The sequence below is a fragment of the Calidris pugnax genome, unplaced genomic scaffold (assembly GCF_001431845.1).
Source record: "Calidris pugnax isolate Ruff unplaced genomic scaffold, ASM143184v1 scaffold95, whole genome shotgun sequence".
Lineage (NCBI taxonomy): Eukaryota > Metazoa > Chordata > Aves > Charadriiformes > Scolopacidae > Calidris > Calidris pugnax.
Window position 1 is genome coordinate 5,711,850 of NW_015090885.1, and position 142,848 is coordinate 5,854,697.

Below are 142,848 nucleotides of genomic sequence, written 5' to 3' on the forward strand. Positions count from 1 at the left end.
GGGGTTTGTTTTTCACCCCCCTCATCTACCACCTTAGACCAAGACATGGAAAAAAGCCATAGCAGAACTCGTTCCACATTGTCCAGTGCTTGTAACCTGTGTATTTGTGTGATTTAAATCAGTTCTTTTGCGTATGCTCTGATTTTCTTGTTGGTAGAGGGGAGACAACAAAGTGATGGGAGTCAAATAGACAACCAAGCATATATCTGCATTTTCTATACTGCAAAGAAGTTCCTGTGTGGGCTGCACTTGCATGAAGTTGAATGTCTTGTTGGTTTCTGTGTTATTTTAACTACAATATCTCTTCTTCACTTATTCTTTTCTTTCAGGTCTTTATTGCCTTTCTAAAAGGGCCCCCATACACTTTTCTGGCGTCAAGCTTTCAGTTATGGGTCAGCTACCCAGGACCAGGAGATTTTATTGGCTTTTACCAGTGAAGCCCAGCTTAGCTAACATTTCTTCTCTTAGATGACCCAGCAATTTTTGGACACTTAAAAGACTCAGAAGAGGTTTCATTTTCAGAGCACAGAGAAGAAGCATTAGTTCAGTTGCTCTTTTAATAGCTTTTGAGATGTGCAGAGCATAGTGGTTAACACAAGGGGAATAACTGGACCTGCTCAAGGGTAGGAAGGCTTTGCAGAGGGATCTGGACAGGCTGGATCAATGGGATGAGGTTCAATAAGGCTAAGTGCTGGGTCCTGCACTGGGGTCACACCAACCCCAGGCAATGCTACAGGCTGGGGGCAGAGTGGCTGGAGAGCTGCCCGGCAGAAAAGGACCTGGGGGTGTTGGTCGACTGTGGGCTGAACATGAGCCAGCAGTGTGCCCAGGTGGCCAAGAAGGCCAACAGCATCCTGGCCTGTATCAGGAACAGTGTGGTGAGTAGGGCCCGAGAGGTGATTGTCCCCCTGTACTCGGCACTGGTGAGGCCCCACCTCGAGTACTGTGTCCAGTTTTGGGCCCCTCACCACAAAAAAGACACTGAGGTCCTGGAGCGGGTCCAGAGAAGGGCAATGAAGCCGGTGAGGGGTCTGGAGAGTAAGTCTTATGAGGAGAGGCTGAGGGAGCTGGGGTTGTTCAGCCTGGAGAAAAAGGGGCTGAGGGGAGACCTTATCTCTCTCTGCAACTACCTGAAAGGAGGGTGTAGAGAGGAGGGGGTCGGTCTCTGCTCCCAAGTCACAGGTGATAGGACAAGAGGAAACGGCCTTAAGTTGTGCCAGGGGAGGTTCAGATTGGATGTTAGGAAAAGTTTTTACACTGAAAGGGTTATTAAGCATTGGAATGGGCTGCCCAGGGAAGTGATTGAGGCACCATCCCTGGGGGTATTTAAAAGACAGGTAGACATAGTGCTTAGAGATATGGTTTAGTGATGGCTTTAGTCAGATCATTGAACTTGATGATCTGAAAGGTCCCTTCCAACCTAGGCAACTCTATGATTCAAACAGAGCTTAAGAAAGAAAAAATCCTCTATTTCAACCATACATTAAAAAAACAAAACAAAACACCACACCAAACAAAAAAAAATCCAAACAAAAAAAACAAGTAGCAAAGTTTGACTTGAGTAAATCTCAATAGGTGCCCATTTGTTTTAAGACCCTCGGATGTCTCAGTGTTAGTAAATCCATCAGATTTGATACAATAGTTAACAAATTTTCATTACAAGATTACAAGGCAAGGATGTATCCGGGTTAGAAAAAACATAGATCACAAGATCAGACAATATATTCTCCAGTGTCCTCATGCATCCTGTGTACTTCCTGCTTTAGGAACTTACCCCTGCGTGGAAAAAAAAAAAAAAAAAATCCTTTCAGCTCTTGTATGTGTTTATATTATATCAAAAGATAAAACCAGTGATAGATTTTAGCTATTGAAATCCTGACATTTTCATCCTACTTTTTTTAACTAAAAAAAAAAAAAGCAACATGAAATAAATACATACACGCTAAAAAATGTGTTCTAAAGCTGCCTTGGACTATCACCTTCATGATAGTGAAAGAAAAAAATTCAAATAAGGTAAATTCCACAATTTGTCTTGGCTCTATGCAAATCATATTCAGATAGCAAGATAGAAAGTAAAGTTCATTTTCACCTAAATCATCTGTTACAAATGAAAAAAGTATAGTCATGAGGAAAAACATATACAGGAGATAACCAAGTCAGATTAAGCAGTTCACAGCAACTGATATTTAACTAGATAACACCATATTTTGTATTTGCAACAGAGTTTCCAAAAAACCATTTCAGAGGATGTATCAAGTTTTCCTAGAACCAAATCCTGACAGCTCCACCTCCAGCTTTCAGCCCTGTAAATGAGATGGTGGGAAAGCCTGGTCCTCGTCAGATCTGTGAAGAAGGATGTATCCTCTACGTGGTCTGGAACTGCTCTTTCACCACCTTCGACACAAGTGCACCAGGAACAGGCATGACACAGTTGTGCACCGGATGCTCTGGATTTCTAATAATCCTGCTTGTAATCTGTACTAGGTACTTGTCTTTGCCATGATGATATGGAAGGATTGCATTTTGGATACCTTAGTCTACGAGTCAGTGATGACCAAAAGGCACCCTTTTACCCTCCCGCTTTACCTCAGCTTAAGACCTAGTTTGCTTTTGTAGAATACCACTTTATCATTATACATCTTATACGTTGGCTTCTATAAATGACAAATGGACTGTCATTTTTACTTTCTTATGTCCAGAATAAACAAAAACCAAACATACCAAAACCAAAAAAAAAACCCAAAACATCAAAAGCTAACAGTTCTACGCTGAATTAAAACATTATGCTTTCCTCCATACTGATCATTATTTTTATTAATCATGCAGTGAAGCAACTTAGGACTAATTTGGAAGAGAACACAAAGAGCTTTCATACCTCAAGATATATGTATTCTGTAAGTGTAAAGATAATAGGTCCAGGTACCAATTAGTAAAAAGATGCACCTTCTTTTTTTCTTTTGAGTAATCAAGATAATAAAATTAGTAACCTCAATCAAACAACACAAAAGCAAGCCAACCTTGAAAAATCAACACCTCACTATTATCTAAGCTGATTAAATATGTAACTTCACAGTATTACAGTGAATCAACAGACTAACATAGTCAAGTGATCAAACCCTCAAACTAATATAACGGATTATCACCATTCACAAAGTTAACCCTAGGAGAATTTAAGACAATGACAACATCCTTCAGTTTCAATTCCCTTACTTAATATAAATGCCTACCTGATTTAAGTGTCCATTAGCTACTTTTTCCTTACACCTTACTGTCACTAATTACAGAGGGTTCTTATTCCTTCCTTATTTCTTCAAAAGGATACATTGGGCTTTAAAAGGTACGATTAGTTAAATCACATAGCAGCAGATTAAAATACAACCATTAACACAAGAGAATCTGGCTCAGGGACAAGTTGTGGCTTAAGTTTAGAAAATCATTAAAAGACTCTGTTGGGCATCTCTCATGTGCACAGACAAATGAAAAAAATCCAAGAGGCTGAACAGTACAAATTCCACCCCCCACCCCACAAAGGTGAAAGAAAATGCAAAAGACAGTAGAATAAACTACTTCTGCTTAACTGCCTGTGATCTTGTAATTGGCTACATGGACTCAAATTCTGTTGAACTTACTGCCACACACACACTTCATTCAGGTTTATGCTGTCTTCCACAGTGACATCAATCTTTAAATTCTTCCTCCTCTGGATGACCCATCCAAGGAAACAGCTCAATATAACTTCAGCTTTGTCAGTGGATAACGCAATTTTTCTTTTTTCCTTCTCTGGTCTTTGCATCTTAAGAAGGCATGTCCCACTTGCTCCAGCTCTGAACCCAGTTCAGCATTTCAGAATCTCTTATGTTTTTTAGGCCCGGATATAGCCATGACATTCAGGATGCTCTTCCAGACAGGCAATAAACTCAGATGTAGGTGGGTGATTTCTAGAAAGTTTCAGTGTCATCTCCCAGCTGAAATCAGGGAGAGAAGCTCTGCTGTCACCAAAACCAGTTTTACTCTTACAACCAAAACAATCTTAATTCCTTGTATGCATTTTATGGCAATTTATTCTCTCCTGAGTACGCAAGCATGTATTTCTGGTAGGATCCATGTTGGGATCCATGTCTGGCTTGTTTGGAGGGGATTCTAAATGAATAAATATAAGCCCATAACTAACTTGTACAGCATATTAAAATAATTCATTTTTATACTAATTTTTGTTTCCTTACATTAGAGTAATCTTGGGTTCAAATAGTGTCTAGATTTATATTCCTCTCAAAGTTTCTAATAATGATTTTCAATACACATTGCACAATGCATTCTGCATTTCTGCAGTGCCAGGCAGAGCAGTAGCCATTTCCTTTTTGTGATAACAGATAACAAGCCTTTCAAAGCCACAAAGTGACAAGAACTAATAAAGAGGAGGCATTATCCACCCCCACGTTTCTATTAACAGTTTTATATAGCATCATATAAGCCTCATCAGAGCAGAACACAATAGTTCCCCCAACACAAAAGCAAATATAGAGTGACTGAGAAGATGAAAACTTCTACAGGAAGTTTGTATTTCTCTTTGCCTTCAAGGCTACATTCAGACTTTCCATTATGATCACTGATCTCAGAAAGACGGGTAAATAAATGCTATTCCAATTTAAATCCTTCTTGTAGCAAGAGAGGATGCACCCAGTAAGAAATCTGAAGAAAAAGTTAGGGCCTTGGCAAACAGAAGAGTCAAAATAATTCTCCTGGATTCTGTGAAGCAACATCACCTGTATTTGCTGAGGCTAATGCACCTTACCTCTCCAAACCTCAGTAAAACCCGAGTTCAGGGTAAGGAAATGTCAGAACAGTATCTTTACTGACAAAGCAAAATGAAATACTCAATAATATGGAGGTTAATACAGAAATTAGGGACGCTTCCTAGATAGATAACAGACTTGGGAGGTGGGAGATGATACGGCACGAGATGGGACATAGGCAGCAGCAATAAGAATGGAAAAGAAAGAGATTCACACTTGCTGCTGTCAAAGCCTTAGGCCTGGATAATTCCTGTCTCACAAAGCTGTATTTTTGAAGGAAGAATATATGCTTTCCATAGTGATTGTATAAGCATCTCTTCCTCATGCTCCTTGAAGAAAATATCGAAGTAGACACAGTACTTCTTAATTACACATTTCAAAAACTTAAAGGAAAAGGAACACAGTCTACTGTCAGATTCAGAAATCCATCTCCAGAGAGCAAGAAATGCACATGTATCTGAGACCTAAGTAACATATTCTGTTTTTTCATAGATCAGAAAAAAGAACAGTTTTATAAGGAATATACCCTAGAAAAAAAAGAAAGCTCCATGTGCTGAATGGGAAAAGCCAGACTAGTAGATTTACAACATTACATTTTACATCTCAGCATCTTGCACATCCAAAGAATACTGAATGATACAGCAATTAAACGGCAGAACCGAAGAAATATATGTCCAGAAAATGCCCAACAGACGGAGCTGGAAAGAAAAATCTTCCCACATGTTACAAGTGTGAGAGGGAAGATAAGAATTCCAAAGACATTGCCATTTGAAAAGTATTAATCAAACCAACTTGAGTGGCTGTTACCCAAACAGTCCTGCAGCCAGCCCAACTGCTGTGCATGCACGTGAATACATATACATGCATACAGCCATTTACTATGAATAAACATACAGCTCCACCGAAAAGTCTATTTAGCTCACCTAATTCCTGGTTTTTAAGACCTTCATATTTTCGCTTCAACAGAAATTTCCAGGTATTAACACTGATTTCAGCCTGACACGACAGAAAAAGAAGCTGCACAGACACACGTCTCAGTAAAAATATCTGCATTTAAAAGCCCAAATTCATGATCAATACAGAATATCTGTTGAATAGCTAAAGAAGAAAGCATTGTTTATAGTTTATATTTTCCAGTAAAAAGGTCACTAGGGAAGGCAATTCAATATTTAAAGCACGAAGAGCAAAGCCTGGGGAAAGATGTCTGCCACTATAATTCCTCACTGACAGGTCCAGGGGATAACAGAATACCTTTCTTTGCTGCAAACACAAGGACAGCAAATGATTTTTTTCTTTCCTTCGCCCATTTTGAAGGAAGATGTAAACCCAAAATGCTCGAAGGAGGGGTATTCTCCCGTTCCACTGCAAGCCTGCAACCAGCAGGATTGCAATGTCATTCCTGTTTGTTTCCCCCTTTTTTTTTCCTTGACACTCTTTACTGTATCAGGAGCATGTGGTCACCAGAAGAGAAAGAATTAATTACCACTTGGCTATGTGCAGGATGACTGATGAATATTCATTTGGTAGCTGAAATGGACTTTGCCTCATGATTAAGGAGGACTTCAGTGAACCAAATATTCCTATTACCAAATCACATGGTGCTTTATATAATACTTGCCAAGCTGGAGAGCAAAAACTGTCACTGGCAAAATGAGGGGCAAAGGGAAAGGGCTGTACTGATTTTGAACAGCTTAAATACAAGAACAGATAAAATATGCCTTTGCATTACTCTACTGAAGGAGACCTTAAAACAGTCCGAGGCTCCGATTCACAATCCCTGCCAGGCATAGCTGTGGAAGGAAAGACTTAGCTGAAGAGGCCGCTGCCCCCTCAGATGGGAACAGCAACTTCTTCGGGGGACATGTCTCCATACCCGAGACAGGTGGCAAATCACAGTCTTCAGCCATGGCACTTCACAGCCTTGCATATTAACATCAATTGACAGTGGTGTTGCCTCTTGTTAATACATTGGGTTGTGGTGGTGTAGACCAGGCGCACCACCTTTCTGGAACTCAGCTGCAGGGGCATAATTTTTTGCAGGGAGTAGGGGACAGCTTTACCATTGTCCCAGCTGGAGTCAGCAGAGGACACAAATAAGCCTGAATTCTTCACACACGCTGCATTTGAAAATGAATTTTTATGAACTAGTTTGTGATGAACCCAAGAAAAGGATGGCACTGCAAGGACACCAGTGAGCTTGCGGTCAGCAAGCATACCGTAAGCAATATAGGCTAACAAGCACTATTTAGAAACCCTCATTATATCAGTTTTTAAGGGATGTACATGCTCCCAGGCCAGAAAGTTCAGCCGTGATTGGTATAGTCACCATCATCAAGATTTAAGAGAGGGAATATTTTTACAGCAAAATATCCACATAAAACTTTGTTCAACAGTACAATGCTGGCAGTAATACATATCATTTGAGCACATTATTTTCAGAACCAAATATATGAAATATATGCATTCAAATTTAGGGTTGGACTCCTTGCACAACTGTGTTAATAACAAAAAGCACCTTTTAGTCAACTGGCCTTTCTAACTTTACACTTATCTTACAAACATTGAAGATCTGCTTCACCAATTTTCATTAACAGCTCTGGTTCCTACTCCTCTCATCCAATCGAATGGCCATGAAAGCGGTTTCTTCACCATTTCTTAACACAACCTTGGTGAATTTAAAAAAGCAAAACAAAACTGCTTATAAAAAAAAATAGAAGCAATCCAGAGGCTAGTGACACCTTTTTTCCTCTCTCTCTTTTTAAAAAACAAACAAACAAACTCAGGAATAAATCTATATAAACCATCAGATGTGAATAAATAAGATAAATAAGGGCCATCATCTTGGCAAACGGGTACACATTGTCTTCATGTCTGTGTCCAAAACAGGGCTGGGAAGTGACCTGGGCCACATACTTCCTGGCAAAGAGTGAGACTTTAGCAAATACCACTTACTGAAACTACACTCTGGCACAATACCAGCTGTGCCAGGTTTGGCTCGCTTGACTCTGCAGCCCACTGGCAGCACTGTGAGACTCTGGAACAAGCCACACGGACCCCCCAGTTTCAGGCTACTAGAACACGTGCAGCACAGATCTCATCTTATTTCAGATGCTAAGTAGGAAAAATACCATTATCTTTACTGTCCCCATTGCCTGTTTTCCAGCAGAGGACACATGCCTTGAAGTTAGGTGGCTCTTCAGGTTGTTAAGTCTTCATGTGTGGACAAGGACACTGAGGCACTTTCTGTTACTGCTATGTGCTCAAGTCAACTTCTTGGAAAGTTTTCCAGAAGATCAAAATAAGGTGCCTCAGACAGACAATACCAAAACTGCTCTACAGTCAGTGCTATTACTCCAGGTGGCCTCCTGGAAGCACTAGAAAGTGCGAAGTTTTTTCTTTGGGAGAATGAGGCTATGACTTATCAAAATCTGTGAATTTAATAATGCCAGAGATCCTAGCAAGTACCAAATTTAAGAATTTAGGTGCTTCTCTCAATTTACCAACATGCTAAGGAAACCACATGTTCACTTATAACTAATAGAAAATGCTTATTTCTGATAATTTTTGGTAACACAGGTAAGTATCACAGAATTTCTTCTAGCCAAACATGAGAAAAGCTTTGGCAAAAGGAATGACCAAAAACATTTTGTAAATGTTAACCCACAAGAGAATGCAATGAGGACAGGAATAAAGGTTCTTATATAACTACATCCAGGCTATAGATGAAAAGGGACACACTTGGAGAAAGCAGACCCTTCTCTAAATCTAGTCCTTGTGCTAACAGAACCATGCCACCTAAGTCACTGTGGCCAACTCCTGCAACACATGAATTCAAAGGTTTTCCCAGGTTTTAACACTTTTTCCCAAAGTGTTAAAAGGTAAAATATCTCCTTGTGTGGTTGTTGTTTTTTTTTAGTTAGGCTCCTTATTCTTGTAGCTGTATGAATATGCTTGAGAACCCTCTTCCAAAAGGCTTAAGAGCTGGAAGAGGAGATATTGCAAGGTGCCATTTCTCTGATCCATTCTTAAATAATTTTCATTGTACTGGTCGAAGGAGAGAAGAATTTTCAATTTTTTTTGGCCACAGGGGCTTGTCAGCATTGGATGCATTAGTACACCTTCCATACAATTTACACCTCAGCCCCACACATGCAAAGATCAGAAATGCAGAGTCCTATTCTTTAACACACTTGGAGATACATCCTCCATGCACCTTGTCATCAGCATCCCATTCAATCTTCTTCATGGCCCTAGGGCTAACTACCAGCCTCAAGTTAATGAACCTTCCCCTCGCCATTCGTACTTACTAACATTTCATAATTAACCACACCACAAGCTTAAGTAGTCTGTTGACTGCTAGACCTTTCTCTCTCAACTTTCTTTACAAAGCCTTTTGAAACTGCAGCACAGCCTCCACCTCCTTCCCATTTGGAACACGACCATACTTTCCCTTGTAGAAACACAGAATGTTTCTATGTTTTGCTAAAATTTTACATTTGTGTAGCAACTTATTCTTGAAAAATCTTATCTGGACTCAAAATGACCTCAAGTGACTATCACAGTTGCACCACAACTTAAAAAGTACATCTTGCTTCAAATGCTGTGTCGTTTCCTTGTATGCTGACCTGAGGTCCTTGTGTGTGTTCCCATTTGCACTGTGCTTAGCTGCAAAACCGTGAGTCACTGTGACTCCCCTTCTCTGTGTCCCTCCTCATTCAGTCTTTGTCTTACTTGTCTGAAAGATCGCAAGCAGAGGGGACAGGGCAGGGTCTGACTTCTCTGGTGCTTACAACATTGGGGCTCACTTACTTAGGGTTTTAGATTGTACGTTATACAAAAAAGAACAACTCCTAGTCACAACAGGCTTGCAAATCCACTTAAAGTAAGTGGATTACAGTAAGGCTTTTATAACGTCAATGACTGTTCTGATGCAGCACATTTAGGTTATGCTTATTTCTGTTACCTTTCCTTTGAATTAAACAGTAGGAGCAGATAGCCAAAGAAAATGTAGGTATTATTTCTAATAATCCAATTCCACAGCAAGTTAATGAGAGAAATAAGTCATTTTAAAGCTTTCTAAAATTAAACAAGATTTTTTAACAAAAACTTCACAGGGTCAATTCATTAAGTATCTTGGTATACCAAGACTCAAATTTGGAGGCTTCCCCTCACATAAGAAACATCATCAGTTCAGTTTGTGTCTATAAGCCTATCCTGCAGTTGCTTATGCCCTTGTGGTGGGTTGACCTCAACCAATACCGAAACACCCATCCTGACTCCTGCTCATTCCTCTCCTGCAGGATGGCAAAAAAAATAGAAGGAAGGCAAGAAGATTCATGGATTGAGATAACGACAGTTTGACAGGTAACACAAAAATAAGCATGCAAGCAAAGCAAAAAGAGGAATTCATTCACTACTTCCCATTGGCAGGCATGATCTTCAGCTACTTTTTGGAAAACAGCACCTCAACATGCACAATAGTTGCTTGGGAAGACCGCCATAACCACAAACTTTTGCCCTTCCTCCTCCTTTCACCAAGCTTTTAATGCTGAGCATGACATCAAATGGTATGGAATATCCCTTTGCTCAGTTTGGGTCAGCTGTCTTGGCTCTGTCGCCTCTCAGCCAATTTGCCAGGTCTCACCATATTGATATCCCAGCCACCTTCCTCCCTCTATTCCTGGGAGACTTTACTCACATGGGTTGCTTGATTGCAGTGCATGTTTCACATGTGTGATGGCCTCAACAGTCAGTGCCACTCCTCAATCACAAGGCCATCTTTTAGTTGTTATCTCTCCCACTTAGTCCTTATCTTGAATTAGTCAAGCTTTTTCATCGAATTTTCTCCCACTGTCCTGTAGAGAAGGGGAGTAAGAACAGCTCAATGGGCATCTGGCTGCTGGTCAAGGTTAACCCATCACAGTCCCTTTTCTGGCACCCAACATGGGGTGCACAGATTTGAGTTGGTAACCTCTTGATCTGCAGTCAAATGCTGCTGGCCTGGGTCAACCTACCACAATACAAACCTGCTCCCTTTCAGACATTCCTTATAGCTGGACAAAGCTCTTGCCCAGAGCAAAGATCAAGCTTGCCTTGGATGACCTCCTTGACTGAGTCTTTGAGTATAATTATCTACTGAAAATTCAAAATTCAAAGCTGCTGAGAAATGCACATGATTACCACTCCTGCAAGCAAGAACAAGGCATCTTATCAAGGTGTTGAACACATTCAGTGAAACTTGGTTAAATAAATCATCTTTTAAATCAACCTTTGCCCAATCAAAGTCCAGCCTTACTTATAGGTACAGCCAAAGGAGGGACAGCAAAAGAGCCTGTGAAGCCTGTGAAGGCTGCTCCACACAGACATACAGGTAAGAAATTCCTTTCTTGCTAATCCTTCTTCCCTTAGAAAAATCATTTTTACAATCCAAAAATTCTGTATGTTAAGTTTTCAGGGATTAAAAGGAGTAATATGAAGTGCACTGTAACCTTCCTTCTATTTTTAAATACAAATAAGTAATCTTTTGCACAAAAGCCTACTGATTCTTCAGCTTTGTGTACTGCTGGTTTTGCATGTTAACTTCAGGAATTAGCACAGATTCCCAGTATTTGTCAAGAAAAACTGCTTTGAGTTGTAGTTGTGATCAATACAGCCTGATGTGTTTCAAAGAATGCCCAAATAATAAGTCCATCCCTATACGGAGCCAGTCCCAGTGCAACTACGTGGAGACTCAAAAAAGCACAAGGCACCTGACCAAGGAGAACAAGTGAATCGTGACCTGCAGGCTTCCCATCCCTGCATGCTGAGATTCCCCATATTCTCCAGCTTCACTGACACCTGTGACCGACTCCCACAATACATCCATACTGCTCTATATGCTGCCCAACTAACCTCAACCATGCACTTTCAGCTTGAAGAACGAACAGTCTGTAGCACGGGTAGCCACAGAGGTGGCTCTGCAGTAGGCTGCTACCATGGAAGGATTTCACTGCCAGCTACTTCTAAAAAAAGGGAAAGAAAAAAAAAGGGTAGTTCCCACCTACATTAGTCGCACAGGTGATATAAACAGAAGAAAAACCGCAGAGTTGCAAAGAAATCTTCACATGCAAATGGACAAATTTTCTCGGTATTTATTAGGCTGTGATTAATGGCTAATCTCTGCAATACAGCTCTGGCCTTTTGATAGACTTCTGTCAGTAGAGAGAGGCAGAAAAAAAAATCTTTCCAGTAAAATAGTTTGCTAATTACCTGGACTTTTCAATTGGAGGAAGCTGTCTTCATTCGTCTTGTTCCTTTTTCATCATGGATCTTTGGCAGCAGCATTTCCCTAGATAACTATCTTTGGAGTTGTTCCCTGGTCACAATTATTGGTTACTTTCAGTACATAGCATTCCTGCTAATGACATGCATTACCCAAATCAGAGTTTCGTTTCGTCATAAAAGCACAGAAGACTTTAGGTTGAAAGGGACTTCTGGAGGTTGCCCTGTCCAATGTCCCATACAAAAGAGGGCCAACTTTGATCAGGTTGCTCAGGGCCCCATCCAGGTAAGTATCTCCAAGGACAAAGATTCCACAGCATCTCTGGGCACCTGTTCTAGTATTTGACAGCCCCTAAGATGAAAAACTGTCCTTATGGCTCTCTAATTGGAATTTCCCTTGCTGCAGCCTGTGTCTGTTGCCTCTCATCCTACCACTGGTTACTTCCAAGAAGAGTTTGTTCTCTATACAATCCAGTTAGGCAGTTGAAGACATCAATACTATCTTCCCTTCAGTTTCTCTTCCCAAGACCGAACAAACCCAGCTCCCTCAGCCTCCTTAAACATTATGTGTTCCAAAATCTAAATCACCTCAGTGGACTAGCTCCAGTACGTCAATTACTTGGGGAGCTCAAAACTGGAGACAATACTTGCATGTGATCTCACAAGCGCCAAAGACAGAGGAACAATACCTTCCATGGACCTGCTGGTGACATTCTGATACCATCCAGTATACAGTCAACCTTCTTCACTGCAAAGCCACACCACTGACTCACGTTCAACTTGGGCACTTGAGTGCTGCCCAGCAGCGCTGCCTTCTGGCCAACCAGAAGTCAGCCTGTATTGTTCTGCATGGTCCAGATACAATTTATTTTTTCCACTTTACTTCGTTGAACTTCATGAGGTTCCTGCACTCTCGAACAACACCACTGCAGTTATGATGCTGTTTCCCGAAACTTAATTTTGTTTAGCTAAAATAACTAAGAACAGGAAAGCCTGGTTAGGATAATGAGGTTCTTCCTTGATCTCACCTGCTCGTCCATCTGCACAGGTTGCCCAGAGAAGCTGTAGACTCTGCAACCTTGGAGATATTCAAAAGGCTGAGAGATCTGGGACTGTTCAGCCTGGAGAAGCAAAGGCTCAGGGAAAACTTAGCAATGTATAAAAGTATCTGAATGAAGGGTACAAAGAAGATGGAGGCAGGCTACTTTCAGCAGTGCCCGCTGACAGGATGAGAGGCAATGGGCACAAACTGGAACACAGGAAGCTCTATCTGAATGTAAGGACACTTTTTTACTATGAGAATGACTGAGCACTGCCACAGGTTGCCCAGAGATGTAATGGAGCCTCCCTTCTTGGAGATACTAAAAAACTGTCTGGATTTTGGTCCTGGGAAACTGGCCCTCAGTGGCCCTGCTTGAGCATAGGGGATGAACAAAATGGCCTTCAGAGGTGCCTTCCAAACTTGACCATCCTGTGATTCTTTGAAATCCCATTTTGTCAGTTATATTTCCTATAGCATTCCACTATTTTTGTGCTGCCATTATTTTTCCTCTGCAAGACTTAATTCTGGTATTAAATCCTCACCTCAATTTTCAATATGTTATCACAGGCAGACAACTTCTCTCTTCCAGTTCTGCATCTCGCTTAACTTCACTTGAGATAGGGAGACAAGAAAAGCAAGGAGGGCAAGAGAAAAGGGATTGGTTTCTTCTCCCCAGTATTGTTATCTAGCTTCAACTTTGCACTGCTGGATTCCCAGGGAAGCGAAACCCCAAGAATTCTGAAGCAAACTCTCTCAATGTGTATTTAGAGGGAATATATCCAGGTAAGCTAACTGGTTTTACTTACACTTACCTTTTCGATCCTCTCTGGCAGAGATGACTTCTGTTCTTCAGCCCCGAGAATGTAAAGTGACTAAAAAGCCTCAAAACAGCTATGGATTCTACCTGCGTGTTGAGAAAGACACAGCAGGGCACCTCATCCGGAACGTGGAAAAGAACAGTCCAGCTGAAAAGGCTGGCTTGAAGGATGGTGACAGAGTCCTCAGGGTTAATGGTGTGTTTGTAGACAAGGAGGAACATGCACAGGTACATCTGGGGAGGGACTCTTTTGTCAGGGAATGTAGTGACAGGACAAGGGGTAACGGTTTTAAATTGAAAGAGGGTAGGTTTAGATTAGATACTAGAAAGAAATTCTTTCCTGTGAGGGTGGTGAGGCACTGGAACAGGTTGCCCAGAGAAGCTGTGGGTGCCCCATCCCTAGAAGTGTTCAAGACCAGGCTTTGAGCAACCTGGTCTGGTGGGAGGTGTCCCTGCCCATGGCAGGGGGGTTGGAACTCAATGATCTTGAAGGTCCCTTCCAACTCTAACCATTCTATGATTCTCTGATGTCTGTTTAGTCTGGGGTCCATACCACTCCCCCATTACCTAGAGCCACTGCCACTATGCGAAGCTTTCTCTTTTGGTTTTTATGGCATCTTCAGCTAGGAAATCCAAGATCTAAGCCAACTCCTCTGAGTATCTCCCTGCATCATTCATTACTCACCATGGGCATGAAATGTCTTTGAGGTGCCTCCATAGTGCATAAGCAGAAGGATAAGACAACAAAACCAGTAGACAGTGAAACCCTTCCTGGGGAGAGCTTTTAGGTCAATCACTCTAGCACCTGCTTGCCATTTCACCTTGTTTCACTCACAGGTGGTAGAGATTGTCAGAAACAGTGGGAATTCTGTTGTACTTCTCGTTCTGGATGACGCATCCTATCAAAAGGCAGAAAAGGAGGGAGTGAACTTGGAAGAGCTGGGTCAAAAGGCGTCAACAGTACAGCAGCAGGAGCAGCAGTCACCACAACCCATGGCCAATGGAGCAATCACCGCAGTTCCACAACCTCGGCTCTGCTACCTAGTGAAGGAGGAGAAAGGCTATGGCTTCTCTCTGAAAACCACAGAAGGTGAGAGCCTGGGGAGAAGAGATGGTATATAGATACATACAGCAGAGCAGGGGCAGAGGCAACCACAGTTAACGTGTGGGGGCCAGTGGGGACACACAAACTGCTCTTGCTAACAGAAAGAAAAGTGAGAAGCAGCAAGACAAGTTCAGGTTCATCTCTAGTCCATTTCTGTACAGCATGTGCAGTACACGGTTTTCTGAACCCACATTTCTTATGGGGTGGAGAAAAGATGGGGAAAAAAAAAATAAAAAGTGATCTTCTGCTTGTTATTCAAGCCCACTTACCAAAACCAAATTGGCAGTCACTACTCAAATACCAGATATACACCCAAGATGCTACATTAAGTCCTGTTCCATTCCTCACCTCCAGAATCAGCATACAAGGTTCTAGATAGCTTTAATAAACACTTTTCCTGATTTGTAAGTTATTTTATTTAGAAAGCAAGGGATTTTGAACCTCTTCCTCTGTTGACTGTAAGGTCAGTCAACAGAATGCGCAAGTTTTCTGGAAAGCATCACCTCTAAAGAGGGTATTTTGGAATGCAATATAACTGAAAGACCAAACATGGAAGCCTTCCAAACACAGGAAATTATGAAATGTATAAAACAAAAATAAAAGCAGCTCCTCACTTGGGAGGGGAGGGAGGCAGGAATCAAATCCTTTTCAGCTATCTTGTATCAGCCCCTTTGGCACTCTTGGTAGAAAAATGAAAAGATTGTTTGAGCTGTAAAGAGTGAACAAATGCCTCCCTCCCCCACAGAAGTGATTTTTCCAGGACGGAGTAAGAGACAGAATCTATGTGGAAGGTTTGTGGTGCCACTGTAAGCTGCACACAAGCAGAGACCAAGAGTCTCTAAGGACATCAGTGCTGAGTTTCCTTAACCATTAAATTCAGGCATATTTCAGTGACTTACCCCTGTGTAATGAGTTTTCATTTATTTTAGGACAGAAGGGGTTGTTCATAGTAGAGCTTTCATCAGAAGGAGCAGCTGCAAAGGCTGGTGTCCAAAATAACGATCGCCTGATTGAAATCAATGGAAAAAATGTGGAAAGTGACACACACGAGGAAGTGGTGGAAAAGGTATTTGTTTGCATCCTGACTCATCTCCTGTTCTGGCCCACTTTCACAGCACCTATCAGCATTACTAAGGAGGCAGGTCTGGCTGATTTGAATGCTTCCCAGTAAAACTTGGAAGCTACCGTTCATGTATCATCTGCTTTGTACCCTCCTGCTTTGGCTCTGTTGTCAAGCAGCCTCTTGAACTCACTCTGAATGAGTACTGCCACCAAGACAGTCCAAAGGATTTTAAATTACCTAAGTATACTGGTGCCAGAGACCCTATTAAATAAGTCATGCTCTGTTCCTTGAAGTCCTGGAAATACTCCTAATGGTAAGAGGGCAAGTCATCAAATGTGGTTTTCAGGGCAGGAAGAGGGGGAACTCTCTGATGATACAGTTAGCATGGAACAAGGAAGATTCATGATTTTAGACAGTAGTTCCTTTCTCCTGTTAAGCCCAAAACTAATGAAAATTACTGTGCAAGTAATTTCCCTACTTGGCCTCAGCTGCAAAGAACGTTGCTAATGAGGCTTCCAGCTTTCCACCATTGGCACTGCTAAAACGCAGCTGGAGCTGAAGAGATTTCAGAGAGCCACGAGGCAGCCCGTACTCTGGCATCCCAGCACCACAATTCAGTGCATGCTACTAACTATGGAACCCTGCAACACCTGTGTTTTGTTGAGCTGCTATAACATCAGCAGCAGAGCAACATTAGTTAAGATGAGTAAAGAGGGCACCCATTCAACTAGAAAGCAGTAAGGATAGACTTGGAGAGGTTGAACAGACACCCCAAAAAAAACCCCAAAACCTCCCAATCAGTAATACAGGGAGATGGAAGATGACCAAAAGTGACAAAATTTACTCGTCACTGTGATCTAAAATAGTGGTATAGATGGCATGGTATGTCTATGTCATAGAGTTCCACATCTAGATAAGCCAAGCACTATCTGCTGAGGCTCACTAGATTCCACTGACACTGTACGCCACCCTCACCACCCTCTACAGCTAATTCCCTAGAGGTTAGGAACACAGTGTGAAAGACAGAAAATTTCCTTATATGTATATGCCGGGTCTTCCATGCCCAATATCTTGTCATGGTCCAAATTTCTGTCTGGAGGAAAAATAAATAAATAAACAAACTTGTAGTAGCACGGCCTACACCTAAGGCTCATTCACCAACAGCACCCACACACTACTATGTATCAGTACACCAGTTACCAAAGTATCTACAATTCCCTCATGTTGTTGAAGGGGTGACATCTGAGACTGTACATGTGCTATCACAGGTAAAGAAGTCTGAAAATCATGTTATGTTTCTACTTTCAAATGAAGAAACGGACCGCTATTACCGAAGTCGGGAGATGGTACTGAGCAAAGAGAGCGCCAGCCTAAGATTGCTTCCCCTCAAACCTCGACTTATTGAGATCCAGAAAGGGAAAAACGGTTATGGCTTTTATCTACGGATGGAACAAAGTAGTGGTGGTAAGAACCAAGTTAACACACAGACCATGACATTCACTATACAGTTTCTTCCTGTACAAGGTTTGCAGACCTCATTCTTTTTGGCTTCTTACTGGTCATCTAGGAGAAGTCCTCTCTCTATAGACGTGTTGCAAACAGAGCTACATCAGGGAAACGGTGTCAACCCAGGGGGTGATTCTGACAATTAGCCTTTGTCATGCATTTTAACATCTTTAAACTTACAAAGCATCTGCCTTCACATCAATCTTTTTTCCCTTCTGATCTTAGATCATGTAATCAAGGATGTAGATTCTGGGAGCCCAGCAGCAACGGCAGGTCTCAAAGACAATGACATCTTAGTAGCTGTGAATGGTGAGGAAGTGGATGGTCTGGATCATGAAAGTGTGGTGGGAAAAATTAAGCAGTCTGAGGCAAAAACCACACTCTTGGTAGTGGATAAGGAGACTGATGCCATGTATAAACTGGTAAGAAAACGCAAACTACTATTAAGAATTGATAATTTATCTTTATGAAGAGAAATACACAGCAATGAAACAGCCAGTCTCTTCCGACAGACGCTTCTTCAACTTGCAGGAAATGTCTAAGATACACCCGTATTTCAGCAACTACCCTTGCATTTGTTCAGCAAGTCATTAAACACCCAAATTGGAATAATTCTAAGTTTAAACACAGCTCAAGGAAGGTGAGAAGTTTAAGACAGCAAATCCAGATCTATGTGGCTGTGTAACCATTTATGAACAAAATGAGTAACAAAATTCCCTTTTCAAAGATCAACATCGTAGTTTTCCACTCAGCCAGATATTAACAGCAAAAAGTTCTTCATTCCAGCTCAAGTCTGAGTCATTAAAAAGGTTTCAAACAGAACATGTTGAGCATGAAAGCCTAATGCAGATTTCACAACAGAAGTTTTTATGTTAACAAAAGTTTTATTTGTCACTTCTTCCAGGCTCAGATTTCTCCCTTCTCATACTACTACAAAGCACAAGATCCAACTCCAGCTAAAATGGACGAAAGAGTGGAGTTGTACACTGAGCAGAAAGTAAACCACAAGCCAAGAATCTGCAAGATGGTTAAAGGGCCTCATGGCTTTGGCTTCAGTTTGAACATGATCAAGAACAAGCCTGGACTGTTCATCAGTGAGGTACTAATGTAGACTGAGGAATAAGGAAAAGCTCAGGTAGTCTGGCAGACAGCCTCCTCCCTTCCGTCCTGCAAATATATTAAAGAAAAGCAACAAAAGAGACAAGTCTCCTCTCCAGAGTTCTCAGATAAGAGCTGCAATTGTTAAAGTCAGACTGACATCATAGGACCAAGATAAAAAACAAGCACCAAAAACCATTCCTCATTCTGCTAGATGTCTAGAGGGAAGGGGAATCCAGCTTTTGCACCATTTCTGCTTTTATGCATGAGGCTGGTATGCTAAAGTTAGTATTTTAAATTGATATTTTTGACTGTAGAACATCCTAAACGTAAGGTAGACACTTTCGCCCTGCTCCACCCGCCCTTCTCTGAATTTCACAGCTGGTAAAAGTTAAATGTCTAGTGTCTCAAATTATGTCTGTGTCTTTAGCTTCCTTGAGAGGAGGGGTTCCACTAATTATGAAGGAATCTGTGAAATGTAGTAAAGTTAACTTTAAACCCACTGGACAGGGACCTGCAAAGAAGAAAATTGGGTTTCCTCATCTTCATGATTCTACGATGCCACATTTCTATAATGAAAATCTACCAAAACCAAGATGCATCTTAAATCTCAAACTGATGGGTTCCATGTTTATTATGTCTAAGCCTATTGCCTCTCTCAATTTATTTCTGCCCCACAAACCTCCCCGTCTCCATGCTTATTTCGCCATCTTGTAAGGACAGCAGTAGCACAATGGTCTAGCTAACCATCAGTAGTTACTGCATATTTCCAAGTTTTATGCTACTATCAGAGTTTGAACTTGTCTTTGCAGGTACAAAACCAAGGGCCAGCTGACACAGCAGGTGTAGAAAATAACGACTTTTTGGTGGAAGTGAATGGGGTGAATGTGATCAATGAATCCTACGACAAAGTGGTGGCAAGAATCCGAGATACTGGTGACAGACTAACACTACTGGTGTGCAGCAAAGATGCCTACAAACACTTCCAGGACCAGAACATTCCCATCACAGCCTCTATGGCAGATCCAGTCCATGACACTTCTGAACCTGCTGCTTATAAAGAAAGCTATGTGTCAGAGCCAGAGAGAAACTCACCTGAACCAAGGGAAAGGGTGAGTAATAATGCACTAAGTAGATGTCGAGGATCATCTAAGGGATAGGACAATAACTTTTTTCAGCTAGTATGTATTCCTGAGCCTGGACTTTTACTACAAGTCAATGTTATTAAAAGGGAAGCTGTGGTATGATTATCATAAACAACTCTTCCTTTCCCCACACGTAATACAGGTGAGTATCTTTAATGCCAGATTAAATCATAGAAAGGACGCACATACAAGAGATTTTATGGAACAAGATAACCCAAACACAGTACTCCTTAAAGAAGATGGGAAACAGGCAATACAATCCTGAAAGTACAGAGGAAAAAAAAGTGCTTAAATACACCAAAAAGAATAAACCACTTTCAGGGAAATCAGGTGAAATATTTCAAAACAGATCATTTTATAGAAGGAAGAGCGACTGACAGGTTAGCATGACATTTTCTAGGAAATGTGCTGATTTGTTTCTAATGGCATGAAGTGAGTAAATTATTTTCAATCTGCAGCATGAGCAAAGTCAGAAAAGCAGGAAGGTATTTCTTCTTGAAACGGCTATTTTGAAACCTCTGTGTGGTCAGCCTAAATATTTAAATGTCTCTTTTCTGATCATGCAAAAGTGGCAGACAAGGAAGAATAAGAGCAGTACAGTCTCCTATTCATTTTTCACTAGCCTTGTCTGTAAATGTCCAGCTGCAAGGTTTTTCAAGTTTCTTAGTCACCAAGCTGCATTTTGCAGATCTGAAGGTAGCAGCACTTTTGTGTGCAAATTCAGCAGGTATGGGAATTAAACAACAGGAAACATTGGACAAATTTCTCTCTACATGTACCTAACCAAAAAGGGCTTGAACAAGAAAAATCACATTTGTTGGCTCATTCTGCCATTCAAACAAGTACATGATTAGTGCAGATGAAAACAGGAGTCCTTCAGAACACTGCACACTATCAAGCATGTTTACAAACTAAAAATAATCAGAATCTATTTGTTACTCCTCTGCAGGCAAGCTCATCCTCCTCTTTGCAATCAGCTGCCTCTACAAGAGCAGACAGTGACAACGACGATGACACAAAGTTGTAAGGAGACAAACTATGCCAAGAACAAAACCAAAAAGACCTTCCAGATCCTCTTTCTTCAATCATTCTTTGCTACTACACCTCCCAGAACCTGACTGTTCCTATGAGTGCCATACCTGTAAAGGACTGCAATCTCTTGCTGAAATGCAGCTGCCTGAAATAAACACTTCAGTGTAACTTGCATTCATTTAACACACTGCAATTGCACTTCACTGGCTTTCTGCCTTGTAAATTGGGCAGTTAGTCCTTTACTTCCGTAAAGGCTTAAATAACTAGAAGTATATAATTAAGTATACTGCAGCAGAAGGCAGAAACATTTTATAGATTTGTAAAGCATCTTAGCCTTTTAAGGATAAGCTCTTAATAAAGAGCAACTGATTTCTCCCCTTCTCCCAGGAGAGGCAGTTCTCCCCCTAATCCAAGCCCATCCACTCAATCTCTGTGCTGACTGTTCCATGCTATACTTACAGCAGTACAGCTGCTGTGAAATGGCATAAACCAATGTACTCTGTGCATTATGCTCCTTTCTCCTGCTAACGCTGCAGAAATTTCTTTCAAACATTAAGCTAACTTCATAATTTATAACTCAGGATGCTGAAGCACTATTCCCTCTTCTCTGCAGACAGCTGTAGATCATGGTAGTTAAAACAGCATGCATAATTCAGTCATGAAGGCTTGTCTAACTCCAAGTCAACATCACATTGTCTTGAATGTGGCATAAATGGCTGTGTAATATTGCTGCTGTATACTCTGCCTCCTTGCTGTACGCTGAAGACAACATAGAAATAAATTATTTAGAGTGCTGTTCCCTGCCCCCCCACCCCCTGCCCCAGGTCTTACTCTTGCCACCTATTATTTCTGTTCCAGAACAATTTTACAACAAACAAAGCCTAGGACAGTGGCTATGGGAAGCTACAATTTTAAATCACATGAATAAAATTTACTTTTGTGCCTTAAATTACATGGAGAAGGGGAAATGGGCTACTGCAGAAGAATACACATGTTGTGGGGAACACCACATTTACAGCACATACGGTAAACAAGGCATAGCTGTGGTCTTTGACTTCACACTGAACTCTAGCAAAGAGGAATCCAAAACCTCAGTCCATTTATGCAGGGAGAGAAAACAAAGTTGAGACTCAGAAACAGAAAGCTAATCTCCAGCTCCGAAGGACTGTCAGTGCTAGTGATACACACTAGCATACATTACATACAGAAACGGAGTGAAATTCTCTCCAATTCACTTCTGGGCAGCAAATCCTAGCCACTTTCTAGCTCGCTTCCAGCCAAATCTTGGGGCTGACAAAAAAACAACTGTGATGCTTGCATGAGATATTACAAAAACTTGTTTAATTCCACAAACTCAAAATATTCAACCAGAATTGCCATCCTCTGAATCCCAATTATGAGCTGATTTTCAAAAGAAAAATCACATTTCCTTGGTGCCTTCTCTGGAGATGTTCTTCTAACAGGAACAGGTCTTACCTCAGACAGCATACTGTGCAAGTTCCAATGCCCCTAGACATTGGCGTACCAAGGAGTGCCCTTATTCCTTGGCACTGAACTATCTCACATTCAATACGTGTATTCCCTTTCCTTGAAGCTGTGGCCCCTTCACAAAATGAGCCACAGAGCTTGAGGATGACGTGTGGAAGTTCAAAGAGCCAGTGACACTGCTGGAACACACAGAATAGTCTTGGCTCTCTCTCTCTTCAAGTTTTGCAGTCCACAGGAGTTGCAGCAGTGCAGTTCAAAGGACAAAGAGCAGTGCATGACTGCAGTCCTTAAAGGGCCATATGCTTTTCTGGGGCTTGTTTATGTGCTAAATAGAGAAAGAGGATACTGGATAGTGCACTAACTAGGAATATCACATCAAACCAACGATGGTAAAAGTTGAACTGGAGCTCTCCCAGGACTTCTGTAATAATAGTACGATATTCTAGAGGCATACTCATCCGGATCAGGAGCACTGATGACACAAAATACATACCCTGTAAATTAAAAAACAGAGAAGGTTGTTATTGTATCACAATTAGCTATGTGGCTAACATGGCTCAGCATACAAAGATTTCATTATGTGTGTATGTATACACACAGAAATAAGTATGTATGGATAAATGTACATATGCATGTCGATGGTTCCACATACTCACCATTATCTGTGCTAAAAGCAGAACAATAACATTGGAGGACTTGCTGCTGGAAATGGCATAAAAGAACTAGGAAAAAAAGAAAAAAAAGCACTGGGAATAAGCAGTCAGCTAAGTCTGATGTGCCTTAGGACTGCATGAAAGGTACATAACATTCAATACATTTTCTTTTAAAAAACCCACACTTTCTGGAGGGATGCCTGTACCCTACTTCCAGAAACTTGCAGTCTTAGTATTAAACATGAATTGCCCTCAGCCAGTGGTGCCATGTGGTAAAAGACATATAACGATATATATTAAAAGTTTAAGCTTAGGTACCAAAAGCCTGATCAAGACAATGAGTCACATCTCTTGAGTTAATGCATTTCCAATAGCTGAAATTAAGCAATCTAAATTCTTTTAGTCACCATCTCATCAACCTTACTAATAGTAAGCCCTTGCTTACGTTTAATATCTCATTTAACATCCACATCTCTTCCCAACCCTAATAACAATAGAGACTGAGTGGGGAAATATACTGCAGAAGGTATTTTTCCTCACTTCCTCCCTCTGCAAGTATTTATACTCATGTATTTAAAACATAAATGTGCATTGAAAGGTTATAAAGTATTTGTCCCATCCAAAGTTAAAGATCTGATAACAGCTTTCCTGGTACAAAACCACTTAAGAGTTCTGGCTCTTACCTTTGTAAGTGTGATTAACAATCCTCTTATAGAGGTAACAATGATTATTCCAACAAGAATAAAGGAAATGTGCTGAGACCAGAATTTCACCTGTATCAACAAGAAGAACAGAGTTAAATCTCTAACCCTAACCCCGTTTACTCCATATTGTATAGCTGCCAATTCTTCAGTGTCTTTGTATTTCCTAATTGCACAGATAGCCATTGTAGACAGGTTGCTATAACAGACATTTTCACAAATATATTAGCAATTGTTTATTCCAAACACATGAGAAAAACAGATTCAGCTTATATCAATCACAAAGTACCCTGTATTCACACGGATATATTTAAAAAGTGTAAATGACAGAACACCTGTGTTCATGAGCAAATATTATCACTCTGTAGTTAAATGAATTAATCTAAGCAAGTTGACTAACATGTTTCCATCTTCCCAAAATAAACAAGCAAATCACTGCCTCTCTGGTAAGAGCACATTACCATCCCAGCACAAAATCAGTGTGAAAGCAAAGTTTATGGTGCATTTTCCTGTTCTCCTCAATAAGTTAGAAGTCAAAGACACATTTTCAGGGCCCTATCACTCTCTCCCTACCAGCAGTATGATTTTGTTTAGATTAGATAGAAACTGCTGAAAAGGCTGTAAGAATTAATAAAGTCTCACATCAAACTGGATTCCCAGATAATTTACAGTGATCTCAATTCCTCTTGTGACTGGATCAGTCTTCCCCACACGGTCAAATACAATATTGATGGTTGCCTGAAAGAAAGAGATGGATTTGCATTCAAACAAGAAAACAAAAGCATACCTCACTGTACACATGCACGACTCTTACTTTGCACCATGAAGGAAAGGGGCAGGGGACAGTCAAATTGTCTAAGAAAGTGCAAAATGCACACCTGTAAGAATTGCTTGTCTAATGCTCTATACAAACAGAGCTTTATTTCAACCAAGAGCAAGTTTCTTTCAGAACTTCCAGATACAGGATTTTAAGGAAACTGTAGCATTACTTGATGAACTGCACGTATAGCATAATCAATGCAGGATGTGACATTTGCATATGTCTACATAAAACATTAATACATTTACATACCATGAAGATTTTCCAGACACAATAGATGGAGAAAAAGTAACCCAAAAAATTGAAGTATTTTCCCTGGAAAGTTTTGGAGTACTCTATTCTCTCCTGGAAATACAAAAGGAGGGAGGGGGAGAACACACAAAAAAAATATATCATTTCCACAACACAAAATTTTAATGAAGCACCAATAGCAGCAAATACAGCTTTATCCTTCTACACCTCATAATTCAATTGTTTCTGAACTCAAAGGTTTTAATTCAAATGTTTCTGAATGGCTTTAGGGACATGGGGCATACTCCAGTAGACATCTGAACTGGAAGGAAACTGCCATCCAGATCCCAAATTAAAAAAAAACAGGTCCTTGCTCCACAACATCACAACATTTCAACATTTACCTGCTGAACACCTTTCAGTTTTTTGCAACCTACATTCTCTATCAAACTACCCTGGCCTCCCAACACCCATCTGGGCAGGAAGTTTGCTATGTACCTTTGTTGCATGCAAGTCAGCAGTTTCCAGAAAAAGCTGCCTACTCAGCTCTTCTAGGGCATCCACTTCTTGCTGGATAAGTGACAGATCTGGCAAACCAGCATAGTCAAGGCTAGAACACATCACAAATTCTTAATCAAAACCAAAGCATTCCCCACCTTCAGCCCAAGGGACGCATCTAATGGTTTGACCACTTTTTTGATCCAGAACAGTTTTTTGATTAAGTCTTAATGCTCCTTGTTAATACTGCACCCAAAGAAATCTAAAGGATAGATATTTTGCCCACTGCTCCATTTTAAGAAGGTCGGCAGTACACAGTATTTAGGCAGTCACACAACAAGCTTATTATTCTTCTGCCTGGAGAGCATATCTCAGAACAGAACCAGAGCTCTCGAAGGCTGCTGCTCCACTTTGATCACTGTCCTTTGTCACTGCAGTGCATCTCGCAATACATCACGCTCACATCATCTTCGTAAACAAAACTGCTGAGTAACTGCTCCAAGAGATTAGTGATTATTATGAAGAGTCTTGTCAAATAGCCAAATTCTGATTTTGCTATTCCCACAGCTAGTGGGAAAGCAGAAGAAGAGTCCTCAGCCTTAAATATGCAAACTGCACACTTCAAGTGGTCTGGCAAAAAACACTGGTAGGCAACTGTAAGTTAGAAAAATACAGACCCTTGTAATTCAGAACAGATTCCTTTTACCCCTTTCACATGGGCAGAACAACTTCTATTTAAGTGTTCCTACCCACCTTTTTGTCACACTGCTATAATAGCAGTGGCCAGCCAATATCATGAGAACAATTTATTTTGTCAACAAGTTGCTTCCTGCCCTTCTTTTTCTCACAGCTTTCCAACATGGCCAGAAAGCCAACCATAGGCGAGGTAAAATGTTCCTCCAACCAGGAACATTTAAGTACATCACAGGTTCTCCATCCCCGAAAAGGGCACTGTGAGGGTGGTGGAGCACTGGAACAGGTTGCCCAGGGAGGTGGTTGAGGCCCCTTCACTGGAGATATTCAAGGAGAGGCTTGACGAGGCCCTGGGCAACCTGGTCTAGTTGGGGGTGTCCCTGCTGACTGCGGGGAGGTTGGACTAGATGACCTTTGGAGGTCCCTTTCGGCCTGGGCAATTCTATGATTCTATGAATCTGTGAAAAAGAACATTTCAAGTTATGAGAAAAATACACATGCAAGTCAGTCATATGAGCAGAGGATACATCAGAATAGAAAGTTGTCTCCCACATCAGTGATGTGATGGGGAAGACATCTGCAATGTGACACCATAAGTCTGCACATCTGTCCTGCGATCTGCTGTACACCTCAACTATAGTGATGCAACACCAGGGACAGGGCAGCAGCATATAACTCCTGACTGTGTCACAGTAAAACTACGTGTCCAATCCCTGGGCAAAAGGTCAGACAGTAGAGTGACAGAAAGCAAAATTCCCAGGAGACATTAAGGCGTTTGCTCAGACTGCTGAAACGTGTTGAAACACAAATGCTTTGTAACTGGCCCAACTAACACTCTTCCTTTCGAAACAGAAGACAGCTGGAGTCAGGTTCCATCATGCAGATGAAGGATACTTTCACTGCCCGAAACAGATGTTGTAACACTTTTTATCATTCCCCAAAAGCCAGTGGGTTTGTTATGCACTTCTCCTCTCTGGAACATTGTCCTATGAGCCACTGCTATCCTGAAAAAACAGAAAATACAAGTCCTTAAGAATAAAGTATTTTTATAAAAAAAAAATACAACAAAAAACAACAAAAAGCACCCAAAAAACAGTTCCTTAGAAGACACTGTTAAACTAAATTCACTGCAAACAGATGCCCCCTTTTTTTTTTTTTCCCTCTAAGCACCAATCTTGCTTCATAACATTATCTTGATTAGTTCTGGAGTAGAGCCCAGACCTAATCAAGCGAGATTCAATGAGACACTTCCCAAGATTTCCATTCAGGATCCTGCTTCAATCCTTAAAGGAATTTAAACCCAATTAAAAATAAAAATTCCAATGCTTTTCTCAGTCATATGATTAGTCGCTTTCCTCTCCCCAAACACATGACTGTGCTATCTCAAGTTCAGGAATCGGAAGACTTCTCAGGCTCCTCTCTCCCCTTGAACACCTCTTCTTTATCACCGCACATCCGCCTCCTCCACACAACTGTGGGCACTGGATGGTATGCAGCAGCAGCACTCCCTGATATGCTGTCACTCACTACTGGGCTGCATGACAAGCTGTTATGAATCAGAAACACATAAATCCATTACTGGACTGAACCACTAGATGCTTCTGGCGATCTGAACACGACTCCTAAAGCTAATTCCAACACTACAGCAGCAGCTGCATATTGTCCCTCACACCCCCGTGTGCAGCGCAGCATAATCCCCACGAGCAGTACTGGCTTCTGGCCTCGTTCCCTCACATTTCTCCCCATTGAAATTTGTGAGCCAGTTATCCACTCCTAAGCTGAAAACTATTCATAGGATTGTCAAGGTGATTCATGATTCGACAGTGTTTAGACCCTTTCTTGTAGCTGCAGCCAGTATTGCTACATTTGGCACAGAGTCCTCTTCAAGGTTGTTGATAAGCAATGTAATAAAAAAATTTAAAAAAAAAAATAAATCACTCCTCTTTCACATCCAGCAAAAGAAACACCCTTGGGGCACGCCACATAACACATGAAAGCACATATGGCTACAGACTACAAATAACAGAGATCTCAGAACAATTTAATTCATCTTGATAGCTGCCAAATACAAGAATTGCATTTTTAATCCTTGCTTTTTTCCCAGTACCCGATTCACACAATCCAACCCAAATGATCCACAGCATTGCAGCAAAAATGCAACTGTGTCAAGGAGAAGAGCAAGGCTAAAAGTCTACGAAAGCAAATCTTTTCTTTTGAGAGGGGACAGGGATCTCTGTACCCAAACAGTCATCAGGAGTTCTGGAGACCTCAAAGAAAGAATCCACAGGAAAACCCACTCATTTTGCCTGTGCAGACACATTATGTATCTACACCAGACAGGCTGATTTGACTCTCAACATGAAGCAAAATGAAGCAACAGTGTCACAGAATCTAAGCATTTCAAAGCTGAGGCTTAGTCACGTGATACCTGAAAGGACAAGTATAAAGAACTTGCCAACCTCAGAGGCAAGCTTCCCTAAGTTTGTACTTGATTACACTCAGGAAGGAGAGAACAGTAATTCCTGTGCATCAGGGAAAACAGCTTCCAACAACTCTCTCCTACTGACAAGGAAGCCAGCATGAATAAGGGTTGGTATGAGAGGAAATCTCAAGATCAGCAAAGAAAACAAAAAAACTTTACGTTCCATTGCCTCATAAACCTTGAGTTATCAGCAGTACTGAAAAGGTGAAAGTAACTGGCAATTAATAGAAGTGCAGCGTTTACCCTACACTGTAAAATACTGCTATTCCCCCTTGTTCTGCCAAATTACTTGGATTGCATTTGGACTGATACAGATCTAACTTTTTAAGCTTTGCTTCAAACAGGTAAATAGCCCAACTATGCAAGCCACTGTTTCTGTCAAAGCAAAAAAAGAATAAATCTACAGAACTCGAGATTCTGCTGTTTCTTGCACATTTCTGAGACTACACAGTTCTGGGGATTTTTTTGTTCATTTGGTTGGGTTTTTTAAACACAAATACATGAATCTCAGTATAATTCCCCAAATATTAACACACTTTAACACTCTTCATAATGGTTAGGAAGTTGCTATATTCAGAAGATTTCCTGGCCATAGGAAGGCAAGAAAGTGTCAGTTACAAGTCCCAGACATCCTTACTTTTACCCCATCATCACTCTCCCCAGACCAGAGGTCCAAAAACACTGTACAAAAGAGCACAGTCAGAAGCAGCTTTACACAATATCTTTTAAAAGCCAGTATTTCAGTATGCTCCTAATCAATTAAATCAATTAAACCTGAGTAATTAAATTCTCTCACTACTTTCAGTCTTGCACATGACCACAATACTGAGTTAACATTTGTTCACCACTTAACATTTTCACTTTCACAGGCTAACACTGATCAGCAGATTTGCACACTGGTCAGCAAGGTTCAACTCTCAAAAAGGTCCCCTGTCACACATGCAAAGGTTCCATTGAAACACTAGTGCATCAAAAGGAAAGTTTGAGGAACTGCTGTGAGAATTCAGTGTCAGACAGTCAAACCTCTGAAGTGACTACGGTAATAGTAAGGCATGTAATATGTAATTTTTAACATCACACAAAAATCTTTTATGTGTGAATGTAATTACATTGTTTCTGAAAGTAGGTTTTTCGCTTGAGGTGCATGGAATAAGCTAAACCAACAAAACCTGAGTCCTGATGGCAAGCTTGTGCACTACACTATAGTCATGTTAGCAATGTTTTGCAATTCTGCAAAACTGAACTAACATAAGCCTTGTCACTTGCAAGAATGCGTCCATACCGACTCACTAGCCTGCTTCAGTTTTGACCAGGAACCACCAGATCCACAGAGCAGGGCAGCACTCAATACATATGAACCAACAGCAAGTACTGACACTGCCAGTGAGAGGGCCAGCTGTGGTGGCTTACTCAGCAGGAGAGAAAGCTGCCCACCTTACAGGCTAGTCAAGTTGCCATCAGAGAGTTACAATTTGTCTTGGAAGCCTAATCTGTGCTGCTGCAGTAAGAAAGGGTGCTATTTAGTGCAAGCCTGGGGGGAAAAAAAAAAAACCACAAACAAAGTTGTGCATCAGGTGCGAAAGAAACACCACACAGCTCAACCCAATTCAGCAACCTGTTTCACCGGAACACACAGCCCTGACAGGACTAATAATTTTAGTAATTTCAAAACTCATTTTATACCATACTGACTGAAAACCCTTGAAATAAATCATTTCATGCTCCTGCTGCCTTCTCACCTTTTTTTCTTGCTAACAATCATGTCCATAGTCTGAAGAAGTCGTCGCTCCAAAGCCAGAATATCTGCATCTGTCACGTTCCTGCAAAATGAAGACACCCGATCAGGCCGGCGATACCATTTCAGAGGAAATATGCACATGCCCACAAAATAAAGAAGAGAGAAGCCTGTATAAGGAGAACATGCAATGGGAATGGTTCTAGCATGCAGACATGGCAATAGCTAGATTCAGAAAAAAAGTTATGACAAAACTTGAAACGATGCCACAGGAAAAGCAGAAAAATCTCAAGATGGTGGACAAAATATTTCACAAGGCTGCAGTTACCTGAGGAAGTAGGACATGTAAGTGTACGGACAGTTGACAGCCCCAAATCCTGACAGCAAAGCCATGAGTGTCACCCCAATCACACCTACACGGCTGATGAGCTGTTCTATAGACAGGATTCCTGAGAGAGGAAAAACACAGCATTAGCAACCTTGCTCTCTTCACTCTGCTCCACACTTGGTGCTTTCACAACATCACACACATACAGAGCTGCTTAATGAATCCACCTGCCTTCCCAGTGCAATGACCAGGGTAATATGAAGTACAGTCAGGGACTAGGAAAACAAAGAGGTAAAAAGTCTCCCTCAGAAAGCATGTGACCATGCTTAGTAACAGGGATGGGGAACTCTAGCTATGAAGAAGCTTAAAACAGATCTAGAGAGGACCAAGAGTCAATACTTTGGTTCTAAATTAATAAAACATCAGTGATTGCACTTTGCTGAGGTGGGAACACAGATCATCACCAGACACTATAAAGGAGGCATCTTCGGCAAAGCCACTTCTGCAATAACCAGGCGTAGAGTTAACAAACCAGTTAGTCCTTGCAAACTGGCCCAAAAATGTCTGAACCATAGCAAGGAGGCCTATCCTGTCAGTTGTCATTAGAAGTGACCCCTCCAGACCAGACACAATTTGTGCTTGTCAGACAGTCGAGTTACGACAGCATAGGAAGTTTATGCTGCTCCTGACTGGTCAGTAGTCATGTTGGGGACACACACACATTGTTAAGGTGACCACCAACAAGGCGTTCCACCTGAACAAACGTGGACCCTAAAACACATACTCACATAATACAGCATGAACATCAACCCTGTGCTGTAACCAACACCAAGCTCCGAAGTTGCATTCATTCTTCTCAGCCATTAAAAACAGACCTCAACCTGTCTTCTCAGGATACAGTGCCATGTGCTACTGAACATCACTCACTTTTTCAGGAGCTAGTTACAGAGCAGCTGCCACACACAGCACATTTGGAGCTTACATGATTGCAAAACTGAGATGGCCAAGCGCCAAGCCACATTTCATGCTTCAGAGAAGGGGAATAAATGATGAAAACACGGCAAAAAGACTTCACAAAGGGAGACCGAGACACCCAGTCATGTGCAGAGCATAGAGATTTACACGAGTTACAGAATGTGCTACAATAGACTGGCCTTTTGCCCCATACACTTTCAGACAGCAGCAGTTAAAAAAGAGGTGGCTTCAAAATGACATGACATTCCACTGGTTAAAGCCATGCTTCCCCGTAACACTCAGAGCAACCCTAGAACACTAGTATGTAATTGAGTAAAGCGTAACCTTCCTTCTACTACAAGCTAAAGCTCCCAAACTCAGCTCTATTAAACAAGATACAGACCAAACAGGGCTCCTGATTCTGAGCCGTGATTGATGGTGCATTTCTCAGCTGCAGCATCATCCATCCATCATCCCAGCTGCCATCACCATCTCCAGGCAAGGCACCCCCCAGCACAGATGCCAGTGCAGGTACTTGAAAGGGTCCCACTAATCAGCACAGTTCCCCAGCTGCAGCGCAGCACCATGCAGGTGAGCAGGATGGGGCACACCAAGAAAGACACGACAGGTAATGTACTCCAAGTGTGAGGGGCTCTTTAAGCATAGCCTCCTGTCATGTCTGCTCCACAACAGGATCCTACCTGTCTCAATTGGGCCATCACCACCACACAACAAAGCCCTGCAGAAGCCTTGTCAATACTGTTGTGGGCGTACCTTCACAAGTACACGCAGGACAGCAGCATCCCAGCAGTACAGAAGGGAAAAAAAAGCCTAGAATCCTTTGCTTTAACCTTATAGAGCTGGTAGGGTAAGGCACTGTACAATTGTTAAGTATGGAGGTATGGTCCTGTAAAGCATAAGTTAAAAAAAGAAAACACCCCACTACCCCACTGCAGATTCTGGAAATCTGCAATTGTTATGCAGCTTCGCAGAACCTTCTCAGTGATCTGAAAAAGATTACCTAAACCCCATGGCTAAATTCCCATTGGGTTATTATATTCTGCCGACTCCAGCGCCTATTACAACTCAAAGCGGTTACACGTTTTTCTTGGCAACGAAACACTGGGCAGAGGGATCTGCACTAAATACCGGTCCTTGTATTTCAGTGGCAAATGACACAATTACAAAACATAGATACACACTTTCTCCTAGAAAAGTTTTAGGATCACAGGTGAAAAGGTGAGTAGACCCGACAGCATTTGGTATCCTTCAATTTTTCCTCTTACAAAGAGTACAGAGTAAAGCAGCCTTCTAGAGAACAGAAAGATTAAGCTGACGCAGGATTCAGTACAGTTAGGCACACGCTAACAATCTCTGTTGGACAGAAACTAGCCCAAGTGCACACAGTATCTTCACACTATAAATACTCCTGGTTCCCTGACTGCAATGCAGAGATACCCAAGCTAATTCTGCACATAAATAGCTCTGGCATTCAGCAGAACGTACCAACTCACTTTCTAGTACCAGGCCACTGTGCTGCCTCCGGGCTCGGGCAGTGTACAAAGCTGTACCAAAGCCAGCAGGCGCTGCCAGACGTGTTGCTGGCTACAGTCTATATAGCTCTGGTGTTTAGGCACCCTGCCATGTTTTGTCAACTGGATGGCCACCTATCTTAAATTTATCTGATTTCAGTCACAAGAAACAATAATCGGACCAAAGCATTGGTTGTCAATTCTCTTCTTAGATAAGAAGAGAAACCAGTTAATAAAAATTGTGATCAACTTTTTGTGAAGATGAAGGAAAGTCCTCAAAAAGTACAGTGTTCTTACATACACTAGGTTTGGTTAGGACTCATCCTCTTCCCTGAAGTTTTCCTGTGGTATTGGAAGAAAACTAATGCAAATAATTCAAGGTATATCCACCCATTTCTGTGGGTCTGACAACCTTCACGTTGCAGATTTCAAAGCACTGCAGGCCCCCAGTTGCAAGAACTACGTTCTACAGTCCCAGCTGTAGAGCTGAGATAACATAAGAACAGCTCCAAGTTAAAAGTGAGATAACAAAGCCTGTTTTCAGGAGGAAAGGAAGGAGAGAGAATATGAAACTCACCATGTTTTGGGCTGAGGATAGGAAATGGATCCCCCAGCTTCCAGAAGAAATACATGAACGTCAACCACAGAACACATGCAAAAAGAAGTTTCTGTCTGTGCACTAATGGAGAGAAAAAAAACCACAACAGTATTTTAAAGTTCTTTCTTTAGGGCTCTTTCAAGCTTGCAAAATTGCTACATCGATCTAAAGGCTACTTTGAGCATGCCCAAAACAGGTGTCAACTGAGAGAGCTGCAGCCAGCAGCATGCACCCCTCCACTTCCTACAGAACCAGCTGTTTGAGACACCACCGTCTGCAGGAGCAAATGCAGCAACACACCACTTTGGCTTTTTGCCCACGGACATGTGAGGAGGGCTGCACTGTGAACAGGGGAACACTTAGCTACGTCTTTCTGGGAAGCAGGGAGCTACGGGGATAGTGACCAACACATCTCTCTCTCAGAAAAGTTATTTCTCATTTGCATGCATAGTCTCAAATTAGCAGCCCCATTGCCATAAACCAAGTACTCACATAGTCTGATATTGCTCACAACAAAGTAACCGATGTAGAAGGGTACCATGAAGACTAGGATGAGAAGGATGACACACAGGTTCAGCTTCCAATGAAAATACCGAGAGCTAAAATAAAGCCAAAATACCGATTAGCATGCTATGCTATGATTAGTATCACAAGTTTCTCAAACACAATTGCATGTCGGTGAGATCCTTTCAACTGAATCAAACATTGAATAATATTGGCCCAGCATATAGAACATTCTGGATTTTGTTTGTTGTTTGTCTTGAAGGGAGGTTGGTTGCTCTGTTGTTTGAGTTTTTAATGCAGAGCTCAAGAATGTGTATTTCAAAATTAACAACTATCCAGAAAAACACACCAGGTCATTTTATCAAACACTGTATTTTCTACACTGGCTAATGCCAGTTGTACCACGATTCATTTCGTTTACTGCTTCTCTAGTTGAACAGTAAGTCCAAACTAAGTATAAGCAGTAATTAATTTTGTAATGAGTGGCAGAGTCAAAAAAGGGCTAATTCAAATTGAAAATATTAAATGTTCATAATTCAACATGTTTCACTTCAAAGCAAGTTGTCTCATGTGCAAGACACTGCAAAGCAAGAATTTAAAAATACACATCTATACCAAAATGATCAATACTTGTCTGACCAAAGGAGATTAGTCAAATGCAGACGAGATTGACCTTGGCTGAGCTAACTTTTCATTGTTTGAATAAAAAAAATACATGTCCTGTTCCCAATATTAACTCAGTCCCTCTTATGCCTGGTGGAAGTGAAATTATGAGGGCCCTTGTCACTTTTTCCTACCTAATTCAGAGGCAAACGTTTTCATCTATACTGATGTCCAGCCCTTTATCGAAGCTTATAAAAGCACTCTCCTCAGTGATGTCTCTGGCTGCACGCACTACCGATTAATGACACACAGTCAGAACTTACATTACCTCTTCTCAGTTTTATATTTCTTGCCTTTCAATTCCTTTGACTGCTCTCTTATACTAGTGTGATGAGAGAGAATAAATGGGAAACCCAGCTAGCCTCTACGTGTTACTGTTCTATCTTCTCTTTCCTATTGACTTCGGAAGTTGACATTTTTTAACATCCCCTTTATGTAGAAGTCTTCACCCTATGTCAAGGGAGGACACGCCTTTGATTCACAAATACCATATTATACAGAAGTAGTTTTCACTCCATAATTAGCTTCACATCTTATTCACTGCTCTGACCACCACAGAAAAACTACTGCCTATAGTTTCTATAGTCCTTAACAGCTGAAAAGTGCTCTTCAACATGATCTGAAGCTTCACAACACTCCCATAAAAGAAACCACGTCTTTTAACTTCACAAATGGAAAAATTCAAAGACTAAAGCCTTGCCCTAAGGACCTAGACCACACTAATAGCAACTGCATGAAAAATGGGGAGCTTATGACTTCTAGTCTCATGTTCTGTCAAATAAACAAATCCTGCTGCTCAAACATCTTTGCTGAGCTGTTGACAATTTTCTCAATTTCCCCAATCTAAGGCTAATCCATTCATTTAGGAGTTGGACTGAAGCTGCTCAACACAAGGCAGGCTAGTCCTTCAGTGAGCTCCCACACTCACCTGCTGTTCAGGACACCCAAAATCTCAAAGATGATGAGTTCAAACATGGTACAAGAGAAGGCAAAAGTCACAGAGAAGATCACCTGGACCACATACTGTCGCACCTGCAGTGGAGAAAACAAGCCAGAGACATCAGGTATTTCCATTCCTAGAACGGCACCCAGATATCTCCCCAGGTAACAAAAAACAAATCACAAGGTACAATGGCACACAGCTGGGTCTCTTGCTTCAAGGTACCTTGCCCTTTACCTAAACAGGAAGGAACTAACAGCCCGTTAGAAAGCACAGGGCAAACTCGTAAGTTCCTTAGTGTTACACTGATTTCAGCTACTGGCACATTTAACAGAGATGCCTTACACAGAGGGGATGTCAAGCATGCAATGCCCTATGTCAACCTGACTAATGAGAGACCCTTGCTAACACAGTTCTTGGATCTTAACCTTAGATTTAAAAATAAGATCCGTATCAGAAAAACTATTTAAATCTGGCCCACGCTTAAGGCATCTCTGACCTAGACTATGTTCTCTCATTATCCCTCTAAGGATAAGAGAATGCAATGGTTTTATTCCATCCAATCCTCACAAACAATTCAGCCACAATGAATATACCTCACTGAGTTTAAAGTTAACCACTGAATTTGATTTTGGCACAAGAAGTTTACACTTACACAAGGCAGGCTTACTCGAGAAAAAGGCAAAAGAGCTTCCCACTACCCCTGCCCTCCTCCATTTTTTTTTCATTTAACAGTAGCCAATACGGGAACTTTCACTGGCCCTAGAACCACCCATTTTCTCAGATATCTAGAAGTCTTTCAAACAGAAGCAAAAGAGGAAATTAAGAAGACAGTAACTGTAGAGACAATTAAAAATAAGATAAGAGGGCTTTAAAGAGGCAGGACAAATGCAGTTTCAAAAATATTCCTATAATTGGGAGTAATTTTTAAGATACAGAATTGCAATGAAAGGCTCCTACTCACCTCATAATCCTTGAAGAGCTTACGCATGAAGAATAGCCACCCAAATCCAAAGAACAGCACCTGCAGAAGAGATGAAGCAATTAACATCTGTAACCAGCAACTTGCGAAACACAAACCTACTTCACTACTAACCATAGGTGAAAGAAATGGAAGGAAAAGAGCTGGGCCAAAGTACCCAAGATCCACAAAAGATTAAAACTTTCCACGGTATCATGGAGAGAATAGTATTTCAAATATTCAAGTGCAGCAGACACAGGCTATGACCTTACAAAAGATCCAGTCAAGACAGCACATTTCTGCATTCCCAAGTTCTCAGAATTCCTCAGTTCCTGACCTTCCACAATCCTTGGCAGTGTTGATTCTTGTTTCACTCTTCTATTCTACAGAATTAAAGCTTGTAAGTTTTACAGGAAACACAGTAATGGAGGCAAAGTAAACCTTGATGTCCTGAATGTTCGCAACATATACATCTTCTACAGATGAGCAAATTTTATAAAAATATTTGCTGTTTCTCTAAGACTAGAAGAACATTTGATTTTTATGGAGAGGTTTTAACACTAGATTTGGTTATACACTGACACAATCTGGAAGAAAGGTGTTAAAAGCATCTTTAAGGTAGAGAAAAGGCAGAGTTGAACGCCTCAAACCACAATCCAGAGTTGCAGAACGCCACATTTGAAAAGGTAGGTAAAGCAGGACAAGCCAATAATGCTTCTCTCAGAGGCTCTCGGAGCACTTTATAAAATTTATTAAGTTTCAACGGATACCTGAGGAGACGGACTTCATATCACAGCTATTTTGCAGATGAGTTAAATGAAATAAATACAAATTAAGCAATGTGGTCAAAACTGTAATTACCTATCTTTAGCCAAAAAAAAAAAAGGGTTGTCAGGTCTTCCATGGGTAGCCCTGTCTATTCTGCAGAAGACTGAAAAGCAGTGTAATGATTTAAAAGAATCCAAGCAAAATGAGAATTCAGAAGATGCTAAATATTTTTTATAAGGGCAGTTTTGACCAAAGCAAGGAGAAAAATCGATATATGTCAGAAAGCATAGGACAAAGACAGTATTTCTTCTCAAGAGCACATGGGAAAAGCCAGAGCATTCTGAGCCCCTATGGAGGCAGGAAACTTTCAAAGACAAAATGCAGGAATCATTATGGACAATTCCACTGTGCACCAGCAGCAACTGGATCCCAGCAGCGAAAGTAGTAACAGAAGAATGTGATTTACTGGCAAAGAATACTTGGAAAGCTGGACAAGGAAGATCAAATATATTTGCCTTGAAAGACCACTGAAACAGGAATGAGGTCTAGTGATTAGTAACAGCTGGCAAAACTTGTTTCAGGAGGACTTCAGACTTTAAAGTAATTGATAGCAAAAAGAACAAGGTAAGATACTCCACAAGCCTCCTACTTACAGGTCATAAGTCAAAGAAGTCTGATAAGCAAGTGATATTTACAGAAACTAATTCCACGTTTAACAATGTAAAAGAGGAAAAAGGTAAGGACAAACACTTTAAAAATGAAACAAGTAAATAAAGTAAAAGAAAGAGAAGAGGAGATAATCAAGTACAACAGTAACAGAACATATATATAAAGATTAGATTTCCCTTGTGTTAAGGACTGTACCAAAGCACAGAAAGACGTATGTTAAGAATTCACACTCTAAGACACCACAGGTGAATGTGATAAGTCAGAAAATTCTTGAGCATTTGACAATTACATGCAGCAATTTAAGTATCTAGCTTGATACTTCTGAAGATGATGGGAAGACGCAAAGCTGCCATCAAAAATGAAAGAAAAGCAATTTGGTAAGTTAGATCTTAGAATGCAAAGCAACTGATAGCAAAAATCAAAGCATTATCAAGTAGGAGGACACTGTGCCTCTAATGGCCAAAAGCTGTCCTGAAAACTATCAAGAAAAGAGCGAGCTGTGCATGAAAGTCTATGTAAGACAACCAACTCCGTTGAGAGGGGAAAGGTCCTCTTTCTTCAGATCATCCCTCCTCATTACAGAACAAAAATTTCACACTAGCTCTGAAGCTTATCAGATCCCTCTGTGATCCCATTAAACTTAGTTAAACCAAATACTGAAGAGAGCACAAATAAGAGAGTATGACTGTGCAGCAAAGAAGAAGTGAAGAGGGAGCAGAGTTTTCTCCTTCTGGCATAAGGGAACAGTTGGACCACTTCAGTTGCCAGAGGTAGACAGGAAGAAAGGATAGATGCTTACTGAGGAGAGAGTAGGGTAGCAAGAGGGAGAGAACAGTCAAAGAGAACACAATGGCAAGACAAAATAGTAGCAAAGGAAGCTAATTAAGAAGTAGAGGGTATTTATGTATGTTAAGACCACTTTGTAATGATAAAGATGACATGATATTAAATGTTTTAAGGGGTTCCTAGGCGACTTCAGCTGGTGTACAACTAGTTGAAAGATGACTCTGATGGCAGCAGAAAGAAAAAGCTGAAGGAAGTGCTGAATCACAGATGGATCAATGGAGATGGAGGCTTTTTAGTGGTGTCCTTTTAACTGCCTCAAAGAAGATCATTAAAAATCTTCCAAAGATGTAAACAAGCGAGCTCCTCAGTAGCAAAGCAGGGGTAGTAGATATAAATGACTAGCCTTCCTGAAGAATATCAGAAACAAAGTAACTACTATAGAGAGAATACCAACTTTCTTGTCTGTCCCAACAAATAAAAGTTAAATGTATAGAAGTGATGCACTACTACAAGAAAAGTACCATTCCCCACAACCCTATTTACTGAACCTCTTTATGCATTACATTCTGACTCGACAACAGCAGGAGGGCAACGGTCAGTGTGACACGTAAGGAAGGGGTCCAAAGATGGGCACGCCTTATCTTCCCCTGCGACGGGAGCTCAGGCGACGCGAGAGGGGGGGGCGGCCACAAGGACACAAGCTTTGCAGCCCAACACCCCTCCAGGCGCAGCCGAGAGCCGGGGAGGCGGTCTGGCTTCTTTCACTTTGGCTGCTGAGCGGCGGCTGGGGAGAGGCAGCCGGGCCCTCCCCTCTCCCTCAGCAGGCGAGGCCGAGGGGGCCCGAGCAGCGAGGCGAGGGCGGAAGGCAGCGGCAACGGCCACGGCTTTGGGGGTTGCCGCCGCTCGGCGTCCTGCCATGCCCCGCTCCAGCCGCCGCCTCACAGCCCCGCGCGCACCGGGAGGCCGCGCGTGCGCACCCCCGCAGGCACCGCCTCCCCCCCCAGCGCGCTCCCAACGGACGCTTCCAGAGGGGGCGGCGCGCGGGCCAGGCCGCGGCGGCGAGACCCGCCTCGCCCGCGCCCCCCGCCGCCCGTGAAGGGAGAAGGAGCGCCGCGCCGCGCAGCAGCGGAGGTACCTGGGAGGTGACCATGATGCTGGAGTCGATGAGGAAGCTCATGGCGGCCACCGGCGTCGCCGCCGCTCGCCCTGCTTCCGGCCCCGCGCTCGCCCCGGGGGCTACCGTGCGCAGGCGCGCGAGTGCCTGCCTCAGCCCGGCCGGGGGCGTGGTCAATGTTGGGGGCGTGGCCGAACGAGGGGCGTGGGCGGGGCGGTGTAATAGGCTCCGCCCCTCAGGGGGCCCAGCCCCAGCCGGGCGGGGATGGCGGGACACAAGCGCGTTGTTGCATCCACGGTCTACCCTGGCATGGGGACACACACGAGCGGGCCCGACGGCTGGGGTCAGCCCTCTGAGCGGCACCTCTGGAGGAAACCTGGCCCCTTTGCCCCGGCCAGGGCGGGGGGTGCCCCTCCGTGTGCAGGGGCAGCCGAGGGATGGTGTCCTGCTGCCGGCCGGGTGGGAGGGAGGCGCAAGCACCGCTCTGCCGTTTTAGCACCGATTTGACTCCGGTGCGAGAGTGGCGAGGGCTCCGGGCCCATCTCCCCACCCAAAGGGAGATGGATCTCCCCCCTGGGGCCCTTGGCGTCCTCCCCCTGCGCCCGGAGCCGGGCAGGGGCTGGGGATGCCTTTCAGGCCTTGCCGTTATAAGGTACCAGGGAATGGGGCCAGAAGGGAAGTAAAAGCTCAAACAGGGAATTTCCTGATGCTTATCGGTGTGAGTGGGAGCCAATCCTTCATGTCACAGTCATGTCCCTGCTTGAACTTAAGTCGTCTGTCTCTTTTTTCCTCTTAAAAACACTCCTAACCTTTGCCACTCAAAACTCTCTACATTAGGAATAATAAATCATACGGGAAGAGAAAGAATCAAACAGGGTTACTTGGGAGTTTAACAAAGCACAGAGCCCCCGCTGATTGAAAGTCAGGAACCTTTATTCATTACAACTCATTTCACTAGGAAAGCAAATCTACGTCTGGTTGTGCCAAGTTACTGAATCAGTCCCACAGTCTCCTTCGTTGTTTGGCTCTCTGTCTTGCTGTCAGTCGCCTTGGTTTGAAATTTGTCTCCTTGTCTACAGCATCGCAAAGAGAAAACAACATTCAGCTTTCACAGGGAAATGAACTGAGGGAGCACATTATCGTATCTGATTTGAGCCTTTTTTTTTTTTTGTTCCCAGCTTCTGGTTTTGCTGCCAATTAATGCAGAGCTGAGATCTGAGCTCCCCTGTTCTTCCTTTCTATATCTGCTACTTGGAAACTTATCTTTCCTGAAGTGATGAGATTCCTGAGTTTGCAGGGATTTGTAGTTGTTTTCTTCTGTATAGGTAGGTTGTGGAGCAAGGTTAGTTGTTGGTTGTTTTTTAAAGATGTAAGTTAACAGGAAATCCTTTAAAAATGAATTATACAAAGCCAAATTCTGCTCTTGTTTACACCTTGGCAACTCCGCTCACTTCAACACAAGGTTAAAAAACAAGGCAGAGTTTGGTCATAGGTCTTTAAACTTTCTTCTTTACATGTGTTTATAAATAGGCTTGAAACATACCTCTGTATAGCTGTAAATCACGATCCCTGAGTCTTGGGAGAAACACACAGGGAAGAAGATAATTCCTACTGGCAAAACTCCAATCCACCTCCCAGCCCCAGGACTTCTCCTTCAGAGAAGACAAAAAGTGTAAAAAGAAAATGGGAAATTTATTCCGCATTGCTGCTCCTTAGATAGCCACTGGTGTGGGGAGAAGGGTCCGTGGTAACCCATGGGTACAAAGGCAACTTCTCCATTGTGAGAGGCTGGTAGTTTCATTAAGCAGAATATAGATGGAGGTGGACAGAGAGGAGAGGCAGCAGATGGGGAAGAAGGGCTCGTCAGTGCATTGACAGGTTTCCACTTAGTTCCATATTTTATTCTTCCACATACTAAAGTGTCAATGTAGCTCTTTTATGTTCAGTTTATAGAGAGAACTAAGGTAAAGTTTTTCAAGTAGAGCAGAAAGGTGGGGCATATTTAATTAAAGCAGTTTGTTGGCCAAGAGTATATTTAGAAATAGCACAGGTTTCCAGAAGGTGCTAGGGGCATATTCATGACAAATAGGCTTAGCTGGCAGCCAGCCATCCATTTTCTTTTCTCTTCTCTCCAGAAGTTTTCATAAACAGGAGCTCTGAAGCTGGGAGTAATCCAACATTATTCCAATTTCTGAATTTCTTTTGAATTTATCTGTGGTTGAGCTCAGATGATGATGTTCACTGGCAATAGGTTAATTCCTTTATGGGGTTGTCTATGTCTTTTCTTTGAACTGAAATATATGTATTAAAAACCTTGCCTGAACGTTTTTGTCCCACTAATTCTTCAAATACTTAAATAGAAGGATTGGGGGAAAAAAGCTTTGCCCATGCTAGTTCTGGTTCTTGATTCTACCAGGTAAATAGAGGAACCAGTGCAAAAACGTTCAATTAAATTTTAAAGTCGCTGACCTTCTTAAAATCCAGAAATACCAGATTTGGTAACAGGCTGGGTTTCATTTGTGTCTGAGGCTGGTGTGCCGTACCCTTACAATGAGGTTCTCGGCTGAGTAGCCTGCAGGCTTCTATGCTTCAGCCTTTGCCTGCAGCCAGCCCATCAGCTGGCATCCAGTGCTGCCACCTGGGATTCCTGCTGCCCTCCTGGACAGCCTCTGCCCCACAACTGCCCATAATCCAGGATTTTTTGGTATGCCCATTTGTAACTGGATTTCCTTATCCCAGTCATCCTCCAGCTGTGCCCTGAGCTTCAGGGAAACGCCATAGGAACCAACTTTTCTGTTTAATGTTTCACCACAAATTCTTTGCTGTATTGACTTAAAAGTTTTTCAGTAGGCTACTCCATGACTTTTCCAAGCAATATATTCTTTCCCCCAAAAAATGGCTTGTTTTGCTTTTACTGTGCCAGGCTGGATCTAACGGGGCAAAGGCCAACGGTCTTTGTTGTGCTTTTTTCAAAATGTTCTGTCAGTATCTTTGTAATCACCATTTCTATTCAGTTCTGCTCCATCCCAGATCAGCAAGCTTTAAAATACACCAGTTTTTGTTGACAGAATGTTAAAATGCAGTTCTCTGCACTTTCAGATGCATTTAAAGGCACACTTGACACTGAAATTAAAGGGAGCTGAAAGACCTAAGCCCCTTATATTTCCATCATTTTCTCTGTTGACAAGCACACTCTTTTCTTTTTTTTTTTTTTATTTTATTTGTAATGCTCTTTCCAAACCAGTTATACAACACATGGTTCTCGCCTCAAGCCGCTTTCTAGCTACCAAATATCAGTTGACTGTGTTTGTGCATTGGCCTCTGCTGCGGTTCACAGTTAGTTGGTGTTGCCTGCTGGGACCGTCTAAGCAAACTCTACCAGAACACCCCAGAGAAGCAGAAAGTACCCCACACCCATTGTTCCACCACACAGTGGCTGCACTGAGCTTTCAGCCTCCCATGGGATGGATAGTTCCAGTTCAGGCTGGAAGGGACCAGCTGGTCCAAATTTAAGCTCAACACAAGGCTAACATCAGACCAGGGTGCTCAATGCTTTTCCCAGTCAGGCTTCTTCCTTCAAGGATGGAGATCCCACCATGTTTCTGGGCACCTGCTTTATGAACAATTTTTTTTCCTTGTCAGATTTTTTTAGTCAAATTTTTCCTTGCTGCTCCTTGTGATCATTGCCTCATCTTTTGCTGTGCACCTCTTGTTGAGAGCCTGGCTCCATCTTCCTTGTAACTCCCCATTAGGCAACCAAAGACAGCAGTTAGACGTCCCCACCCTCTTAGCCTCCTCCCCTCTAAGACGAAGAGAGCTTCAGTGTCTCTTTGTATATCAAGCTGCTGAGAGAAAAACTCAAATTGTTGACAGAGATGTGAGTCTTGCCTGTTCTGCTGAAATAGGTACATGCCAAGCTAGTTGCAAGGAAAGGACTGTGTGCCAGGCTACGTGTTGGCAAGTCAACACACATTTATTTGCCATGGTTACTAGTCAACTGTATCAGCACATTTGGTGTTGGCAAAAAGCCTTTCCTGAGCCATATTAAAAGGTGTAGCACACACAGAGCCTAAGAAATGGTAGTGTCATTCTGCTGGGGAAAAAAATTATTCCGGTACTTAGAGAAGTTCACTGATTTTGGATCATTTATCCAACCCCGGCCCTCAGGAAATCTGGCACCATATACTGCTTTATCACAACTGCCTCGGGCTTATAGGAAGGATTTAGTCTAGTTCTCATGGATGGTCCTGCCTTTACTGAACAAAACTGCGCCTAGGCTAGGATTACTTTCAGTTGTTAGCCTGAAAAGCCATTTTCTATACAAAACAGCAAACTGCCACTTTTTTCAGTGCTGTGTGACACAGCCGCTCTTTAAATGTAAAACTGCACAGTCAGTGAGTTACTGGGTGGCAGGAGAGACTGGACTTTCCTCCCTCAGTAAGTAGATTTCATGCCCACGCAGACCCAGAGAGCAGAGATTCTCCCCCCTCTACCTACGGGAGGAGGAATCTGTGCCTCATTGTGTTTCAAGACTAAGAGATCATTGGTATCTATCTCACTTAGAGGAGAGAGTCAGTATAATATGATAATTTGTGGGTTTGCCTTCATGAAAGGTGGATTTTTTTTCTGTGGGCCATAAGCAATTGTAAACTGTTCCATGGAGACTCTGGAAAATTTACTTGGAGTTTGCACTGAGTGATTTATAACAGAAGCCCAGCAATATTTTGCACTATACCACCTTCCCCCACATGCCTTGCAGAGACCTTAAAATGGTTAGACCTCCACCAACCTTCACCCTCCTCTAGGAACAAATACAGCCCCGGAATGGATGCTGAGGATGGAGAAGAGAGGTCCATGTAACCACACTGTCACTGCTTCTTCATATGGCCAGGCCAAAGCTAACATGGGAGAAAGGGGTGAGGGATCAATGGAGTTTTTTTTACTCATGGCAAGTCCACATCTGTGTTGACGTTGTCAGTGCAATGCAGCATTCACATTTTCAAATTTCTGCCCTTCTGGTCAAGGAGTCATATATTAAGCAAGTTAGCAGTTCTGCCAGGAAATAACAAAGATACCATGCATTTCAGTAGTTCTTTTCATCAGATCATTCCTACTTACTTTACAAACAGAATTAAGGAAGCCTCACAACATCCCTGTGAGGTAGGTGGGAATTCTTACACCCATTTTACAGGTGGAGAAAACAGGCACTGAGAGGTAAAGTGATTATCACAGCAAGTCAGCAGCAGAGTTGGAAATAAATCTAAGATTATTATCCTAGGTCCACTGCTCTAGACACTAGAGAACACCAACTCCCACATGCTATTGTAAGCTAAGACACTACCTTTCTCTTCTACTTTCACCTCCTTTGGTGATTTTGACACTTGCATCTTATGCTCCATGCAGAGAGCCACGTGATCAGTTTGTAATTTATTTGCACAGAGAGCCAAGAGGGTCCACACACCTTTAAATGATCCAGGCATGGCTCTAATTGTCCAGTGACTTCCCCCTTCCCAAGAAGATAATTCTCCCTGTTCTTTACATACATATCTATGTTTTGCTTAATTATTTTTTAGTAGAATCATACACTGAATCCACAGCTCTGAGGCTGTTATGCAACTTCACTAGGAATTTCTTGAATAAATGATTACATTTGTCTCATTGAGAAGGAATAAAACACATTTATATGCTATCACATCCAGAAATAGCAATAATCCTTTGCTCCTCTGTAGGGCCTTCCATCCAAGGACCTCCCATTCTATTACTAGCACAATGTATCAAGCCTCACATTGTCTTTGTGAGGTAGAATGTGATTCCCAATTGTACAAGAAGGAAGAATGACTTGCTGACAGTCCCACAGTGATTTCATTGCAGAGATGAGGCTGAACATCAGAAGATTGGACTGTTAGTTCCCTGCTCAGTTTGCTGAGAAAATCTGTCTTGATGCCGTGGCTCGTAGTTGGTGGCTACAGGTTCTCCAGCAGCCTGGCAGAGTACTTGAAAAAAAATAATTGACAAGCAGTTGACTGGATGCAGAAGGAAAACACTGGCTTGTTTCATTGTGCTGTTGTGACCCAGAGGAAGAAAGAATGACAGTGTCCATTGAGTACCTTGCATACAGTGCATTATACTGAGGCACTCCAGTGAAACAGAATGACATACTCAACGTCTGATGATATTGTGAACCATATACCTCTGATGAATAAGCACTCATCTTAAGCAGTCCAGTGATCTAATGAAGGTATGCTCGTCAGAGGTCAGGAACAAGGATGGTTATTAAAATACCTGGTATGTAAAAGGACTTGTCAAGTAATTAGAGGTTAACAAGGGTGGGGGTGATTCATCTAGTCCAGTACATTGGTATCTGGAAGGGTCAGATGCTGAAGGCAAAAGGTACCTCATATTGAACCGTTACAGGATTTGTTTTTTATCTACCGAAAAGTGTTTCCAACCCCCTTCAACAAGCGGGCTGGTTTATGCTTCGAACCGTTAAAACTCTATCTTTCTATGAAGAAAATAAAAAGTACTAGATCCCATCTAGTTTAAGTGCTGTTTTGTTTTTTTTTTGAACAGCACTTTGCTGTTCATCTAAATCTTTGCCCTTTCTTGAATTCTAGTATCTTGAATTGGGCACAGTAGACTCTTCCTTCTGAAAAACATTCTCTTTTCTCAGTCGCCTTTCATTTGTGTAAACTGCTCTGCTGTTTCTGAATTAAGAGAGCTCCAGAGTCTCTCTCTGCATGTTCCTTTACATGTGTTGCTTTGTCATATTCCTTCCCAAAACTTCCAGGTAACTGGAAGGTCTGGAGGTAACTTTCAGTCTTCCTTCACAAGGAAGGACGACCGAACAGCCTTTGTCCAGAGAGCAAAGATTTTGTCCTCAGGCTGGAAACCTCGGGAAAATACAGAGGCCCAAGGGGAGCAAAAGGATTAATAGTATATTTAAAAAATATATATGTGGCACCGCTATGGTGCTGAAGAATCCCAATGCACCCTACAAACTTTCTACATATGTACAGCTTACTTCACTGCGCCGTGAAGTCTAGCCAACTTCGCGCTCATATAGGGCAGCTGTGGAACAAGGCAGGGAAACTCCACCAAAGAGGCTGGATCAGGGAGTGACGGACCTGACCATACTGGTGGCTGCTGGGGCTGGGACACAGGGCAGCAGGACAGGCGACTTGAGCCCAAGCCTACCCAGAGCTCTCTCGGCCACCCGTTGGACTTCAATGGGCTGGGAGTCAGCCCTGCTACAATGGGAGACCGCAGAGGGTCTTTTCTAGCTAATAGCAGGATGAGAGTTTTATGCATTATGCCAAAGGCCATTTTTTCCCTGACCTGGATTAGAGCCTGCCCTGGGAACAATGGGATGGGCTTCAGCCCAGCAGAAAGAATTTGCTGAGCTGGCAGGGTCTGAGGTTTGCAGAGCAGAGCAGATGAGAGTGCATACCTGCACTTTTCTGGCATGAGGCTCAGTTTTGGGGGGACATGGCTGTTGACCTGAAGCCTTTGAACGCATTGCTGCGCTGTCCCAGCCAAAAGGTACTGCTGTAGTCCTAAAATTAGAAATCCACAGACATTTACATGTTTGCAAGCAAATGCTTTTCTGCCTTTTGTAACAAAAAAAAGATTTTGCTGAGGCTCTGAGAGTTCTGTACAGACCCGTTGGCACAAAAGGTCTAAATCATCTTTTGAAAGGCCTTGTTTTACTTGAGACTTTGGCATTTAATAGGGAATTAGACCCCTGGATGGCTCCTATCTATCAAGTTAAAAACAAAGGATGTCAAAAGATTATTATCACATCAGAGTTTTCAAACTTGAACAACCAGTTTTGTATTTAGAGGTTCAAATAGTCACATAGTTACCCAGCCCCCTGGTTTAGGTTCACAGGTGCCTTTGGGACTCTGTACCTGAGATTTGCTGAGTGCCTGTAAGTCTGGGAGCTCCAGGAACTGAGCACATGTCAGGATTGTGCCATGAAGGCATATACTTGGTTTCCTACTCTGGGGGCTGTAGCTGTTTCCTCCTTTCACAGAAGCCTTCCCACGCTTGCTTCACTAAATTGAGTTTCAGATCTTTAAGTCACAAGAATATAAGTAAAAAATACCACTTGAATTTATTCTTTCCAGTGCTCTGAAATAGGCTCAGGGCTGGATGACCCTCTTGGGAACAAATAATCCATCTGTGGGCATCTGCTAAATCCTAGTAGAGAGCTACTGTTAACCTTGCCCACTGCCAATGTCACTTGAAAAGCAGAAATATTTTTGGCAAAGGGAAAATATTTTTACTTAAGTCAGATTTGCATTCACAGAGAAACTGGGGACATTTTGGCCTTTATTTCCTGAAAAGAGAAGGGAAATGGTGCTTACCATTTTAGCATGGTGATGCTAAGCACAGAATTCACTTTGTGAATTAAATAACTGCAATTCCATGCCAACAGCAAAGGGGACATCTGCTCAGCATGCCATAGGTGGAAATAGAAAAAGAAATACTGAATACAGTTGTTGATCAGTCTTCCCCCTCGCTGGCTGAAGGGACAGATCTTCCCTACCTTCCTAGAGAAATGTGGAACACAAAGCTTCCAGTAAATACGTTCACAGTGGTGACATTTGGGGTTCACTGCCATGTTAGGTTTTAAAATGCATCAGTTTGTGTATAGTGTAGATATTACTGTAAGGAGTGATCTGGCATGTGGAAACAGAGAAAATGTTCCTTTTCAAATGGGCATACAGGGCAACTAAGGCACGGTTACCATGATAGTACCTCTCTAGTTGAGAATCTGATATTCAAATGACCATTTTAGCACTTTGCTTAAAAATATCTTTTGATTCTTTCTCCATCTCTCCTTTTCTCTTCAACTTTTTCCTTTTCATGTGCTGCCTGTATCCTGCACCTTCATACAGTCAAATCATCTGACCTGGCCCGGCTGCTGGCTTTACTTAGCCTGCTGAGGGGTCTCATATCAGTGGCGAGTTCAGCAGGTGCTGAAGGGCCTTCCACTTCATCACTCACCACCTCCTCTACTTTCTTCACCCCTGGCTCTTCCCGAGGTCCCAGCTGCTCCTCTTCTTGTTCCTCCTCCTCCTCTGCTCTTACCTTCTCCTCTTCCGGTTCCTTCACTTGTGCATACGATGGTAACCTCTCATCGAATGCCCTGGAGAGATCTTCCAATGGTCCCATCCCAATCTTCTCCTCAAACTCATTGAAGGCTGATGGAAGGGGACTGGGCTCAACCCCTACTTCCGTGAGAGGGAAATAGTGGGACACTGGCTTCTCTTCTTCCAGCAGCTTGTAGCCTTTGGCTTTTGGGATGGAGGTGACTGTGATGGCAGGGAGGGGCTTCTCCGGGATCTCCCCAATCTGTTCCTCCGCTGGTCTTCTCAGAGCCTTCCGGATCCGTTTCAAGATCAAGTGACTGATCTCCACCAGGTTGAGAAAGAGGGACACAGAAGCCACCACCAGCATGAACATAATAAAGATGGTCTTCTCCGTGGGCCTGGAGACAAAACAGTCCACAAGATTGGGACAGGGCCACCGCCCACAGCGGTAAAGGGGGAGAATTCGGAAGCCGTACAGGAAATACTGACCTACTATGAATCCCACCTCAAAGAGGGTTTTGAAAATGATGTGGAAGATGTAGGTTCTCAGGAGGGTACCCTCCAGGCGAAACTTCTTGGTCCCATCAGGGTTGTTGCCTTTGTTTTGATTTGGAGCCAGGGGCAGCTTCTCTTCGTCCATCTCAGCTTGCTGTCGCTTCTCAGCTTCCTCTCTCTCTCTCCTCTTCTCCTCCATGCGGACGTGATGCACAGCATGCCCAAAGTACATTAGCGAAGGCGTGGATACAAAAATGATCTGCAGGACCCAGAGCCGGATGTGGGAGATGGGGAAGGCCTCATCGTAGCAGACGTTCTCGCAACCGGGTTGCTGGGTGTTGCACACAAAGTCTGACTGTTCGTCTCCCCACACGAGTTCGGCAGCTGTTCCCAGGATCAAGATGCGGAAAATGAAGAGCACTGTGAGCCACACTCTCCCGATGACAGTGGATTGCTCGTTCACCTGCTCTAAAATGTTCCCCAAGAAACTCCAGTCACCCATTTCTTACTGTCTAAGGAAAGAAAAAAGAAAGAGAATGACCACAAATTACGCTAAATTTAAAAGATTTCAGGTTTTCCCACTGATGCCTGTTGTTGCTTTTAGCTAGTATTTCCCTAATACGCTTTGAGAACGGAAAGAAGGTTGCTTCTGTGCTTGCTTATTTGCCTGATCACAATGATTTATTAGCAGAAGGAGGGCTGGGAAGTCAGAGCAAACTGCTTGCTAAAATCTTTATTCCCTGACTCTAAATGGGCAATTACTTTTCAGCTGGGGAGGATATTTAACTCTTTTTCCAGGTAAGAGTCTTCTGTGGTGCCTTGTAGGCTTCATTGCATGAGCCTGCTTAGATTTTGTACACGTACAAACACACGCCAGCAGTACAGTAGAACAGATTTATCAGCATGCAGCTGCAGCGGTTAGAAAAGAGAGTGAAGGTTTCAAGCACCCAAGCTCTTCTGCAGCAGAACCACACACGGGTCAAGGAGATCTTGAACTGGTGCCCATCTTGCACCTACACGAACCTGAATTCTCTATAGGTTGCAAATATTAATTCTACATTAGAAATCACTCTGTTAGGTACGAATAGCAATAACAACATCATTACTATGTTAGTAATGTTGTATAAACTTAATAACTACCATATATACTAGTTTTGCTATATAGTATAAATTACATACAATATCATTATTCAAGGTTATTGGGGTTATTCCTTGTATCCTCTTCTGAAGTCAGTTGCCACACTGACATTGGAACCAAGCTGGAGGCGAACACAAAGGTCTGTAACTGGTGCCTAAAATCCTATTTTCTCTCTAAAATGTCAGTGCTGCTATCTCAGCTGGAAGCCACCTACAGGTATCCTATTGCCAATTTCAAGTAATGCAAGTCAAACATTACATGTGTTGTTATTTTTTAATGACAAGAAATTATTCCTAAGACAGGATTTCATCCTGTGCATCCCAAACTTCCCACTATATAATTTTAGGCAAGGAAAAATCTATGAATGAGGAAAATAAAGAGGAAACTTGTTTGGGATGGCCTGATTTAACACATCACAGCAGTCTGAAGTCTCTGAGGAATGTAGAATATTACAGTGATCCAGAAAGATCAACTTATAGACCATAACAAGTGAAACAGGGAACATTATTCATAAAATAGCTGTTCATAGGGATCTAGAAGTTTATCTCTTAGATACTACCTCCATCTATAGTTTCCTAAATGCAGACACGCATACAGAAGTGATGGGAAAAAGAAGGCACAGTCAACACCATGGAAATCTGAGTATCTAAACTTCTTCCCTCCTTCAGATACCACGGGGATATATTTGTAATGCCATATGTTACGGCACACCAACGCATACCAGTCTGTTTCAACTACTGTGTGTACGTATTCACACATAGACAAACACACAAAATATTGAGAGTTCTACAGCTCTGGGGAATTTCACAAATTTTCAACATTTAAAAAAAAAAAAAATCTTTCTGATGTCATTTTTCTAAAACAAGATGGACTCATTTTCCTTGCCTTCAAACCTTGTAAAATTTCAACCCCAGACACCCGTGTTAGAAAACAAAGAGCAGAACGCAGTCCTTCAGCTTGCACAAACACCTTGCATGCGTAAGCGGCAAACATATAATTTAATCACCAAAGAAAATTGCTACTTTCTCAGTCATTAAAGTTGTGTAAAAGAGTGTGTTAATGTCAGCACTTACATTAACAAGTCTAGCAGAAGATTATGCTGTTTACATACATTATCTAAACTGATTTAAACATTCTCTTTCTGCAAATTCACAGAGCAAAGTACACCCGACAGTTACCAATCATGTGCAACTCTGTAAAAAACACGACTACACACAATATAAACATCATTGTCCCCCAGGCACCGCAGATAACTCCATCCCTTTCTTTCTTTGTGAGCCATGCTGATATCCACAGCTACCATTTGAATGTTTCCACTGCAGCACACAAGAGCAACATTCTAGATGTGATAAACCTTATCATACGGAAAACTCACTGTACAAGAGAAGGAAAAATGTTTCCTGTCTAACCCCATCAAATGTCTCGCTTGCAGCCTGCTACATTTGGCTAAGCTCTTCCTGGAATCACTTCCGAACTAGTCACGTTTTTCAAAAATCTGTCATGAGCATCCTCTCTATTTTCCGCAAGTGAAGTGGTTTGAGGTCACTCATTCAGTTCAACTGCAAGGAACAATTTTGGGTGGACTGAAGATGAGTGGTACAACCAGTTCAAACATCTGGGATCCCACCTGTAAGCAGTCAGCCCCCTGAAGTCTCAAAAAAAAAGGTGCAAGCCAGGAATTTAGGCAGTCACCTTTTCCCTTAAATTGCCTGTCATGAGGAAAGACTGCCTAAGCCCACTCAGAGCCAACAGACTCCTGTTCTTAACTCACATGGGCTTGTTGCAAACCCCCACCCTGCGTTTCCAGACGTTGCAACCTGAGCAGGCTACCAGCAAAAAAGACTGTATAGGTTAAGGACGTTGAGCAAGCAACTTGCCGCTGTGAAAGGCTCCACCGAAGAAATGTGTCCCCCTCCTCTCTTGGCACTGTGCAGGAAAGAGTGAACTTTTGTCTCTCTTCTTCCCTACCCTAAAAGTCCCGATCTTGTCGCACGACTGAGCAGATATGACTGAATTGGCTCTGATGGTGGGTTTTAGTTGCCCTGCAATATTTAAGCTCCAAGCCAGACGGCTTTATGAAGTGAGTGACAGTTAGTGACGTGGAGAACAATAGGGAGGAAAAAAATAGAGAAAGGGAGGCAGAGACACAGAGAGGAGAATCCACTGAACATGAAAAAGCAGAGGGGGGAGAGGAACAGGCAAAGGCAGTGAAAACCTAATACATGCATAAATGGGAGTTCGCACAGTTAAGCAGGGACCGAAGCATCTCTGCAATTTTGACATGGTTCAGCACAGCTCTGTGTGCGTCCCCACTCACTGGTCTCTAGGTGTTGTGGTGTGACAGGTGAAAAGTGAGGGCCAACATCTCTGATGGTGGCAGAACTAATTGAATTAATTTGTTACCCTACACCCAGCTCTGACTGCCAAGTCATATTGCTGATTCAGTTCAACTGCAAGGAACAATTTTGGGTGGACTGAAGATGAGTGTTGCAGTCCTGAGGTCTGTATTTGGCATTGCCAGATACTTTGGACTACTCTGTAACATCTTTTACCTGGAAAAAGAAGCATTATGGGAAAATGAGATCATCAGTCAATATTAATCACAGCTAAGAAATACCAATTTTAAAACGTTGCCTTTCAGTGTCTTAGTTTTGCTTAGTTTTTTCTCCAAGTGCATCTTATGCACAGGCACATGCATCAAAAATGTCTAAAACAAACTGTTTTGTTAAGGAGCGTAGCTGGATTCCAGCAGCCCAGCAAAGAGGAATGTTACCCCAGGGGCCCTCACCTACCCCCAGCCATCTGCAAAAATGCTGGAGAGCCTGCAGAAGAGAAAAATTGCAGGCTCAGTAATGCATCCACAAGTACAACTAACTGCCCTGTGAGTTTTGATTAGCAGCCAAAGGATATAACTTTATTCTGAGGTGTTATTTTTTTAATCTTTCTGTATGAATTGCTCAGAATGTGCTCTTGGTGCTTAGCTCCGAAGAAAAAGAGGATTACTGGAAGCAAGATCTGCTAAGCAATGATAGAGATACCAGGCTCATAAAGTGATGAAGCAGCAAGTAGCACTCCTTTCTCTTTATGCCGACTCAACACTGAATTGAACTCCCCAGAATGGCACTGGGAGATGCTCTGTCTCTAGAAAAGCTGCCATTTAAATGAGATATTATAGTATGAGGGCCACAAAATTTTGTCTTCAAACCAATGATTTCAGGCCTCTATTCAGTGGTCCTGGGCATTTTTTCCCATGTAAGTTCAGATGTCCTCCCAAACACCATTTAAGCTGAGTTGCATCACCCCAAAAGTCCTAAGCACAACTGGAGGCAGAGATTATGTTTTTCAAACTCGATTTCAAAAAACCTAAAGGATAAGTGAGAGATGGGAGAGAAACACATTTTGCAAGAGAGACCAGTTGGGAGACACAAAAGAAAAATCAATCTCTATGCATGCAGTTGGAAGGAAGGTCATATTCTGAATATCTTAATAAATCACTCTCTTTATAGAGAAGTAGCAGAGGTCTATATGTGACATTTTTCAACCTGTGCTACATAAAGCGTGGGAATAGTCTTTCTGGAGAGAGGACACAAAGAGGAGAAGACACAAGTCCCAAGAACATGAAGTGAACATGAAAAGGCACAGTTTGATGAACAAGAGGAATAGCCCGCTAGTAAGGAAGAATAAGGAATACCTCTGTTGCTTTTTTTTGCTATATGTTACTGAGATAAACTAGGATTAAAACATGAGTGACTGGTCATCACTGCCACCCTCATCCCCTCTCTGGGAAGCAGTAAGAGAGGGAATACTAAATGATATCACCAGCAGCTAACACCTTCAGAGAATTCCTGCAAGCTGGTGCATCACAGGGGCCAGATGGTTCAGATGTTAAACTACCCATCCCTTTTCAGACTGAAGCTGTCTTTTCAGAAAACTCAGCTCTGGCTGAATGTGCATATCCCTTTCTGGGCTTTATCTCTAAAATAACAAGCCAAAACCCAAATCTGGGATGTAACTACATGGCTGTAGCCCATCTTTAAATTACATCCAGCTAGTGTCAGCGCCATTTCCCATTAACCTTTTATCTGCCTTTTGCAAACACTATCCAAATATCAAATACTGTCTGTCAAAATGCAAAACAGCTTGCAAGATACAGAAATTATATTCAAGTCACTGATAATTCGGTATATGTTACCTTCTTCTGAATGATCAGAGTGACTTCCTTTGCTATCACTAGGGTGCAGAGCCTTTAACATGGTGCATGATGAATTTGCTGGACACTTCTGGTTTGGGGAAAACCACACAATCTCTTCAACGGGGTGCCTTTTAAAAAGGCACCACTCCGCCCTGGGCCAGATTCTCCATCTCACTGTGGCCTCCTACCCCTAAAGAAAATGGCCACAGAAAATGGCCTAAATTAAGATGACCAATGAGGAATTCCTCTTGTAGTGGGGCTACACAGGGAAATGGTTGTTTGAAATGGGTATGAAGAGGAGAGGGCAGAGCAGGAGACCAAGAAGAGGACTTGATTCTCTCAGGCATCAGGGTGATGCTGGAAGTCAGGGCTGCCTTTGTAATATGAAAGCAATGGCTGTGAAAGAAGGCAGTAGAGACCATAAAACCAAAGGTTTATTAGACTAGGCCTCACACACAGCATGCAACATTTGCTGAATCTGCAAAGAACTGCAACACTGACAGTGCCAGACTGATAACGGCCAACACTTCCAACCTGTGTATCTGGCCCAGCATTTATGCTCTCATTAGGCAGTGTGTAGAAGTGCTGAGTACTTCCATCTCCAAAAAACAGTGCTAGAAACAATACCAGCTAATGAGAGTAACACTGTTACTCACAGTGACTTTTTCTTGCCTTCAAAGAACTGTGGACATCTCCTGCACTTTAAAAATGTTAGTTTATTTGGAAATAAGTTTGCTTCATTGCTGACTTCTCATCCTTTAGCCACTTTGGGGCTGGTGACTGAGCTCCCAGCTCTGGCACCACTGAGATTGTGAAGTCTCCGCTGCAACTCAGCCTTTTGCTCAGAGACTACGAGGTCACTTGGGGAATGTGGGATTTTTCATTCCAAACGGATTTCCAACACAGACATGATGTCAGGACAAGGCAGGGCCATGCTATTGAACAGCTCTGTTCATGCATGATAGCAGATTGTGCAATTATATAGCACACAACCCTGGATAATGATACCTCTCCCTCAAACAAAGTTATCTTCTCCTGATCTGCTTAGCTAGAAAGTGGCACGTTTCCTGTTCTTCTGCTGAACTCACAAACCTTTTGCTCCTGGCTGAAGCTGAACACTAGATATATTCAGCCTCCCTACAAGAAGCTGGGAGCTTTACCCAACACTCTTGTTTGCTTGACACTACCCAACTTAGCAGACACCTGCTTTCTATTAACACATCTCTTTGTCCACCCTAGAGCCAAAGCAAGTCTATCATTCTGATCACTAGGACCAGAATCTCCCAGATTTCATCTTCTCTCTGCCACCTACTGGTCTCAGAAATCATTTAAATGCAGCCAGCCCTGGGCAAATCTTCAGGCACAGCTTGCCATGTCCCTGCAAGACTGGCAAATGTCACTGTCCATGCTTAAAGGGCAGAGCTCTGAGATTTTTCCTGGACTCTCTTCAGAGCCCTCCAGGCGCTGGGGGATATAAATTGCTGGGGAATATATTTTTCTAGGGAGCTGCAAACAAACCATAAAGAAAAGAGATGGAGGAAGATATAAATCATCAAGAAGGAGGAAAATCGGGGAAGTATGTAAGTAACAGGAAGGCTTGGGCAAGAGCACAGGAGAAGAGGTAAAGGTAGGATTGGATTGTGCTGAGCCTCAAGTGGAGGATAAATACTTATGGGAAATGTGTTTTTAATTTAAGGGATGGAACAAAACCAGACAATGAATAAAGATAAGCAGGGCAAAAGTGGAATGTCTTTCAATATCTATTTAACTTAAATGCAGTCCTTCTCTGAAAATTACTGTTATAAGAAGACCTGGGGAATTACAGGCCAGTCAGCCTAACCATGATACCTAGAGAGATACTGGAACCAATTATGAAACAATCAATTTATAAGTAGCTAAAGGACAATAAGGTGATAAGAGACAACCAGTAGGGAATTTCGAAGAACAAATCCTGTCAAACCAGGCTAATTTCCTTCTTTGACTAAGAGACCTGATAGATGAGAAGGAAACGGTAGATATAAAATGCCTTGACTTTAGTGAGCATTTAAAAAATATCTAGATCACAGGCTCCCAGAGCAGCAAGCAAAGTCACCATGCAGAGGTACAGGTGAAGTGTACACAGGCTGAAGTGCTATAATCAAGGGTAATTATCAGGGCTTCACTTTTCCAGCTGGGAGGATCATATCCCTGAAGTTCTGCCTCCAGGGCTGCTCAGTATTTCCTTGCATGTTTTGGACAACAGACTAGAGGGCAAAACCAAAAGGATGACAGCTGGGCTGGGGGGCAGCAGTCCCTCCTGAAGGCAGGGGGGCTGGGGCGATCAGAATTTGAGAGGAACGTGAGACACTGGGGAGGTGGGCTGCCCTCTGCAGAGGTGACTGCAGCAAGATACAGTTCAGGCAAGGTGACTGCACCGACACCAATTGCGCCAGTCCAAGCTGGGTCTCAACCATTTCAGCAGCAGTGGAGCAAAGGAAGAGCTCAGGTGGGACCCAAATGTGAGTCTGTTAAGTGAGATTCCCGCAGAAAAAGACAAATCTCATTCTGAGATGCTTTAAGGGGACTTTTGTGTACAAGGCAAAGGAAGCAATTATTTTGTGCATTTACTCAATAGTGTTGAGCTCTCAGCAGGAACAGTGTGTCCGGTTCCAGGCACTACACTTTACAGGAGATGTAGACAAATTGGAGAAAGTCCAAAAAAGAACAACAAAATGATAAGTGATGCAAAAAAACATGACTTATAAGGAATTGATAAAATAACTGAGTTTGTTTTCTCTAGGAAAAGAACAACAGGAGGGGAGGCATGATAACAGTCTTCCAGCACATAAACATTTGTTATAATGGGTGGAGAGACTAAGAAGTTGTCGTCTACATTCACCAGAAGTAGAAGAAGAAATAATCAGCTTAATTTGCAATAAAAATGATATAGCTAAACATTAGAAAAACACTTTGCAACAGTAAGAATAGCAAAGCACTGCAGCACACTGCTTGGGGAGGCTGTAGAATCACAGGAGGTTTTTATGAAGAGGTAAACAAACATCTGTTAAGGATGATCTTACCTCATAAGCAGAAAAACAATCAAGAGGAGAGGGAGGCTTTCTGAAGTCTTTGGCCCTACATAAAACTGTAAAGCCAAAGACATAGAAAAATCTCAGGGAAATATTTTCTGAAAAAAAAAAAAAAAAAAAAAAAAAGTAGCTTGGCACCAACCCTGAAAACTCAGCCTGGACATCCCAGGTTGTCTACACCACCCAGTGCAATGTCAAGCTGGGGAGATACCAGCTCAGGTTTGGGAGCAGGTTGGCTGTGGCAGCAAAGCATTCCACTTGTGTTAATTATCTCCTCTGGAGTGGGGCTAATTAGCTGGGGCAGGATGAAGCACAGTGGTGCTTCCCATGCTGGTGCTAGCTCACCCCAGGCTACCTGAGATATCTCCACACCACCCTGCAAGGAGGGCTGTCCTCAGGGAAGCATCAGGAGCTTCACTGCTTTGTACTTTGGCTTCAGTGATGGCTCTTAAAGTGCCGCGGATTTAAAGGTGTTTGCTCACCATAACCACATTTCACCAAAACTGTTCTCTTACTGTAGTAACTGTAAGATTAAATGCCGTAGCATTTAGAGGGTTCCATCTGGACATTGATGCCAAACATGAAAAACAGGGTGTGAGCAACCCATGGCGCTTTCAGCAAGAACCTCTTTTCCTTGCTCAGTTCAGCGCTTATTCAGGGGTGCGGGTTTTATCTGAGGGCAGGAGGAATAAGATCCCCACTCACACCCCTTGTCCCAGTACAATTGCTGCAGCAGCATCAGCAAAGCAGACCAAGGCAGCATCCTCTGCCAAGCGGTCCCCAGGGCTCTCCCGCAGCCTGAACCACTAGCGGGCAGTATCTTCTCATTGATGCACTGTACAGCGCCGGGGGAGGCCGAGGGATGCTAAGAAGGAGAAAGGAGAAGGCACAGTGTGCCCATGATGCTGTATCTAAAACCTTGCCTTTCTCTTCCCTCAATTATCGAACTTCTTCTGCAAGATACAAAACTAAACCAAAGCCGTCACAGGGAAGTTGTGGTGATGCAGTAGTACATATTGTGACTATGATTTTCAATAGTCCTTTCCCAATGGTTAAATAAGACGGAGTTAAACCAACGTGAAGGTCACTTTTAAGTCATTGATGTTACCTATAGATTCAGTGAAAAATTTGTTGACAAAGCACTCTTTTTGCTAATATAATCTGTGTTTTCCTTTGAATCTGCAAATATTTCCCATGTATACCAGCTGACCTCCATGATTCTCCCTTTAACAACAGCACAATTAATAATAAAAACTGCACTAAACTTACAAAGAGCATGTAAGGCAAAGTAGATGAACTGGCACATGTCAAGGGTAGGTGCTGTGGTACTGCAGCAGCAGCACAAACAGGGCTAGGAAGAGAAGAATACTCTTTTAGACACATGATTTCGTGGATCAGCATGATTTCACTTAAAACTTGACCAGGCTATTCCTAGAAACACAGGCATTTACAACAGTGTCCTGGTTAGAAATTCCAGCACAGATGCTGTTTCTGAAGAGGTCCTCTGGGAAAGGGCCCAGAGCTTGCAGGCAAGGTGTAGCACATGCATTATGTAGTCATCATACACAAAATGCCTTTCTTAGATCTCCATATATGCTCCTCTTACCTGTCCCTTTCTCTGCCTCCTGCCTAGAACCTACTAGCTGATCAGACATGGAGTTGAAGCACATCAGCTGGAAGACAGAATCATAGAATTGTCTAGGTTGGAAGGGACCTTCAAGATCATCTAGTCCAACCATCAACCTAACTCTGATTAAAAAAAAAATAATAAAAAAATAAATCACTAAACCATGTCACTATGCTCTAAGTCAACCTCACTTTTGAACACCTCCAGGGATGGTGCCTCAGCCACTTCCCTGGGCAGCCCATTCCAATGCTTAATAACCCTTTCAGTGTAAAAATCTTTCCTAATATCCAATCTGAACTTCCCCTGGCACAACTTGAGGCCATTTCCTCTTGTCCTATCGCCTGTGACTTGGGAGAAGAGACCAACCCCCGCCTCTCTACAGCCTCCTTTCAGGGAGTTGTAGAGAGCGATGATGTCTCCCCTCAGCCTCTTCCTCTCCAGGCTGAACAACCCCAGCTCCCTCAGCCTCTTCCCATAAGACTTGTTCTCCAGACTCCTCACCAGCTTTGTTGCCCTTCTATCACTGAGAAGATCTGAGAATACAGGAGAGCTGCATACTTAGCTGGTCCGTGAACTCAGATTTCTCTCTGCACGTATTCTAGATTATGGCTCTTCCACCACTATTGAGATACTTCTCACAGAAAGGGATTAACGGCTATGGGGAGCTGTGAGGTATCAGAGCAGTTAGGGAACATGTTGCTTACAGCCAATCTGAACTATGTGAAGTGGATCCAGGGAAAACAGTGACAAGCACCTGATAATACTTCTGGTAATAATTAATTGCTCCAGGCCTGCCAGTAAAAGAGGAGCTAATAATATCTCCCAGCCTCTTGAGGGGATCTCCAAGTGTTTCTTTTACCAAGACTTTTTGTACAATCTCTTAACATCCTCAGGAACAAGGAGCTGGAAAGGACAAAGCTTCAAAAAGACCAGAACAATTGGGTATGTCTGGAAACATCCCATGTTACCTCCCTGTCCGTGAGGTTTGTTGCCTTCCAGTTTCTGCTGGGGGCTCATTCCATCCTCTCTTGTCCCTTCTTCTGGGCTCTTCTAACACCACCAAAGTTTGCCTTGCTGAGTGGTAGGCTCAGAGCTCTCAGGAGAGTTGTCACCACCCACTTTCCACCTTTATCTCCCTGCCTTCATTTCCACACTGTGGAATGACACGATGGAGGTGCACTGTGCATACAAGGTATGGAGGTGGCCCAGGAGAGCTCAGGAGGAGGACAAGGGAGCGACGCGTGTTGCAAAACAGGCAATTATCTCTATTCTCCCAATCCCAAGAGATGCGCGTACCTGCCGTGCACTTTGGCTGGCCTCAGCTCCTCATTTCCCACAGCAGAGCATGTTCCCAGCCTCTCTGGGGAGGACATCCGTGGGGACAGTTCCTGTTTTCCTGCCCTTTCAGTCATTTGCCTTCCTGAGCCTGATATGATTGTTTCTTTGGGCACAGTGTAAAGATGCCAGCAAGGAACGGAAGCCTCTCATGCCTCAGCAATTTATTAAGAAGAAAAGGAGGTTATTGCACTTGGAAGCTGTTGAGCCACTCGTTCTCTTTTCCTGATCAAGAAGATAACCCTCCCATAGATAAATCGCCCATCTAGAGGTCTTCAGCATTCCCTGAGGCAACCTGGCCTCAAACTAATAAACAGCCGGGTGTGGGGAGGCAGGGATTATCTATGTACAGACCTGCCAGAAAACATAGGTGGTAGGGCTGAAGGGCTTCCCGTTTGGAAAGACCTGTTTTGTTGGGGTTTTTTCTTCATTATTTCCAGCAAGTTCAGTCCCTTCAAGTCCTGTTACTGCTCAGTGAATATGCTATTCTTAACAGCAATATGGTTTAAAGCTTTATCAGGATCCTCATAGGAGAAGCATTAAGACTTTGTAGGCCTCCTGTTCTGGGTCAGACCTGGCAAAAGTTTCAGCAGCTACTTCTATGGCAAGTTCCACATTGGCACAGCAACTGTCAATTATTCTTCTACATATCCTGCACTACGAGGTCGCGTTCTCTTCTTATTGATAAACATCATCATAACGAACGTTGCTATTAGTACAGATAGTTCCTCAGCAAAATACAGGCATGCATTTTAATGGCCTGTGTCTCTCCAGTCCCTGAAGCTCCGAAGTGAGAACAGAAGCTCTAATATTCTGTTGGCTCACCCTGCTTTGGCCCAGGGCGCAGCAGGTTTGGTGGGTTTCTGGTCCCTCTGCTGTGTATCAGCTCCACTGACCAGTGCTGGGTGTATCCAGCTGCAGCCCTGGCTCTTCCTTTCAAAAGCATGTCCTCCTTTACAGAAGCACAACATAGAAGTCAATTCCATTCTAATACATCCTTTTTAGCTGTATACAATTTGTGGCATCCCTTTCCATTTTATATTCATCAAGGCTTTGCCTGCCCAGGAGACTACAGCTATAAGACATTGGAAGAGATGCAGAGATGGTTTGTACAACTGAATGCCAAAATCAATGGCTGTAGCTGCCCACTGAGTGGGCAGAAGTGGGGTAAAAAAAAAAAAAAAAATGTATTGCCTGCCTGCCTGCTTGTTTGTGACTTTGAACCATAATTTCCTAATTAACAATATTCAGTATTTGTGAGTCAGTGTTCTAGTAACTGGAGTGATGATTTGGGTCTGGAACAGATAACCAAGCAGCACTGGAATATGGGCGCACTGGTTATTCAAGCACTAACCAAAGAAAAAATAAACATAAGTTATTGCTTAATTCAACACATGCTGATGTTGCTGACTTGAAAACAGCCTTGGGGATTTTTAAATGTTCTAAACAGCTTCCTCATTTTGCAAATCTTAAATCCAAAATGAACAAAACCTGTATTTCACCTCATCTGAATGGGTAAAGTGATGGTAGAACTGAGAGGCTGGTAGCAGGTTTACTGGTCCCCAGTTACCTACACTGTTGTATGAAAGCAGAAGAAGGTCCAAAGCAGTAATGCAATGCTTTGAAAGATATGATGCTTTTAAAAGTCCTGTTTCCCAGTCCTCAGTAGAATTCTGGGCTGAATCAACACAAAGAAAGGATTTAAATAAGAAAATATAAATAATCATTGAGAACTGCTTAAAATTTTTTGACTAGGCACCAAAAATACACAGCTCCCCACTAAAGAAAGAATAGTGTAATTGAAAAAACACAGCCAGGTTTAAAATGGTAATGGGGGTGGCTTTAAGTAAGTAAAACACATATAACAAACAGTAAGAGAGGAGAAGCTGAACATAAATTAGAAGATAAAAATTATTAAAAAATGAGGATGGAAATGAAAGGGGAAAAAAAAGACTGACAAAGCTATTTTTTAAAAAAAGTAAATTAAGAACAAAATGAGTCCTAATTATGGTATTGATCTGTTATCAGATGGAGATGTTAGATTATTCAATAATAATGCAGACAAGAAAAATGAAATCGATAAATGCTTCTATCCTACTGCTGGGAAAAAAGAAAACAGATGATCAAGACATTGTTGATGACATGTCTATTCTTGTAGTATCTCAGAAGAATTAAATACCACCTACTAAAATCAGGCATTTTAAATCAGCAGGACTGCATACCTTGCACTGAAATATATTTATTTTTTTCTTTTTTAAGCTGCACAGGATGCCTCTACACTATGTATGTTGATTTTCTGTACTACTTGGCCCAATGGGTAAGTGCTGGAGGAGAAGAAGAAAACCCACAGTCTGGCAGTTTGTAAAGACCATGTAGAAGGGCATAATTATTTTATAATTATGTCATAACTGTAATTACTCACAGGCAACTGCAGACCTGTGATAGAATCGCAGTCCTGAACTAAATAATGAAGTGGCTAACACAGAACACAGGAAACAAAAGGAAGGAAATATAACTAGAGGCAATCAACATGGGTTTATAGAAAATTCACCCCACTGAACTGCGTTAATACTTTTCTCTGAGGAAGCTGGACATACCGTTGTTAAATATAACAAAGATGATACAATATACTTAAGATCCTGGAAGGCAATTTCCCTTCTATCACATGGCAATTTGATTAAAGAACTTGCTTGACATAAAAATAAGATAGCAGTCATTAAACAGACTATAAATGACCTATCAGACTGGTCCCAAAATACAAGTGAGAGCTAGAAGTGATTGTTCTGTTTATAGCATGTTTGTACCAAGATCCTGGAGGGTGTTTGGCGTCATGATATTTTTAGTCAATAACCTGGAAGAAAACTTCAAACGTTCTGCAGATGCCACTATGTCCAGGAGAGGGACAAATCAAAAGGGGACTGCTGATATAGATCAGCTGGTAACTCTGCTACGGGGAACTTTGTCCAGGGAAACAGTGACTCTGCAGAGGACTCTGAGCTCAGGGTAGTTGAGGAGCTGCATATGAGCCCACAGTGCAACACTGATAGGGCCAATGTGATCTCTGGATATACACAGAGGCAAAGGGTGTACATATCCCACCTCAGTCCTGTCTCGTTTATTCTCCAATTTTCATGACAGTCCTCTGCTGTCAAAATCTCCCCCCTATATCTTCTATACAACCCCTAACTCAGCAAATTAGAAAAAGAGTGCTTATTTTCTGGTTCAAAAGTCAGCTTGCTTTCATGACTAGCTGCCAGCTTGAATGAAGAAGGTACCTTCCAGGACTGTCTTCTCACCTTGTACTGGTCACATGAGCTCTTAGATCTACACATGTGCTGCTAGTAAGAAATGTTAAAGCTTTAAATCTGCTCTTGTCCAGCTCCCCAAAATAACTTATGATCTGTGAAGTAGCCCAGAATGCAGTGTCATGGGTGGTGACGTATAGCATCATCCTGGAGATTCTTGCTCACACTTTTCAAAAGCTGGTCTGATCTGTGAGCAACGTCTCCTCTCTCAGTCTTGGAAAGATAGTGCCCATCTTTGCTGTCCATATAAGGGAAGCAGTTTGAAGGACACAGGCAAGACCACGTGAGAAGCAAATGGGAAGCGAGGAAACTAGAAATACTGCAAAGCAGAATGAGAATAGCAAAGAACATTCAGCAGAAAAGAAAGCAATGAACACACGGCCAGAGCACAACCTATATGTGCTAAAGGACAGCTCACACACAAGCTGAATGTAGATCTTGCCTCCTTCAAGCTTAATACAGATGATGCCCTGCAAAGCACCTAGGTGCATTCGTATCAAAGGGTATCATGCATCAGCACCTGAGATGACTACAGCAGACTCACATATGTCCAGCATGAGGGTGCCAGCAACTTCCTGTTTATTACTGTGCTCATTCAGCTCTACTTACTGGAGTACAAATGCCAGTCCTGGCGAGCCATCACTGAACCTACAAAAACTTATGAAGAACCAGCCACCAATCACGTACTCCGAACTGACCCAAGAAAATACAAAGACTCCTGCAAATTCTCTTGGATGCCATTTGCTGTATACACTGTCATGCCTGTCAAAACCCATGTGACTGTACTACAAGTAGATTTTAATTTAGCTGGAAATTGAGACTTGCATTAACAGGTCTCCCTGACTGCAAAGCCCTAAATAGTTATTAGCCCTTTCGAAGTCACTGATGAATCTCAGATATCAAAGGTTGGAACCACTTCATTTCCTGCAAACTAGTCCAGTGCTGTTACACTCTTTGAATGTATTGTCTATCCTGCCAAAGCATGGAAAACTTGGAAGTGTCCTAGAAAACATCTGTCTGGGGAAAAGCAAAGAAATTAAGGAAAGGGAATTAATTTCTGACCTTTTCAAGAAAGGATGCCTGCGCAAGAAGGCAAGCAAGGTGCAATAAAACTCTTATTTACTGAACAACAGAACAAAATAAATAACATAGGCTTTCTGCTAGTGCAGGGAGGAGAGCAGGCTCAGGCAAGGACTTCTAGAGGCAGCATTTAATCTAGTTTGTGTCCCTTAAAGAGAAGATGAAGCTTCCGTAGACCGCCATAGAAAGAGATCTGTGAAAATGCCAAGTGCTTCTGATAATCCAGGCCTAACTCTCCCTTTTAGGCAAGATATTTAACAGTGGCAAAAGCAAAAATGGATGGAATCAAACCACACATCCCTGACCCGTGGAAACCACTGCCACAGACTCAGTTTGAGCCCTGAAGGGCTATGTTTATCCAAAAGTACTCATGGTTTCAACAACTCTGCGTGTTACGGAAAGGGGAATGGACTTATTGGGAAGGGTTTCTATCTAAGCAGCAAAGTCTTCATGCAGCAGGGACCAAGTGTTCCTTTTAAGTCATTAACTCAGCTGTTTTGCACAGCAATAAACTCTAGATAAGGAAAGAGCCAAGATTGCCAGAGGGGTGGGGTAGAGCAGAGACCTCTGCTTCAGTTTCAGACAAAAGCCTTCACTTGTACTCTCCATGACTAGTTATCTGCTGCGGTGGCAGAGGTCATCCGTGAGCAGAGGCGATCCGGGTACCACTGGAAACAAAGCCAGGGAATAGGATCATGGCATGTTTCTGGCAAAACCATCAAAGCCAAAAGCTATAAGGACTGGAGAAGGTCTCCTGGGGCTTGGCTGTGTGAGCACCACCATCCCAACTGTGAGCTGGCTTGCAGTGATAACATTGTGTGCTGAGGTTGGCATGCAATCCAGGTAGAGTCACAAGAGGAAAAGCTTCCCACCCCGCACAGCCTCAGTGGTCACATCCACAGCTCCTCGCCACGCTCCACCCAGCCAGCCCTCCTGCGCCTCAGAGGACACGCTGCCCTGCCTGGCTTTCTTCCACTGTGTTGGGGTAGGGCTGACTCACCAGTGGCCATTGTGTTTCCTAGGAAGTCCTGTTACCGCAAGTACCTGCTCATAGCAGCTGTGTACGAAGGCTCAGAGACTCTGTTGGCATGTAGTAATATTGTCCCAACCTCCATCTGCACCAGCACTTCATCTTTCCAGGAGTTCCTGACTGTTCTCAGAAGTTTCTAGAGGTACAGACCATCACTGACTCTTCCACATGCACATTCTTGGCCTCGGCCAAAGCTTAGGTCTGTGGGGAATAAGGTAAGAAATGAAGCAAAACCCTGCCATCGTGGGAATATGGTTTCTCCAGGAAAAAAAAAAGTCCGGGGCAGGGTGGGGAGGGAAATAACTCATTCTTGTTTGGCTTGAAAATATAGGAGAATAAGGTTCTCCTATAAACCTGTTCCAGGTTTAAAGTTTTAAATGTATGACAGAGTCATAGACTATGGTACGCAAAGGAGCACCCAGAGAAGAATTAAAGCAACTGATAAATAACGATTAAGACCTCTCATCACTGAGCACCTCACTGGACACTAATGAAGCTTCATTTACTTTCGGATATCACTGCTGCATAATCCAATAAAATGATGAACCAAACACACTGGGTTCAGGCAAGAGGCCTGCATCTAGCCCATGTCCTCTTCTCCCAGCAAAGATGGTGCCTGGTTGCTCCTGCTGGGGACTCTGACTTCTCCCACCCTGTGCAACCAGACAGCCAGACCTATGGGTGCCACCAGGGACAGTGGAACAGTGCCCTGGGATGAGGGACTGGTGGCGGGGTGGGAGTGGTGGCAGCTTCTCTCCAGAATGTTGGTGTTCACCTCCAGAGTCCCCAGTGGTCTTTCAGTGGTGGTGGCTGCCAATATCATGGAGTGGGAACACAGTAGATGGTTACATGGGAAACAGGAATGAAGGAGGAACAACGCTGCTTGCTGAAGCAATAGCATTTGAAACCAAAAGAGGGAGAGTGATGTGGTTTGGCTGTTTGTGGGCTGTTCTCACAGGGCACGTGAAAAGGAGTAAAGGATTGGGTTGAGAGGGGATGCCTTCCGTTCTTGCCATGACGTCCCAACTCTCAACCCTATAGCTGTCAACAGTGAGCCAGCCTCCAACTGTAATGCCAGAAAGAACCGCTCTAATGATCTAGACCCACACCTTCAAAAATTTGGGTCACAAGACTTGGCAGAAATCCTTCCCATCTCTGCAAGGGTCCCCTTTCTGACAAGAATCCATCCACAATTTAAAAGCCTCTTTCAAGGATCCTCCACAACCCTCAGTAAGTTTTTCTAGTGGTTAATGACAATGTTAAGAAATTGTGCTCTTTTTCATATAACTTCCGCCCCCCCCCGTTTCAAATTCCAGTTTTTGGGTCTTATTATCTTCCAGTCTGCTAGAACATAGAAAGTTTGCTCCTTGTGTAAACATGTACAGATACTGAAAAAAGTTAGCCTTCAGCTTTCCCTTTTCCTTTCAAGTCTTCGACCTCTTTCACTGGAAGGCACGCTTCCAATTCTTTAATACCCTTGAGCATTGTCCCTGAAACCTCTCCCATCCAGGAACCACCAACAAAAGCACTAAATAAGAGTACATGGGAAGTGACCGTGTTAGCGCTAAATGACACATGCACTCAGCCTCTCCTACAGCTATTCATCTTGAAGTTATTTACCGAAAGCTGCATGAGTTCCCCCATCATCCTGGAATTTTGTCATCAGCCAGTGAGGAGCTCCAGTCTCCACTCCTTCCCCGTCACTGCTTCCCAAGACAAACTTGCCAGCTGATAAGCACAGCCTGTATTCCTTATTCTTTGACATGTGACTTACAGCAGCTAATGTTATGCTTGGCCCCATCTTTCTGAGTGATCCAGACTACTGCAGTAATGTGTAATGTATTGCAATAATGTTTGTTTTGCTAGCTTACTGATTTTTGAATCATTCCTACTGTTTAATAACCATTTTGCTGTCCTTCAGATCATTGACAGTAGAGTTTAATAGTATACAGCCACAAATGACCAGCTTTACAACGCATATTCCCCCTTACAGTTACATATCTCCACCCATTTGGAGGACTGACACGTTTCCTGTAAAGTTCTAATGTCTGCATTACAAGAAATGGCAAGAACAAAAATCTCTAAAAGCACTACCTTGTGTACCTTGTCAGTCTACCTTGTGTAATTTGACTAGTAGTCTTCCTCTCTAGCTGGGACAAAAGCGAGTGATTTACAATTCTCAAACTGCAGCTAGGATCTTGTCTTTCAGAAGTGTGAAATTTCTCATGGAAAAAACAGGAACACAAATAAGTTGTTCTCAAAGTGTCTGCAGTGCGAGTCCCTGATCTGGGAAAGCTTACGCGTGTGCTTAATTTCATCCTGTCTCAACGCACACAGAAATACAGGCTTTCTGGTTTTGCAGGACTGGGCAGCAGGGAAATGCATAACCTGCAACAGGGAAGGTGAAACAGTCAAAGCTTTTCTTTATACTGTTGTAAATACAAACCTTTTCTCCCATCTCCTTTTCAGTTGTTAAATACACAAATATGGGAATGCATTCCCATGCTCGGTTGCCTCAGGAGCAGTACACAAATTACACAAATTGCAAATACACAAATATATGGATTCCCTGACTTCCAAGGGAATTTTGAAGATTAACTACTTAACCCCTAATTATACCAACACTGGCTGGCTAATGAATGAAGTGAGGCAACACCCTTGGCTTGTAAGATTCATGATGAAAAAAGGTGAGTTACTCCATTCCAGGGAGGAGAAGGGCTCATGGGTAACTACAGGAATGTCTGATCTTTCCCACTTTTTTCTAGGATCATTGTACGAGAAGGTATGAAATCCAGTGGCTTTGCTCAGTGTAAACAAAGGGTTCAAGTGACACAGATCCTTCCTGGAAATGCTCTTTCCCTCACTGTCACAGCTGATCAATGTGACAACAACCTACCTCCTAGAAGATTTCACATTACCTATAAGGGACACTTCAGTTTCCCGCATCATCCAAGCAGTTTTCCCATCCGTGTCGCACCACACACCAGAGAGGAAGCTGGCACACTCCAGGCTGCTCAGGTCTGGTGTTTCTGACTGGGAGCAGAGATGTGGTTATAGGGTGAAACAGTAGTCATTGCTGCCAGGAACCAACCAGCCCCCGCAACAGGCTACTGAATATTCAACTTTCAGTAACAGTCACCTTAGTCTCTTGACTAGGACCAGGAAATAGAGAGCAGTGTCTTACAAGCACTTCCAAGCATCAGCACCCTGCATGCTCTGCACCCCAAGGTGTAGCTGTGGCCTGTGGTGACAGTGCCATAAAGGTTTTTAACACAAAGAGCCCATGTGCCACGGACAGCTTCAGAGACCCGATCTGCAGTATCATTGCGTTCAAGAGGTGGAGATAAACAGATCATCCACAACTACTGCATGTGGCATTTGCCCTGAGATCCAAAGTAAAATAGCAAATACATCCCTTTGGTCATATCTTCCTTCACATCGCTTCTGGGAATACAGACTTACTCACAGATCTGATACAGAGGATCCAAACCATGCTTGAGCCACAGCCCTTCCGTGTGAATTCGGGATAGTAATCTAGGGGATAAATTCTGCTTTCATTGAATTTGAAGGACTTGGGGACCCATAATTTGTGTATTTGTCCCCACAGAGGCCCTTAACCTAGGTAGCTGAAAAAAAATACAGTATTTATGGAATGTATTAAATGGCTGAGACATTTCTCCATTGTACAAACCACCGTCAGTACTTCTGCCACCTCTCCCTAATTATTATCAATTGTTAATTCTTCCTCTTTCAGTCTTTCTTTTTCGTTTTGACGATGACTCCTTTCTGTCTCTCTATGTTTCACCTTCACTGGACCTTTATTTCTTCTTTACCCCATGACTATCTTCTATATCATCTTCTTGGATGATCCACACCAGTAGCACTGAGTGCTCCTTTCCCCTCTGACTGATGAGCTTCACCCCACTCACAAAAAACTTATCCCAGTAGTATTAGGTCTGTATGGAAAAGCAGACATCTTCTGGTTACTGTTAGATCCTTATTGCTTATACAGGAAGAGCCTGTTTATAGCCTGGAGCCTATGAAGACTTCTGGAATTTGAAATGCTTTCTCCTTCCATTTTGAGGGCAAGCAGCTGAAGACACCAGGAATCCTTCCTCCCCTCACAAATATCTTGGCCTTCCAGATATCGACCTTACCTTTAGATCCTGCAGCTCAGCAAATGTGCTATCATATATCCCAGTGTTTACACAGTCTATGCAATCTGATAGGCCACCTATACTGAACAGGGTGATTAACGTCTAAGAACGGATGGGAGGTGACCTTCCACATAGCCATGGTATATTTTTGGAAGGGCACAGCAAAGTCAGAAGGGCTTACTAAACTCTTTGATCACTTAAGCTTCTGGTTACCAAATAACCATCAGTATCTTTTCCATAAACCCATTTATTCTTAGTAACATGAATCCCCATCCCCACTTCTGCAAAATTAGCATCTGCTCCTAAGCTACATCTTTCTCCCCAGCTACACCACCATCCCTCAGAAGTTCCAGTCACCCATTCCCTGAGCACTCTCCTTTTCCTGATTGATGACACATCCCACGTCTTGCTTACTTCACTCTTCTCTCACCTTCCACAGCACCCCAATCACTTGACATGAGCCACCAGTAGGCCACAGTTTGAAAACTGCTACTTTTAAGTCCCCCACCAAAAAAAAAAAAAATTGTAAGAGAATCTACTTAATTCATTAATTTCTCATAGCTTTCCTGTCAGTTGTTACATTCACATCTGCTGCTAACCAGCCTCATTTTTATCAAAGCACAGTAGGAGCTAAAGAAACCTAGATCTGGTAGGGTTATAATCCGAGAAGTACTCCATGTCCTGCTTTTTATTTTCTCTATTCCCTCTTTCTTCTCCTTCTTTCTTTTTTGCTGGCACGGTGAGCTGTTACACTAGGTCTGCAGCAAACATAAGCAAGTTAGTCCTGAGGCACAGGAGTTGTTCAGCTAGTAGCTCACATCCCCTCATTGCTGCCCCTGGACAAAGAGTGGAGGTGACTGGCAGTGCTTGCCTCAGAAGAACACCAGCAAATACCAGCACCCTTAAGGGACATCACATAGGATGTCCATGGGAAAATGCTGACCGAGGGCATGACTTCAGGACACGGATACCTCACGCCTACTCGCAGTAGGGGTATCCATCTTAAAACGGGACTGACCACCTTGCTGTCTTTTTCTGATCTGAGTACTTCATGTAAGGGTTTTTGTCAAAAAGCACTCCAGAAAAAAGAAAGAAAAAAGCTAGTAAGCTAGGCTGGTGGTGACACAGCCCAGTAGGCCACTAATTACGACATTTTACTAGAATGTGGGGAAAAAAAAAAAGAAAAGAAAAAGAAAGAAAAAAGTCAAGGTAAACACTTTCTCCATTTGACCTCAAGTGCCTTGGGCAAATGGCTTTGCCCTTCAGGCTGAAACACATTCTACAATGAAATTCACCCAAATCTGACAAGGAAGCTCCTTAAAATTTCAAAGGACAATAACCTGACAGCTATATAAAGTGCAAATGTAAGTCTTGGTCTTACACGGGCAGATTACAAGAGGGACATAAAGGAAGAACAGGCCCACTTTTTACCACCATGACAACATTATGTATGCTTCATTTCATACGCTCTGCTCATCCACTGAGCAAGCTTCTATACCATAGCTGCCTCCACCTCTACAAACAGTGGATTTCAGAGATGACTGAGCTACATGCTGTTTTGCATCCTCCAAGAAAAGAAAGAAGTTAAATCTGCTGATTTACCTCCTGGTCTGAGACACCGGCTGTTGTGTTTTTGGCCAAACTGGTCAATGACCTGTGACAGATGTTCTCCCCCAGGGAGAGGAGGAGGAGGAGGGATAAAGAGATTTACCAGGTTAGAAGGAACTAAACTACTTTAATGAAATATTAATAATAAAATAAAAAGGGAATCATGGAAATAGATACAATGTATACAAAACTGTATCAAGCTCCCAGGATGATGCCACCAGCCCACATTGGGGAAGTCCCAGACCAGACTCAGCAATGAATGGGAACTGGATTCTGAATCTGTAGTCAGGAACACACAGAGTGGGATCAAAGGCAAATAAACAGACAAGAGTCCTCCTCAGATGTCAGCCATCAAAGAAAGAGGGCTGACCCTTTGATCCCTCAACTTTTATACTGAGCATGACGCAGATGGGATGGAATACACCTGTTGGTCAGTTTGGAGTCACCTGTCCTGTCTGCTCCTCCCTGCAGGTGGGACACCTCTATGCTTTTCTGTTTCTGACCGTGCAGTGGGGCAAATAACAGAGTTATCTGACCTTGGCTGTTATAGCAATAAGTATAAGCAAGAGCCTCTCTGCACACCATTCCTTGGCATTGACTATAAACATAGGTCTTATCATTCTGAGAATAAACAGTTTTCTGCACAATATGCTGTTAATTTCAGAGAGTTAGAAGAGTTAGCTTAGTTAGCTAAGAAGTAAAATTACTGAACAGACAGATGGTTCTGTTTTACCTCAAGCCAGGACACCAGCCACAAGACTTACCTTCTCCACCAGCCGTGCATAGTGCACCAATTGATTGGGTATGTCTTCTCTGAAAACCTGTACGAGAGCAGGCCCTGACAGAGATAGGCAGAGAGACAGCTTGCCTATGGATCCCAGCAGACTGAAGCGAGAACTAGATGTCAAGTTCCTCAGGCTGTTATCAAGTCCCGCAGACTTTGGGGACCTTACTGACATACCACAGACTTCCAGGGTGAGGTGGCATCAGCAGTGTAGTGAATCTAAGTCCTGGTCTCCGAGCTAACAGCAGGTGCCAGGTGGCACACTGGAGCCCAAATACCTTAATAAGGTTCAGCTGCCTAACTCCTAGGTGGGCAGTTAATCAGTATTCATTTCAAGAGGGATCAAGTGTTTACCATCTCCAAGGTAGCATGCTCCTGATCCTATCTGTTATGAACAGGGTCAAGGAAAAAAGTGTTGAAGTGTAAGAAAATAAATTTGGAAAGCTGGGGAAAGAGCATAAAGGTGGGTGAGCAGATGCAGAAGGAGTCAGTAAGTGGTTAAACACCACTCATGAAGATGGCAAGTGTGAGGGGATAGCAGACAGCCATGAAATGGGGACATACGGACTCCAAATGGAGAGGCTGAAACCTGACAGAGAAGCCACAGAAGGAATATGAAGCTGGAGAACGACAAGGGTAGGCAGCAGGACCTGGGAGGCAGGAGGCTGTGGACTGCAAGCGGCACTGCAGTAACTGAGGCCAACTGAGCTTTTCACTTGAGGATGTAGGCAAAAAGTCAGGTTTTAGAGGGAAAAACTGGTGAGAATTGACAGGTCCATATGCAAGACACAGCTTGGATACAGTAAAATGTGAGGTAATCTGGATGTCACTGTCAGGGAGAACAGCGGAAGTGCTGGGGGTGATAAAGAGAAGTGGTCTTGGGAAAAGGCCCAGGTTTCCCACACATCAAGTTCCAGATGTTGGTAGGGGATGACGGAAGACTGGAGAAATGGGGAGACACTGGAACAAAGAGATGGTAGTACAAGATGTTGGACAGAAACAAGAGAAAGAGAGCGGAGGGGGAGAACAGTTCAAAAGCACAGGAAAGATCAAAGCTGGTGGTGAAAATACAAGAGACTCCTAAAGGTGGGTGGGGCAACACCAGATATTCCTGTGAGAACAGCTTTGGGATTATGATATTGAAAATAATCTTCAAGGTATCCAAGCAAGTATTGGAAAGGAAGAACTTGGCAAAGATAATGTGAATACAGGGAATGCAGAAGGAGTTTGTTTCATTCTGCAAGTTTGCAGCATGTGGAAGTGATTACAGGGATGATTACAAGACTAGTGCTACACAAAAAAACACAGGATAATGACATTCAATAAATAACACAGTACAGAGTAGAGCTGTAGCCCAAGAGGAAAAAAAAAAAAACAAACACCAAACCATGCTGAGAGCTGCATAAGCCGATTTTCTGAATAAGACAGGAAAGTAAAACAATAAGGCAAATTGAAACGTTTCATTCATTTCGCTGGAATTTTCTGTTGTTAATGAGAATGCCTTCCTCTAAAGAAGTCCCCCATTTCACCTTTCATCATTTAAAATAGTTGAACAGTGAAACTGAAAACAAATCTTCAGCCATGAAAAAAAGAGAAGAACTTTGGCCCTGAGTCCTTTGACTATATCTTCAGAAGTTTTTCTCAGCAAGGCATTTTAGCATCACAACTTTTCTCTCCAATTCCGGAAGAAGGACACTAAGTGTAGGATCCCATTTATTTTTTAAAAAATAAAAAAATACATTCTTAAACATCCAAATTTCTCACTCAGAATGAAAATTCTTCTTTCCAGCCAGTTCCATGACAGGTTTCGTTGTTATCCTCTAGTGGCAAGATACTGTACACCAGTTTGGCACCAGTTACAGGTTCCAAAAATGACATACCTGTTCAGTAGTTGCTTATGGTTTTATATTCAGGGGTCCTTATTACAAACCTATAAAGAAGACTCTCCCAAGTCTATCATTCCAAGTTGCTTGCCTGTAAAAAAAAAAAAAAAAAAATTAAAGGTAGCTTAAAAAATGGCCGTGGGCCTACAGGTAGCAGTTACCTGTTGAAAAATTAATACCCTCTTTTAGTGACAATTAAGATTTGTACAAGAACTTAGGTGCTTAATACCCCAAGAGAGAGAAGTAAGTTATTTCTGGAAAAAAAGACAACAAAAAACCCACTGTGCATTCCTTCCCCATTATCATAACTCCGGTGTTTATAGCTCTAGGTCCTGACATACTGCAATCACTTCACACGGCTTACATGTCCAACTCCACCAGGCAGTGAAAAGTAGCAGCTCTCCCAACTTCTGCAAACCCCTGTTCTACACAAAAATCATCTGCTGCCGTGCCAATGTTACCGGCAGAGGTGGAGTTCCATAAACCCAGGAGGTTATTCCGTCCTCGCCTTGCCCCAGGTTAGGGCCGTTCCTTTGTTACCTTGCTCTGGACCGAGGTCCCGCGCCGGTGGCTGGCTGCAGGCGATGCAGCCTCCCATGCTCTGCAACGTTCTCCGCGGGGGCTGCTCGGGAGATTACAGCGGCGATGGCATTTTATCAGCGCCGCTGCGAGGTGAGCGCAGACACGATAAGGACGCGCTAAAAGTCAACGAGGTGCCATTGACAAGGATTGAAGCTGGGCTCACGCTTCCCCACCCGCCATGTGTGCGCTGACGCTCTGCAGCCCCGCCGCCTTCTCACCAGCTGCTGCCTGGGCAGGCGGCTCCTCTCGCCCTCTCTTTTCGGTACGCAGCCTCCTGTCTCCCCAGCCAGCTCACCACCGCTGGAAGCTGTCACACCATCAGGCCTGCCGGGAACAAATCTTTTCCTATGAAACCCCCGCCGGGTCCCCTGGTGAGCATTAAAGAGAATTTTCGTTGCTCAAACACACTGATGGAGGTGTAGCCCGGTTGCTTTAGTTCCTCCCCACCGTTCCCTCCCAGCGAGGAAAGATCTGCTCCCCAAAGCGACTGCTTTCCCAGGCAAGCGTTCACACATGCTGCTTGGAGCAGGGCCCCCAGCAACACACCCCACAGAGACTAGTCCCTTGCACAGGCAAGCCCCAAGGCTTGGGAAATCTGCTGTGACTAACAGCTTGATTAGGACCCAAGACTTTTTCCACCACATGTTCCAGGGCAGGTGAAGAGGTTCATAAGAAATTAATTTCTTTTGTGCATCTGTTGGCACAATCCACAAGCTGGAACTACACAAGCAGCCAGCAAGCCATAGGCTTAACAGCACCACAGGGCTGTTAGATCCAAAACATCCTGGCTCCATCCGTGCCACAGTGACCATTAACTCCGCATAGCAACAGCAGAGATAGCCTGAGAGACCACAGACTGATCAGAGCTTTTCAAAACAACCTGAAACTCAGGAACCTCCTCCACAAACCACATAACATATGCACAAGGATCTATACACATACCAAGGACACCCAGGATGCTTCCGTGGACTGAGCTACCACAAATGAGGTCCAGTATCTCAAGCAAGACTGCTCTGGAGAGCAACCAACCCGTGGAAGCACCACTAACAGGTCTGATATACAGCAAACCCCCACAACCATTATAATGAGCTAAAGGACTCCATTATATTCCCATGAGGCAGGTGTGGTTGGCAACTGGAAGGCAACTGCTCCCTTCACAGCTGGTGCCAATGAACTTCTCACCAGCAGCCTCAGCACAGAAGTCCAGGTCTGAAAAATTCTCAGTTCCCCTCCAGCAGTGCCCTACCTGTGTGAGGTTGAGACACACTGAGCAGTTAACTCGGCAAGCTATATCTTGCCAGTCTTCTGGCACCCTGAATTTACATTCATAGAGAGAGGAGGGAGAACCGCTTACTCTTGGTGAGTGCTGGAAAACACCTCCTGAGAGATCCATGCTTTCTGTTTCCTAGTCTTCATAAAGACACTAGGGGCAAGCAGAGTCTCTCCCTGCCCCTTGAGGTTGAGTACAAACACGTGTCCCACCATGCAAGCAGTAGGCAGCAGAGGCAGAGCTGCTGCTCACTCCCGGGAGAGCAGGCACGGAGGGGTCGGTGCTGAGAGCACGGTGCCCAGGACAGCCCTCACCACCCATACCATGCTTGTGTTGGCAGGCACCACTTCCCCTGCTGTGCAAAGCAGATCTGAGCCTCCCAGGAGACTTAAAGACCCAGGAACATCATTAAAGGGGAATGTTTCTTTCCCAGCAGAAACAGATTTCCAGTATAGGAACTCCACCTAAGGCCTCTCAGCTGTGGATGTTGGCTTGTTTATATTTGCATGGGGTGAAGAGCCTGTGACAGTATCTGCAATGCATATCATAGTAGGCATATCTGAAAGCAACCGTCACTGACTATGTACAGTAAAGGCCCCATTCGCATACCTAGCAGATGCTATTTTAGTTTCATCTGAAGTGATTTCTCCATTGTCTGTAATTTCTATTTGTCCCCCACCCCTCAGGACAAAGGCTTTGTCTGAAGACAGAACTGTGCTTCTGCCAAGTGCCACGCTGGGAACCTCAGGGGTTTGTCCTGCTTTGTATTCTTCTCCTTTACACTATTTTTAAACACATCCCTGCCCCCCAGCCAGGGAGAAAAACACAATCCCTGAACTAATAGGTGCTGCAGAGCCATGGGGAGGGGGTACCCATAGAGGTGGGCAGGTATGCTGGTACACATGGGGAGGGACAGACAGAAATCACAGGGAGGGCAAGGCGGGCAGCTGCCAGGTTCCCCTGGTGCCCTCTCCGTGGGGAACACAAACGCTGGGCCCTCTGTCCTCCCTGTCTCTAGACGCAAGCAGGCCTATGGGAGCCAGCAGAGCATCCCTCCCCACGCGACCCTGCTGCCAGCCAGGCTTCCTCTGTAGCATGACAGCGCTCCATGGCCTCTGGAATGAGCCTTTGATGCTAGAGACGCAAAATCCTTCCTAAACTTCAGCAGTTTGGGAAAAGAAAAGAGAAAAAAAAAATCTGATGGAGAAAAACAAAATATTGAGAAGAGTTTCCTTTGCCTGATGTCTCCCTCTGGCACTGTGGGCCCTGGGGCTGGGCTGTGTGTCCTCCTGCCAGGTTTTTGGGCCCCAGCAGCAGTTGCATGGTGTATCCTTCCCCCAGGGAGACAGGTCTGGCAGCCCCCAGCACCTGCTGCCCCAGGGCACAGCAGTCCTTGCCCTCTCTCCCAGCAGGCACCCTCAGCTCCCGATTCCTCTATGGTACCAGTCCTCAAGAGTTGCAGACAGGGATCTAGCAAGCTCCTGAGAACGCACTGCCTTGCAGGTTTTGCCTGGAGCAGGAGAACGTTATGGATGGCCATTCAATGTCTGCTCCCAGCCCCGGGCAAGAGTGGCAGGTTTGCCGGTCCTGCAGGCTTCCCACAAGCAGTGGCCTTACCTTGTTTGAGTTTCAGGGAGTTCAGTTTGGGGTGAAGGGTAGGTCAGCTCTTATCTCATATCTACACGCGCAAATGTAGCCCTTACCAGTTCCCTTTCCAGCCCCCAGAGTTCCTGCCCGGCGGCACAGCGAGGACCACGCTTTCCCCCTCTGCTGGGGCCTTTTAGCAGGAGACAAGCTGTGCCAAAGAGGCACAAAGATCTCCTTGGGGCTCCCCAGCTTTAAGGACAATTCTGGGGGCACCAGAGTCTGGAGGCCTTTCTGCTCTGCGGCCTGTGAAGCAGGGCTCATGGCAAGGGGAAAGGGCAGAGCCGCAGCCCCCTCGTCCGGGCTGGTGAGAGCAGCCCCAGGGTGATGCTCAGGGATGACAGTAGCAGAACGAAGCCCCCACACAGGACCACTGTGAGATTCAAAGATTACACAAAGCCACCCTGGACCCCTTCTCCTTATGCTCAGGGATGACAGGAGCAGAACGAAGCCCCCACACAGGACCACTGTGAGATTCAAAGATTACACAAAGCCACCCTGGACCCCTTCTCCTTCTGGAAAACGTTTTTTTGGGCAGCTGAGTTGGATTCAAGAACTTTAGCTACAGGATCTTATAGTTTGTCTAAGCAAATAGTGGTTTTTGTCAATTTTCCAAACACCTGGTTGCACACGGACTGCCCTAGCATCCTGCTAAGGCTCCAAACATTCATCTACGGAGAAATTTTGTGGGAACCTGTGCCTGCATCCTTTCCTTGGCTTCTGACCATTTTAAGGCCAATCACATAATACGAGCCTACATGGAAATGTAGCTGTCACAGATTGTGTTCTCCAAAACCTTGCGGATGTACATGACTTAGGGAGCCCCGTGCAGACTCCCACCACTACCACTTGTCCTGATCACATCACAACACACAGCTCAAAGTCCAGATGAGCAAATCACATTTATATTCCTCACTGGCGGAGGCTACCACAGGACAAAGACACCAAAACTGAGTGGGGGTGGGTGGGAAGGGAACAGTGGAGCAGTCAGAGACAGTTGGTCCCGTGTGTTTTCTTTCCTTCAAGATAAAAATTTACCCCAGTCAAATGAAAAATCAGGAACAATGCAGGAATTTTAAAGAGGCCCAAGCTGCCACCTGACTCAGCGTCTAGGCAGGATATCGATTAGAGAGGCTATTCTTTATTCCTCTGCTATTGTTTAACACTGGCCTCCCTCATGACAGCAACAGGCGTGGGAACACAGCAGCTTTGGTGTTAAAAAGTGCTTTTATCACAGAGCTGTGTAGAGGGGTCTCTGGGAACCAGAGATGCTGTGTCTGATAGTTAAGGAAAGGCATTCAAACCAAGAAATTCGGAGATCTCTAAGGCCCTGCTAACAACTCTGAAAGCACACCAACACGATGCAGCTCATCCCCAGTATAGCATTTCTTGAGTTGTGTTCAGGCTCTGGTGAGTTCAGAGAAGGGGAAAAAGAAAACAACTCTGCCTGCTAAAAATTCTTGGAATTTTCCTTGAGCCCCAGTAGCTGCTGGGGACAGCAACTCCTGTAGACATACCCCTCCTGGGTTTAAACAAGCCAGACTGGGCTCTGTAAATGGTGTAGCACAGCACAGAGAACAGACTCACCACCCACGCCCCTATCCCTCCTCTTGAGCAGGTTTTGGTAGCCAGCTTGGGCTCCAGCCTGCAACGGCTGCCACAATAATGTCAGTAGGTGAGGGCATCTCCTCCTTATTCCACAGAACCAAAAAACTGTCGGGTGGCATACATCATTGCCACTTACACTGTCCAGGTGCCTGCAGCCTCACAAGCCACCACAAGTCCCCACCTAATGAACTAACGGACAGTTATATGGTTTCCTGGTAGCTCCAGGCAGAAATAAAGCAAAATCTTTGGTTTCCTGATAATTTTCAATGCACTAAAAAGCAACATGCTTCAGTACTTGAACACAGCTGATTTGACTGTATAGGGGGCAAACAGTGACCACCAACAAGGTTTTCAGCCAAAATATTTCTGGCTCCCCTCAGGGCTGGCTCCCGATTTCACATTCTCTGTAGGTTTCTTCTTCATTTGCAGCAGAATCTCACATGTAACCACCTTATATGGGAGGGGGGTGTTGTCTTTTTCTTTTTTTTCCTCTTATCCTTTTATTAAAATAAAAAAAATTAAACTCCTGCAGACACTGACTGGACAAACATCAACATATGAATTCACTTCAAAGACACCCCAAATTGGGAGTCATAGCGCACTGGAGGGTGCATCTCCATACATAGGGCTTGCTGTCTTCTGTTGACACTAGGTATTTGTTCCAGCATCTAGAAACACTCTGCAACGTTGCTTCAGGCTCTGTGTAAGAATACACAGTTTGGTAACAGTGTGACTGCACCAACTTTTTCTGCATGCTTTCATGCTTCGGTTTCATTCTTCCGATACATTTTTCACCTTTCCAAAGTTTAAAACCAGTCAGGACTCAGCCAAATTTCTCCCCCTCTTCCTTCTCCAGTCTGTGATAAATGGACAACCATGCTAAACTTAGACCTTTTTTAGTAAGTCATAGCCTCCCTTCTACAAGAACCATGTTAGCACACAAACACTGTTTTTCGAAGATGATGGACATCCTCTGATGTTATCTCAGGACTGGTTATTTATACTGCCTCCATGCCAGCCTGTACCCAGTGCCTAGCACAGAGCAAGCCACCCAGCAGTCTGGGAAGCTGAAACATAGAGCCTGGCTCACTCTGCCCGTACAGGCACCATAGATGTTGCAGGCTGGAGCCACTTGGCTCTACAAACACCAACCCTGCTCTAGCACTAACCTGCACATCAATCCAGAGATAAGCAAAGTAGCTACTGCATCAGCTCAGGAGCTTAGCAAAGATGTCAATTACGTCCTTATCATCATATTTGGGCAGTCAGGAGTTAAGGAATCCATCATCATCCTACCCATTACTCTACAGTCCAAAAAGCAATCCAATAAATGCAGCAAGTTGCAATTTTAAGGAACAGCTTCTCTCTCCTTGAGCTCAGTGGCATAGTCATATTTTCACTCCCTACTTTCTGACCTTCTTCCTCTTCCAGACCTAGCTTGCTCTCAGACAGTGGAGGTGCATCTTTAACTCACAAACTAACAGGACTGAGGCACAGGCTCCAATATGATTATCATCAGCACTGTTGAACTGTCAGTATGTTCCTTGGCAATTTTGCTCCAAGACAATGATGCTCTCCCAGGATGGTTTGGGTGCTGGCCCGACTAATAACAGCTCCCACAAGACAGCGTGGACAAAAGCATCCTGTTTTGGCATCTGAGGGAGGATGAAGGGAGCCAAACAAATACAAGCTATGCCATCTGATTTGCTCTGAAGACCAGCAGAGCAGCCTGTCATCAATATTGTTGTCTTTTCACTCCATATTGATCAAACCGCAGAACCTCTGCCTGCAGCAATAAGCCCCATGTTTGGGTGATTGTGCCTCTCTTGTCAGGGAGCTGGGCACAGGAATGCTTCCTACAACATTTTCCATGAGGGCCTAAGTTTAGTCAGGATCCTGGAGTACTTAAAGGTGGATGTGCTTCCTCTGCCAATGCAGTGAGTCACACTCCTGTGAATTTCACCTGCTACTACACTGCTTTGTCTCCTGGACATCTTGGATTACTCCACCACGTGAGTCCAAGCTACAACCCCCACAGGACTCGGGGCAGGAGAGATGGCTCTTCAGAAATGCCACAAAAAAACCCTGGCACGTGAAAAGAAAGATGTCAGTCTATGAACCACTTCAACAATTGTTTCCTAACTGGGATGGGGCGTCAGAGTCAAGGATAAGCTATGTGAAACCTGGTATCCTCTGCCAAGGGAGTTCCAATCATGGCACAATCTTCCAGCAGGAAGCAAACAAACCCAGAATGCAGGTACCCATTTTTTTAGGAGTCTTTCTTGCTGAGGAATGTCTGCCATAAAAGTTAGTCTTGGTACACTTTCCTAACAAGGAAAACTCAAGCAACCAAAACAAAAAAAAAATAAAAACCTACCCTGACAGAGCTGCACCTAGAAAAGCAAATAACATGTATTTTTAAACACAGAAGACTTTTCATCAGTGAGCATTCTGAGCCCCCAAATTAGGAATGTCATTGATCCCACGAAGCATATGAGCCAATATAATATTTCTCACCAGATACATACATGGGTAGGCAGATACATTTGTGCTAGTTGTGAATTTGGTCATATTCTTGTCCCTGTCTAGTTCACTATTATGTATTTTAAACAGCATCTGTGCTACAATATGCTTTGGGACATGTCTCTGTTATTTTCTTTTCTTTGTTAGACTGGCAAACAGCTTCAGTAATTTCCTTCTTTTTGCTTGTTCATGATCTATAACAAAACTTCCTCTTCAAGCCAAGGCCGCTTGGCCTCCCAAATAGTTTCATCTGAGGAATTTTTGAAAAATAAGATGAATAATTTCTCTTTTTACTGCTTTCTTTGATATGGTGAAGAAATTCCATACACTGATATGATTTACCTGTACAGAAGCTGCTGCACTGACCTTGACCTGCTACAGACCATCTGCTCCCAGCAGCTTATAATCATGGCATAATTCAGGTGGGAAGGAACCTCAGCAGGTCTGAAATTCTTGTTCTTTAAGTTCATCAGCTAAGACTAGCCTTCCCTTCTGACACCAGTTTGCCCAGCAGTTCATCTTTACTACCAGCACTAGGCAGACCAGTCTAGCCTGCACTGTGGCAAAGCTGAGGAGTGGTATAGCTCAGAGGGCAGCCCATTATCACATACAGAAATTTGGAGGCTGTTCTATGTAACACAAGAAGCCTTAAACAATCCCAGAGCTCACAGGGCTTTAAAGATGTCTCAAGGTATGCAAGTGATGGGTTTTCTCTGCTGTGTCCCCATTCTCCTTCACTGCAGCTTACAACCCAGTCCAGAATTAATTTCTCCATATTAACCTCAATTGCTACGTCACCACCTGCTCCAACAACTGGAAATGCTGCAGGGCATTTCTGACCATCACCTGCTGGGTTCAGTAACTTGGACAGAAGGTAACAGCAGAAGACTAAAGGAAGCAGGAGGCCCAGAAATTTCCATCTTTGGAGATCTCTGGCCACTACCAAGGCCAGATAATATTAATGTTGGCATCACATTAAGTTTCTTCAGCTCCATCTTCTTCTTTTTTTATAGCTCAACCATCTCACAGAGTTGTTGCACTTGGAAACAAAATGTGAGTTCCCATCCAGTTCAGCACCAAGCAGATTGCCTGTACAAAGTAAGCCAGATACCACTCCACAGATCATTATTGACCTCTGCATGGATTCCTGCAATGCTGGTCTATTTGCTTACACAGCTGCAAGTTACTATTTCACATCACTTCAGTAGCTGAAAGACAATCTTGTATCATTCCTGTGCTAGACTTTCCATGTGGATCCACTTTTCAGAGTGTAAGATAATACTTTTTAACTATATGAAGCGATTTCTCAAGGTACCTTTTTTAATGCAAGGATGATCACACAATTCTGAACAGAGGAGGAAAAATGGAAAGAATTGCTCAGGTGGAAGGAAAGTTGTGTGAGCCGGATTGGAAAGAATTTGACTAGAAGTATGGATTAGATTTGCCCAGACCTATCAGATAGGAATGAGAAAAGAACTTCTCTCAGAGGCTTTTGGGGTGGTGCTGTAGGGAGTGCAAGAGAAAGTACCTCATGCACCAGTATGGGCAGCCACAGGAGCTCCAGGAGAACTGTTTCAGTCAGGTTTAGACTTCTCCTGGACTGTGGCACTTGGGGAGTTCTTGACGTCTTAACAATCTGATGGCATTAAAGCACCAGCAGCTACTCTCAAGGCAGCGTTCCACATATCTTCCAAACAATTTAGCAACTGCAAGTCAGTGCAGACTTCTCAGCTCAGTAATTGTAACATTGCCTCAACATTTTTCTATTAGCATACTTCAAAGCCCTTTAAATTTTCTCCCCAAATGCAGCCATCCATCCTCCTCCAACAAATCTTAGACTTCACTGATTATTACCAATAAAATTATTGAAGTTAGAAATGCTGAGGCAGAAAGACGAGGCTATTTAAGAACGTTTTAGCAGATGTTGACTGATACTGCATCATTTCATGCAGCACATAGCAAAACCTCTTTCTTCCCTGCGGTGTTAAATTGTTACTTTGCCTGAAAGAAAAACATGTTTTTCACAAAGCTGATCTGAGAGGAAAGTGGGGAAAGAGTGTGGGAACAGCAGATAACATCAAGGCTTCCCATTTCCCTGTTCTGTTCTTGTGAGCAATCTTGCATGGCTTTTAACCACTGCCATTCATACTCTGAAGTGCTCTTTCAGTGGGCACATCCTGTGGTGTCCCTGGTTTGGTGACAACACTCCTAAATACTGAGCGCATTGTCAAAAAAATCAGTCTTGGATTCCTCTTCATCTGAAAGAACCAATTTACTTTCCTCCTTCAACAGGCATAGGATAATTATAGGAAGCCCCCACATCATACCATGTGGGTATCACATGCAAAAACCATCTATCCTACTAACACACATTGTTTAGGCATCTCTGTTTCTCACACACACAGAAATCCAAAAACCATCATCCCCAATCAGAAAAAAAAAACCTTGTTCCCTTGTTATTTTAATAGTTATTTTTATCATATCTCAATTGGAGGATGGGGGTGTTTTTAAAGAATATAAATTTATGTTTTCTCACCAAGATACCAAACTCTGAGTACAGAACTGCGAGATTCAGCTCAAACTCAGTGAATCTTTAGCCATCTCAACTTGTTTCAAACAAGTTTAAATGTCTCTTCCTTTTCCACCTTTTAAAGGAAAATAATAAACATCAGCAAGCACACAACCCTGGTGGTGTCTGACACCACTTATTGGTCAGATTTTATCACCAGGTTTCTGCACAAGCTCATAGTGGGGTCTTAGCACAGTGCAAGCCCACTTTGCTATCATCTGTCAACCACCAAATCAGAGAGATTTAGAAATGGCAACCCACAAATGAAACATCTAATTACAGGCTAGCAATTTGGCATATAGTTTTCCACTAGGTGTTTCATAATCACACTTCATCTTTTCTTCTGCTGGCATTAAAAACCAGAAGCAACAGCATGCAAAGGACTCAGTGAGAATGTGGTGCCTGGATTTATACAGAGCAGTTGCACCATGTATGAGGAGCAAGGGGAGAGAATTCAAATGAAATTAAATGGGAAGCTAAGTGGGGAAAGCCCTATATTAGGCCACTGGTGAGTCCAGAGGAGGGCCATGAAGACGACCAGAGGGCTGGAGCATATCTCCTATGAAGAGCAGCTGAGAGTTGGGGTTGTTCAGCCTGGAGAAGAGAAGGCTCCAGGGAGACCTTATTGTCCCTGCCAGTACCTGAAGGGGGCCTACAGGAGAGATGGGAAAGGATGCTCTCAGGGAGTGTAGTGATAGGACGAGGGGTAACAGTTTTAAACTGAAAGAGGGGAGATTTAGATTAGATATTAGGAAGAAATTCTTTACTGCAAGGGTGGTGAGGCACTGGAACAGGTTGCCCAGGGAAGTTGTGGATGCCCCATCCCTGAAAGTGTTCAAGACCAGGCTGGATGGGGCTTTGAGCAACCAGGTCTAGTGGGAGGTGTCCCTGCCCATGGCAGGAGGTCGGAACTAGGAAATCTTTAAGGTCACTTCCAACTCCTCCTCCCTCCTCGTAGCTTTACACATGAGCATTGCTTGTGGCCACCTGGAGAGCCAGCATGGCTCTCTGAATGGCCTTGGCTGGCTGCTGCGGAGAAGCCAGGGCACTCACTTCCTTGCCTTTGTGGCTGCAGGTGATGAAGGCACACACCTGTTTCCTCTGCAGGCTGTGTCACCTCTTCTGGGCAGGGGGGATGTTACAACAATTCAAGCAGATGGTGGTTTACCAGGAAACCCAGGTGTCCAGAAACACAATTAAGAAGATCTGAAGTGACCAAATCCTTCACCCTTCCAGAAAGCAAAACTGGATACAAATCTTTTCCAAGTTTTCCTCTAATGAGCACTCAGGACACCAAGCTGAGAAGTATCAGTGCTTGATGCGTGCCTGTGAGCCTATTTGCCTTGATGCAGCCCAGAAGCACAGAAGGTGCAGCACAAAGGAGCAGAGCTGCCTGCTTCCCTTGCGCTGCTTGAGTCCATGCTTTGGAAGGGGAAGCCCCTTGTAAGGTGCCTTCCCTGCACACTGTGCACCACAACGCTGCTGGGACTTGGTCTCGCTTGTGAGCTCTTACCAACAAAAGAAAAGTAATTTTATTCTGTGTGAGAGCACATGTGTGTGCACACACACACTTGGTACATGGATATATGGTCTTCTAATTTAGAATGTACCCTTCTAATCTGCTGGGGCCAGCCGTGTCCCCTTGCCCCCTCAATTTGCTGTAATTTGCATTCCTCACAGAAGGCTTAAGGATCCAGCCAACACACATCACAAAGTTGGTGGGAAGAACCATTACTCATAAATTTGTGCTATTAATTAAGTTCTTAATTTTACCCAGCAGGTCATGTCTTGAAATGCTTTCAGACCATCACAAAAGAGAACAAGCTGGCTGGGAGCAATAAGCACCATCTGAGAATCCTCCCAATAACTCCGGCTGTTTACTTTTCAGTTTCACTCACCACCATCCAAGCACATGTCTCTTTCCTCAAATCCTTTTACTGTTCCTTCCTTTGAAGCTGACTTCCAGGGAAAGCTCTAGAGATCTTGGCCTTCAGAGCAGATTTAAGTCCTGATTTCTCTTCCCCCTGCGGAGAATGTATAGAGCAGGTTGAGGTCCTTCCAGCCCAGAGCAAAACTAGCTTGCTTTATGATGAGACGTCTGCCTGTGACTCTTTCCACCGGCAATATTGCTTAAGCAGTCTTTTTCTAAAGCCTTCAGCTTCAGAGCTGGGAGACCTCAGAGCAGCACAGCTGTCTAACCCCAGCAAAACTATCTAATCCCACCACATGAGAGCATGTCCTAGGAACTGGGTGCCAGCACTGGCACCACATGGCAGCATGTCACAGCCTTGTGGGGTGAGAGGTCTCCCAGCATCCACGCGTCCAGCCGGCTAGTAACCTCTGTCATCCCAGAAGTTTCTGAGCAACCATATTGGCTCCTGGTAGAAAAAAAACCAGGAGCTTCAACAATCTACATTTTCCAGCCTACGACATCTGTACACAGAGGGACCTTTACCCACACGAATGGCCCCAAGCTGTACTATATCAAGTTACTCACAGGACCAAATCTTTGAAGGATCCCAGCCTCAGGGACTAGGGAGAGCCCATCAGTCCTGAGCAACTGACAAAAAGACGCTCCCAGCATACATTCGGGTTTGAGGCACAACTTCCTAGAACAAAGCGCAAATTAAGCGATACCAGTCCAGATGACACAGACTCCAAATAAGTGCAAATAAAACATTTTCCACTGCCCAGAACACCATCGTGTGACTTGCACGTGGTATCCCACACAGCAGAGGTGATTGAGAAGCATATCGACTAGCTGCCGTCTGCCTTGGAATTCCCCCAGCAAGGCTGGCCTGCCTGGCAATGTAGGCTGCTTAATTTCCAGGCTGTTAAATCTCATTGAAATCAATGCAACTCAAGAATGTACTTAAAATTAAGTAAACGCCTACAGACTGTAAGGAACTAGGATGCTGCACTGCTCTGTGTGCTTCTTCGGGTGATTTGTTTACCGAGGAAGTATCTCAGAGAGATAGAAATTAGAGAAACCTTCTAAAATCTGTAAGAATGCCTTAAATACATGCAAGATTGTTGCATTTATATTAAAACTACCAAGTTTAAAACCCAGTTCCTTAGGCCCTTCCAGAGTCATGCACTCACTTTGACCCCCTTATAAGCATCTAACCCGGATAAATTAAAAGGAACATATAAACCAAGATCTTCTACCACTTGCCAATACAAGATGCATTATTGCCCTAGGCCTCAGAGAAAAGTGTAGCTTTTGCATTCCCACTTTTAGTTAAGCTAATGAGGAGAAGGAAGAGGTGGGCTCTTCTTCCTTTCATCTGAGAATCGGTTACTGAGTTTTTCAAAGCTTGTGTGCATAGCTCTGCGGGCTCACAACTTCTCAGCGCCTGACCTTCTAGAGGCTACCACTGCACCGTTGAAAGGAGAGGTGAGTTCTTCTATATGCTCCCTGGAAGCAGGCTGAACACTCGGCCGGCCCTCTGAAAAAGGGGGATATGGCTTTGCATTAGGCAGAGTTCGTAAATGCTTCTCAGTTACTTGTTTTAGTCTCTTCTCGTTCCCTTGCAAAGGATGAACCTCCCTAGAAAGGCTCGGGCAGCACGGACACTTTCTGCTGGCGAGTCTAACGGGTTGGCTGTCCATTCTTCTCACCAGCCGCATGCCAGTGTGTTTTTAGTGACTTCATGGCACTGCTACTTTGGGGTAGCTGAATGGGGAAGCAGACTGCAGCTGCTTCTGAAGGATATAAATATTTTCTACAGTCAGGGGGCTCCAGCAGTCTAGCAGGATCAGGGACACCTGGGCTCTATTCCTGGCTCTCCTGCAGACCTGCTGTATTGTATTGCTCCTTTCAGTAGCTCTAAACAAAGATCTTTTCCTGCCAAATTTGTAATCTTAGCTATGAGGCTTCCATTTGAAAATCTGGGCCACAATAAGGAATTTGGGGTGATGGGGCTAGCCTATGAATGCAAACTCGGGCATTTATTCTATAAGAAAAATCCCATGAAAGCCATTGCACTGGTGAACACCATGAATGGCTCACAGGCCAACCTTACCTGCACCATTTACCAGTTAGCCATCTGCTCCCTTCAGATATTATTTTATGGCTTTCCTTTGTTTTCACCGTGGCCTAAACAGGAATGAAATTGCGAGTCCTGTCGCTAGCCCTTTTAAATAAATAGCTCTGCCATCGCTCTAATAAGTTTGACAAGTTGGTCCCAGGCCCTGGGCAGGAAGCTAATAAACTTCAAGTTGCTTTTCTATTGTTTTCCTAAAACAATTTGACTTCCTTTCTGATAGCCTCAAATTCCTTCAATAAAAATAGAGTAGCTGGGAGCCAGAGGAAGAGCTGAACTGGAGCCAAGTTGTGCTTACAATGCCGCCTGCGTAAGATCACATTTTTATCCTGATCCACGAAGACTCTTTAAAAGAATAGCAGGCAGACAGCTGCCAGTGCATGTCAGGAACAGCTCGGGAGCTAGTGTCCCCCAGCATCGGTCCTCCAGGCTTGAGGGAAGTGTCAGACCATACCAGGAGGCTGAGCTCCTGGGAGCTGGCTGGGGTTTGCTTACCCTGTCCAGAGTGTCCTCCCTCAGACACGGATCTCTTCTGGAAGCCAAACAGTGACAGAGAGAGAGGTGACCTCCAGCAAGACCAAGGGGCTGTGCTAAATCTCACCCTTCAGTCAACTTTACCTGCTCCTCCCTCTACCTGTGCAGGCTCAGAAAAAAGAGGTAAAGGTCTGTTCTTTCTTTTCTTCTCACTTTGGGAAACATATATATGTATATATGTATACACACATATACTTTTGTAAAGGAGCAATTCATCTAGCTGTAAGTTTACAGGACAAGATGAATGTCCTGTGGCTAGGCAGACGAGGACTCCTTGCTTGAGAATGACTCTCTGATTCTTTGGACAAATCCTTTGCACTCTCCATGATTTGGTTCCTCCACCAGTAAAGCAAGGAGAGCGTATATAGGAGCTGTAATTACATTATTATTTGCAAAGCACTTCTCAACTACTCAGAGATGCTGCGGAGTGGAGAAGTGGAAGCAGTAGCTGTGAGAGTGCTGTGCTTAATTTCCAGTAAGATGAAGCTGAAAACTAAGCATTTACTTTGGGAAAGATGGTCATTTCTTCCCAGTGAGACTAAACCCTCTTCCAGTTTTTCTTGCTGAAAACTTTAGTGGCAAATGAGACTGACACACAGTGACATTTCATGCTTTGGTGTTTCTTGATTATTCTTTTCTCACTCTGTGCTGGTTTGGTACTCTGGGCTGGGAAGTGGAAAATGTCCATCTATAATGGAATAATTTGAGATTTTAAATAAGGAACTGTGACTATAAAACTGTTCCCCTTCATTCAGGGACCCCATTGTCACATGCTGCTCCTGTTCCCTTGGGCCCAGTCTGTCCTTGGGAATTTGCCTCCTGCTGAAGGATGCCTTAAAGCTGTCTCCAGAGGTCTAATGTATAACAGAGAACTTTGCTCTCCCTCCTTCCCTTTCAATCATTTCCATGCATGGGGATTTCAGATAAAAAGATTCACCAGGAAGGTAGCACCCATTCATGCTTTCAAGAAGGTACAAGAGGTGCCTGTCCAGCATAGGACAATATGAAGAATCAGAATAAGTGCAGTGCTGTGGCCAAGCATCAGCGATTAAATATATGCAAGAAGTTTCTATCTCAATTGCTGTTGTGTGGTGGTTTTTTTCTGAAATTTCCCAGTGCAGTAAATCTGATATCCTCCCCAAGCACAACATCCTCGGTAATGGCAGGAAAGTACAAGACATTTTCCCTTCAGACAGTCTCTTGAAGTTCTCAAATCTCAGAAGAACATCTACCCGCATTTGAAACAGGCTTCCAGCAAATCCAGATGTTCCAAGAACATCTGTTTTATGTGAAGAAGCTCTTTCACATCTGAGCTCTCTTCTATACTACTGCATATTTGCAGACTTTCTCTATGGATTCTGTTGGCTTGCTCTTTTTGTTTGTTTAAATCCCTGACACAGAACGAATCCTCCATTAAATATCCATGGTATCAATGCTGAAAAATTCATCACACAAACTCTATTCAAGATTTACCTGGCTTCTGTGTGAAAGGGAGCAGCTCTGAGGCAATAAGGCAAGTACAGGAAATAGAATGAAAACGGGACCTCTTGGCTTATCAGGTTCAATCCCCCTGAATAACAGGCAAGTACAAAACAAATGGCCTTTTCTAAACTTACTAAGCTCTGTCCTAAATCTCATTAGGTTTCCGCCCTCACTTGTGCTACTAAAATGCTGTTCCAGCACCTCCTTCCCGTCTCTGTTGCTTAGAAACCTTCTGATTTCCAACCTAAATTCATTCATGGCCAATTTATATCTATTTATTCTTGTGCCGCATTGTCCTTTAGCTTATGTAGCTCTCCTCTCTCCCTAGCACTTACTTTCCCAAGCCCCAATCCCAAAAAGTATTTATAGGCAGCAAATCTCTCCTCTCTTAACCTTTGTTCTGCCAGACTGAGTAACTAAGTTCCCTTATAGTATTCACCCTGCAGGCACATCACACCGTGTTTTAATTACTTTGGGTAGCTGCACTAGCATGAAGTTCAGTGCAAAATAATTAACGCAGAAAAGCTCAAACTGGTATCGCATCTATTTTCAAATCAGCTCAAGTATCTCTCTGCAGTCGCTTCTGTGACTGATAAGTAAACATACTCTTGGCCGAGGGACACCCTATGTCCCTCTGATCACCCCGTTGCCTTTCTTTGCACCTGTTCCAGGCTGAATAACTTTCTTGAATGCGGGTGAGCAGCACTGTGCACACTATTCTGGTGGGCTTTCATATCCTCTTGGATGACATTAATCTCACTCGCTGCAACTGGAAATACTGCTACATCCTGAAAGCTCACTTGCCTTTCTCACCCCCACATAGGATCGCTGGTTCCTCCTCCTTTGGTGACCTTCACCCAGGACTTTCCTCATCTCTGCCCTGCCAACTAGGAACTCCCAATTGCAAAGAGAGACTCCTGTTACTCTCTGAGCAACGAGTTCAAGTTCCTAGTGTGTGACTTTGCACTCTCCCATCTAACCTCACCTCGATCGCTCCAGTCCCAAGCAGTCTTCAGCTCTCCTAGTGCTGGAATCCACCTTTGCCCTGGCAATACCTCCCAGCTTTGTTCCATCAGCAGATTTCATTAGCATTTCTACTTTCAGTGCCAAGGTAATTAACACAAATATTAAAAAAGATCAGTCCTAAGAGCAATCTTTGAGCGGCCGCACAGATAACTTCCCTTGAACCTATTAGGGAACTGCTGTCTCAGTTCTGTCAGCCTCTTACCCTCTTGAGGAATTCTCTAATAATCTCCATCTTCTTCAGCTGAATCTTCTCCACTAATTTGTTTCTTCTGGGACACGATATCATATGACTTACCGTAGTCCAGGTAGATAAGGGCTGCTATGTTTCTTTTACCAAGAGAGTCAGGAATCTTAGCTCAAGAAAGCTATTTACCTTTGGTCAAAAGATGGTACGTGTTGTTCTACTTTCCCCTTACCTCCTGGCTTTATTTCTCCTTTCCTTCAAAATCCATTCCACAGCACCATAAACTGCTGAGATCTCCAAGCTGCACGTGGCAAGCTGTCAGCTGTCCTCCTCATTCCCACTGTCTGGGGGAGCATTCTCTTCCACTTGCTCTCCTCACTCAAGTCATACAAGTTTTGCATAGCAGTCTCTTGGGGAGGGGAGGAAAAATCCTTCTTTCCAGCTTACCAGTGGGCAAAGCAGTTATTTCTCTAGCTGCGGAGCTGGAGAAGCTGCCGTGACACTTCTGTTTTCCTTTGAAGAGGAAGGGAAACACAATGAGGGACTGGCTGAGGTATCCATACAACTTCTCTCCTCACCTTTGTGGCTTTTGCCTCCCTGTCTGCCTTCACCCCTTTCCTTTCTGTGCATCAAAATTCAAACAGCTCCCACCACCACCAAAAAAAGAGAGCTCATAACAGCTCTCTGACGTGCATGATGCATGTATTGGACAGAAACCTTCTCCCCTCCCTTATTCACTCCGCAGAACTAGACTGCATCAGCTGGATCCAGAGATTAACTCTGTAGGAGAATGAGCGTGCTGCTCAGGAATAACACTGGGATCAGAAACACAAAGGAGTGAGCAGGGAGATCAGACCTGATCCCCCCGAGCGTACAGCGAAGTGTCAGCCGCGCGGGGAGGGGATTACATTTCAGACAGCTCCCTCACAGGACCTGCCTCTCAGTAGCACATGAGAAACCCTTGACAAGCCTTAGCCAGCCTATCCCAAAGCCATCTGTGAGATAGATTTGTATTATTAACACATTTTTTTTGGACACTTCTATGATGAAGTCCTTGACAATTTCACTGGCATAAAATCAACAGGACTTTACATGCTTTATGGAAATTACTCCAGAAAGACGAAAGAACACAGTGATAGTCTCCTTCTCATTAAATTCCATCACAGATATAAAACTGCCAGGCAGAAGAGGGAGAAACAACTCCAGAAACATTCCCATTTTCTTTGAAGTCACAGAAGGCCTTTCAATGAAGTTAGAAATGAAGTGGCAAATGCCTATGTGTTTCTCTATACCAGGAGTTTACTGAGCTGCTATGGGAATTTACTGTGCACTGTGTGTCCTGCAGTAACCACCAGTGAGGATTCAGCCCTCTTGAAAAGGACTTGCAGTCTTAGCTTCAGAGTGAGAGAATCCACACAGGACATGCCCCCAGAGGTAGCCTCTGCATGGCGCTATGCCTGTGTAGGCTGGCTGTCAATCTTGTGGCTAAAGGGGATGCTAAATCAGTGGGGAAACAATGATCAGATCAATAAGAGTTGTGAGCCCTGTGTTTTAGTCTCTGGACTGCTTTTTCTTCACGATCTATGCTAGCTGCTGCATAGGGACCACTGGGCAATTATGTTCTGGATGGGAGATATATACCCCAGGAAGGATTGCTGGAGGGACACCAGCCAAAGCTTGTGTACAGCAAGCCAGTTCTCAGGGGTAGCAGAGTCTTCTGTGCAAATCTCCCTTTCTTGACACTGGTTCTTTGAGACCAGCCTTTATCACAGCCAGAAGGCATCTCTGATTCATCCTCCTCTCTGGGGCCTGATGTGCAGGAATCAGAGGATCAACTTGACACATACATGAAATACAAGACTTTCAGACACTTGATGTGCCAAAAGCATTTTTTAGAAAGGCCCAAATACTCATGCATCAGACTATGTGCACGGGGAGATGTTGTGTCAAAAACCACCTCTCCTGACAAGCAACTCTTTGTCAGTAAGAGGGTCTGTAAAGCCCTACTGGGAAGCACCAGGTGCCCTTTGGGACAAGGCTGCAGCTGTGCAGGGCCCCTGGTCCAAGCCAGCAGATCAAGTCCTATGTTATTTGAAGAGGTTCCACAAGAACTCTGTTTTGCCAGATTAAGCTTGAACGAGTCAGAAAACTGTCTTTTGTTGATGTCTTGCATGGAAAAAGCTTCCCAAGGTCTGGCTGGTGTAACTGGGGGGCAACCCTGTTTCTTTACGTTTAAGGAAGGCTTAAAACATGCCATGTTATCTGGGGGAGGAGGTGCGAGGAACAGCAGTAGCAGCAACTAGAAGGGACAACACGAAGCCGGCAGTGAGTGCATGTCGGCATGGGGAGGGTGGCACAGGGAGAGGCTGAGAATGGAGAGGGAGGAATGAGATTCATGGTCTTTAAAGGAAAAACAACAGGAAACTAGGTTTGAAAATAGAAAGATTAAGCTGGAGGGGGTGGGAGAGACAAGAAAAGTAGGTGAAGAAAGAAGAGGGGGAAAGGCAGAGAGGCAGTGGGGAAGACAGAAAGTGACACAGAAAGGGGGTGGAGAAAAAGAGAGGAAGAGAGAGAGAACCATATTAAAGGAATAAAACCAAGCAAGTGAGAAGAACCAGGAGTCCAACTCAACTACAGAAAGGAAAAGTACAAGGAAAGGAGACAGAAGACAAGATACTGGAAATCAGGTAAGTAACCATGAGGGGGAAATAACAGAACTTCAGAAGCATCAATGGCAGATGAAGCTGTTACACTCAAGGGGAAAACAGCATGAGAGGAGAGAAGGACTGGGTGAGGCAGGAGAAGGATGGCCAAAAATAACTTAAGAAATTTACTTTTTCTTTCAATCTCTCTCAAAAAAAATTCTCACTAGATAGGGACATTTTAAAATGGGCTTGGGACATTTTAAAAATTAAACTCTTTTTGCCACAGACAGCTACAGAAATGATGAGGAAGCCTGCCTGCAATGAACATGAATACCGATAGATTTCAACATCCAGGAAAGCAGGATAAGAGCCCCAAGTATCCTCAGACAGTATAATGTGCAAATTGCAGTTTTTGTCAGATCCCATTTCAGCATGCTGTCAGGCCGCTCTGGGGAGGGGTGGTGAAGGGAACTCTTACCTATGAGAGGCTGGCAGGGTATAAACACTTTATCAAGTGTCTGTGTGAACCGCCTATACTCCGAAGCACGCAGAATGGTTTCAAAATATTGCAGTTTCTTGTCCTTGAGAATATTGCGTCCTGGCTGGGCTGTGACATGGAGCCTGGGAACGTAACTGAAATGTAGAGAAGTGGTTTGCTCGTATCTCCCAGTCACCCGTACTGCGCGCAGCGGGAGGAATGCCTTTCTTCTCCATCCCGACACTGCCCAGGGCAGCCGCAGCAAAGAGGCACGTAGACCTAGAGGGACAAACGCCCTCTTCCACTGGCAGCTGCTGCTTCTTTTTATTTGCCTTCCTAACTTTTTTCCCCCTTTTTGTAGTTGGAATAGTTATTAAATTACAGTTCCATAATTTAATATTCGTAATATTGCCACCGCATGTTTCAAAGAACAGCCCAGCTTGAAAACACGGGGCTCTTATACATCCATCTGGAAAGAGGCAATCAGAATGAGTATAAAGGTTGCTTGCTAATTGCCACCTCTGATATGTGGTGGCTCTTTTCATTTCCTAAAGGGTCATTTTACTGGCCATTGGTCATGTCTAACGAGCTTTGTGGCACTCTGATTTTAACAGCTCAGGTAAACTGAGGCAGTGCCTCTCTTTATCATAAAAGCTACCAGAGGACCACGTAAGTAGCATTTCTGGACAAACCTCAGCTAAAAAGTGATGAGCTGAATAAGTCTTAATCGTTGAACTCTTCCTCCATGCTAATAAACCTGCCAAAATACCTTTGTGAAGCAGTATGTGTGACAGGCTTTCCCTATTGCTGCCTATGTGAGTCTCTCTTTAAGGCTAAAGAACTTAATGCATGTAATATATGTGTGCAGCTAGGAGTTGTTTATACTGTTATTCAGAAGCCTCACAGTATTTAGTATTTGCATTAGAAGCCCAAAAAATTTTGCATTTACTGGTCTTTTCAAATTCCACTCAGAGAAGAGTGTAGATTTCTAACTTTCTTCCCCCTTTCCTTGGGAGCAGAAGAGCAGTTTAGGAGAATTCCTGAGGCTTCAGGGTTTAAAATACTCATCAGGCTCTGGTCGCTTGGGAACTATGTTAAGTATTCCTGCTACTATTTGGGGTTGTTGTTTTTTTTCCACTCAGCAGTATATATTATCACAATATTTTAGTATTTATGGGCCTTCACATGAAAAATTTAAACCCTGCCAGAAAATACAGGATTTCATACTCTAGCCTCTCTTTTCTTTTTGACCTTCAGACAGATTTCACACATTCTGCACGTTTGCCCTTGTTTTCTGACTTATCTTGCAGCATTGAAAATAAACGAGAAGGAATGAGTAATTCAGCACTATACCATGTCATTAGGGAGCACATTTCAGAGACTACTCCACACCTCGGGTGCTGTTGTATGAGGCACGAGGACAGAGGCTTAAAATTAGAAATAGTTCCCAGGAGGCACCAGAGAAACTTCAATCTTTGGGCTAAGAATTCATGAAGAGGAGGAAAAAATCAATTTTATGGCTATTGATAAGCAACAGAGAGATCTCTAGCATGCCAGCTCTTTTCTGAAACAAAGAAATATTCATGCCACACAGTAAGTAATGAGCATAGAGCCACATGCTTCTTAGTCTCTCTAGTGAATCTTTAAAGAGGGGTCAGTGGTTTATAATGTAAGAACTAAGGGGTTTACACTTACATTTCCATCTTTCTTCATTATCTTTGTCATTATGGGCATGCCTTGAGAATGGTTGAGCATCTCCATATGAAACTCCTCTCCTTCAGAAGCAGAAAAGCCGACAGATGCCTTGTTCAGGGCACAGGGTTGCTCAGGAAGTGAAGCTGTCTGGCAGGGCTGCAGCAGAGCTCCAGGGTCTTCGGCTGCATTCAGGTGCCTGGTCAAGAAGGGAGGGAATAGTGGGATGTGAGAAAAACCCCAGTTGAGAATCAGATAAAGCTATCCAAGAGGACTGGAGTTAATTCTTGTTTCTTACTTCGATTTCCTCTGCCAAGACAGGGCAAATCACTTAAGCCACATTTCTTCACAGATGCCCCCTCAATGTTGTCTCTCATCTTCTGGATATCTAATTTCTAGATGCAGTCCAACTGGTGGGAGTGATAAACTCTCCCACTCCAGCATTAACCAGACAGAGCTCTGCTTTGAACATATGTTAGTTAGTGCTAAATACACTGAAAAAAAACCCCAGATTAGCAACATTGCCAAATAGCTTCCAAAATTAATGAACACTTTTTATCTTAATCTCTCACTGCCTTAGTTCCTCAGCTGTAAAGTTGATATAATACTATCTCATCACCTCAAGTTGGTAATGAAAATAAGCAAATTAATAATTGTGAAGCAATCAGATACCGTTGTGATGAAAGCCATAGGAAAACCCATGAGGAAACTAATAATTCTGTCTTTAGAAGTGGTCCTGAATAATGTACAGTAAATGAGGCACAGGCCACCCACTGAACAATAAGGAGAAAACAAAACATTGAATAGTTGCTGTTCAAGAAAGCCCCAGCCAGGCTGGCACAGAACAGGGCAGGCATCCTGTGCAAAGAATGAGGTGACAATGTGAGGATGTGGTTAAAGACTCAGCTATGAGGCACAGGCACAGGCACAAAGAGATTGAATTAAGAGTACTGAGAACAGTAACTCTAGCATTTCCTAACTCGCTACCGCTTGGTTTTACAAATTTAATATTAGTTGTTTTTAAAGGGGGGGAGGGTGTTGCAAATATATATGTATACATACACCGAATACATAAAATAATCTGCTCACAAGCTGTAGCCAGACTTCATCCTGAATGAGAATTTAAATACATGAGGCAGCGATACAGCAATGAGGCTGGAATGTGAAGAGAACCCTACGGATTTTTGGAAAGAAGGAAGAAATGAGATTTGACAAGGTAGTAGTAAGTGGGAAGGAAACATTCACTTAAAATTTCCCCTTTCTAAAGCTGAAAGCATTAGCAATCCGGGTGCTGTAGAGAGTTAAGTAGTCAAAACCACCAAAAAGCTGAAGCAAGGCTCTGCCTGGGGTGGAGGGGGGAGGGAAGTTTTCCTATAGGAGACCAAATGGAAAGTGGTAGGCAGGGATACACTGTGGGGAGAGGAGGGAAGAAAGCATGGGAAAAGTCTCAATAAGAGCACTCTCCTTCTCTAGTCTGTTTTGTTTCAACACTATAACAAGTGGCAGCTCATGCTGCCTATGAACCAGCCTAAAAGCACATGGGCAGGTTTTTTGCTGCTATGTTGGACTCGACGTGATGCCTGCCGTCACTGCCACGTCTCCTTACACGAGCCTCCCCCACTGACTAAGCAGTGCTTAACATCAGCTTCTCTCAGCAGAGCTCAGGAACGGCTTTACTACAGCAGCCCCCAAATTTCTCAGCATGTTTCTGTTTTCCAGAGGAAAAACTGCCCTGTTTGACTGTCCCCTCCCCTGTATACAGCACTGCCCAATTTAGCAACATCTGCAAATCCATATAGGTTAGCTTCTCCCTGCAAAGATAAGGAAACTGGAAAGAGCACCAAGCTCTGTAATCCTGAACTGGATGCTCTTCATCCTGTTAGTTTAAGGAGTAAATTGAATAATATCCATTAGCCTCTTTCCAGCATTTACATTAGAGAGAGAAATTATATTTTTTTCTAGCAAAAAGTACATGTGAGCCTTCACTTAGCTTATCCCATGTCCAATTTTGTCACATTTGTTGGGCTCTCCAAGGATCCACGTTTCTTTAAGGCAAAGAGAGAGAATCCCAAGGGAACTAGAAGGTGCTCCCTGCATGCTAAGTGTAAGCCTGAGTACTGCTATCATATTAACTATTTGATGCGGGCTTTTCAAATAGGACAATAGGACAAATTCATTCCTCAGCTTGACTCATCCAAGTTCAAGGTCTTTTCTGTTGTCAGTCTCCTGCATCTACATCAGCTAGAGCTTGGCCTTGATATTAGGATATAGGGAAGCATAAATTGACTCTGGCCAGGGCCGGGGGGGCAGGTAGGTGTGCGTGGACATAGCATTAGGTGTCCTAAATAGCTGAATTTTTATTATTTGTCTAACTGTAAGTCTGCAGCTTCCATCATCACTTCAGATGAAAATATTCGACATAATACTGTCATCTGTGTGTGTAACACATCCCTGATGTATACACTTGGAGGTGTTGAGTGATTTCCCTCTGCCTGTGTCTCTGTGTGCGTCAGGGTTATGTGTGTGTTCAGGAGGTGACAGGTCATTCAACTCCCTTATCTTCTCACCCACTCTCTTTTTTGTGAACTCTGAGATTTTCCACATTTGGAGAGGAGGGGGAAAGCACACCTCATCAAGGAATAACAAGCTGTCTGCAACTGCAAGCAGGGCCAGTGGTCTGGATACCAGTATGACCCTTCCAGAAATTGCAGTGAACTCAGGAGGAGTAGAGAGATGAGAAACATTGGATGTCTGTCTTCCAGGACAGGAGCTGTTAACACAAAGCTCTGACTCCAGTGCTCAAATCTCATGGGAGAGGCAAAGTCACTCTCCCTGATACTGGCTCAGCACAGGTCTTTGAACCCAAGGAACTAGAAAGGAATCTATGCAAACACATCGGATTATTCTTTTTTTTAAGCATAAAGTACAAACCTATTTAGTCCAGATCAAAGCACAGATCAGAATTATAAATTTGGCTAAAGAACTGGCCTATTTCAGGCAGAAATTTACCATAAGTACATGCATGCATAACTGAAGCCAGAGAGATGGCACTTGGACAAAAATGCCTAATAGGTCATTGCTTGTCTATTGTATGAAGGAGTCAATGTCAGTAAACAGTGAACAAAAAGGTACCTGCCGAGGTGGGCTGTAGCATCAATCTATGTCATAAGGCTATAGAAATCCTCTGGAATGCAAAGCATCGCAACCACGATGAACAGTGCATTTCTAACTTTATTCATCTTTCACTGTTGTAAGCCACGTGCCCCCAGAATGCATCCTGACCTGGCAACAAAGGAGCACTATATATGTACATTGAAAAGAAAGGCTGCTTCTTCCTTTTGGGCACTGAGCTGTGGGCTCTGCCAAGAATCACAGGATGTTTGTCTCTTAGAAAAGGGCCAAAAAAAAGGAGAACCTCTGCTTCTGCCAGGTGTACTTGCTATAGAAGGGTAACATGAGAGGGATCTCTGTTTGGTCACCAAGACAATGTTGTCCCAGGGCACAGGAGAGAAGAGCTGTGGTCTGCAGAAGCAGATGTTCTTGTGCTGTAGAAGCAGTGTTGTGTCACTATCACCAAGTCTAAGAGGCAGGGCTGCACAGAAAACAGGACATCAGTTTGCAAGTCACAACCCCTGAGCTCTAACACGGTGACCTTGAACAAGCAGTTTGCCCTTTCTGTACCCGAGTGATCACCATCTGCAAGATAAAAATGACAGCATCTGTACTGCGTTGGGATGCTGTGAGTCTGGTCTACTGCTAACAGGGGGATGGAGATCCTTAAGTAAAAAGTACAGCTGTATAGCAGAGCAGCTAACTAACCCCCAGTGCAGCACTGGAAGAGTCCTCCTTAAGTGCCTACAGGTGTGAACATCCAGTTTTGCAGTGTGGAGACCACCTGCGTCTGGCTGCAGCCTGACAGTCGCCAACGCAGGGGAAAATATCTCTGCCCTCTTCCCCCTCACCGTAGCTATCTCTTGTGCCACACACTCACCTGGACCTGCTATGAGGTGACACAGCTGGAGGAAGGCAGGCCACAAGCAATTCCCAGGCGCTGACCATGGCACAGCTGGCCTGGATGCCCTACCGCACAGGTCTGTCATTTCTCTTGTGCCCAGTACCTAAAGGAGATGGCTGTCCTCCCCATTTGGGAGCTCAGAGGGGATGAACTTGCTGCATGGCCTTCACACACAGCCCTGTGTCTGGCGTGTGAGCCTCTTCACAACATCTTGGCCCCCAGCCTCCTAGTTCATTGGGACATCTCATTAACTATCAGATACACACATTTGTATCCAATTGAGCAAATCACACATGTAGAGTCGGAAAAATACAATGGCCTTGACTTCATTAGCTTCCCCCTCCCTGGGAGCCATGCTTCCCCCACACAAAGGAGCCTTCCTCGGAGAGCCTCTCCGTGCGCCTGGGACCTGCCAAGGGGGAGAGGTGAGCCCCGCGAGGGAGAGCAGAAACGGTGTCATAATCAGGCTCTCCACTTTATTTTAGAAACATCCTGCAGAGATGGCGACCTCCTGTCACCTTCCTTGTGGGAAAAGTTAGCGTGAAGTGACAAGCTCAGCTATTTATATCGCTGCTGATAGTCTCTCCTGTCTTCTAAAGAGGGGAAAAACTTTCTTCTGAAAAATTCCAGGGGAAATAAACTCACATAAAGAAGAGGACTGCTCAGGAGCAGTCCTTCTGCCTCTTCAGTATGAATTTCCTAACTGTTCCCCAAAGCCCCAGCTGGTCTGTCCAGAATAAGCGCTCCAGCGGCAGCAATGCAAAATGCTCGGCTGCTGTTCAGAGTGTGCAGCATCACAAGAAAAGATGGGCAAAAATGCTCCGAGAGTGATGGACGCTTCCTTTCCCCTTCTGGAAAAGGTAGTGCAAAAAAAAGGATGGTGGAGAGCAGGCTGAGGCTAAGCCAGCCTGGAGTACTGGCAGGTGCCGTCCCCGCTGGGGTATTTTTATCATGGAATTTGGCAGTCACAAGGCAGCCTGGAGCTGGGCAGACTCCATGCCTGGCCTGTGGTGTGATATTCAGTTTTCCCCAGCTTCAATAGTGTTCCAGGTGATGATTAAGCTGGGACGGCCACGTCGCTGGGTTTGTGCCAGGCTGCGCTGGTCTTTGTCACATACGCGTTTCCCAGTGCCGAGATCCCATGACTGCGCACAGCTCCTCTGTTGATCCAGCAGAAAACTGAAAACAGCCCAAAGCACGGCCGGGCAGCGGCACAGCCCACAGCTCTGCATGAATATGCATGGCTCTGCTTGTCAAGACAGTCTGCTATCAGGTGTTGAGACGCTTCGAAGATACTCAAACTTGTTTTTCGCCGAGTTACACCAGAGCGAGACAAGATTTGTTCAATTGCGTCCAAACTGGGAATATAAAAGGCCACAGATGCTCACACGCCGAGAGGTCAAAGCATGCAGGGATAGCCGTAGTCTGGGAATGAGGAAAGGAAACTATATGGAAAATTCCCAAGAATAGTAAAGCCCAGAGGAGAAAGGCTAGGTCAGAGGCGGCCCTGCACAGCCAGGAAAAGTTGTCAGGAGGACGACAACAGCCCTTCTCTGCTTGCTGGCAGCAGAGCTCTAGATGCTCTCTTCTGATCTAGGAGGCCCTTGGACTGGCATTGCAAGAACAGCTTGCAAATAACCAAAAAACATCTAAGCCAAAAACAATGCACGAGGAAGGAAACCCCTTCTCTCGCTATCGAACACCCATTTTCCTGTGGCCACCTACCCCCTTGCAGCCACCACCTGGCTCTCTGTGAGGTTGAAGCCGGACAGTCAGGAGACATTCAGCTCTTTGGGTAGTCCCTCCTTTAAACAGCCCATGCAGAGGAGCAGCCACCTCCTCTACCCAGACAGGGTAGAAGGAACGGCCCTAATATCTACCCTAAGCCTCACGGTTACCAGCCTTCAATCCTTCTGATTTACTTCCTTTTGGAAAATATTGTGCATGTCTGAGGCAGGTAAATTACTGCCATTCTCACATCCCTTAACACTTTTTTTTTCTGGACTCCTGTTGCACTTGTGTTTGCCAACTTCATGTTCTGTACACATTGATTTTTACAATTTGCCAATGTATAGGCATCCCTGCCCTGGGGAAAACAAGCCATAGTAAAACCCCAAACTATCTGCACACGGTGGAGCTGGTGGGAAGAGGTGCTCAGCCTGTGGTTGCACACACAGGTGGTGGGAAGGAAAACTCATCCGCGGCACACAAAAGAGAACTGTGTTCATTTTTACCCCAACAAGCCAGGTGAATCAATGAAAAGCAGCTGTCAACTAGCAACAGCAGGAGCAAGAGGGGCGCCTGCAAACAACACAAACTCACCTAGAAAAATGAGGACACACACCATTGTTCATGCAATCTTGGAAGTTACATTCCACATGTACAGTTGTGTTAGACCATATTGTCTTGAATGTTCCCATCAAGTGAATTGCAGATAGCTGGTTTCCTTGTCCACACTCTGGGAAAAAAAAAAAAAAAAAAAAAAAAATCCTGATTTCAATGCAACTGTCTGTAAATATTTCCCATCGCTGATTTATCTGCCTGTATGTAATCCCCTGGTGCCCAGAGAATGAAGCCATATGCTGATTTCTCCAGAAGACATTAATTGCACCAAAGCCATTTCAGAGGATAAGACAGACCTGCAGGTTTGCCAGCTTTTACCAGCATAGACAGAGGGGAGTCAGAAAGACCAGCTTATTTTCTGTGTAACTGCTCCTCCAGTCCTGGGCTACATTAAGTTATATCACGTACATAACCAGAGGAGGGGACATTCCCTCAACAAGCATCTTTGTTCTCCAGCTTTTGCTCACAGCAAATCTGCACAATATTGCTGCAGTAAATTCTCAGCATTTAACAGTGTCTACTCTCCACAGATGTTCTTTGTACAGTAAAAACAACTGGCTCTTAAAGACAAGACAAGGGACAATAAAGAAGGAGACTTAACGCTTTTGGTCCCTATGGCCTTGGGATTTACCTTGTCTAGTGCTTTTAATATTTCATTAAGACGATTACGTTTTTCATTTATTTATTAAAAGGATATTTTCAAAAAGAGTGGGAGAATGTTATCTCCAAGGTAATACTGCACACTTTATAGCACCTAGCCCTTAACTCATGCACAAGGGAGAGCTTTGCAGTATCCTGGGAAGGTAAGCTTGGTGAGTATAACTGGATCAAACGATTGCTCAAGCACTCCCACAGAGCCCCACAAAAGATGGATTAAACCCACCGGTCTCTCTTTATCCAGGGGGTTAAGTGAGTTGGCCAGAAACAATCTGTCAGAGTCAGAAACAAAACTGAAGCAGGCTGTCCTACATCTTCACATTGCAATTTTAGTACCAGCCACACCAAACCTTTCCTCTCATCAGACCACTTACCTGTTCCCAGGAGCCGCTGGTCCTTGAGAGATATTCTAAAGCAGGCTTTTTTCTTGGCCTGTGTCATTCAAACTGTGAATTTTGTCTTAGAGCTTATAAAAAGAGGAAGGAGCAAGATCCACCGTTTAGATTTGGCAGCAGTTCCCTCTCAGAGCAGTGTGAGAGGATGGCAGCAGGTTAGGTTCACAGGACCGGCACAGCTCACCGAAGTCTTTACACTCCCCAAAATATTTTCAGCTTTAAATGAAACACTGGCAGCTGGTGACATGGCAAAACCAAAGCAAAACCTACGGGGAAGGGGCAGGTAAGCAACAGGAGAGTCTTCTCGGCATTTCTTTCAGTGGTGGCATCAAGCGCAGAAATGAAGCTGTGAGCGCTTCACATTGCAGGTGTCAGTGCAGATGTCACACGAAGGTGACATAGGAAAGTGCCAAGGCACCACTCAGACCAAGCTGTAGACTCCAGTCTTGTCTCCCAGGGGATCAGGCCACTAAGGATACCCCAGAGAGCAGTTTGCAGACAGATGAATACTGCTTTAACTACACAGCCCGCAGAGGATGCAATATGCAGACCGCAGTGAAAGGACCTTCTGAACCAAGAAAAACTCTGTCTCATCCGCAAAGTTTTGGCAGCCCATTTAACAGGTTGTAGTTGGGTTATGCAAAAAAGCTCAATTTTTGTTTCAGTAGATGAATAAAATAAAAAAAAAACCCAACACATTGTTTTCAGTGGATGTGAAACAAAGTTTTCAGCAAACCAGACCTCATTCATTTCATGTCAAATTAAAACATTTCCTTTGACAAAAAACAAATCATTTCATTCCATGCATTCCCAGTTGGGCATTTCCTAACCCTCCTTAGAACCACTTTCTTCTATTTTCTCCCACAGAGGCTGCATCCGATTCTCCGTTCAAGACTTCTCACTCCTCTTGGTGAGCAGAAATGGGAGACTGGAGTTTCCTGGGAGAGTTTCTTGAGGAGGTCCACAAACACTCCACAGTGGTGGGGAAAGTCTGGTTGACTGTGCTCTTCATCTTCCGGATGCTGGTGCTGGGTACAGCAGCTGAGTCCTCCTGGGGGGATGAGCAGTCTGACTTCATGTGCGACACCCAACAGCCTGGCTGTGAGAATGTCTGCTACGACAAGGCTTTCCCCATCTCCCATGTCCGGTTCTGGGTCCTCCAGATCATCTTTGTCTCCACCCCATCTCTGGTGTATATGGGCCACGCGATGCACACAGTGCGCATGGAGGAGAAGAGGAAGATGAAGGAGGCAGAAATAGAGGCCCAAGAGATGAAAAACAATGGCGACACGTACTACCAGCAGAAGTGCCCAGTGGCAGAGAAGGCTGAGCTGTCTTGCTGGGATGAATCAGGAGGCAAAATCATACTCAGGGGTAGTCTACTGAACACCTACGTCTACAGCATTTTAATTCGCACTGCCATGGAAGTGGCCTTCATTGTGGGACAGTACATCTTGTACGGGATCTTCCTGGAGACCCTGTATATCTGCCAGCGGGCACCTTGCCCCCACCCCGTCAACTGCTACGTTTCCCGTCCCACAGAGAAGAACGTGTTCATCGTCTTCATGCTGGCTGTGGCAGTGCTCTCCCTGTTCCTCAGTCTGGCTGAATTGTACCACCTGGGCTGGAAGAAAGCCAAGGAGAGGTGCTCCCGATCTTACAAACCCAGCCCCAGCACAGCCCCCGGCAGACTGGAGTCTGCCCCACAAGTAGAAAGAGCCCAGATGTACACTCCTCCACCAGATTTTAACCAGTGCTTGTCAAGTCCCAATGGGAAGTTCATCAGCCCCTTCAGCAACAAGATGGCCTCCCAGCAGAACACTGCCAACTTCGCCACCGAGAGGGTCCACGGCCAGGAGGATGCTGCTGGTGAAGGGCCCTTCATTAAGTCCAGCTACACGGAGAGTCCGGAGGTGGCCAATGAATGTGCGGCACCCGCCTTCCCCGAGAACTACTTCAATGAAAAACGCCGGTTCAGCAAGACCAGCCGTGCCAGCAGCAAGGCGAGGTCAGATGATTTGTCTGTTTGACCTGTCCCCAGGAGGGATGACGAGAAGGAGCAGTCTCAGCGCTTAGTAAAACTTCTGCAAACTGGACTCCAAACTCTTGCCGCTAACCTCTCTCTGTTTTAACACCCTCTTGCTCCTTTTTCAGTGAACACCATTGTTATTTGCAGACAGCACCTCTCACAAATTAAGGCAGGGGCAGCCACTGGGAGACATGCACTGAAGAGAGGCACCAACATCCAGATGTGAAGCCCTTGGCCCTATTTTCATCATGGGACCCACATAGCCTGGAGACTCATCATCCTTAGCCTGGTAGAGCACAGGCCAGCAGACTCCTGAGGCTGCTCAGCAGGTATCCATTGTGACACTGTACTCAACAGACAGACTGGATCACAACCCCCTCGCATCTTCTTTGGTGTCTATTCAACATTTGCTACAGCAGCTTGGCAATTGTACTGAGCTGAAGCTTCTCCCACCTGCAGGGAGTAGAAACACACTGGTAGGCTTTCTGAAAGAAAGACTCATCTGCTTTGTTCTCTCTCTTTCTAACCCTCCCTTTCTCTATGTGAGCCCAGATATTTTATACCAGTTTACCTATATAATAAATCCTACTTGAATTTTTTGACACTGTGTATAGAACTCTTCCCCATAGATAAGGACATCCGTGGTCCCCCACACACAGCTGCCTCATGTCTAGTATTGGAATCCTTTCCTCATTCCTAAGTCAGTGCAGCAGACTGGCCCCGGGGCCCAGGGATATCATTTAGATGACCAGTGGATGAAGACTAGGGAATTTTCCCAAGATACTTATGTCATCAATTCTAAGCAAGACATCCATTAACAGAAATAGAGACTCTCCTGTGAGAACAAATATCCTACTAGTAAAAAAAAGGAGGAATTACTGTGTGGAATTAAAGTGGTTTTCCTCCCTTTTAAAACTCATTTTTTCAAGCAACATGAATGCTGCTGAAAGGGTGCTGCCAGCTGCCTACTTGAGAGAAAAAAACATCCTCTGTTTATCTGCAGAAGAGGTACGGCCTGTGTCTTCTCTCACTAACCTACCAAAACACTTCAGCATCTTTTGCAAGGAGCAAGAGTCCTCTCCAGGTCCTGCGCATCATTCAGCTCTTGGCTGGTCTCTCAAGCCTGCCAGCCAGTGCAAGCCAAGATATTTGTCCTCACAGCAAGGCCCTGTTCTGCCATCAGGTCATCTTCATTTCCAGTCCATCCCTAGAGCGTATGGCACAAGAAACCACCCATGGACCAGCTCTTTCCACCACTGTAGCCTCTCAGAGCAGCCATTGGGGCCCAACACTGCACAGTGAGCCCGGTGGGCGAGGCCTGTAGGCAGCTCCCACTCCAGATACATTTTCTCACTGCAGAGCGGACACCCTGCCTTTTAAAGAGAATTGCTAAATAGAGCTAAGCTGCTCCCTGTTGTTTCCCATGCACTGAAAGGGACTGTGAATCCTTGCTCCTGATGCGTAGTTAGCTTTGGTACAGTTCCCTGTACATATACGTACATACATACTCACACACACCGAGGGGGAAACCATTTTTTTGTTTGTAAGGTTTTTTTATATATGTGTATTTTTTAATCCTGAAAAGACCTGTGTGCTCTCCTTAACATGAGATTTTAGTCAATTGTGCCTAGGTTTCTCCTAATAAAGTTCTAACTCCATCTCTCTTTGTTGATGTTTCTCCTCACGTGGCTGAGAATGAGCTGCTAGCGTCAGTCAGGCTGCCTGCCAGCCTCTGCTGCTCAGAGATCACAAAAATTCCCATTGCCCGGAGTGGCAGGGATGAGGGAAGGGCTCAGCCAGGGGGATAAATAATAAACATTGGGAAATGATTGATTGACTGGCTAACAGAAACTCCCTCCAGCTCCCCTGCTTACCTCTGCATTACACCAAGGAACACTGGGAAGAGCTGGACAGAGAGCAGAACTTCCATCCTCGTGCGACAGAAACACTCCCTCCTTGCACCTCCTAGCACACCTCTGCACTCGGAGAGGCCAACTCAGCAGGACAAGGGGAGCAAAACCTGTCCCCTGTGTATCTGATTACTTGTCAATGCAGTAATAGCACCTTGAAAGGCTTTTTTAGAGGCAAGGTCTAGAGAGACATTGAGAATCCACTGCCAACCATCTCTGCAAAGAGTTCCTGTGGGTACCTAGCTCTCTTAAGATGTAGTTGTCCAGCCCAAAGAATACCCTTTCTTCTCCCAGCTGATGCCTCTCCTCTGAACTTCATGCCTTGCTCCCACTTTCTGACTTTCACAGGCTCCCTCCTTCTGACCTTGGATCCCCCTGTCCACTCAAAGGAAGTGCCCTTCCTTCCTTTCTCCACACAATCTCCCATCCCGTGGGAGTCCGCAGGATGAGAAGCTGGAGACCAGTAAAATACTGGGTCCCAGCAAGAAGCCTGAGAGGGGGCATAAAGAATGAAACTGGAATTTGATGAAGACACCAGATCAAGGACCTTTATCTGTGTTAGAAGCTGCAGGGGCCATTTAAGATGAAAGGAGCCTTGGTTTGGGGGTGCTCATCCTGGAAAGGAAGATGTCCCCTGAGCACCCACAGGCACACAATGCAGCAAGGAGGCAGGATTAGTTCCAGAGACCTGGGGTTTTTAACTGGCGTGTGCACAGCCCTGAGTGTGCCTGTCCCTTTGGGTGCCACTTGCTGCGAGAGATACGCAATGAGTAAATCAGAAGCTTATTAAAGCATACTCACAGCAGATGACTCCCCTTGGAAAACTTGGCTATTGAGTGATATTGCTGTTTCTTAGGGCCACTCAAGCACTAACCCAGGCCTTGTTTAATAAATTATTCTTGGTTAATAATAAGCAATAGCCCAAACTTTAAAACCTCTGTGCTACAGGCATTCAGAAGGGTTGTGTCTCTGCTGGAGGGCAAGGTGTAGCCAAAAAGATGAGGGTAAGGATCTCCTCTATGCCGTTTCAGACCTCTACAACCTTCACAGGCAATGTTTTGTTGGTCTTTGAGACCACAGGAGTGCAACCATCCCAGCTCTCATCTCCCAGCCTAGTGAATGCATGCATCAAAGCAGGTCATCTCCCTCCACCACTCATTTCTTAATGCCTCCCTGGTTCTGTCTTCTAGGTATAACAAGTGGGGAATACTGGATGGATGGATGTTTGCACTGGCTGACAGACCATAAACTTCCAATTCTTGGAATCCACTGTCAAGTCTGGCCAGGCTATCACAGCACGATAGGAGCACATTTACTTCAGCCAGTGAGCAGAGAGGCTGGCCTGTCATTTCAGACAGATTTTGTATTTATTGCTTTGTACCAGACAGATGGATGGACAATCTTACAGATGTCACCTAAATCAACATTATATATTAAATTCAGCCCTTGGATAGGCACTCAATCTTTAAATGGCAGCATTACAAAGACAATGCTCTGAGGAGGGGGGGGAAGAAAACATGAGAACTTTTCATTCTGTTCTCATCCCTCTTTTCTCCAGAGTCATACCTGCTGGAGTCTGCTCAGCCTCTCAAAACGGAATTCTCCAGTGAGAGCTGGAACCGGCAATTAACAGAAATACTATCCCCAGTTGTCTCCTTGGTCAGCACACCTCAAACCCTTTCAGCACCACCTCCTCTAACTGGCATCTGAAGGAGCCAGGAACCATTTCTGATCTACAGCCTTGTGCTCATCAGCTGCACAGCCTAAGATAGGAGATCAGGGAAATGTGTGTTTCACCAAGTTCTTAAAACAGAAATACTTAACCCTATAAAAGGAAAAGCTATATTTAAAAATGCACAGAATGCCAAAACTAACAAAGTAATGAATCGAGACGAGGTCATGCCTGTAATCCCTCTCCTCTCTCCAAACAGCACAGTGGGACAGCTGAGCAGGTCAAGAGACAAATGAGGGAGAAACTGAGAGAAATACTAAAAAGTAATGGCTGATCCAGAGTACACGGGTGGAGCAAGTTGTTTCCTTTTCCAGAATATGTAAGCAAGGCAACAGTCAAGCAAAGCTCAAAGCTGATAATATTTAAGACATAAAAAGGAACAGGAAAAAAGATGCCAGACTACACAGTCTCCCCTCAATCCCTTTTCCACAAAATATCACCAAGACCAAGGAATTAAGAAGATCCAAAACCAAAAGAATAAAAGCACTGTGTGTTCATAGGAATGACAACATGCTTGACTGGGCTGCAAATGGCCAAACTGTGAAGAATACAGAAACTCACAATTGAAAAAGGCAGTGTAGCGTAGCAGAGAGCCCAACCCGCAGCAATGGCGAGCACCTCTGACCACCAGCATCAGCAGGAGCCATGGAGCAGCAGCTCTCTAGGAAGCCTTAGACAGGCATGAGGGGAACTGCTGTCCCCATGGGAGCTGCCTTTGCTACTGCTGCTCCCTTGGGAGGCTCTCAGCAGCAATGCGGTTGGGCCAAAAAGGATGCCCAGGGTCATTACAATCCTGGGCTCAGCAGGAGTATCAAGGTACAGAGAGCCCATGACCTCTCTCATTCTAGAGGCAGGAGTAGCTGGCACCCAATTTTCTACTCACCCAAGCAAGGAAGCATGACTTGAAGAACTGGCTTAAAGCCAAGAGGCAGCTGAAGGGGTAGAGTGTCACTGTTTCAATCATATCCCACTACTGGTTTTCTCTGTTCAGTAAAGCTCCCAGGGAAGTCTGATGCTTTCCTTCTGACCTGGTGAACTATCACCAGGTGCACAAAAATCAGAATTTTCCCAGTGGCAAGTTATGACAGAAAAGGGCAGCAAAGTCTTTACAAATGGCATTTAAACAACAACAACAAAAAAATAAATAAATAAGCCAACACAAAATAATAATAACCAAATAACAAAACCAGGCAGTTGAGGGCTATAGTATTAACCCGGAATTTATTAGAGAGAGAGAAAGAAAAAAAAGAAGAAGAAAGGAGGAGGGAAGCCAATACCCGGGCAATGTAGGGTGTGGAGCTCCATACTGAGTTCATACCACATCCAGCTCTCAGAGCTGAAAGAGCTGGCCGGGCTATGAGGAGATTCCAGCTGTGATTAAGACTAGTTTGCAGTAAGAAACACCAGGATAGGGACCAGTCAACTTTTACCTTTAGCAGTCAGGTGAGAACCTAGCCTCTTTTCTCTTTCCTCAATAAGACCTCTAACTGCTCCCAGGAATTTTGGCACCTCTTCCCAGAAGGGGTTACAGGACGGATCCCATACAGGGCTGATGCCAGTTTCTGCACCCATTTGTGAATAAAACGCAGCATCTGGGCAATTAGGTTACCAGCTGCAGCAGAGGTGCAGATGCACTGAGAATGAGGATGAGGATGGAGAATGGCAGCTTCTTAAGATGCACTTTTTAGGGGAAAACCTGAGGCTGAAGGGCAAAAAATAGCTTTGCTTTTGCCTTAAATGTTCATTGCTTACATGGTCTAGATGATTAAAGATCCTTCTGAGGACCACAGGAATTGTAATACCATATATATATATATCTCCTTGTTATGAATATTTGATGACAGAAAAAGAAAGAGGAACAAATGAGTTTATAACACTCACTCTAGCCAAATAATGCAGAAATGCTTCATTTTTCCCCCAGTGAACACAGGTTTACATTTTTTAAAATGAATTTGCTGAGATCACATTCACATACCACCACTGGTTTCCCACAGACATTTAAGCAATTGAGTTTGACGGGCAACAGAGTTCTCAGAAAGCGAATGTCAGTCATGGAAACTAGATTTTAAATTCATGTGGGCCAACATCCACCCCAGAGGCAGCTCGTGTTCCTCCAGCCATCGGGAAGCACAAACAATATTGTGTAACTAATCCTGCCAATCACAAACCAAACAACACACCTCCACCAGAGAGTACATATAATAAATATACACCAAAATATGTTTTAAAGACAGTTATGCATTAGATCAGTAATATAAAACATCTGAGAGAACTGTGATGTACTGGCATTCTGCTGGTGGAAACGGTGGTTGCTTCAAACACATTTTTAGCCCTCTTCCACCAGTCCCTAGGCATTGCCAGAGACATGGCCAGGAACCCAGGAATCCTCAACACCCATGCAGGAACCCCACAGAAAGATGTATGTGGATAAGGGGCGTGGAACACCCCATTTCCCTGGCTGCTTACAAAGTTCCCATAGGAAGATTCGAGTCCTTCAGCAGCTTCTCCACATGAACGCTTTTCACCATTCTGTGCTCCCACACAAAAGGTTTTGTCACCCCCTCACAAGCCCCTACACTTCCCAAGCACAAAAGCAGCAAAAGCACCATGAAAGCACTATGGTGCCGGCATAAAACGTGCTCCCCTCTCCTCTAACACGGTTTGCCATGCAGGGCTTCATCGCCCACCTACTGACACAAAAACACTGGTCTCTGGATGAATAAAAGCAATCATATCACGTTTGCTAGCAAAACGTATTCCCCCAGAGCAAGCCGGGAAGCAAAACTCAGAAAGGCTGCAATATTTATGTATTCCTTCAAAATTGCTTCTGGACCGAGGCCTGTAGGACTGCTACATTAAGACACTTTCCTCCCTCGAGGTGGCTACATCTTATTAGTGGATTAGGAACTTTTTTCTTTTTTCATTCCTGTATTACAAACTCCATTCAGCTGGCCCGTGACAAGCTCCTGTGAGGCAACAGCCCAACTGCAGCATCTGCAGGAGCAAGACCAAGCCTCCTGCAGACCACTGTTATTTTTTGAGAGGACATCTCCATCTCTCAGGGCTGGATCACAGTAGGAAAGTGGTCAGGGATTGCTTTGAGCTGGGTTTTGTGATTTACTATTCATATGCTGGAACTCCTCTTTATCATAAAGTTAATTTAGACAGGAAGGGCCAGGACAGACACAGCCAAGCTAGAGATGAAAATGAACCCATGGGACCCATGAGAGAGTTAATTTTTCTTGCTCGTGTTGGACATGAACCTGACCTTAAAAAGGCATGTCGGCGATGGTCAGCTATATCACAATATAAAGAAAGCAAAAGACACATTGATTGATTTCTCTAGAAACTGGATAGGGGCTGTGAGGACACGACATTTTTAACAGCAGCACCAGCAGAACCGGACACGCTTATATTCAGCTACACAAAGGATTTCACTAGAAATCACATTAGCCAACAACTCCTACCCTTAAAAGGAATCAGATTAGCAGGGAGAGGCAAGCCTGAGGTCAGAAACTTGCTGCTGTTTGTTTGGGTTTGTTTTTTAAGTAAATGCTGTGCCAGCTTTTCAGCCTGGGAACAAAGTTTGAGGTTGAAAAGTGCTCCTGACAGAACCAGTTTGATGGGTGCCAGGCTACGGACAAAACGTTTCAGAAGCAAGTGCCTAAAATTAGCCATGGCTAAATCACGTAGTCCAGTAAAGCCATGTTTAGTTCCCACCTTGCTTTTCTTCCACTTCAGCCCAGATTCAAGAAAGCACTTTGGTAAACATGTATAGTAGAAATTGCCATCACCTTCACTCTATAACATGCATGTCATGTCAACCCAAAAGCACATGTGATTTGTAACCGGTATTCCACTGAAAAAAAATGGGCTTTTATTCAATTAGTTTTCCCCTTAGAGATCATGAGAACTGTTTTCTCACTGTTTTTTCCTTTTAAGTTTGGCTTTGGATTATTTCCTGCCCCCTCTGTGGTCTTGTATTTTCTAAGGGTACAATTACACTCTTCTCTCCATATTTCTAGTTTCTCCAGATCCCTTTAGTCTGTGGCATTCCCAAAGAAATGCCAAATCTGAGGACTTTCTGAAAAGTTCATTAAAATGCCCAGCTCTAAATCACCAATAGAGACATTCATTAAACGAAAGAGACCTCAAGACAATCTTCACTGATTCCTGATGAGTATCTCTGACCACACAAGTACATCACAGCTGCCAGCACAGTGAGGTACCTGAGACCTTGAGGAGATCCTCAGAGTACAAACACTGAGACACCTTAGCCCTTTTCCTCTCCCAGTGCAGACCTGAGGGTAAGGCGAAGAGCCTGCTTCCTATGGTGCGAGCCTATAGCTTTTTGAAGTGCTCCTCCCCACAAGTCAAATGAGGGCTCTCACCAGCCCTGTGTGTATTTCTAAGCAAGTAGCCAGGCTGTGGTGACATACAGGCATGCATTGCATCACAGCATCACACATCTATACTGTCTCAAACCCAGAAACACAAATACAGCCGGGTCTGGCTACACCCTACGTGCACACAATGCCAGCTCCATGTAACCCCCAGCATCTCCGCACCATAGACTGGCCTGCAATGGGATTCTACAGCTTGGGATCCTACAGCTTGTTCTATTTCACTTACCAAGACAAAGTCAAGAAAGATTTTAATCCTGATATGAAAGTACTTGCAATGGGGACAACACTTCTGACAAGCGATTGCTCTTCTAACAGAAGCACTCTTACAATGAGAACTATTAAGTTAATTAACAATTGGAAAGCACAGTCTAGGGGATGAGGTAATTTCTAATTATTGCAATCGGGCTTAAAAAGCTATGCAGTGGTACTAATAGAAATTACTGACCCCATCAGAAATTATTGGTTAAGGTCCTCTCCACTACACTAAGCAGACAGTCAGACCAGTCACCCCAGCATTAAAACCTACAAATCTGTGAAAAATTCACTGCGGTCAATACACTGCAGTTCATAATGATTATTTTTTATCCACAGCGCTGCTGTTTGTTTCAATCCATTTAGCAATATTCAGTAGCTCCTTACTTCAAATTAGGGTAATTGAGAGTAAGAGAATATGTAATAATTTTTTTTCGTAAAGGAGACATGCCCCATTCCCTTCTCTGATTCATTTGTTGACTCTGCTGACTCGCAGTCATGTTTTACCTTTCTTCAGAAATACCAAGTACGTCATGAAGAACATTGTGCTGTCCCTTTCTTATGAACTCACTATCACTGAAGATTTAAAATCATGTTTCTCTTCCCATTTATTCTATTATCTTACAAGGGAAGGATATTAAACTCCAATGCCAGGAGTGTTCTGCCTCTGACCCTCTTTCATAGCTGAAACCACAGATACTAAAGCCTTAGAAAAAGGCATGTGTGTCAACAATCCTTAAAATAAATACTAAAAAACGGTCTTACGACAAAACTGATCTTAACCATACCATTGTCTGGGATACTTCAAATTCTTCCTCTCGAGGAATCTCAGTCACCCGCATTAAATGACTCCCAATTGAGACATGAGAACTGGCAGCAGTGTAAATACCCACGGAGCACCGGCTGGTACAGCTGACAGCCAGATGGGACCAGAACGGCAACAAAAGATAGCACTGACTCTGGACAAGCAGTCAGGCACTGGCCTGAAACTCTGGAGAGTAGTCAGAGAGTACCCTCCAGTTCCTACTCCAGCAAGTTTTGTGTCCCTGAGCCTTCCTTTGCCTGAAATTCCCATCTGGAAAATGAATACAGCGGCCCTCACCTCCTGCTAAGGAGGTGCTGAGATCCTACGGGAATGCAACGCCCTGAGACAGACAAGAGATGGACAGGGGAACCAGAACAAAAAAACAAACTCAGTTGATGAGGAACTTTGTGCCCAAAGCAAACTCAGTTGCAGAGGAAGACAAGTCAGGATAAAAAGGTTTAAACTCTGTGTCCAGAGCTACAGTAAAACACAGATATGGCACTGTGTGTGTACCCATGCAACATGCACAAAAGCAACACAGGACTATTTCTGTTTTGTAACAGCAGTGGTTTTGTAACCATGAGGACCCAGAGCTGTCAGGCAAGACCTGAAGGAATGGTCATATCTGTCATTCAAACAGCTAGTAATACAGCTTGAAAAACAGCGGAGCTCTTGCATATACAAAGCTTTCTGCATGTACTTTGCTACTTCCCAGCCTTCCTGGTAAGGCAGGGAATAAGTGTTATTCCCATCTGCCAAAAGATAATGTGAGTCTGAATGGCCTACTGAGCACTGCATGTGAAATCACACTGACTTTGATTCAGCTTAAGCTCCCAGTGCTCCCTCCACAATTCTCATTGTGTGTCAGGACCCAGTTTCAAGTTCATTACCTTCATGTTTTGAATTAGCACCTACCATCTGCATACAAATGTACTATTTGCAGCTAACATTTCAACAGCTTTCAAAAACTGTGAAAACTTGCAGAAGAAATGCAGCCCGGTCCTTACAGCGCTGCGGCCCGATTTGGGTTCCTGTGTGCCATTCTCTGTTTTGCCACGGATTCATGGCATCACCAGGGCACATCATTAAATCTCCTCACAACACCCTCTCTCCTGGGCGTGCGCTAGAAATCACAGTGATGTGTGTACAACTTCACTGGGGAATGGTACAGATTAATGACTGTGAGCTGCTTTGCACTGTATGGATGGAAGACGCTACAGACATGTGAACCATAAAGTTAATAAGGGATAACTATGTATTTATTCATTAAAATCATCAGCTGCTGATTTGTACTGGATTTCTTGTGCTGATTGCACGCAATAGCAATATGCATGTCCTCTGTTTATGAATGTAAAAAAAAAAAAAAAACACCCATGGTATGTCTCATCTCTCTGCTAGTTCTTGATATGAGGAGCATTCACCCTACGATTGTGCAGCTGGTGCCACACCAGACCTGGAGACTGCCCGGCCTCCGCCGTGATTCAGCTGGGTTTGTGCTTCATCACAGCTACTGCCGGGGAGATAATTGCTGTTGGCTCCCTACTGATTTTCACCATCCAGTGTCTGTGTCAGTCTGATATGCAAAATAATTTTTCCATTTGACCATATGAAACATATTAAAGAGACCTGCCACACATTTCCAATTAGGCATTGAAAAAAAAAAAAAGGTCACAAGACTCAATGTCTGCTTTGAAAAAGCTCTGGTTTAGGCCAACAAAACTGATTTTCACAAACCTGTGGGGAAAATGCAGTTTTTTAAAAAGTGCTTTTTAACCAGGATACGAGAGCTGCAGGACCAAGAATAGAAGGATGAGTTATAAGCCTTTCAAAGCAGAGATTTATCATGGAAATTCTGACAACCGTCAATGTGAGCAATGCCGCCAGGCACCACTCACAATCCACAGCATCTTTCAAACCTGTCGGGGGTTTTTAGAAAGGGCTAAAAATAAATGCAGAAATGCAGCAATATACACACATGCACACATATATATATTATTGTTCAAAAAAAGAACAGGTGGTCCTGCCAGCAGTGTAAACACAGATGACTCTTGAAAACAGCTAACAAACACCCGGCCAAGCAGCCTTTCCTAGCCATACAAGCAACACGTTCAGAACTCCCCTTGAGTCCTCCCAGTCTCCAAGCTATAATCATCTGGGATCCCGACTCCCCGTCATGACAAGGCCTGAGGACTTCCAAGCGTCTTGATCTCCTTCACCCGACGTATTCACACGATTCCACCCTCCTGACCTCCCGCGGATTATTGCCCTTCTGAAAATAACACACATGGAACAGCTGGTAGGGCCAGAAATGTCTTGAATGTAAATAGCATGGGTCCTGGAGATGAGGTTTATGTCCCCTCTTCTAGCTCTCCACCACTTGATCTGACCCTTACCCTCATATAACAACATATACTGAAAGAGAAAAAGGATCAGGATGCTATGGACAGCCCAGAAGGATTCCAACAGTAAGCCTGTGTGACTATGTATTGAAACCCATCAGGTCCATCTTTGCCTGCAGGGCAGACAGAGAAGAAAACTGGAAGCAGTCCTGGAGTCTCAAAATTTATCCTAAGCCTGCAGTAAAATAAAAGGATAACATTTTACCCCAGATTCCAGTTAGGTCTCCCCAGCCCACTACAGGATGAAGACTGAGGTCACAGGTTGTATCAAACACATAAAGCCTATTACTCAGTCACTTCTGTGTGAGAACAAAAGCATAACAAAACAACTTTGCTAGGAACCCACCGTAGGGCTCACCCTGATTTCTTCATAGCCCTTCTCTGCTGGACGCTTAGAAAAAAGCAACTGTGATTTACACTCGCACCATCTCCTTTAATGTCATGTCATCCCAAACCACTTGGTGTAATATATATTCACAACAACAACAAAAAACAAAAACAACAAAAAAGGAGATGGTAAAGATTAAAAGTGCCAAATGGTTAAATGCTGCCACAGGGGAGCACATCTGCCACCACATCAGCGTGCTGAGACCCAAGATGCAGCATCTCAGCTGCGGAGAAAGGCTGGCAGCTCCCCCCCTGCACCAACATCTCCACCACGCAGACATGGAAAGTCCACTTGAGGTGGCTGGGAACAGCTTATCCAGCTTGCTTCTGGAGGCTCCTACTTATCTCAGCCTTCATTTGCAAGGGAAAAACACTCTTTCGAGGTGGAAGAGAAGACTTGCCTGCTGTTATCCCAGAGAGGCGCATAATTGAGTCTGCATGATGCCGCAGACTACCAAATGCAGCAGATGGCTGTAGGCATCATCCAGTTTAGGATGACAAAGTTCGAACAAAAGCAAAACAGAAGGCAGGGAGCACATCTTCTGTGCTGGGTTACAGGGCAGGGGATGAACCTTCACACGATCGGTATGTCGCCCAGCACACAGCCGCTCTCCCACTGCCACACCGACAGTGTCCAAATGCCCAAGACTGTAATTTAAAAGGAAAAAGAAGGAAAATCATGTGGTCGCAGGCAAAAGGGACATGAAACAACTGACTGTCTGATACCCTGTTTCTAAAATCCACAGAAGAAAATCTCCGAAAATGTCCTCAGGGTACCAACTCTAAACGCCATGATGCTGACTTCCAGGACTGTCCCACATAACCTGCAGGAATTCAGAAAGAAAATTATGACCTGCAAGCATCAACACACACCATTTCACTGCTGGAAGGGAAACTGCTGATGTGAAAGCATGCAGAAAAGGAGACAAGTTGCATAGATCTGTATACTGTACCACGAATGGTGACTCGCGGGGAGGGCTTGGTCTGTGGTGGGATTTAGAAGTTTATTTTTGCCGATTCCACCCCAAAGGATCATAGAAATTAGGAGTGGAAACATTCCTTCCATTTCCCCAGGCGCCTTGCTCACAAAGCAGCTGGCTACAAGGTTCATAACGACAGACAGAGCAGAGTAGACAAGAGTGATACAGCTCCACAGGAAGCAATACAGCACACTTGAACCACTTATAAACTAATTCCTGCTCTTTGTGAACGGAATACAGCTTAAATGCCCAGAATGACTTGTTTATAATAGCCACTGTAGTCACCAGTCCTTGCAGGACACAGAGATATCATCATTAGCACTACAATAGGGACCGGCAAAAGCTCTTTTGGCCACAGGGTAAAGCAGCCTGTGATTTTGAACACAAATACCACATGTATTCTTGTCCATGTTCCAAGAGTGGAGACCTGCCAGTTGCAGCACCTGAGATTTCAGTAGCCATAGTCACTTCAAGAGACCAGAGTGAAAAGCAGCACTTTAATTGTGTTTAATAATTAGAGAGCCAGTCATGGGAACATTTTGGAGTCGAAGGGGTGTTAGGAAGGGTAGGAAAACACTCTGTGCTAGAGCAGAGCAGCAGATAACCCTCCCAGCAGCGGTTCTGGCAAGCAAAGGACATGGCCATTGGGACACATTCCCCATGCTCCACGCAGGTCACGGAGCTGCCCCACAGTAGGCATGTGCCCCACAGGACTGGGACCTGGAGACGTCATGGTTGGCACGAGCGGCTCGTGGCTCCCTTTGGGCAGTCACACTAGCCTGGTTATGCCACCCTCCTCCAGCAGCCAGCATCACTGCCAGGTTCCCAGCACAGCTGCAGCCTGTGCTGCACAGAGCTGTAGGAGAACACTTCCAGCCCACTCCCCTTACTGAGCAAAAAGGACTTGGGAAGGATCCAAAGAAGCCAAGGCGATATGAGTCTATTTCCTGACCCCTACCATTCAGGAGGAACCTCCCCCCGCCCCACCTACCCAAGGGGTCTCCAAATTCTACTTGTGTCTCTACTGTGCAGACATTCTATGGTAAACATCTGATTTACACCACAGCAACCATAGCCCTTTGTTCAGAGAGAAGGCATGTGTCTAGTCCAAGAAATAATAAAACACTGGAACTCATCAAGCTAAATTGTTTCTTTGGTGGGTATTTTTTAAATGCTATTTAATTCCAAACCACGTCATGGAACAAAAATATCATCATGATAGTCATTCGCATACCTTATCAATGTAGAAAATAGGGATGTAAAGGCAAACTTACCATATAGGAGTGTTCTAAGGCATGATACATTTGTGAAATACTATAAAAAGGCAAATGATAGCAATAGTAATACTTTACAAAGGTAGCAATCGTGGTAATTTGGTTAAATTCCAGCCAGGAGGAAATTAGCCCTCTGCTTTCAGAAAGGAAGGTTTCCTGAAAGTTGCTTGTTCATTAACTAAAGCTAGTGAAACAAAGCTCACCCACAATGGCCATTGGAATAGCCTTCTGCTCCTCGTCTGGTCACAAAAAGCAACAGAAGGGTAAAAATAACGGGTCCTTTGAAAATGTTTCTGTAAAGACGATGCATCTTAGAATAAATTTCTACACAGTTGGACAAAGGAAAAAAAAGGGCAACACCATTTGCTAAAAAATTGACAGCCGCCTGCTATTTTGGAAAGCTCTCCTCTAATTGCATGCACCTGCTGTGGCATGGTATATTCTAAAATATATCTCAACAGTAATGCTGCTTGGCAGCAGCCAAGTCTCCCCAGGAGGAACCCTGCAGTCCCAGTCTTCACAGCTTCACACGAACTGGGTTTTTTTCCCAGGGTAACATTTGAATGGAAATTGAAATGAATTCACTGTGACCTTCTTTCCATGTTCCACCTCTGCTCATTTATATCACTTCACCTCTCGCTCTCTTCCTCCTTCCCTCCCTCCCACTGACAATATTTTCCTATTCCCTCTCCCTCCAGCATCCTTGTCCCCCTCACCCTCCCACAACACAAGATTTAGGCTTGATTCCTCCATTTGTTATTTTCTTGGCTTCTGAAATATTTTTTTCCTTCTCTCTCTGCTCTGGTTTGCGCCTCTGCGTTTCGTATACTCTAATCTCGGCAAACTGAAGTAACCCTTTCAGAACAGCACTGCTTTGAGAGACACCAGATCATCACCAAATTCCCCCATCCACATGTCCTGGTGGCTGTGCCAACCTCTCACCACCTGCAGCAGTTCCTCCCTCTGGCCTTTGTGCAGGTCACCACCCTCTCTCCCCTACTGCTCTTTCACCATTGTCCTAGTCCCTGCACCCATCAGCTGCCTGTGACTCCTCTGGTGCCTCCTGCCACCACCCCTCCAACCAGAGGTCCTATGAGATCTGCTTGAATCAATGCTGGGCACTGCTCCTAAGGGACAGATAAAGGCATCCTCAGAATTGACAGACCAGGGTCTTGGTTTCTAGAACCAGGTCTTTCTCCCAACATAAGGCAACTTATTCAGTTGTCTTTGCCACAGATTTCTATCTGTAACGTGGTTTTTGTACTCCAGAATGGTTTGAGGATACTTGCCTTGAAAGTCTGGCAAGCACCGAGACGCCCTGGTGACAGGGTCATAGATGAGTTTCCAGTGAGTCCCCCCTGGGAGCAGGAGATCCTGGGTCTGCCAAGCGGATGTTTACAGGCTCGCTCATTCAGCCTGGGCTGAGCTGCTTTCCCAGCCTGAGACCTGCTGGGCACTCGTGCCACCTGTATCCACACAGGGATCCTCTTTCTTGCAGGGGCAACATCGCAAGAAACAGTCTTGTCTCTCTTTCCAGGATTTCTTTAATTGCCTGAAGTAGAAAAAATGGAAAGTGGGACAGTGTTCAAGATGTTAAAGTGTTCAAAGCCAGGTTGGATGGGCTTTGAGCAACTTGGTCTGGTGGAAGATGTCCCTGCCCATAGCAGAGGGGATGGAACTAGGTGATCTTTGAGGTCCCTTTCAACCCAAACCATTCTGTGGTTCTATGACAGTTGGGAGCCAAGGAGAGGTAGATGGGACAGGAGGGTACACTGAGGACAGGGACACCGTGTCTTCTCATCCTCACTGTCCCAGCTGGCCCCAGACAGCACAGGCAGCCTACAGGCTGCCAGCACCTACTGTAGGTGCTGAATTTTTTAATTCAATGGTGACAAGCAAAGGGTCTCTGCTGGTGTAGAGGGCTGCTGATGCCAGGCCAGCAGCTGTGATGTCAGCCCCAGAATCGAGTGTCAGGTACAGCTTTCTGACATTCACCCTCTGTGTCACCCAGGGCGTGACATTGGCAACAGACCAAAGGAAAAGCGCAGATACCAGAAAGGTCAGAGTCCAGGCAGGCAACACACCTGAACATTTCCGACCAAGCAGGAAACAAAGTCTTAGAAATAAAGGCAATACCTTCCCCAGAAGAAAGGATACTCCAAACTAGGGCAGTAATGAAGCACAGGCGGGACTCTTTTACTCTTGTAATGAACTGTAGGCACTTCATGAGGGCCCAGAGACACCAACACCTCCCTTCAGTAGTCTCTACTCAGTAGCTTTCCTGAAGGCCTCATCTACTGTAGACACTCCCTTTGGCCCTGTCTTCATGGCATTTTTCTGGTGGGGTACCTTTCAAAGATCACTTTCCAACAGTCCCAGCGTTTCAGGGAGTGCTCCAGCTCCCAACAGACAGCACCTGCTTCCAAACAGGAATAAAAGAAAGAGAGGGACAGAGAGTGCAATGCAGTCAGGTCTGCAATTGTCTATGGGCAAAATAAAGAACTGATCTTTACAGACAGAAAAATAACTTTGATAGCTTCTATCAATGCCCCAAATTTCTGTAAAACTTTCCCTGATCTCCTTGGAGAGTTTTAAAATGTTGATACCCTGAAAGAGTAAAGAGAAATGGGGGTGAGACAGAAAGGAGGGCACCAAGAACCATCAGCACAAGTGGGAAGAAAGGGGAAGGATAAAGACATCCTGGCTAAAGTAGAGACCCAAGCCTATAAGAAAAGGAATACTGGGGCCTATAACATACATATGGAGGCAGGATGGCAGGCAAGGGGGAACACAGCCATCCCTAATAAATGTAAGTCAAGCAGATGCGGTCTAAGGAACAAGGAACTGCTTATTCCCTGATAAACTACTTATGCAAGAGTGATGTCACCACCAAGCCTTGAACCATTCCTAGGAACCACCGAGTCAGGAACCCATCGATTCCTTTATAATGTCCAAGAAAGGCTTTATGAATGCCCAGCTCTCTAGCTTTTACTTAAAGTTATTAGCCAGTATGCTAAAAAGACGCTAAATAACATTTAAGAGTTAATTTGTACAGATCCACTGTTCCTCCACAGCATTACCAGGAAAGGAGAAGCAACAGTTTGAAGAAACAAGGAGTGGAACGTGCACCTCCAGGCACTGGGTTCACATTTACCGTGTGACAGCTTCACCGAGTGCTGCCAGGGGCTGCCAAGAGGCAGCTCCAACGTTACCCTGAACCCCTCCAAGTGACATCAGGTCAGCTATGTAGGGAGGACTATACCTTCACCCACCTCACTGCTGCAGCTCATCTCCAGCCCTGCCAATGCCAGTGTTGTGTTGGTTCCCAAAGCTGTGATGGGAAATAGAGGCCAGACGAGACTAGGTGTTTGCACCTGGGCATCTAAAGTGAAAAAGACTTCATTTAGCAAACTCACAGTGGAAAATGCCAGCACCACCGTTAACACCAACTGCAAATCTTTGCTGGTGAGGTTAACGGGGTGATCGAGTACAGGTGGGGAGATAAACAAGCTACAGGATTAAGAAGCTCTACTCTCTGTCAGCAAAATGTTGTCATTTAGATACAGATGGGAGGCAAATTTCTTCTGCTACTTATGCAACACCCACACAGGTGGACTAAAAGACCAAAGCACTGCATAGGGCTGGCTGTTCCATATAAGAGTTGAGCTGAACACAGCATCCTCCCCCCCACAAACTTTCCCTCTTAATCAACAGCTGTTAACAGGAGGGCACTAGCAGCCAGATGGGGAGGAATCCAGGGACCTTCTCCCTCCTTGCAGGCTCTTCCCTCTCTACTAAATTCAATGCGCTGGTAAGCACCAGCACAGGCTCTTCCACCTAATCACACCACTCTGGTGGCCAAATGTGCTTTCGGAGAGGAAAGATGGAAGAGAACCAAACCACAGAAGGTTTCTTCACAGCCCAGAAGGCCAACCATATCCTAGGGCTGCATCAAAAGAAGTGTGGCCAGCAGGTCAAGGGAGGTGATTCTGCCCCTCTGCTGAAACTCCACCGGCAGTACAGTGTTAGCTCTGGAGCCCTCAATGTAAGAAGGACATGGACCTGTTGGAGCAGGTCCAGCGGAGGGCCACGAAAATGATCAGAGGGCTGGAGCACTTCTCCCATGAGGACAGGCTGAGATAGTTGGGGTTGTTCAGCCTGGAGAAGGCTCCAGGGAGACCTTACAGTGGCCTTCCAGTACCTAAAGGGGGGCCATAGGAGAGATGGGGAGAGACTTTTTAGCAGGACCTGTTGTGACAGGACAAGGGGTTTTAAACTAGAAGTGGGTAGGTTTAGACTAGATATAAGGAAGACATTTTTCACAAAGAGGAGATGGGGAGAGACTTTTTAGCAGGACCTGTTGTGACAGGACAAGGGGTTTTAAACTAGAAGTGGGTAGGTTTAGACTAGATATAAGGAAGACATTTTTCACAAAGAGGGTGGTGAAACACTGGCACAGGCCCCACCCCTGGAATCATTCGAGGTCAGGTTGGACGGGGCTCTGGGCAACCTGATTTGGCTGGAGATGCCCCCGCTCCTTGCAGGAGGGTTGGACTCGGTGGCCTTTGAAGGTCCTCCTTTCCGAGCCAACCCGTTCTGTGATTCCGTGGGGACTTCTCCACAGACACACCTCGGGAAGGCGCAGACAGGCACCCGCTGAGTCGGCCCGCAGGGAGCGCCCGCCTGGCCGCCTTCCACGGAAACGTGAAATTACAAAAGGAAAAAAAAGAGAGAGGAGGAGGAGGAGGAGACATCAAGGCCAGAGACAACCCCCCGCTGCTCCACCGCGGCGGCCTCAAGGCGGAGCCGCCACAGGCCCCTCCCACCCCGCGCATGCGCAGAGCGGCCCCCGCGGCCCGCCCGCCCCCGCGGCGCGGTTCCCGCTAGGAGCTGTAGTCCGCCCTCCGAGCGCCGCCATTACCCGGCACCGCCGACGGGACTGCGCTTCCCGTCCGCCTCCGCGCCGCCGGCAGCGAGAGCTCCGCCGCCATGGGTTGGGGGACGCGGTTGGGCGTCCTGGGGAGCCTAGCTCTATGGGCGCAGGGCCGGCGGCGGGCGGCGGCGTCTGGCGGCGCCCCGGAGGAGGGCGGCGGGGAGCGGCGGGGCCTGGAGCTGAAGCTGGTGCAGGTGGTGTTCCGGCATGGGGCGCGCACCCCGCTGCGGCCACTGCCGGGGGCGGCGCCGGTGAGGAGGGGCCGGGAGCTGGGGGGGTTGGGGACTGCCCACTGTAAATTTTGGGGGGAAGGCGTTGGGAATTAGGGAGTTAAAGTGGACCGGCAGGGAGAAGGGTCCCCGCTGTGGCTGCCCCCGGAGCTGGGGTCCCGGCGCGCACAAGCCCCGGCTCTTTCAGGCCCCGTCGCAGCCGGCGCCGAGCCGAACGACCGGCGGGACCCATCCGTCCCCCCCCCCCCGGCAGCCCGCTGAGCCGGCAGGTGCTGGTTCCCCTAGTTTGCTAAAGAGGCTCTTCAGCGCTTTTTTCATACCGATTTCCTGCAGGCTCCTCTCCAAGCTGCAGCGCTCCTGTCAATCACAGAATGACATGGGGTTGGAAGGGACCTCTGGGGATCACCTAGTCCACCCCCCCCCTGCCAGAGCAGGTCCACCTAGAGCAGGTTGCACAGGAACGTGTGCAGGCGGGTTTTGAATGTTTCCAGTGATGGAGACTCCACCACCTCCTTGGGCAGCCTGTTCCAGTGCTCTGACACCCTCAATCAACCCCTACTCTGTCAGCCTGTCTTCATGGGAGAGCTGCTCCAGCCCTCTGATCATTTTCATGGCCCTCCGCTGGACCTGCTCCAACAGGTCCATGTCTTTCTTATGTTGGGTGCTCCAGAGCTGAACACTGTACTCCAGGTGGAGTTTCAGCAGAGGGGCAGAATCACCTCCCTCGACCTGCTGGCCACACTTCCTTTGATGCAGCCCTAAGATATGGTTGGCCTTCTGGGCTGTGAAGAAACCATCTGTGGTTTTGTTTTCTTCCATTTTTTCCCTCTGAAACAGTTCCTCCTTATGTTTAGATGGGACTTCCTATGTAGAAGTTTATGCCCATCCTCTTGTCCTATCACTTCCCGTATGTGCCGTAGGAAGAGATCGGTTCTGTCTGGATCCGTGCTGTGTTATTGGCAGAGCAGCACACTGTAACGAGTATAACAGTAATGCTCTTGAAAGTCCTCATTTTCCACTGATGTTAGTTCTTTTTGTTTCTAAGCAGGTGGAATGGCACCCCAGTCTTTTAGATGTGCCTGCCCAGACTAAGTTTGATTACATGGTGACTGACCTCAATGGAGGGCCTCAGCCTCCCTCGCCCCATGAGGAGCGATACAAAAAGACCACATTCAAGGTGAGGCTGTCTTTCATGGTGGTTTCATGTTCCCTCCCTTGTTTACTTCCACAGTCCACTGGAGACCCTTCCTTTTCTTTGCGCTTAGGGTGGTGCAATTGCAGGACAGCTGACAACAGTAGGGATGCAGCAGATGTTTGCCCTGGGGGAAAGGCTGAGGAGAAGCTACGTGGAAGAAGCCAACTTTCTCTCACCAACACTTAGGCCTGCTGAGGTTTTGTGAGTCTCATTTCCCTTCTGGACCTTCCCCTGCTTCTTCCCTCCTAATGAGTAGCCCTCTGCTAGGGAAACTTTCTGACCAGCATACACACCTCTGCTGTATAGCAGACTGGCTGGTCCCTGGGCCTTCATCTTTGCTTAGCCTGGCATGCCCAGTACTAGAATTCACCTTTGATAGAAAGCATCCAATTTCCCAGCAGTCTTGAGAGGGACGCCGGGGAAAGATTCATCTCACCCTACTTTTTTCAGGCTGGATATTAGGAAAAATTTTTTCACTGAAAGGGTTATCAGCCATTGGAATGGGCTGCCCAGGGAGGTGGTTGAGGCACCATCCCTGGAGGTGTTCAAAAGACGGGTTGATGTAGTGCTGGGAGGTATGGTTTAGTGATGGTGATGCTTTTTGTTTGTTGTGTGGGTGTCTATTTTTGTCAGTTAGGTTGACGGTTGGACAAGATGGTCTTTGAGGTCCCTTCCAACCTAGAAGATTTGTGATTTTAAGCCACTGACAGTGGTAGTCTGCATCTTTCTGGTGAGTGAAGAGAAATAGGTATTTCTGAAGTACAATTTAACTCACTGTAGGTTACATAGCTGAAGTTCAGTGAGACCAAAGTACACCTCTGCCGCTTATGTCAGTAATGCTGGGAGTGTCTGATTCAGGATGAGATAACAAATTAGTACCTCTCCGGTGTGTTGTTTTTGTTTTTTTTATCACCACCGTCTCTGAAGGGAAGTTAAAGGGCAGTTCAGATACAGGTGTCTATTTTTTCAAGGCCAGATGAATCCCACCACAAGTTTCCAAAGCCACAGTGAAAGCAGACCGCATGAAGGAGAAAGTGCTCCCTCACAAACTCCTTTCTCTCTTTCAGCATCCGTTCCACTAATATTTTCCGGAATCTGGAGTCCACACGGTGCCTGCTAGCTGGGCTGTACCAACAGCAGAAAGAAGGTTGGGGAGGCTTCTGACCAGTGCCTTTCCTTTCTCAGTCTTCCCTAGATGCACGTATCTCGCACATCCTAACTCACTCTTGGCTCCTGGGTGTTACTTCTTCCCCAGTTCTTCACTCCTGGCCTTCTTCCCCATGCTCTCCTGCTTCTATGTTCTTTATCAACTCGGCGCTTGTTCCTTCTCTCTGTGTAGCCTTCTGCTGATGCTCAGCTTGGATCTGTTGCCATGAATGCTGCAATTTCAAACCTACTGAGGAGGTTAGCATTATCCTGCTTCAGAATCAAGAGGGCTAAGTTTCAGACCCAATGTTCACGAGATGCACATCTGAAAAAATTTTCTCAGAGAAACCCAAGTATCCCAGCCATAGGACTACCAAGATCCTTGACAAGTTTGGTATCTGGAGTAACTTTCAGCTGTATCCTACAGTTGACAACTCCTTGTATGTCCTAGAAATACGCTCTGGCTTTTGAAGATCACGATTCTGCTCCCTCTGTATTCTGTTCCAGGAACAAACGGCAAAAGTGACTTGCCAGAGCTCCTTACCTCGCAACATAGAAACTAATTTTTGTCATGTACAAACAAGATATGAACACGCAACTGAGAGTTTTACAAGGTGCACAGCAGACATCCCTGTGGAATTAAATGCTGTGTGCACAGAAAAAAGCACAGTGGCTCGTGTTGCAGGTGATGGCTCAGGGGGAAGTGCTAGTTGACAGCAATGGACTGGAGGACAAAGACTGTGAGAATGATTAAACCAGTCTAAAGACACCCAGATGCACTAGTGATCACAGAAGCTTCCTTCTCATTCCACAGGATCTGTTGTCATTGTCACCGATGAAGCAAACTCTGACATCCTCTACCCCAATTACAACAACTGCCAGCGCCTGAAATGCTTGAGCAGGTAATTGCCAGCCCTACCTCCCCCTACGATTTCACTGCTGTTTCATTTCAGCAGTAGTAATTTAAAACAGCACGTTTTATTCCCATTTCCCAATTTCTTCCCCTGCCACTTACCGTTCTTTGGGAATGGTTAGCTAGTTGTATAAAATACTCAGTGAGCGGAGTCATACCAAGCAGCGGCACCAGAGGAAAAAAAAATAGACTTTTTCTTGGAAGACCAATTTAATTTAGTATCTGTCTAGCAAACGCTCATTACTAGCTAATGTACAGCTATTCTGCAGCATCGCTGCAGGGCAGAATTAATGTCATCTGCATCCTTTAACCAGCCTCTCAAGTATGTACATATTAGGCCTCCTTTTTATATTCAGCTTCTGGTTTGGGCGTTATTACAACATTCCTGTCACATTTATACCTTGAAGAAACTGAGATATACTCAGCCTTAACACACTTAACAAAGACTAATGAAGTAAAATAAGGAACACCCTACATAGTAAGAACACTCATGTTTGCAGAGTCAGGTACTCTAAATGCCTGTGCGAGGTTGGGCATAGGGTAGAAACTGGACAAGGGGGGCAAATTTATTACAGTTTGATTGGATTGTACATTAACATATTTTTGTCCAAAATTCAGGAGTTGTCAGAATTCACTTGCAGAAGCTCATTATATAAGGCTTGACTCTGCAGGCAAAGGGTTGTTCTTGACAGTGGTAAGGTGACAGACCATAGAAGCAGCACATTCAGCCTCCTCTAGTAACATCAACTGTGCAAAAAGGGAGTGAACTGCAAGCTCTTCTGCTCCCTCCCCTCAGCCCACCAACTGGGTGTGTTTTGTGACCATGTTGAGGGGATTTTTTTAAACTGCAATAAGAAGCACTGCCTCAGCTTACAGGCTGCCCATACCAGAACTTATAACGCATTTTTCAAACAGAAACTAGAGCTGTTCCTAAAAAAATAAAAAGCAAACTTAAACTTTTCCCATCTCCTTCCCAACAGATCAGGGTCAGAGAAAACAAAACCTATGCAACCTATTTTGCTTGAAGTACATGACCAGTGTGGATATTATCAGCTAAACTTTTAAAAATAAAATTTAAAACAGTGTAAGGAGGTGAACGGCTTCTAACAAAGTGGGAGGCAAATTTAAGCTACGAGGAATATCTAGGTGTTTCCCTTTTCCCACACCATACAACAATCAGTTCAAAGCTTCTATCCATTCTTCTTTCATAGGCAGTTAAAGGCTACTCCCTGAAGACACAGATCTGTACTGTTCCAGTATGACCAGATCTGTTAACTGATACACACCTCTTGCTTATGGGAGAACCACTTCTGAGGTGTTCACATCTCATCTTAATTTTTTCTCCTGCCTCTGTGAGAGCAGCCAGCCAGCTCTGATCCTTGACATCTAGACATAGCATCTGTCCGCTCTGTAACTTAGACTCCCAACATCAGGAATCCCTCAGTATCATCCCTGTGGTGCTTCTCTTCTACCCCTCACTGATGTGAGACAATTCCACTGGGCTGGGGTCACAAAATCCAAAGGACAGAAAGTCTGATGTGTGAAGAGGTTTGGTTTTGTTTTCTTAATTTCCTGACAGGCATAAGTGGAAGAATGCTCTGCACCAGCCGGGTATCTCTGATGACTTGAAAACAATTAAGGAGAAGATGGGTATTGATGGTGAGAAGTCTGTGGATTTTTTTCTCCTCCATGATAACATTTTTGCTGAGCAGGTGAGCTGAGCAGTTCTGTTGTGCTGTCACAGAAAGAAACATCCCTTTACCACGCATATGGAAGAAATCACGGAGTGCCAACACCCACTGATACCAGAAAGTTCATAGAGGACAAAGCATGGCCTTTTTAAAAGGCAAGATGTGGAGTCAGACTTGCTCTAGGATGGATGAAGACTCATCTCCAGTATTTATGTTCTTAGCTTGAAATCCAGTATCTCAAGTGTAATGAAGTAGAGCTAAGAAAGCAGTTGGCCCTTGCTTACCCCATTACAAAGTGCTTTCCCTTTTCTGGCAGTCACCACCTAACAGAGTTGTCTTGATCCCGGTTCCAGCATGCTACCCATCAGCCAGATTGCTTCTGCTACCAGAAGGGACCTGCTCATATTTGTAGCCCACTTAGTACCTCTTATTTGCTGGAGCTAATGGTAATTAGTCTGGCTGTTGATTGAATAGCTCAAGGTGTTACACTCCCTCAAGAGCAAACGTCCATCCTCTTGGTACCCGGAGCAAGTCTGTGTGTTTAAAACCGTCCTGGGACTCCTCACATGGATACTGTAGTACAAGTGCTGTGACACAAACAGCTGTTTTCTGTGGGCAGTCACCCATGCGTTTTCAGGCTGGGTTCAGAAAGGGGCAAACCCTATTGTTATGCTGCATCTTCTCCTTCCAGGTGCACAATTTGCCAAGCTGCCCTGTGCTGAAGAACTTTCAGCAGACAGTTGAGCGTCGAGCTGTGGACTCGCTGCTTTTCGTTCTGGAAGTCGATTCAAGGTGATTGCCCGTATCCATGCCTCCAGCCTTAGGGATTGTCTTAAGTTTCCCAGCGTGGGTGAGCTACACCAGCTTACTGCAGCAGAGAGAAGTCCTTTCTGATCTCCTGCATTCCCCCACCAGAGGCTACTGCCCCCTCATGAGGTTTGTGCCTTGGCCATCTCAGTGTAAAATCCAGTGCCTTGAGTCAGGAACACGAGCTAGGGAAGAGGGAGTTCCACACTGAGGAGGCCAAGATGTGGGCTTACCTCCTGGTCCAAGGAGCAGTAGTAAGCCACTGAGGTAGGCAGTGAACGCCTCAGTTGCCACGGTGGTTTAAGTGAACCTGTGTCAAAGGCAAAAGCAGAAGAGGAGACCCTTCCAGCCAGAGCACTGAGGCTGCCCTTGCAGACACACAGCTACAATCTGGATTCCAGCCTGGGAAGCTTATCCCAGGGATGGCGCCTGCAGAGCTGGGCTGAGAAGTGTTGATACTAATGGAAAAGGTGATGCCAGGCCCTGCACACATGTAACTACTTGCAAAACAATCTGCTGCTACATGCAGTTAATTACCTCCTCCACAGTTGTTTGGAAAGGTGGCTGAGTTGCTAGCCTAGCTGCCATTTTCCTTTCAGATTCATTCACAGCTGCCATATTCACCAGCTCTTCTCAGGTGGTGGTATAGGACCACCTTTACTATTAGGGCAGTTGCCCTCAGCCTTTTCTTTAACTTGTATTAGAGATCTCATCTATGGAAAGACTAATTTCCCCCACTCCCATACCACCTGGGAGAGCCACAGTCACACTCATCCCCCATTCCCACTGATTTATACATTAGGTAGAAGGAATTTCTTCACACCAGAAGTTGTCTAAAGATCTCCTCTTCATTCAATACAGAGATAAAAACTAATTTTTTAAATATAGCCACCACCATCTTGAGTCCCTCCCTCCCTCCCTTTCCTGCCAAGGACCAACCACTTCGGTTGCTGTTTTGCAGTCAGCTACAGTCATCTTCCCTAACTGAAAACTATGCATCCAAAAATCACAAGCAGGGAAACAAAATAGCATAGAGAACATGGAGGAGTTTCTAGGTTTTCCTTTATGTAGGCCACACCTCATGAGACTGCTTGTTAACACCTCTCCCCTCCCAATCTGCAATCACATCAGAATCGCTGAGGTGGCTATGGAACTGCTGAAATAAGAAGTAACCATAGGAATTACATCTTAGTTACACTCAATATATGTTACCAATTCATAAGAGAAAAGCGGGTTCCCAGGTGTTCATTTAAAATTATTTAATTTGAAAGTTTAAAACCTAGGAATTTATTTCTGCTTCCTTTATAGAGAAGTTCTTCAGATGAACGTTGGTCCTCTTTTCTATACCTTACAGAAGAACATTACAGAAGCAGTAGATCCCTCATCTCCAGCTGAAAAGGCCAGGTACAGGATAAATCTCTCCCCTGATCCTTACAAATTCTGACTTGCTGTCAGTATGAAAAGCTGGTTCAAAAAACGATGAACGTGTGAGTAAAGAGGTGTGCTCATCTGCTAGGGAAAGCATGAGTGCCGTATTTGCTTTTGCTGAGGCAGACTGTATGTGCAGCGTGCAGTCTGTGAAATTGAGACACCAGCCCTGAGACTCAGATGTAGCACGAGTATCTGGCTGTCCATGGAGGAACACAGCTAACATTTTATGGTTTTATCCTCTCCCCTTCCTTTTTTTAACCAGAAAGCTCATTCTCTATGCTTCTCATGACATTACCCTCACTGCTCTCCTGGTGGCACTGGGCACCTTTGATCACAAGTGGCCACCTTACGCTGCAGATATGATCCTGGAATTGTACCAGCACCAGCAGACCAAAGAGTGGTTTGTTCGCGTGTCTTACTGTGGAAAGGTAAGGTCCTAGGAGAAGTCCCATCTACTAAACCTTGGGCTTTTGGTTTTGCTGTGCATGCATGTAAAGCTGTGAACCAAGACTTGTTTCAAGTCTTGGCATCAAGCCAGATAACAGTCAGCCACCTAAAGCATATCCATGGTAGCCAAGGTATCTTTTCTGTTGAGCTGGCTATTGACCTAGTGGGAGTTTCGGCAAAGACTTTGAACCTCTGCCTCTCTCTTCCTCAGCCAGCTTATTTCCCTGCTGCAGAATGCATCAGTATCAGCAAAAAAAAAAAAGGGCTTTTGCAATGCACGAGACGTGTGATTTTGTCTCTTTGCCTTTACAGGAACAACTGGTGAAAGGATGTAGAGCAGGTCTCTGCCCACTTGAAGAATTTCTAGAAGTTCTTTCACAGTACTCAGTCAGTCCAGAGGAGTACAATAACCTGTGCTCCCAAAACAGAGGGGAATCAGCAAACTGACTCATAAATAAGTTGTCTTAAATTAAAAATAGTTTTTGTCACAATGTTTGACTATTTTTCTTTATATTCCTGACAGCCTTCCCTATTCTAAAGATAGTTTAGATGAGGTGACTTTTTCCTACCAGACACAGGGTGGCACAGTGTCACTTTCACTGTTAGCAGCAAGATGAAAGCAGCTGTGTGAACAGAATGGCTCAAGTTCACTTCCGAGGTAGCCACACAAAAGCACAGAGAGGCTGAAAACAGCAAGGGAGAGAACAGACCTGTTTAAATTGCCCTGCTGCTTCAGGAACATGAGAGAAAACATACCTGTTCCTCATATGCTGGGACTGTGGGATGAAGCCCAGCTTGCTCTGTACTACTAGACTGGAGAACTTTGACATAACGACTGCTTTTATGTATGGCAAACTGCAGAAACCACTGTGCCTTTTCCTTTTGTCACATTGGAGGGTTGCTCTGCAGACAGATGAACCTCCCAAAGTGCATACCGTTTACCTACTCCATCTTCTTGAGGGCATTTTTGTGCACACAAAACCTCTCCAAAGGGACAGAAGGCCTTCAGACCTCTTCCCTGCACTCCTGTAATGATAGAAATTCTACTGTGAACATGCAAAACCACCACAGTGGGCCCGGTACAAGAACACGCACTCTTGGTGAACTCTGCTTAATGTGCTTTAAACAAGGAAGTCTGGGGAATTGCTGTTGACTTCAGCTTTGGGCAGCGCTGTATCTGTTTAACACTTGCTGAAACAGGAATACACCAGCATAGCCAACAGAAGTACTTCTAGCTGAGATGATGACACTTTTTTCCTGTAAGACAGTACTAAGGATCACTGTGTTGCCAAAATCCCCATTTTTTCCAATCAGTAAATAAAACTTGGGTCCTGACCTACTTTCTTTGGGATATATAAAGGCTAAAATACGGGGACCATGTATTAAAATGGCCCCGCAGTTCTGGTTCTGTGTTACCCCTTCTCACTTAGCGAAAGGATGCGGTGATGTTAATGCAAATCACTGACAGATCTGTGACTGGAGGCACTACAGCACCTTCTCCCTGACAAGCGTGGGATAGATTTACCTCTACTCTTTCATTAGCCTGCCCCCACCACAATTACATGTTGACACTGCGCACAGTGAACAGAATAATTTGAATACTAAATACATTGCTGGAGGTCTCACTGAACCGCTATTAGAAGCTGTCAAAAAAGCAAACAAAACATTGTTATTTTCCACCAAGTTTTTATACAGCCTAAAAACATGATGTATATAAAGATCGATGGCCCACCCTTGCTTAAGAACAGTATGTTCTGCTCTATCAAGCTCCCTCTTCTGCGCGGTATAAAGTACTTGGAGAACGGTGACAGAAACACGAGGTGTACAATTTAAGTTATTTGTGAGGCACAGACTGCTTGGGAAAGGGGTATCAGGGAACAGCATCAGAAGCTTTGGCCATACCAGTAGACAAAGCAGGAATTCACATACCTTCTCCTAAAGAAGAGCTAGGAGCATCTCCTAGCAAAACTGAGCAGCAGCCAGGTTAAAAATGGGAACACGGTTGAAGACCCAAAGAACTCAGCAGCACAAGCTGTCCTAGTGCATCTGAGATTGTTAAAGGGACCTGCATTCACACCATTAAAATAATCAAATCATTCTAGGCAGGGTAACATACATTTCAGTAACAGCAGAAGACCTCAGAAAAACAGGCCAGCTTCTTGGCAGTGGCCGGGAAGAAGCTTCTGCTGGGAACAGATTATTTCATCACTGTCCGAAGGGGGTTTCTGCAGTGCCCTCTGCACCCTGCTCCAGCCTCACCCTTCCCCTCAGCGTGGAAGTGTTTGGGCTACACATTGGTCTCATCCCACTGAGCAACTCCAGAGGAGTCATGGCCCACAGTATGAAGGAGGAGTTATTTCTGAGCACAACTACCTTAAATTATGATTTTGGAAGAGGACTGGTGGGACAGTGGAAGAGTTTTAAGACCAAAGGACACAGATAAATGGGATGTGCTAACTTGCAGACACTATGTGGAAGAGCTGAGGCATTTCTGAGAACATGGAATAAAAGTTTCCAGAAATCAAGAATCTCCAAGGAACCAGTCAGTGCATTTCTATGAATAGGCCAACTCCTTGCAAGAACTGTGAAAGGCACAAATCCCAGGGGACAAGAAAAGAAATCCAAAATGTTCTTACCCTGAGCTGTTAATACAAGAGCTGCTGACACAAGCAGCAAACATGTTCAACCCCAAGTTCTCTCAAACTTGAGCTGGAGCTGCTGACCTAAGTCAGTATGCCTCCCTTGCTGCATTGCTGTCCAACTGCAGTTAATGCAGTTTAGTCAACTTAAACCTAACAGACTTTTTTTCTCATTTTGCATTGCAAACCTATCCTCCTACTCTATGTTTCATTTAAGGCAATATTAGTATAGTAGGTAATTGTCAGGAAATACCATAGAATGGTTTGGGTTGGAAGTGACCATCTAGATCATCTAGTTCCAACCCCCTTGCCATGGGCAGGGACACCTCCCGCTACACCAGGCTGCTCAAAGCCCCATCCAGCCTGATCTTGAACACTTCCAGGGATGGGGCATCCACAACTTCCGTGGGCAACCTGTTCCAGTGTCTCACCACCCTCACAGGAAAGAATTTCTCCCTAATATCTAATCTAAATATCCCCTCTTTCAGTTTAAAACCATTACCCCTTGTCCTATCGCTTCATTCCCTGGTAAAGAGTCCCTCCCCATCTCTCCTGTAGGCCCCCTTTAGGTACTGGAAGGCCGTTATAAGGTCTCCCTGGAGCCTTCTCTTCTCCAGGCTGAACAACCCCACTCTCTTAGCCTGTTCTCATAGGAGAGATGCTCCAGACTCTCATCATCTTCATGGCTCTCTGCTGGATCCACCCCAACAGGTCCATGTCCTTCTTGTATTGATATGTCACCTTTCACAGTTTCCAGTATCAGACAGAACAACATCACTTTTCTTTCCTGCCTCATGCTCTGACTCAAACAAAACCAATCATAAGCTTAAAACCTGAGTGCGTAAACCATCATGAGGACCTACATCTCTTGGCATGAAAGGTTTGCTGTCAAAAGGGGATCAAGAAGATAGCGAGCTTAGTATATGTCAAAAAAACCCAACATAATAAAGCACTTTGGGTCCTTTTAGGGCCTGATAATTCACTTTAACCTTAAGTAGAAAGAGCATGATAAAGCCAGGTGTTAAACATCTACCATAACAAACAGCATTAACAGAAATAATTGGAAACTATATGGACTAGCTAAAAATGGAAACACCTTTAAATTAGAGGTCACCTCACCAGAAAAATGGCACATAGCACACGTGTAAGACAACTTACCTTTTTTAGGCTAGGAATTACTAGCAATTGATACAGTGAAGTGCATTTTACTAAATACAGGCCTACATTAAACTTGGATCATTTCTCCTCAATAAATATCAAAATACGGAACAGGTTTCAGCCACCAGCCTGCACGAGAAAAGCATTCACCATAAGTATAGAAGATCACCAGCAGTGAAATGTAGCTTTTTCTGCCACCAGAGTGAAAACCAGCATAATAGACGGTCAGCGTACCAAGCACTGCAAAATGAAGCCCTGTGTATACTGTATTTGTAAAAGCTCCAACACTTTACTACCACAAATGCTGCGGTTCCAAGTCTAAGAAGCATGTTTAGGATCCACAGGATACCCTCAGGAAGAGTCGGGCACCCATATCTACTCCAAGTCAGGGTACATGTATCGTACCAGAAGCACCACCAGCATTCAAATCCCAACCACGACTGATGCAGATTAGGTCTCTATATACTGGTCTGTCTTCTAAAACGTTACCCATTAGGTACCACTAGGAGGTCAGGACTGAAGTCTTCAGGCTGGCTACTTGCTAGTCACGTTCTTTGGTAGGTCAGCTAGCCCATGATACAGGTTTATTTGGACCATGCTTAAAACTGCCAGTGTACTTCACAGATGACCTGTCTGCAACAGTCTACTACTTTAAAACAAACAGATTTCAAATATTTTAAACTTTTGATTTAGCAGGAGCATTACTTGGCGTTTCAGAAGTTCACCATCTGCTGGGTTTACCTTTTAAGTCTCTCCACACTCCGGCTGCGCAGCCATCTGGGATGAGATAATTTGAACAGCAGACTGTTTCCTCCCATGTTACTAGAGAGGAAGAGCAGCCAAGCATGTATGAATAAAGTCTATTTCATTCTTTCAAACAAAGGTGGAGGATGATTTGAAAGTTTAAAGAGAAAAAAAAAAAAAAAGAGGGGGAGGGGAAGAAAACTAAAAATGGCAATCCCACTTTCCGTCTTCAACTGCACCATGACTACCAGAGCTGAGTCACAGTTACTATTGATTATAAATAAGCAGGAGAGAACAGAGTCTGACTTACAGATACCAAGGTGAATTTGCAAGGCTGGCAGCTAGAAAGCTTTTTTCATATGCCAAGCAAAAAGGGGAGAATTGGAATTAGAGCAAAACAAAGCAGCTCAGTCTACATCTACTGAGAAGTTTTTCTGACCAGAGCCAGCCAAGGCATTAGCACCTCTGCCCATCAGCTTGTGCAAATCAGGCGACACCACTGAGGTTAGGTGCATCTATGTGGATGAGGAGAAACCACGCCTTCTGCATTTTCTGTAGGAAAAAATCTCGTTAAGATGCCAAATACCAGCATTTTAAGTCAGACAGACACAGAAGGAATTTAATTATCCAACATTTGTAAAATGTATCCTTTCACTATCAAGTGGGTTTGAAACAATGAATCCCCCTATGCTAATTTTTCTAGAGTAAGTTGCAGTCATCTCAAATCCCTTCCTGTTCAAAATACCTCAGCAGGCACAGGAGGCACTGAGAAAGGCTGTTCAAACAAACAAACAAACCAACCCTCCAGGTTATTTCTACGTCGATCAAGAAGTTTGCTTTGTTCAACATGGTAAAAACAGTGAGGAGTCGTGGCAGAAGCAGCAACACTTAAAAAGGCTGCACTGTGACAATTCCCATGCAAGGTCCTCAAAGCGAAGCTGTGCAACCATTTAAAGAATAGGTAACTCCACTCTACAGAAATAACACTTACTGTGTCATTGTCAGCTCTTTCTAAAATCTTGACAAGCCTGTGCTTCAGGCACGCTGCTTGTCTTGTTAGAGGGAAGCACCACAACATACATCCCACACTTTGTCAAAAGAGTAATTCTCACCCAAAATCATTGTAAATTTGCATGACAGCACAAAGGTGAATTTGGAAGCAGGCAACAGAAGGCTCTGAGGCTTGTGTGCCTCTGATGGCACATGGCTTCACTCATTTTGTAACACTGGCAACAAAACTTTGGTAAGCTGGCGGGGGACAGCAATTCTTTTTCCACCTGTTAAGGAGCAGTTAACTCTGAAAAACTCTCACATGCAAGCATAATGAAGATACTCATTCTCCACATGAAGTTTCACATTAATAGCCCGCCCTCTGAGGAAACTACTCATTGAAATAATGTCAAGTAACAGTAAATGGAAGGAAGAACAGAGATTACACACTCCATATACAGTGCTGGGGGACCAGAGAGCAGCCAGCCACAGAGCCCCCTCCCTAGCTCTTCCTGATACTCTCCAGGAGCAGGGCTCAACTCCCAAATTCATGTTTTGGCATCCAGTCTTTCACTCCTCATAGACCCTCCACAAAACCTTCTTGCTGGAATTCTCTCAAAGGCAAAGCTTGAGAAGACAGGGGATTAGGAAGCAATCTATGAGAGCTGCGGCAAAGCAACAATTTACCCAGCAGGGTTGTCTTGATAAAAATCTGCTCACTGTCGATTTCTCTCTCACCTTTGTTATTTGAGTTCACCCGTTCCCTGCTATCTCAGCCTCTGCATGCTGGCAGTCAGAGCCCCTACCCAATCCAAAGCCCCCAGGGTGACACACAACCACAGTGCCCCGCACAGCACTGGACTCCAGTGCTCAGCAGGCAGACACTGCTGCTTAGGGAAAGCTCAAAACCACACACACTTTTTTTTTTTTAGTGCTGCAAACACTCACCTGGAGGAAATGACAGAGGCAAGACGTTTCATCTATTCCTTGACCCTCAACAAATTTACAAAGAAAGACTGAATGCCCCAGGGATAACTGTCATAGAAATAACTCCTCAGTCTGAGGAAAAACAAACTAATTTCAGGAGTAAGCAAGCAGGATGGCGAGGAACACACAGACCAGACTTTGAGGAGTTGCCAAAGCTTACCACACCCGGCCTCTGCGCTGGCTGGGACCACGAGGAAGAGCAAGCAGTCATCTGGCCAGCCAGCTGATGTACATAGAAACAACTGGACTGGATAAAGAAGACAGTTCATTTTTGTAAGAAACAATATATTTTATTTTTCTGACACCACAGCCCTGGCGAGTGGTTTTGTACCAAATTTAATGGAGGTTACACAGAACGTTTTACGCTGGGGAGGAAAAAAAAATAACCACAAAAAAAATCCTGGATAACTTTTAGTGTCTGTTCCACTCCCACATTAATAAAATCACTTGGGGTTTCTAAGAAAAGGAGAATAGGAAACAGTGAGAGAGACTACTGTAGGATGTAACAGTGTCCAAGTCCAGCCCCTTCCTAAAAGTGGGAAGAGTCCCCACGTGAGGAGAGGCTCTCCTAGATTTACTCCCCAAAAAAACACAATGTATTGCAGCTGCCATAGGAGGAGACAGAAGGGGGACGGAGAGAGAGAGAAGCCTATTTAATTAAGAGTGGGAGGGAGAGACAGAAGGTGCTGGACAGCACGCCATAATTTGAAAAATATGTCCTTAACTTATTATTTATTTCTTTTAAAAGATTCCCCTCACTGAACTTAAGTTCCTTTTTGTGCTTTTCATTAATACTCTGCTCTGAGGTCGTAGTTTGGTTTTTCTATACATTGGAGTTGAAGGAAAATAGTCCGAAGTTCTGAAGATGGATTCTCCACCTAAAGTAAACAGCCTAGAATCCCATTCTCCTCTCACCCCAAAGACTAAAGTCTCTGCTAAAATCCCTTTTACAATATAGTACAGTACACAAAAAAACCCCAAAGATAACCGAGAGTCCTGGGAGAAGCCAGTCCGAAGGACGTAAACATACAGAGAATGGTGCAACTTGTGACAAATGGCAATTCTCAAAATACAGCTACAGATTCTCAAAGCAGGTGCCGTCACGGGATACCCAAGTCCACAAAAATAATTTTTAAAAAATAAATCTTAAAAAAAAACAACCTGTTAAAATGAATAATTTTTTTTTCAGGTAATTCCATACATTCGAGATTTCCCAAAGCGTCCTCTGGTCTCTTTTCACCTATTGCATGGCCAAACTGTACTCCTGAAGCTCCCAAAAAAGCCCTCAGGACTTGGAATCTCATCTTGACAAGGATCAGAACATCCAGTCTTATGGTAGCAGCTTAAAACATCATGTTCCCTGGGTTTCCAGGGCCTTGGCTAAATCCTCCCATGCCAACGTCAGCAGCCATACCTCGGGGCCTCATCTGGGGGGGAATCATGATGTTTTGTTGGGGTCCCATCATGCCCTGCATTGACATCATCATACCAGGTGACCCTACAGGGCCCGGGTGGCTGTACAGCCCCGCGGGGGCTCGGTCCTTGCCTGGGATCATGCCCACGGCGGCCACGGGGTTACTCATTAGCGCGGGCTGGCCAGGCATCGCCGTTTGTGCTGGTGACATCATGCGGTGGTGCGGCCCCATCATGCCTTGCTGCAGGAAGGCGGGCGGTCTCATCGGGTTATGGCCTGGCATGGATGGAGCCGTCCCAAGAGGGATATCCGGAGTCCCCACTGGCCCGGGGCCCCCCATGCCAGGCAACGTTAGTCCCATTCTCGGGGTCTGCTCTCCTATCATCCCCTGCATGTGGGAGAACCCAGGCCCAGGACCCTGAGGCTGCTTGCGGCCTGGCACCTCCCCACGAGGGAAATACTGTAGTGTCTGGCTAGGCTTCTCCGACGGGATAATCCTGGACAGGTCAAACTCGGGTATTCCCGTGGCTCCAGGACGGATCACCTCCTGCAGCTCTGGATCGGTGAAAACCGAAGGCATATTGTTTCCAAGAACAGTGAAGGAGTCTGGACCGCCAGGGCCTCCAGTCTTGCAAAGTGCTGGATCTGTCGAACTTTGGGGCAGGTTGGTAGGACGCCCCAGAGGTCCTTCTCCGTGGAAGCCCATTCCCGCTGGGAAGTTGCCTTGTCCACCGCTGGGCCCGTTGTGTGGAAATGGCACCTGCTGTGGAGGGGACTGTACAGGAGGGAACCCCTGTGGGAAGCCCAGGCGTCCTTGAGGTACCATTGGAGACTCCTGGGAACCGTGCCCCATCATCGGATTGTGTGACATCAGGCCAGGTCCCACAGGGACCCCATGAGGAGGTATATTGGGTCCCATAGCATTTGGAGAGGGCATCTGGTTGTTATGGGAAAGAGGCTGGGTCATTCCCATTGGGCTAAGGGTTGGCATTGGACCCACTGGGTTTGGACCTGAAATTCGAGGATTCTGGGAATTAATGCCCATTCCTAGGGAAGAAATAAGGAATCACATTTAGAGAACAGCCAATAATAATCAAAGCTACCAGAGAGCTTTCTGCAAGGTTACCAAATTCACACATACATAACACAAATTGGTGCTAATAAACAGCATCAGTAGTGGCTCTGCAAAACAGAAAAATCAATGCCACCTGCACAGTAGCCTCTCTAAGCTTGTCACTGCACTGCCAAAAAATGACTAAAGCCTGCTCTATCTCAATTCTAGGATCTCAGTTCAGCCCATGCCTTTACTACTTCCCTTGCAGTCTAGATAACGCAGGCAGTAACAAACGTGTCTGTGGCAGATTATCAGCATATGGACACTTGTCCACTGGGAGGAGACTGAATCTCCTTTCAAAACTCAAGAAGTGATGAATCAGGTAATCCTCATAAGACTAGGAGGCAGCAATCAATGAGGTTAATG

At 44.4% G+C, this 142,848-nt stretch overlaps 6 protein-coding genes across 23 annotated transcripts in view; 3 read left to right on the plus strand and 3 right to left on the minus strand.

The window, feature by feature from the left end:
• The first annotated feature begins 11,120 nt into the window (after nucleotides 1–11,120).
• PDZK1 (PDZ domain containing 1) lies at nucleotides 11,121–20,910 on the plus strand. The gene is made up of 9 exons (XM_014947400.1): nucleotides 11,121–11,163; nucleotides 13,929–14,140; nucleotides 14,750–15,002; nucleotides 15,947–16,083; nucleotides 17,349–17,544; nucleotides 17,812–18,008; nucleotides 18,491–18,685; nucleotides 19,497–19,796; nucleotides 20,779–20,910. Exons 2-9 carry the CDS (start codon nucleotides 13,931–13,933, stop codon nucleotides 20,854–20,856), a joined length of 1,566 nt encoding a protein of 521 aa, XP_014802886.1. The 5' UTR covers nucleotides 11,121–11,163; nucleotides 13,929–13,930; the 3' UTR covers nucleotides 20,857–20,910.
• On the minus strand, nucleotides 19,948–40,119 carry GPR89B (G protein-coupled receptor 89B). Its single transcript, XM_014947401.1, has 14 exons — nucleotides 40,001–40,119; nucleotides 36,646–36,705; nucleotides 35,670–35,773; nucleotides 34,067–34,173; nucleotides 33,554–33,655; nucleotides 30,491–30,611; nucleotides 30,167–30,247; nucleotides 26,840–26,949; nucleotides 25,253–25,341; nucleotides 24,776–24,868; nucleotides 24,346–24,441; nucleotides 23,686–23,775; nucleotides 23,006–23,071; nucleotides 19,948–22,843 (listed from the first exon to the last, which is right to left on the minus strand). The coding sequence occupies exons 1-14, from the start codon at nucleotides 40,040–40,042 to the stop codon at nucleotides 22,637–22,639; spliced, it is 1,368 nt and encodes a 455-aa protein (XP_014802887.1). The 5' UTR covers nucleotides 40,043–40,119; the 3' UTR covers nucleotides 19,948–22,636.
• Nucleotides 40,120–43,179: 3,060 nt separating this feature from the next.
• GJA8 (gap junction protein alpha 8) lies at nucleotides 43,180–95,531 on the minus strand. 11 transcript variants are annotated; one of them, XM_014947220.1, is made up of 6 exons: nucleotides 95,368–95,531; nucleotides 92,477–92,757; nucleotides 86,871–86,996; nucleotides 75,317–75,726; nucleotides 74,774–74,867; nucleotides 43,180–50,081 (listed from the first exon to the last, which is right to left on the minus strand). In XM_014947220.1, the coding sequence occupies exon 6, from the start codon at nucleotides 50,069–50,071 to the stop codon at nucleotides 48,872–48,874; it is 1,200 nt and encodes a 399-aa protein (XP_014802706.1). In that variant the 5' UTR covers nucleotides 50,072–50,081; nucleotides 74,774–74,867; nucleotides 75,317–75,726; nucleotides 86,871–86,996; nucleotides 92,477–92,757; nucleotides 95,368–95,531; the 3' UTR covers nucleotides 43,180–48,871. The 11 variants fall into 11 exon arrangements, with proteins under 11 accessions (XP_014802706.1, XP_014802713.1, XP_014802710.1 ...); XM_014947227.1 differs by having other exon boundaries at nucleotides 74,824–74,867; nucleotides 95,368–95,522; XM_014947224.1 differs by having other exon boundaries at nucleotides 43,180–50,077; nucleotides 95,368–95,522.
• On the plus strand, nucleotides 89,383–108,156 carry GJA5 (gap junction protein alpha 5). 3 transcript variants are annotated; one of them, XM_014947234.1, is made up of 2 exons: nucleotides 89,383–89,681; nucleotides 105,337–108,156. In XM_014947234.1, exon 2 carries the CDS (start codon nucleotides 105,390–105,392, stop codon nucleotides 106,497–106,499), a length of 1,110 nt encoding a protein of 369 aa, XP_014802720.1. In that variant the 5' UTR covers nucleotides 89,383–89,681; nucleotides 105,337–105,389; the 3' UTR covers nucleotides 106,500–108,156. The 3 variants fall into 3 exon arrangements, with proteins under 3 accessions (XP_014802720.1, XP_014802719.1, XP_014802718.1); XM_014947233.1 differs by having other exon boundaries at nucleotides 89,383–89,675; XM_014947232.1 differs by lacking the exon at nucleotides 89,383–89,681 and adding an exon at nucleotides 94,541–94,931.
• A 17,408-nt stretch (nucleotides 108,157–125,564) lies between these two features.
• On the plus strand, nucleotides 125,565–133,927 carry ACP6 (acid phosphatase 6, lysophosphatidic). 2 transcript variants are annotated; one of them, XM_014947116.1, is made up of 10 exons: nucleotides 125,565–125,827; nucleotides 126,852–126,983; nucleotides 127,072–127,202; nucleotides 128,069–128,148; nucleotides 128,962–129,049; nucleotides 130,640–130,772; nucleotides 131,443–131,543; nucleotides 132,867–132,962; nucleotides 133,252–133,417; nucleotides 133,749–133,927. In XM_014947116.1, exons 1-10 carry the CDS (start codon nucleotides 125,633–125,635, stop codon nucleotides 133,881–133,883), a joined length of 1,257 nt encoding a protein of 418 aa, XP_014802602.1. In that variant the 5' UTR covers nucleotides 125,565–125,632; the 3' UTR covers nucleotides 133,884–133,927. The 2 variants fall into 2 exon arrangements, with proteins under 2 accessions (XP_014802602.1, XP_014802603.1); XM_014947117.1 differs by having other exon boundaries at nucleotides 126,855–126,983.
• Nucleotides 133,928–140,222: 6,295 nt separating this feature from the next.
• The window catches only part of BCL9 (B-cell CLL/lymphoma 9), a 30,638-nt gene continuing 28,012 nt past the window's right edge, over nucleotides 140,223–142,848 (minus strand). For all 5 annotated transcript variants that reach the window (XM_014947327.1, XM_014947328.1, XM_014947326.1 and 2 more), the window contains one exon: nucleotides 140,223–142,415. In XM_014947327.1, coding sequence (XP_014802813.1) covers nucleotides 141,298–142,415 — 1,118 coding nt within the window. In that variant the 3' untranslated portion in view covers nucleotides 140,223–141,297. The remainder of the gene's footprint in view (nucleotides 142,416–142,848) is intronic.

What these genes read in the sequence shown, in the direction of transcription:
- PDZK1 (XM_014947400.1), top strand. Translation starts at nt 13,931, where the DNA reads ATGACTTCTGTTCTTCAGCCCCGAGAATGTAAAGTGACTAAAAAGCCT. An exon ending in GATGGAACAAAGTAGTGGTG is followed by an intron (nt 17,545 to 17,811) that starts GTAAGAACCAAG and finishes TTCTGATCTTAG; the next exon opens with ATCATGTAATCAAGGATGTA. An exon ending in CACCTGAACCAAGGGAAAGG is followed by an intron (nt 19,797 to 20,778) that starts GTGAGTAATAAT and finishes ACTCCTCTGCAG; the next exon opens with GCAAGCTCATCCTCCTCTTT.
- GPR89B (XM_014947401.1), bottom strand. Translation starts at nt 40,042, where the DNA reads ATGAGCTTCCTCATCGACTCCAGCATCATGGTCACCTCCCAG. An exon ending in GCATCATGGTCACCTCCCAG is followed by an intron (nt 36,706 to 40,000) that starts GTACCTCCGCTG and finishes TCTCTTCTGCAG; the next exon opens with GTGCTGTTCTTTGGATTTGG. An exon ending in TACATGTCCTACTTCCTCAG is followed by an intron (nt 30,248 to 30,490) that starts GTAACTGCAGCC and finishes TTCATTTTGCAG; the next exon opens with GAACGTGACAGATGCAGATA.
- GJA8 (XM_014947220.1), bottom strand. Translation starts at nt 50,071, where the DNA reads ATGGGTGACTGGAGTTTCTTGGGGAACATTTTAGAGCAGGTGAACGAG.
- ACP6 (XM_014947116.1), top strand. Translation starts at nt 125,633, where the DNA reads ATGGGTTGGGGGACGCGGTTGGGCGTCCTGGGGAGCCTAGCTCTATGG. An exon ending in GTTCTGGAAGTCGATTCAAG is followed by an intron (nt 131,544 to 132,866) that starts GTGATTGCCCGT and finishes CTTCCTTTATAG; the next exon opens with AGAAGTTCTTCAGATGAACG. An exon ending in TCTCCAGCTGAAAAGGCCAG is followed by an intron (nt 132,963 to 133,251) that starts GTACAGGATAAA and finishes TTTTTTAACCAG; the next exon opens with AAAGCTCATTCTCTATGCTT.
- GJA5 (XM_014947234.1), top strand. Translation starts at nt 105,390, where the DNA reads ATGGGAGACTGGAGTTTCCTGGGAGAGTTTCTTGAGGAGGTCCACAAA.